The sequence below is a fragment of the Mytilus galloprovincialis genome, chromosome 1, assembly GCF_965363235.1.
Source record: "Mytilus galloprovincialis chromosome 1, xbMytGall1.hap1.1, whole genome shotgun sequence".
Lineage (NCBI taxonomy): Eukaryota > Metazoa > Mollusca > Bivalvia > Mytilida > Mytilidae > Mytilus > Mytilus galloprovincialis.
Genome location: NC_134838.1, coordinates 129,211,937 through 129,333,832, shown reverse-complemented (window position 1 = coordinate 129,333,832; position 121,896 = coordinate 129,211,937). Strand labels below are relative to the sequence as shown.

At 32.1% G+C, this 121,896-nt stretch overlaps 3 protein-coding genes and 1 long non-coding RNA gene across 6 annotated transcripts; 2 read left to right on the top strand and 2 right to left on the bottom strand.

Annotated features, from left to right (window-relative positions):
* Positions 1-12,294: 12,294 nt before the first annotated feature.
* On the bottom strand, positions 12,295-112,283 carry LOC143059126 (dystrobrevin beta-like). 3 transcript variants are annotated; one of them, XM_076232630.1, is made up of 19 exons: positions 112,178-112,283; positions 81,821-81,922; positions 71,301-71,381; positions 61,845-62,058; positions 53,827-53,912; positions 50,598-50,749; positions 49,975-50,083; positions 49,307-49,473; positions 48,016-48,140; positions 47,516-47,551; positions 46,048-46,152; positions 45,425-45,527; positions 23,885-23,970; positions 21,461-21,668; positions 20,183-20,483; positions 19,772-19,816; positions 15,933-16,107; positions 15,344-15,476; positions 12,295-13,894 (listed from the first exon to the last, which is right to left on the bottom strand). In XM_076232630.1, exons 1-19 carry the CDS (start codon positions 112,200-112,202, stop codon positions 13,748-13,750), a joined length of 2,400 nt encoding a protein of 799 aa, XP_076088745.1. In that variant the 5' UTR covers positions 112,203-112,283; the 3' UTR covers positions 12,295-13,747. The 3 variants fall into 3 exon arrangements, with proteins under 3 accessions (XP_076088745.1, XP_076088738.1, XP_076088732.1); XM_076232623.1 differs by lacking the exon at positions 112,178-112,283 and adding an exon at positions 84,500-84,914; XM_076232617.1 differs by lacking the exons at positions 47,516-47,551; positions 112,178-112,283 and adding an exon at positions 93,379-93,756.
* On the top strand, positions 54,977-62,588 carry LOC143059155 (uncharacterized). Its single transcript, XM_076232652.1, has 2 exons — positions 54,977-55,076; positions 59,871-62,588. The coding sequence occupies exon 2, from the start codon at positions 59,874-59,876 to the stop codon at positions 61,560-61,562; it is 1,689 nt and encodes a 562-aa protein (XP_076088767.1). The 5' UTR covers positions 54,977-55,076; positions 59,871-59,873; the 3' UTR covers positions 61,563-62,588.
* On the bottom strand, positions 73,886-79,270 carry LOC143059149 (uncharacterized). Its single transcript, XM_076232639.1, has 2 exons — positions 74,771-79,270; positions 73,886-74,316 (listed from the first exon to the last, which is right to left on the bottom strand). Exons 1-2 carry the CDS (start codon positions 76,535-76,537, stop codon positions 74,071-74,073), a joined length of 2,013 nt encoding a protein of 670 aa, XP_076088754.1. The 5' UTR covers positions 76,538-79,270; the 3' UTR covers positions 73,886-74,070.
* Positions 105,066-107,506, top strand: LOC143059055 (uncharacterized). Its single transcript, XR_012973366.1, has 2 exons — positions 105,066-105,594; positions 106,072-107,506. It is a non-coding gene; the product is annotated as an uncharacterized LOC143059055 (long non-coding RNA).
* Positions 112,284-121,896: the final 9,613 nt, after the last annotated feature.

Here is a 121,896-nt window from a genome sequence, read left to right as displayed (position 1 = left end):
ATTAATGAATTTCATTTAATCTATTATTTTACAGGAACTTAATTAAATTAATTTCTTCTTTGTCAAGAAATACACAGGTTCATGTGCAATGCCTTACGTACTTTAAATTGGACCTCCCTCTACACAAATTCACATTGACATCATCATTGATTGTGATGCATTGTCCTTGATTCAAACGGATTTAGAAAAATTAAGATATTTATTCCAAGTATTGATTTTACAGAGAATGAAACACGAAGGCTTGACTTGCATTGTTCTGAATAAAGACAGTCCTACTTAATAAAATTCAGTTATCAAAACTTTTCTATTGTTGAATGGAATTTAAACTGTGCGTTTGCATTTAAGTTTAACATGGTTTTTAATATATATTAGTTTAAGGAGATATAGAATGATTGTTATTGTGATAACTATCTACCAGATTTCAAATATGTGCAAACAGGAATTTATATGACATTTATATAAGCATATTAACCGGTTATAAAAGGTCCCCAATCTGAAATAGTGTGAAACAATTCTAACGAAAAAAATACGGAATAGTTAGTAATAAAACAATTGACGAAAAACAAATACGACAGACATGAACCAACGACAACGTATTTATTCTTGCTTCATCGTTTGTGCAACTACACATGCGCCTTTCTGTCAAACCGTTGACTGAAATTGTTATACAGTCAGCCCGTATCACATATAAATATAGATATTATAGTTTAAACATATTTATTCTGTGAAAAAGTAAGAATTACGCAAACAAACAGCAAATGATAAATACAATAATGAGTTTAAAATAATAAAATGGAAACAGTCCCTAATATATAGATAGGTAAGAATCTTAGTATTGGAATAAAGAATTCAAAAGGAGTATAAAAAAAATAACAAATAGGTAAACCTGTAATTATTGTTTAATTGAAATTAAATCTTGTAAATCCAATCTCAATCAAATAAGAGCTTTCGCGTGACTTCATTTGCATTGTCCGTCACCGCCATGTCTTAGATTATGGTTTACCATCTACATCATCCGCTTAACTGTTTCGTATTTACACATCCAGCATGCGTGTAATTAGTTATAATGTTTCTTTTGTAAGTCTGTTTGATATTGTTTTATGTCGTATTGTCTGTGTTCTAAATCATTTTTTTTTAATTTTCTATAATATATGTTTGTAAAAGTTAAGATAATTAATCAGCTACTTCATGTATATATATAATTGTTAGCCTAAAGTAACTATATTCACAGGATTTTCGTGTTTATACACAGTTTGATAAAAAAAAAAATTACGCCATTACAAACGTAATTCCATTTTGATATTCTTCTCATGGTTAGAAAATACATTTAAAAAAAACAATAAAATATTATAAATTCAATCCCAATTTTATATTCCATTTAGAAATTTGAAAAAAAATGTGGCGTTGATACTTTCGTGTTACGCACAGTTTATAATTCGATTGTGGTGTCCTGGTGTAATGTTGTAAATTTATGGGAGGTGTCCATTCTTATTTTGTGGTTTACATGTTGTAAATTACTATCATATTATTTATTTATGTATTTCTCTGTGCTAAGTGTCCTTGAGTTTGATTGTACTGTATTTCTGTCACTTAATGTTGTCATTTAAACAGTACGTTAAGCATTTTCATAAAGCAGGAGGTTTGGCTAGCCATTAAACCAGGTTCAATCCCCCATTTGCTTTAAAAATAAATGGTATCAAATCAAGAATATGGCAGTTGTTATAACAAAAGGTAAAAATCACAGAAAATACTGAAAATTCAAAACGAAAAGTCCCTGCTTAAATGGCAAAATCAAAAACACAAACACAACAAACAAATAGACAACCACTGTCATATTCCTGACTTGATAAAAGCATTTTCCTATGTAGGAAATGGTGGATTAAACCTGGGTTTATAGCTAGTTAAATAGTCAGTTTCTACGTATGTTTGCGTTTGATTCTGTTTTAGTTCAGTGGTTTTGTTGTTCCATTGTTTCTTCGTATAGTTTATGTGTTTCCCTCGGTTTTGTTTGTGATCCGGATTTGTTTTCGTTTAATCGAATGATAAATATGGAACAGCGGTATACTACTATTGACTTTATTAGATTATCTTGAGTAATAAAAGAATAAGACTGTTTATGATCTTTTCTGACATTTATCATGTTTTTGTTTATCCTTTCTGACATTTACCATGTTTTTGTCTATCCTTTCTGACATTTACCATGTTTTTGTCTATCTTTTCTGACATTTACCATGTTTTTGTCTATTCTTTCTGACATTTACCTTGTTTTTGTCTATCCTTTCTGACATTTACAATGTTTTTGTTTATTCTTTCTGACATTTACCTTGTTTTTGTCTATCCTTTCTGACATTTACCATGTTTTTGTCTATCCTTTCTGACATTTATCATGTTTTTGTTTATTCTTTCTGACATTTACCATGTTTTTGTCTATTCTTTCTGACATTTACCTTGTTTTTGTCTATCCTTTCTGACATTTACCATGTTTTTGTCTATCTTTTCTGACATTTACCATGTTTTTGTCTATCTTTTCTGACATTTATCATGTTTTTGTCTATCTTTTCTGACATTTATCATGTTTTTGTTTATTCTTTCTGACATTTATCATGTTTTTGTCTATCTTTTCTGACATTTACCATGTTTTTGTCTATCTTTTCTGACATTTATCATGTTTTTGTCTATCTTTTCTGACATTTATCATGTTTTTGTTTATTCTTTCTGACATTTACCCTTTTGTCTATCCTTTCTGACATTTACCATGTTTTTGTCTATTCTTTCTGACATTTACCATGTTTTTGTCTATCCTTTCTGACATTTACCATGTTTTTGTCTAGTCTTTCTGACATTTATCATGTTTTTGTCTATTCTTTCTGACATTTATCATGTTTTTGTTTATTCTTTCTGACATTTATCATGTTTTTGTCTATCTTTTCTGACATTTACCATGTTTTTGTCTATCTTTTCTGACATTTATCATGTTTTTGTCTATCTTTTCTGACATTTATCATGTTTTTGTTTATTCTTTCTGACATTTACGTTTTTGTCTATCCTTTCTGACATTTACCATTTTTTTGGTCTATTCCTTTTCTGACATTTACCATGTTTTTGTCTATTCTTTCTGGCATTTACTATGTTTTTGTCTATCCTTTCTGACATTTACCATGTTTTTGTCTATCTTTTCTGACATTTATCATGTTTTTGTCTATCTTTTCTGACATTTATCATGTTTTTGTTTATTCTTTCTGACATTTACGTTTTTGTCTATCCTTTCTGACATTTACCATTTTTTTTGGTCTATTCCTTTTCTGACATTTACCATGTTTTGTCTATTCTTTCTGGCATTTACTATGTTTTTGTCTATCCTTTCTGACATTTACCATGTTTTTGTCTATCTTTTCTGACATTTATCATGTTTTTGTCTATCTTTTCTGACATTTATCATGTTTTTGTTTATTCTTTCTGACATTTACCCTTTTGTCTATCCTTTCTGACATTTACCATGTTTTTGTCTATTCTTTCTGACATTTACCATGTTTTTGTCTATCCTTTCTGACATTTACCATGTTTTTGTCTATTCTTTCTGACATTTATCATGTTTTTGTCTATTCTTTCTGACATTTATCATGTTTTTGTTTATTCTTTCTGACATTTATCATGTTTTTGTCTATCTTTTCTGACATTTACCATGTTTTTGTCTATCTTTTCTGACATTTATCATGTTTTTGTCTATCTTTTCTGACATTTATCATGTTTTTGTTTATTCTTTCTGACATTTACGTTTTTGTCTATCCTTTCTGACATTTACCATTTTTTTTGGTCTATTCCTTTTCTGACATTTATCATGTTTTTGTCTATCTTTTCTGACATTTATCATGTTTTTGTTTATTCTTTCTGACATTTACGTTTTTGTCTATCCTTTCTGACATTTACCATTTTTTTTGGTCTATTCCTTTTCTGACATTTACCATGTTTTTGTCTATTCTTTCTGGCATTTACTATGTTTTTGTCTATCCTTTCTGACATTTACCATGTTTTTGTCTATCTTTTCTGACATTTATCATGTTTTTGTCTATCTTTTCTGACATTTATCATGTTTTTGTCTATCTTTTCTGACATTTACCATGTTTTTGTCTATCTTTTCTGACATTTATCATGTTTTTGTTTATTCTTTCTGACATTTATCATGTTTTTGTCTATCTTTTCTGACATTTACCATGTTTTTGTCTATCTTTTCTGACATTTACCATGTTTTTGTCTATCTTTTCTGACATTTATCATGTTTTTGTTTATTCTTTCTGACATTTATCATGTTTTTGTCTATCTTTTCTGACATTTACCATGTTTTTGTCTATCTTTTCTGACATTTATCATGTTTTTGTCTATCTTTTCTGACATTTACCATGTTTTTGTCTATCTTTTCTGACATTTATCATGTTTTTGTTTATTCTTTCTGACATTTATCATGTTTTTGTCTATCTTTTCTGACATTTACCATGTTTTTGTCTATCTTTTCTGACATTTACCATGTTTTTGTCTATCTTTTCTGACATTTATCATGTTTTTGTTTATTCTTTCTGACATTTATCATGTTTTTGTCTATCTTTTCTGACATTTACCATGTTTTTGTCTATCTTTTCTGACATTTATCATGTTTTTGTCTATTCTTTCTGACATTTATCATGTTTTTGTCTATCCTTTCTGACATTTACCATGTTTTTGTCTATCTTTTCTGACATTTACCATGTTTTTGTCTATCTTTTCTGACATTTATCATGTTTTTGTTTATTCTTTCTGACATTTATCATGTTTTTGTCTATCTTTTCTGACATTTACCATGTTTTTGTCTATCTTTTCTGACATTTATCATGTTTTTGTCTATCTTTTCTGACATTTATCATGTTTTTGTTTATTCTTTCTGACATTTACGTTTTTGTCTATCCTTTCTGACATTTACCATTTTTTTTGGTCTATTCCTTTTCTGACATTTACCATGTTTTTGTCTATTCTTTCTGGCATTTACTATGTTTTTGTCTATCCTTTCTGACATTTACCATGTTTTTGTCTATCTTTTCTGACATTTATCATGTTTTTGTCTATCTTTTCTGACATTTATCATGTTTTTGTTTATTCTTTCTGACATTTATCATGTTTTTGTCTATCTTTTCTGACATTTACCATGTTTTTGTCTATCTTTTCTGACATTTATCATGTTTTTGTCTATCTTTTCTGACATTTATCATGTTTTTGTTTATTCTTTCTGACATTTACCCTTTTGTCTATCCTTTCTGACATTTACCATGTTTTTGTCTATTCTTTCTGACATTTACCATGTTTTTGTCTATCCTTTCTGACATTTATCATGTTTTTGTCTATTCTTTCTGACATTTATCATGTTTTTGTCTATTCTTTCTGACATTTATCATGTTTTTGTTTATTCTTTCTGACATTTATCATGTTTTTGTCTATCTTTTCTGACATTTACCATGTTTTTGTCTATCTTTTCTGACATTTATCATGTTTTTGTCTATCTTTTCTGACATTTATCATGTTTTTGTTTATTCTTTCTGACATTTACGTTTTTGTCTATCCTTTCTGACATTTACCATTTTTTTTGGTCTATTCCTTTTCTGACATTTACCATGTTTTTGTCTATTCTTTCTAGCATTTACTATGTTTTTGTCTATCCTTTCTGACATTTACCATGTTTTTGTCTATCTTTTCTGACATTTATCATGTTTTTGTCTATCTTTTCTGACATTTACCATGTTTTTGTCTATCTTTTCTGACATTTATCATGTTTTTGTTTATTCTTTCTGACATTTATCATGTTTTTGTCTATCTTTTCTGACATTTACCATGTTTTTGTCTATCTTTTCTGACATTTACCATGTTTTTGTCTATCTTTTCTGACATTTATCATGTTTTTGTTTATTCTTTCTGACATTTATCATGTTTTTGTCTATCTTTTCTGACATTTACCATGTTTTTGTCTATCTTTTCTGACATTTATCATGTTTTTGTCTATTCTTTCTGACATTTATCATGTTTTTGTCTATCCTTTCTGACATTTACCATGTTTTTGTCTATCTTTTCTGACATTTACCATGTTTTTGTCTATCTTTTCTGACATTTATCATGTTTTTGTTTATTCTTTCTGACATTTATCATGTTTTTGTCTATCTTTTCTGACATTTACCATGTTTTTGTCTTTCTTTTCTGACATTTATCATGTTTTTGTCTATCTTTTCTGACATTTATCATGTTTTTGTCTATCCTTTCTGACATTTACCATGTTTTTGTCTATCTTTTCTGACATTTACCATGTTTTTGTCTATCTTTTCTGACATTTACCATGTTTTTGTCTATCTTTTCTGACATTTATCATGTTTTTGTTTATTCTTTCTGACATTTACCCTTTTGTCTATCCTTTCTGACATTTACCATGTTTTTGTCTATTCTTTCTGACATTTATCATGTTTTTGTCTATCCTTTCTGACATTTACCATGTTTTTGTCTATCTTTTCTGACATTTACCATGTTTTTGTCTATCTTTTCTGACATTTATCATGTTTTTGTTTATTCTTTCTGACATTTATCATGTTTTTGTCTATCTTTTCTGACATTTACCATGTTTTTGTCTATCTTTTCTGACATTTATCATGTTTTTGTCTATCTTTTCTGACATTTATCATGTTTTTGTTTATCCTTTCTGACATTTACCATGTTTTTGTCTATTCTTTCTGACATTTATCATGTTTTTTTTATCCTTTCTGACATTTACCATGTTTTTGTCTATCTTTTCTGACATTTATCATGTTTTTGTCTATCTTTTCTGACATTTACCATGTTTTTGTCTATCCTTTCTGACATTTACCATGTTTTTGTCTATCTTTTCTGACATTTATCATGTTTTTGTTTATTCTTTTCTGACATTTATCATGTTTTTGTTTATTCTTTCTGACATTCGCCATGTTTTTGTCTACTCTAATTGAAAAATTTGTTTTTCATAAAATAGTGTGAACACATTGATTGTGTAAATCCTTCTGTGTTTGAGTATTAGATATTGCGGCTAGATGCAACTGTCCTCTGTAAATCTGTTTCTGATGAATGAATCGGTTTACATTTCCGGTGATTTGAAATCCAACCAGAAGACCTATACGATTTTAAATGTCAAATGGACCTTCACCACAGCAAACAATTCCCACACAAGGAGACTGGCAGCAACTGGCCCCTAAAGAAAACGAGGACGAGTTCAATGCAAATGGACAACACACTAAACTCCAAAAAATATAAATGAAATGAATTATTTAGTGTTTGCTTATAATCGTGGAGGCCTAAAATATGTTTTAACCTCCAAGATTATAAGCAAACACTAAATTAATAAACAAGAATGTGTCCATAGTACACGGATGCCCCACTCGCACTACCATTTTCTATGTTTAGTGGACTATGAATTTGGGGTAAAAACTCTAATTTGGCATTTCAATTAGAAAGATCATATCATTGGGCACATGTGTACTAAGTTTCAAATTGATTGGACTTCAACTTCATCAAAAACTACCTTGACCACAAACTTTAATCTGAAATTTGCACTATCATTTTCTATGTTCAGTGAACAGCATCTGTGAAACAAACAAAAACACAAAAACTAGCAGAACCATTGAACTATATATATATATGATGTCAAGATCAGATGAACCTTGACAAACTGAATTGGACAAGTTTACCTTTCAATCATTCCATTTATTAAATAGTTTATACACGAGACATCCACCTATTACAACTTCATTTTCCAGTAAAAAACAGTACTAATTATACAACTATATCCATAAATTGCCCCAAATACATTCAGTATACAATATTCAAAGGACATAAAAATACGAATATTTGTTAGAGTGACCTATTTCTATGAGAATTTGTGATATTTTCCTCATGAAATATTGAACCATGTCATTGGATATGTTCTGATTAGTGTTTTATTCTTAGATGCATGATTTAGTTTTTAGCTTTTATTGGCTTTGAACTAGCTGTCAGTAATTGGGAGTACTGACAGATCTGTACTAAGTGCCTTGCTTGTTGTGGGGATGTATAAGTACCCTGCCACTTCCAGTCTGTGTTTTTGTTAGATGTATTTATGTTATGTATCGAACTGATGAGTTAAGCCCATTTCAACAGATTTTTATATATTTATGTTTATATTCTCTCTTTCAAACATCATTCTATCAAGTTTTATGAATGTAAATCATCTGGTAGCTGAGAACTGTATTAGGTTGATTATCAAAAGTCACTAAAGTTTGAAGTACAGGTCAAAGTGACCTTCAATTAGTATATAACTGCTATATTCCCCAAATATAATATTAGTTTAAGTTATATAATTGTATTTCTAGTTCCTATTGCATTAATGGCACCTATCAAATTGACAGATCTGAAAAGTGCTCACACCTTACCAATGTCAAGCTGCTGACAATATATCAAATTATTCTGTTTGATAGTTTATAAGAAAAGTGTGATGGAAAAGATTTGTCAGACAAAAAAACCAGAAGATGAGAGAAAGAATGGACAAAGTATATATAATATAACCCAGACTCCTAGATTGAGTGTAGTAAGCCACATTCTGCATGAATAATAAACAACAAATATTCTGTTTAAAATCTGTATTTCTTAAGAATATCACAACTTTCATAAATACAACCTATTATCATGTTTGTAATGTTCTATAAATTATTGTTCACAAATTTGTAGCAGGCAAGCCGTCGAAAGTTATTCTTTACAAACTTATAGAAAATAAGTCTTTCGAAATCTAACAAAGATCAACAAATCTCATACAAAACAAAGTATTAAAATCTGAGTAAAAGTTACAAAACAAAATATATAATAACTTGATCTTAGCAATAAAAACATAAACATTACATCTTAGGCACAGAAAAACATAACATCGTAATGTCAACGGTGGGAAACTGTATTGTATAAGTGGGTTGTCTGAAGCATAAAATCAAGTCTAAATCTCATATAATTTATATCTCTCTTAACAGTTTGGGGGCTCAGATCATATATGAAAAGGGTTGTCTTACATTTGTATTTATAATTTGTATACTGTGTATTATAATAGTTTTAAAGAAACATATTCCTACATTCTCTGGCTGCCATCTTGGATGGTATATAGAACTAGTATTTTTAATATCTATCAAGAAAACTAACAAATCTCCAATTGGAGATGAAGGCAAATAATTTATATCCAAAAAAATCTCATGTAGCAATTTAGGATACTAGGTTTCGTTTTCTCGTAATGTTCTTAAAGAATCTATCCAGATTTCATTGTACCAAAGTTTGGTTTCAATAAGCAAAAGTAGTTAAAAGGAAAATTGTATTGCTGCTTTTAACAAGAAACAAAGGAAAGATTCATAAGGAGAAATAGCTCACGCTGGTCATTTGTGCATAGAAAGCTGTAATCATTAAATATCCAGGAAAAATATACCTTATTTCTGTTAAGTAGCAGGATACTTGATGAAAACTTAAAATACAAAATGAAACTTTTGTGTACTTTAATAGTGCGTTTGTTGGATTAGGCCTGTGTAAAAATTCCAATCAATTAAAATTTTCAATTGTAAATATATAATTATAAGTAAACATAATTATTAAGTAAATGACCAGAAAATCATTTTGATTTTTTAATATTTGTAAAAATAAATATAAAACTATAGCAAAATATAATAACAGTGAAAGAATCTAACAACAAAACTGTACAGAAACTAATTTCCACTGTATAGACTTAAAAAAGAGGGGTGGAAAGATACCAGAGGGACAGTCAAAGTCATAGATCGTAAATAAACTGACAATATGATATTATATATAAAAAAAATACATAAAAAGAAGAAACAAAAAAATATTACCTTAAGTTTAAAAATCAGAAACCCGTTTATGTGAATACTAATTTGAAAAGAAAATGATTAATTTCCAAAAAGATATGAAAACAAAACATTCTGCATTACAAAATATAAATAGCTATAGCATCATTGTGTAAAATTCAAAATATATATCACCAAAATGCCTTTGGTGAAGTCTTAACGGACTAGATCTAAATAAGTACAAAAATTATAAGTAAAAATATTAAACATCTTTATAAAACAAAAAAGATAAATGGCAATACATATAAATAATTATGAAGGATACATGAATATAACATGTACATGTATATATATATATATGTGTGATGTCGGTTGTACAATCTGTTCATTTCTGATAACTGATATTTCTTGCAAATAATAACTTGCATAATAAAAAAAACATGAAATAAAATTATGTATGATACCTGTCCTAATATAAATACTGACAAGCAATCTTTAAATGGAAATGTTGGCCATATTAGGTTTTTTTCAAAATTGCCATTATGTAAACTTTAACTTTCCCCAATTTCCAATACAAAAATAAACCGATAAAGGAACACATGACAAATCTGCTTAATTGTTTAAAGTAATTCGTCAAAAACAAAATTCCTCTTCAAGAATTTGAAACTTTTTCAAAACTGAAAGGAGTGAATCTGTAAAGGAGTAGGTTCAGTAAGACCCCTTTTTGGCCCCAAAATGTAGCAGTTTTACAAAATTGTTAAATTGTAAACCTTTAGTTATTTATTGGACAGTAGAATGCTTCTGCTACATAAATATGGGCTGTTTTTGACAATACAATGTACATATATCCGGTACTAGGACCATTAAGTCATGTTAAATTACTGAAATCCTCATAATTCTAGCATTTTAGTTAAATTTTAGACGGTTTTCGTGTAAAATGAAAGTGGCCGCATTCGTGTTCATCCTTAATATTGAAATGTAAGTTGTATTTCATGATAATACATAACATATATAAAGGTTGAGGATGAACACGGATGCGGCCACTTTCATTTTTACCAAAAACCATCTGAAAAGTGACATTTTTCGGCATATTAGGTAGATTTTTTATATTTGAGCTTGAATCGGATCGTTTTTAATGACTAAATCTGTTAAAATCTTTCACATAAACTAATTAATTCAAATAAAATAGACACTTTAGTGTTTAAAAAGTGGTCAAAATCTTTCGTCAGATGAATCTGAAATTTGAGGCCAAAATCGGTCCTTACCGGACCTACTCCTTTCAAAATACTTTACCCTGTTGCCATAACTACTTTTGTAACATTTGTAAACCATATGTCAACTTAACTGTGGTATACAGATACTATACACATGCTTTATGCACATGCACATGCAAGGAATTCTAGGATTCCATGAAAATGGAAAAATGCTAATTAAACTAAAGGGAGATAATATGCAATAATTACACATTATTAGGGTGGAATAGGCTAAGTATAAAGGGAGACAATATGCAATAATTACACATTGTTAGGGAGGAATAAGCTATGTATAAAGGGAGATAATATGCAATAATTACACATAATTAGGGAGGAATAGGCTATGTATAAAGGGAGACAATATGCAACAAGTGAAACTGCGAGCTACTGCTCACTGATGATACCCCCGCCGCAAGTGGATAATATTAATAGTGTAAATATATGCAAGTGTTCGGTAATCAGGAAGTTGTCGAGTGATGAATCTGAAAACGCATCACACGGTATAGCTGACTTATAAAAATCCTGAAACCAAATTTCAGAAATCCTTGTATTGTAGTTCCTGAGAAAAATGTGACGAAAATTTTGAACTTGGTTATCATGTGTAAAATCATACAAGTGTTCGGTAAACAGGAAGTTGTCGAGTGATGAATCTGAAAACGCATCACACGGTATAGCTGACTTATATAAATCCTGAAACCAAATTTCAGAAATCCTTGTATTGTAGTTCCTGAGAAAAATGTGACGAAAATTTTGAACTTGGTTATCATGTGTAAAATCATACAAGTGTTCGGTAAACAGGAAGTTGTCGAGTGATGAATCTGAAAACGCATCACACGGTATAGCTGACTTATATAAATCCTGAAACCAAATTTCAGAAATCCTTGTATTGTAGTTCCTGAGAAAAATGTGACGAAATTTTCAACTTGGCTATCATGTGTAAAATCAGACAAGTGTTCGGTAAACAGGAAGTTGTCAAGTGATGAATCTGAAAACGCATCACACGGTATGGCTGACATATATAAATGTTGATACCAAATTACAGAAAGGGTGGATGTGTAGTTCCTGAGAAAAATGTGACGAAAGTTTCATGGGACGGACAGACTGACGGACGGACTGATGGACGGACTGATGGACGGACGGACTGACAGACAGAGGTAAAACAGTATACCCCCCTTTTTTTAAAGCGGGGGTATAATAATTACACATTCTTAGGGAGGAACAGGCTAAGTATTGCCAATTATTTAGTAATTACAGACTTAATACATAAAATATTCAAACTAAAAGGAATAATATATATTTAATAAAAAAAATCCTGCATATAATCTCCCTTTTAGTGTTTAACTTTCATAAATTTGTTAATTTTAAGATGTGAGTTTATATTTATAAAAATTAAAGTAAACATGCTATCAACATTGAAAAATAAAACTCATATTAACTCAAGTTCAACAGCTCTGAAAAAAGTAAAAATTCAAAAGGGATTTGTGCTTATTGAACATTTTCTAAGAAAATATCTACTTGAGCAAATTTTTAAGGGACTGTCATAGATTTTTAATTTTCAACTTAAACATTTCCATGTCTATAGCACAACATACCATGAAAATCAACAAAGTGATCTTGTGCACTTTAAAGATATTGCAAGAAGCTCTTTTAGCATTGAGGGACAAAAAGAAAGACATTCATATACAGTGATAGGTTACTCTGTCTTTGAAGAAAAACAAGAAATCATAAATACATTTCAAAAATGACCTTGTTTTTTGTAGATTCATATACATATATTTATTTAGTAGCCTCAGTTTGCACAGTATAAATATAACTTACACATAATGAAAGGCAGACTTGGTAGAATCACAACCAAGAATAACAAATTTATATACAAACCCTCTACATACTGACAAATGTTGTAAAATATAGAATGATAATGTGATGCAAGGTTCTATAAATTTCTTTTAAATATATATGACGATAAGAGTGGGCTACAAAGATTAATTATATAACTTATAATTTTGGAACTATTATTTGTTCTTTTCAAATAATATGATAGCATTCTCTAACTAAAGTTTACATTGATTACAATAAAATAGTTATATAGTACTAATGCATTGCAATCACAAGGAGTATCTGTAACCAAGCCAACATCAAATGACTTTCATACTTACAAACTTAAGAAGTTTCTGAATAATTAACATGAATTTCTTGTTGCCGTAACATTGATCACATAATCATATGACTGTATTGCATTCTAATCAGACCTATTTACTTTTATAAATTGTTATTTGGATGGAGAGTTGTCTCATTGGCACTCACACCACATCTTCCTTTATCTATTACCAGAATTTTATTTTAGCATAAAAAACATAAAAATTTCATACTGACTCTACCAGAATTCTATATGAGCATAGCTATGATAATTTGACACAGATATCGAGGTACTTTATTATAGTGTCATGGGCAGATTGTCCACCATACCCATACATCAACAGTAATCAGTGATCTTTTTGGTATGGGGAACCTATTCAATGACTGATTGGGGTCATATAATAATAATTCTCTATTGGAAGATCTTATTCAATCCTAGTACAAAAATAAGACCCCATTTCTTTAACAGCATACTGTGCAATGCAGACTTTTAAGATTTGACAATAATCCGTGGTTTCATCTGTTGGCCCATCTTTTCATCGACTCCTCCCAGTCATTATCATTGTCCTCCTCGTCTGTTCGTATGTAAGATTCAGCGTCTGACTGTAGAAAACTTTCCTCGTCTGTAGAGAATGTACTTGACGTCATTCTGTTGGGTAGCTCCTGAAAAACAGAAGTAGTTATTAAAACGGATTTACGATAGAAAATGATCAAATTCTCAATAAACACATCTAAATATTTATACTATTGTGGGTAAATAGATTCATGCTTATTTTTTTCAACATGTGTCAAATGTTAGTTATGAAGAGATAATAGACAAATTTTGAGTTCAATGCATTTCCGTCAAAAACTCTGGTTTTAGTGAACATCATTTGTGCGTTTAGGGGCATCATCACTTCCTTTCCCATGTTGAGCGAGTGGTTGGAAAACTATAATGCTATATTGCACGAATTATTCAGCAAATTAAATTCTCATAATTGACAATCAGCACTGCTGTCATTAGGGTATTGTGATTAAGTACTTACAAAACAAACATTATTTCTAGTTTATCCTGCAAAATGACGATCACTAAGACGCTTGATGAACATTAAGAGTGCAGGGATACAGTCGATCCCCTCTTTCTGGTAAATGATGTCATAAAGGCGCGAATAATTGACGGAGTTTTTTCCGGTGAAGAATTTACTTGAAAGTGGTCTATTTGGATTCATTCAGCAAAATCTCCTTTTATCATTAAAGAGCACTAGCTAGTGTCCATCATTGGTTGATTAAATGATTGTTGCTTGTTTAACATTCAGTATCAACTCTTCTGACATCAGACTCGGACTTCTCTTAAACTGAATTTTAATGTGCGTATTGTTATGCGTTTACTTTTCTACATTGGTTAGAGGTATAGGGGGAGGGTTGAGATCTCACAAACATGTTTAACCCCAACCGCATTTTTGCGCCTGTCCCAACTTAGGAGCCTCTGGCCTTTGTTAGTCTTGTATTATTTTAATTTTAGTTTCTTGTGTACAATTTGGAATTTAGTATGGCGTTCATTATCACTGGACTAGTATATATTTGTTTAGGGGCCAGCTGAAGGACGCCTCCGGGTGCGGGAATTTCTCGCTACATTGAAGACCTGTTGGTGACCCTCTGCTGTTGTTTTTTATTTGGTCGGGTTGTTGTCTCTTTGACACATTCCCCATTTCCATTCTCAATTTTATTGAATTATAATGAGATTGGTAATGTAAAGGCTTTTAAAGCCTGCTATGCCCACTGGGGTTTTCTCATTGTTGAAGGTTGTAATGTGACCAATATCTGCCAACATCCACATCATATGGACTTATACCACATAACTTATTTTTACATGTACTTGTAGAAGGATATTATTCATGGTTTTACCCTTGTCTACATAAAAATAGATTAAGAATCATGTTAAATCATCTGACAAAACTACTTATAAGATTCATTTGAAGTTACTACATTCTTATCAACAACTAATACAGCTATTTATTATCCTCATGTGATACCAATGGTTATACTTAATAACCTATGGTATAACAATACCACTATATTTGATTTTGACATCTTACTTTAGGATGATTATCATAGAGTTCTGAATCATCTTACTTTAGGATGATTATCATAGAGTTCTGAATCATCTTCCTCATCCCCGTCACTTTTAGTACAGCTATCATTGTCTGTCACAACACTACTGTCATCTGTCTTAACGTAAGATGATGTCATGTCCATTGGTATAGAGCTGGAATACAAATATTCAGGATATTAATGTGTGCATGGCTAAGGATAATTCTACCTTTCTGATATTTGAGTATGAACTTACATACTCCCCATATAATAAGCCATTTGAGCATGGCTAACTTTATCTAGCTGCATTAGTTTTCATTATACATTTCTTCTCAATTTTGAAGATTATTCTACATTCAAATAATTTCTGTTTAAAGTCATTTTTGTTTTTGTTAAAACATTTGCTTTGGATTAAAATGATATTCATTGCATTGGAGAGATGTTTAACTAAGTAAATTGTGAGGCAAGTTAAAAGTCAAAGCTCATTCCCAAAAAAGGCAGATATATTATGACGTGACCTTACAAATGTGAAAAAGGCTCTATAACAAATCTCCCTCTATGAATTTTCTTATTCTAGAGATATAAAATGATATCGTCATCAAAAATAGATATCAAATAGTTCAGTTCTTACTTGTCATTTTCATTATCACTTTGAATAATACTGCTACTATTACTATTTTGACGTCGTTTTCTCAGCTGTGCTATAAAATCTTGTTCCTGATCTAGACGTTTTAATACCTCCTGTTGCCAGCTATCCATATCTTCCTGGGTCTTTGTCACATAAGCATCAGCCATCTCTACGTTAGCTAGAAAATAAAATAAGTTTTTCAGGTAAGCATCGAACATCTCTACGTTAGCTAGAAAATAAAATGTGTTTTACATTAGCATCAGCCATCTCTACATTAGCTAGAAAATAAAATGTGTTTGTAAGAATCGGCCATCTCTACATTAGCTACAAAATAAAATGTGTTCGTCACATAAGCATACGACATCTCTACATTAGCTAGAAAATAAATAAAATAAGTTTGTCAGGTAAAAATTGACTTCCTCAACACTGACTATTAAGTAAAATACATTTGAGTTATTTAAGCATTTGTTCTAATATCATGACAGCCAGAAATGAGATGTGTATATGTTAGTACAACTGCTTACCAAATATCACTGACTTACCATTAACAGTTCTCTGGAATTAGTTTAATAAAACACAAACTAATAAGATGTAACACTAAGAAAAACTTGAAATCAATATTCTATAGCCAAGTAATCTCCATACAAATAAGATTATTTTATATAATTTATGAGATATAGTGCTGCTTATTAAAAACAACACTCAAATTGTTTTTTGGAATAACAAAGAACAATAATTTTGCCTAAAAACATAAAAACATAAAAATATAACTAGAGTTATCTCCCTTTTAATACAACTTTAGCTGCTTTTTTTGTTGCTTATTTATTCATTAACTACAGTTGTAATGACGAAAATATTGCCACTTGTTAAATGACCAGTGGCAACTATTTCAGGTGTTTCCACAATGAATTATGAAAGTATCAAGTCTTGAAAAAGAATAGAACATCGTATAAAATTAAAAGTTCCATTAAAACTAGGACTCTAAATAAAATAAAGCAAAAGAAATATATTATTTTACAGGATGTTTAAGGATGAATAAATTCAATCTTTTAAAACCATAGTTTTGTCAGTTTCTTAAGGTCAAGTTACAGTAAAACGGCTATGTCACAGATTTTGCTAAAATTTTGACTGCAATTTTGGCTTGTCAAGCTTCAATTGAAAATTGAAGAAATAATACATTCATCTCTTTGAACATCTAAAATATTACTGATTAAATTCTTTCATAATAGGTGAAATAATGTGTAGAAAGGAAATAAAATCTTCCTGTGTCTTTAAATCCTCAAATTTCTCATTTCTATTACATATTTTTTCTTGAAAACTATATGTTGTTGATACAGAAATTTTCTATGTTCCTATTGTCTTGTTTTTTGTTGTCTAACTTAATGAAGTGATGGATGGAAAAACATGAAATTAAAGAAAAACATCCCAAAAATAACCAAAAACCCAAAAATCCAAAACAAGTTTTTCATTTGAAATCAGCTATATACAGAAAATGAATCATCAGTCTCATCTCCATGGAGACATGACATTTTAACCAGTCAAATTTTATGTAGATTGGTATACTCCCAACATGTAAAATAAACAATTCAATTTGAATATAAATGCTATTATTTTGTTTTTCTATGAATTATTAAAGTTGTATCATTAATTTTATAGCCCAAATCAATTGAAGAAAAAATAAATGCTAAAATGATAGTTTCTTTGGATTATCAAATTATTGTATTGAATGTCAAATTAAATGTTAACATTTTCCAGTTATAAAGTGCTTAGTCATTATATAATTTTGTTGCTTTTTTAAACCAATATCAAATGTCAGCTTACTGTTTTGTGTGATGACTGATGCGAATTGAAACAAGTCTTTTTCGTTTTGCAAATTCAAAGGCCAAAATTAGCTACAAAAGGTCAGACAAGTGAATAAAACCCAACGGTAATATGCTTTGAACTTGAACTTTGAAAAAGTTTAAGTTTTGCTAAAAGTGAGGTACACTGTCCCAAGTCAGGAGCCTCTGGCCTTTGTTAGTCTTGTATTATTTTAATTTTAGTTTGGAAATTTGGAAATTAGTATGGCGTTCATTATCACTGGACTAGTATATATTTGTTTAGGGGCCAGCTGAAGGACGCCTCCTGGTGCGGGAATTTCTCGCTACATTGAAGACCTGTTGGTGACCCTCTGCTGTTGTTTTTTATTTGGGCGGGTTGTTGTCTCTTTGACACATTCCCCATTTCCATTCTCAATTTTACATTTACAAGGAAAACCATTACATTACTGGTAACAAATATGTATGTTCTACACATATTCATGACAATGATGGTTAAATAGTTGGTTTGAAGACCAACACAGCTTAAAGATGACTCCAGTAACGTTTGAACACATAAGCAAAATTCAAAATATTTTGTTTGTTTAGGTTAACAAATGAATAATGGACAAATTAGGAAATAGATTGATTTGCTCTCATTTCACTTCTGAACAAGAGGTTTTATATTCCCATGTTCTTGTTATAAGATACCAGAGTAAGTGTATATTAACGGTACCAGTATAATGAGTAATCTTATACCATTAGGTACCAGTATATTGATAAACACCATGTGGTAAGAGTTTAATGATCTATCCTTTTCTATCAATAACTTTGTGCTGACTTTATTATACCTAAATGTCAAATATTCTATAAACAGTAGAAACATTACTGATATTCAATCAAAAATTCCATTTCATCAAAAAATAAACATGCATCTAATTGCAAACATAGAAAGCCATATTGTACTAGTTGTCAGGCTCAAATTTCTCTCAAGGAAAAACCCATTAAATCAAAACTCTGTATTATTTAATAAAATCAAATCAAAACAGCTTATTGAATAAAAAAAAACTCTGTACTTTTGAATAAAATTTGAAGGGATTTCAATTATTCCAAATAGAAGTTGAAAAAATATTTGGACAATGCTAACATGCCAATTGAGCTGAAATCATAAAAATAATGAGTTTGTGGTAGATAACTGTACTTGGGGAAATATCTTATTCATAAAATACCGTATGTGCAAGGTTTTTGTGAGGTTTTTGTCTTGTCACTTATCATTTGTTTAAATGAGGGGTGTAAGATTGGTGTGTAATCCCAGTGAAAGCAACACATTCTTTCTTTTTCAATTTTTTAAAAGGCATAATAAAATGGTTTCATGAAATTCTGTTGTGTGGTTTTGAGATGACAAGAACAGGGATGACTGACTGATGGATTGGCAGGTGGACGGGTCAAAAACATTATACCCACTGCAACTTTGTTGCTTGGGGTATAATAACCTATGTTCTGAATAAATTAGTAATTATATTCAGTAATTTAGGACTGAAAAAAACATAATTTGTAAGTTCAAGGATTGTTTAAACAAATAAAAAAAAAAAAAAAAACAGTCAGAAGGTGAGGACAAATGACAAATGGAGTTTATGATTCAGATATTATGACCACTTCTCCATCACTGGTGACCATGCATTGTCCATACAAAATCTTTTTGCATTTGTTGTTTGTATATGTAACCATTTTATTAAAGTTTACTACATCAGACCTGCCAACTATCCAGATTTTCGCAGTATCATCCAGATTTTTATCCCTCAACCTGATATCAGTGCTCATAAGCTCATTATTAGTATACCAAAACAAAAACGAAGACATATCAGACTATTTCTAGAGTAAAAAACAGTGCACAAAAAAAAACGCATCAAAAACTGTAACCCTTAAAAATCTGATTGCACTAAATCCCCCATGGAGATTTTCAAAAGTTTGCAGGTCTGCTACGTTTTAAACATGACCTTCAGCCATCAAGACATCTAAGAATTGATGAATTAAAGCAGTACCAACCTTCAGCCTCTCCATTGTCATCATCATCATCACTACAACTCTGTTCTACAAAATAATCTCTCAATTATTCCTCTAGATTTAAAGATCTACATTGTATATGGGTAATTTGGGTTTTTTTATGTAAAAATCAGAATTTTGTAGAGAATATTAAGTACCTTATTGTAGAATTAAAATAAAATATGATGCTGACTCACAAATAATGGTGTCTATAGGTAACAGTAAACCTTTGTCTTAACTATGAAACATTTAAAATTTTTATGTTTTTTTCAAATGTTTATGTGTGTTTTTACTTTAAATTTGCATGTTAACATATATATTCTGTTGGGCAAAGTATCCTCTTCCTTTTTTTTCAATGTTTGAATTGTTTTACTTTATTTCTAATATAATGAGATCATGACTAAGCAACAATACCAGAGTTAAGTTCCTTGACAAGAGATGACATGGCACTTGTTACAGAGTCTGCAGCACAAAGAAGATCATTCCTAAGCAGACGGACATTATCAGCAGACGACGGCTGACTGAAGGCTTCCTGTACATCCCCACCAACTCCTGACAAAGTGGAAGATTCCATTCCAGGAGATGTTGGCACGTTCCCTGGGGTATCTGACATTGATTGTGATCTGATTGTGATTGGTCCAGCAAATGACTGTGATTGGCTGACATGAGATCGTGTGCTTCCATTCAGCGTTGATCGTGGAGAGGTAGGATTGGTCTGGAAAAAAGTTAATATATTCAAGATGAAAAAGATAGATAGATTATCAAGGTTTTTTGTTGAAAACAAACAGGCAATCAACATCTCAATAAATTACTGAACACAACCACTAACAGCAATACAATATAAAGAGTTTAATTTGACATATGATATATACTATGGCCTTTGTTTTCAAAAGAATATGGGGATTGGTCTTAATATTTTGTCAAGTAATAGGTAAATGATTGCCCACTTGAATATGTTTTACAAAGGATCTTAACAGTCAGATTTTAGACACTCTTTCTTCTGTTGACAAATAGATGTTATATGCATATGAACATCTTCTGAATAAGCATTCTCAAAGGTTGATAATATGTGAAAATTAAGCAATGATCATACACCTCAAATCCATACGTGGAATATTTCAATTACTGCAGATTCTGTAAATTTTTTGGTCCAGAAGGTCTGTTTATTTAGTTAAAAGGACAGACTTATATGACCCCAAAATAGAACTGGACAGAATGGTTGAGCTTGAATACGTAATTATATATGTAAATAGATATATATAGGAAGATGTGGAATGAGTGCCAATGTTACAACTCTCCATCCAAATAACAATTTATAAAAGTAAACCATTATAGGTCAAGTTCAAATCTATTAAATTTATATCTCAAGTATAGCCTGAGTCCTGACTCTGCCAAAAAAAATCCAAAAAAAATGGTCAACCTTGAGATGGGGGCTATGGTTGAAATATCCTTAAATCAAATTCCTCTTATTCAAAGTGAACTTCTGTGACTTTTATTTTGCACTGTCATCATTAAATCTTACAATGATATGACAATCAGTTAAGTTAACATGAACTGTTGCTTATTAACAATGGAGATATCCTGTAATTGTTAAACGTAAACTGTTTTATTCAACAATGGAGATATCCTATAATTGTTAAATGTAAACTGTTGCTATTTAACAATACAGCAATCATATTATTACAGTGTTACCTTCAGCAGGTTCATTAGGCCCTCTAATTGGACCATCAATTCTTTTCGACTTTCCTGCAGTGTCTGCATACGGGATTCCAATTCATCTTTACGCTGCCGTAGAAGACGTAATTCGGCTAATAATGTTGGATTGTACTGTGCGTCAGCTGTACTCTTAGCGTGGGCTTCCTGCTCAGCACGTAATCGTTGTATTTCTCTCATTATTTCTCTATAAAAATAATAATTTAGAAATGGCTAAAAGTTTAGCTGTGACTTTACCATGCAGATAATTACACTGAGATAGAAAATGATCAATAATTCTTTGACTTCCTATTATGTATAATATTTTGACAACATAAACACAGTTACAATTATAAAAATGTATACATTCAACAATAGATCACATTTACTATGATGTTATTGTCATATTAATAACAAACTGGTTAAACAAATGTAAACCATGTTCTATCCATTTAACTATATTGATTTGTTTAACTCTCAACCATCAATATTTAAAACTCTTTTGTTACAATTCTAATATGTACCGAAAGTTTATAAAAAAGACTTGAAACATAATTAACAGGGCTTTCTAAAATTAAATTCTTTATTTGTATCTGATAACATTAAACATATTTTATTGTTTAACAGGGATATGGCTTGCCTCTGTACTATTGTGATATCAAAATACAAATGTTCATATTAAAACATGTAAAAGATTAAATGACATTCATGGAACCATACATGAAGGTCCAGGGCACTGTGGAAATTAGATATATATATATATACAACTCGTCTAAACATCAATCCAACAATGTTAGATCTGTAAATTTGCTTTCGCAAATTTTTTGTTCTTCCCTTGCCGGGATTCGAACCCATGCTACTGAGATATCGTGACACCTATTCGCCTGCACTGTAGCCGTCCCGCTAGACCACATGACCACCTGGCCGTCACAATAATAAAGCTTTCAGTGGCCGTGTGTTACCTTTCCTCGTCAGTTTTAATCTAGCGTCGTACTACAGTACATGATATATAAGGCATGGAGATGTTATTGTTACAGATCAGCTCAATTATCTATAGAAAAGGATCCTACAAATTAATGCAAGATACAGTCACAGAAAATAATTATATTTATAAGTACGTCTGAGTCAGTGACAACTCTACAACAGATTTATCCATCGGATCACCAGCAATGATAGTGATACATGGCTGTGTACATTATGTATATACAACTCGTCTTAACATCAACCCAACAATGTTAGATCTGTAAATTTGCTATATATGTAAGTGTTAATGGCAATAATAAGTAAAGTTAGGCATTAAGCTTAATTCCCAGTCAATAAGCTAACCCCTAGGCTGCATAAGCCTGAATGTTCTATCAGCTTACTGATGTTTGGCATTACTTTTAAATCCTAAAAATATGTACAGGCATTTTTGCTTCTGCATAAAATTGAAAGTAAGGAAAATAAAAAGACATTTTTCCAATGTTTAAAATACATTAGGTACATAATAAATTAACATAATAAAACTTCTTCATTTGAACTTTGGTGGATAGTTGTCTCATTGGCAATCAATTATATTGATGTTTACAATGTCAATTACCTGAAAAAACTAAATTTAAATAAACAATGTTGATTAGAGAAAATGAAAAGTTATTTATTACAATAGGGTGTGGAGCTGTGACATTTAAAGACTTTTGCACAGTTTTCCATTTTTGTTCAATTTCCAAAATATAATAGAGTTCCTCTAGAAAATACAAATGTTGAAATTTTCATTTCCATTCCATTTCCATCCTCCTTAGTTATCAAGGGTTAAATGTATATTAATATTTGGACTATAATTTAAAAAGATAATATCCATTAAGAATATTACGCCTATTGTACATATAGTGATGATGTATATGAAGGATAAAACAAAATAAAAACATTATTGCCTTAGTGGTCACGCCACTCTGTGTTTTTGTTATATGTATTCCCTATAAATTGTATCCATCTGATATGCCTTTTTCATCTTATTTTCATAGTTTGTTCTTACGTTGTACAGTTACACCACTGTCATGACTGTCCAATGTTAGGGGAGGGTTCGGATCATGCTTACATGTTTAACCCGACACATTCTTTATGCATGTGCCTGTCCGAAGTCAGAAGCCTGTAATTCAGTGGTTGTCGTCTGTTTCTGAGTTTTCTATGTTTGTTTTTCATTCATTTTATAAACATGAATTAGGCAGCTAATTCTCTCTTTTTTGAATTGTTTTACATTTTTTAGTTTCAGAGGAGACTATGACTCACATTTTGTTAACGGCTGTTTTTCCAAAGAAACAAATGATTGGTTAGAAGAAAAGGGAGATCATTCAGCTGTAGGAAACTAAAGGATTAAATTGTGATGTTGCAATGTGTTCCATTGTGCCATGTACTAGGAAATTGAAGATTATATTAAGTAAATAATACCTATTTTTAGATTCTAACTGTATTATCAATTCTCTCTGTGCTTTATTGGTGTCTAAACTAAAGTTGATTTCTGTTGGACTTCTTGCCTGTAATATAATATTTGTCATATTATTATTATAATATTATTTAAATAAGTTTTTGCTACAAAACAAATCATCATATCAAAAAGATATTTTGACTTCCATCTGAAACATCAAGCCAAAATCTTTCAATGTCATACCACAACTGATCACATGATCACCAAAATCCCAATCATGCAAAACTATACAGTACCAATCTACTAAGAGAAACCTTGCTTTAAAAAGAAATAAAACAATTTGTCTGAGGATCAAGCTTGGCAATTTACCAAGTTAAAAAGAGGCATATCTCTAGAACATTAAATGACTTACTAGCCAAATTCAAACTATGTCTGCATGTTGTTGTTCTTAGAAAATATGTATGAGTTTCAAAATATTTGGCATGCTTAAATGAAACTAGGATGGACAGAAGGATAGAGGACGGTCAGGAGTAACAATAAATGTCCCAATTCCCTAACGCAGGCGCATAAAAATGTATCGTCAACAGCAAAATGAACACCAGAAGATGAACGATCAGTGATTTAACAACATCAATTTATACTCTCTCTCTTGTGATCAATTTAGTGCATTGAGAAATTCTCTCATAGTTGAACATGATGGAAGTGTTATATTGACATTATAATACTGAAGAAACAGATTATTATCAATATCAGTTTTTCCATATTAAATCATAAGTGATGTGACAATATGAATTTGACCCCTTAAGTCTGTCCTACATTGTTATGCTGTAGTTGCTGCAGTATCAAAATTAAAATGTTACGGAATATATAAAGTCTGATATCAAATAAACCAATCAGTGACTCTAATAACCATACAATCCTAAATAATTAAAACTGTAAACTTTATACTATCTATATGTTAATTTTCACAAGCACTTGCTAATGAAAAGAGTTTTAACTATAATTACATTTACAGGGCAAAGACTGAAGTGTGTCAGAAAATGGCACTGACAACATTTTTTAGAACTATGCCGACAGAGCAGCCATTGTATTCCAATATATCAATGATTAAATACAAGTTAATCAAGGACCACTTTATGCGATTGATTCATTATAAATGTTCTAAATAGGCCAATTAATGCCAATTTATAACAAATGAAATTCAATTTCAAACAATGCACTTCACCAATCAGTTAAGATAACATGTAACGAACGAGACAAGTTTTAAAATTATTTTATAAATCAATCTGCTCTGTTGTTGTCCTTCAAACCTGATTTCTATAATATTGGATTTTGATATGTTATGTTTACCAATGATATTAAATCAACAGCCCAATAAACATGTATCATTATCTCTTATATCATATTTAACTCATACTGCAGACTCAGTATATATAACTGCCCATAGGGGTTTTAATTTTTTTTCCAAATTGCATTAATAGTTTTCTCACAGTATGAATGATTTTTGGTGGTGTTTGAATTGCTCCGTCTCTAGTGTTCAATGATGTGTTTTATTTACTGAGGAAGTATTTTGTTTTTTGCCATGGCTTTGTATCCTATATCACACCTTATCGTATAGCACAAACGGACGCCTAACGGATGAAAATAAAAGTTGTCTGTTGACAAAATTGTTACCCGTTGGGAGTCTGTTGTTGTACTGACCAAATAAAAGGGACGCGTAACGAATGCATAACTGACACACAATGGATATGCAACTTACGGGGTATGAGAAACAGAAACGTAACGGACAGAACGGATGTCAAACGTACATCCAACAGACAAGTACTGCATAAACAGACACCTAACGGAAGCGTACTAGATAAAACGGATGATCAAGAAATACAGAAAAATTAAAGGCGAAATTAAAAGTTGAACATGCTCAAAATTTTCAACTGGACAGAACGAATGTCGATGGATAAAACATACGCTTAACAGACATGCAACGGATATGGACGGACGTCTAACGGATAAGAATGGACGTCTAACAGATAAGAATGGATTGAAAAAAATTTATCTGTTAGGCGTCTGTTTGAGCTATCCAGTAAGGTGTGACGAGGCTTAATGAACAGATGGATGCAGATACTGAAAAACATAATGCCCCTAGGTGAAGCATAAAAAAACTTGCAACACAGCTAGATAAAGTTCTTGTCTGCTTTACAAAAACCATGATTTAATTTAAAAGAGCAATATTACTGCATGTATAAAAGGGAGGGGCCATCACTATCTAGTTACTTAGTACAGAAAATACTAAGCTGATCAGATAAATTACTTAGAAGATCTTCTTGGAAATTGGATATTCAGATGTCCAAATTAATGAAATGAACTTAAGAGTATTTTTTCTGATCTTTTCTTTTTGCTGATCTGTTTATCATGTTTAGTTTCTTCAGTTTTTGCTCAAAGCACTAACTATATCGGCTAAATTCAACTTTTTGGTAGATCTTTCTTTGCTGATCATTTTTTATATTTAAAGTTTCTATTCGTCTATAATGTTTTTTATCATACATTTATTTTTAGATATTGTCTTGATCATTTTTGCAATTTAAAGTTTCTATGAATAAGATCATGCAAATCATTGAATTCCACATTGTTTGTAAAGTGAATCAATGAGGCTGTTACTGAGGAAGCTTCGTTATAGTCAATCAATTATATAATAATTACCTGGAATAAATATTGGTATTTAGAGCAAATAATAATAATGGGTGACATTGTTTATGTGGTCTGTATACAGAGTAAATCTAAATACCGTCCACAGACTGCAATATTTCTCAACTTAGTCAAAATAATAAAGATTCTTTCAATAGAGAATATTCAGGTTTTAAACATGTTCAAATCTACAGCTTTGATAGCAATCAATCAATAGAAGAAATAAACCCACCCCCACATCACACAGACATTTCCATTTTTTAATCAAAGAGACTTATTTATTTTTCAATTCAAAATAAGCTTTTTCAAATGCAAATGTAAGTTTGTATGACATTGTTATCATATGCATACTTATTTTGATGTATGAAATTTGAACAAAAAGAAGAAAACTTCTTAACTTAAAAGCTTAACATTATCCTACTAATTATTCAGTTGTTATAATATGTTCATTGTCAATGAAGTTTCCGACTTAAAGCAAGACAATAACATTCAATGGGAACTTAACTTATTTTAAATATTCAGTCATGTCAAACTATAAGACGATGTTTCACATGTATCCTGCTACATCCTCTCTGTATTTTTTGTTAGATGTATTTTTGGTGTCTTTTTGTTGTTTGGATGTACAAGTACCCGGCCACGTCCACTCTGTGTTTTTGTTAGATGTATATTGCTATTTGTATCCATCTGATCAGTTAAGCCCTTTCCAATGATTTTATTAGTTTGTTGTTATGTGGTACTGTTACACCACTGTCCCTGATTAGGGGAAGATTGGCACCTTCAAACAAGTTTAACCTTGTCACATTATGTATGTGCCTGTCCCAAGTCATGAACCTGTAATCCAGTAGTACCCGTCAGGTAGATGTTTGTTGCTATATATCATATTTGTTTTTTATTCATTATTTTGTACATAAATCAGGCAGTTAGTTTTCTCATTTGAAATATGTTGATGCTTTTTATAGCTGACTATGTGGTATGGGTATTAAATCATAATAAAGACTGTAAGGGGTGAAGCGATTATAATTCTTTTGGTAAACATAAAATAGTAGGTTTTAACAATATTAAAACTTGATTTATCACTTGTACTTTGACATTTCTTTAATTTATGAAGTATTTTTCTCTGTTCACCAAGAAATAATTGAATAATTAGATTTGGTATATGTATATGAGTCAATTAATAAGACAATTCTCTATCCATTGGACCAAGTCATTATCGGCTTGGGAACAACCCCTTAATTTTATAAATATCACTTTTATGAGGGGTCAATACAAGTTATAATATACTTTTTTGTAAATACATGCAACACGTTTTAGTACAAAAGGGCTCATATTTTCCCAAAGAACTATATATCTATCTGGTATTAAATGGCCAAAACATATGTACAATAATTTGTTAATATTCCTGGGCTTTGGCCATGGTAATCAACACATTTACTTTAATATTATTCAAAATAAGTTTTAGAATAGTTGTTTAAAATATGATGTATTTCTCCTCTTTTTAAGTTAAAAATTCTAAGTTTTTCAAAGGATTTGTATAGTAGCACTATACAAATCCTTGATATTTCTTTTTTCTTTTCTACAACAGTAAAATGACACAATATGTGCCTTGTCTGAGGGAGGACTGTTCCCAACCTAATAATAACAAATACAGGTCATAGTACGGCCTTTAACACAGGGCTATGACCCAGACCAAACAGCAAGCTATAAGGGAACCCAAAAAAGTGTACACAATTAGAAAAGGAAAACCAACGATCTAATTTATATATATATACAAACGGGAAAATACCAAATAATTTTTATGAACATCAACAAACAATATCTAACTGCTGAATCAATCAGGACAGGTGCATAAACATGCAGCGGGTATGGATAGTTTTGTATCGCCAGCATACAATATAATTGCAGTTATAGGCATTTCTTTCTGAAATTCTTTGAAGTGTATTTCTAACAACGAACATTTTTTGATAGGGAATATAAGTAAGGGGGAAGGAAACCAACATTTTGTTCTGTACAGGTATTTTCCTCTGTTATATATTTTTTCGGAGCACTCCAACTTGGGATAAATGGGTTTCATGCTGAATCAAATATTATCACAGATATTTATACAGTCTACTCAGGTGCTTATATGTTTAAAATTGTATATACAGGTAAGACTGTGATTATAAAAACGAGTGTAAATACACATGTATCTTTTTTATAATATTTACAAAAAAACGGTGCAGGAAATGGACACAATTACATTTCCGGATGCAGGAAGCGGGATTAAAAAATAAAAAACAGTTTTGAAAAAAATAGGGGCATGCGGTCCGTCGAATAAGGAATTAAATTGGTGTGGCCTAATATGATAGCTTCAATCTCCAACATGTGAGAAATTGCCTGAAACCTAAGAGTTAAGATCTTCAACAACTCTGAAATGATAAATATTAAAAAAAAATCTCACTCAAAAGTAGTTTAGTTTCCCAAAATCCAACAATGTTGTAAATTTTCCAGTTAATCCATGAAAACATTTGCCAGCTTGAGAAGGACATTTGACAGTTTTAGTCCTACAACTCTGGAACCAACCAGAAACCTTATGATAGAAAGGGTGTTTACCTGTTTCACTCGCTATACCAGCCTAAAGTTTGCAGTAAATCAATCTTACTAAATGCAAGTTAGTACTCAATTTGTGAACAGTTGCCTTAAATCAAATGGTTACTATTGCCGAACCTCTAGAAGGGCCGCCAAAGTGTTTTAAGAATTGAAAGGGTGCATTTAAAAGTCAAAGTCCTTGCTCTACAAAAGATTTAAAGATCTTAGTCAAAAGTCTCTTTATGGTAACATTCTACTAGTATTATGGTGTATGCATAATGGTAACAACCAGCCTTCTTTGTTAGGCTGCTGTCACATTGACAATTATTCCATAGTGTCTCTTATTCATAAATACAGGGTAATGCAGAAAAAAGAAACAATAAAAACTACTTGTTCTAATCATGCTTACCAAGCTATGGAGAGAAAAACTTCGTTTTATCCTTTTGATTAAGTTATACATATCCTTGGCCCTGTTCACAATCAAACTAATACATTTCACAGATAACATGAACTTTGATTCATTTTTATTCCCTTAATAATTTCCTTTTCAGATGTTAAATCAGGCATTTTAAACTCCTTTCAAGCAACAGTTCATTTTGTTTACTGCTATTTACACATTTCATATGGTAATAAGCCATCTCTTATTCAACACGAAGTGCCAGTTTACGCCATGACATTGTTAAAGAACAATTCCATATTAGAAAAGTAATTTCAACTGTCAGCTACCAGAAGAAAAGGAGGCTTGCATGATATTGTGTCATCAAACAGTTGTATAATAATAAAGCCATCATCAAAAAAATATTGCAATAGCCCGGAGAAGCTATTGGATTTATACTTCAGATTAATAATCTATATAATATATTCAACCAATAATTTGTCAACAATCAAATCATAGTTCAATTCTAGAAAAAAAACACACATGTGATTCACTTTTGCAAAAAACAATTTGAATCTTAATCGTAAAAACTATCAGAACTTAAAGACCTTCCACAAAATCATTTTACACTGAGAAACATGTATTACTAATACAGCCTCTAAATACTCCTGTCAAGTTTTGACGATAAATGTCCAAATAATGAGGTGACTGATGTTACTACGATTCAAAGTTCACAACAAATTGATATGTCATCATTAATCCCGGGATAACGGAACAAAATATTGAAATCAAATGTAGACCTAGAGAGAACACTTCAATATATTCCAAATACTGATCCAAGCAGAAAATTCAATGTATATCAATACTATCCTTACGACATAAAATACATCTCCGAGATCTTATTAAGTGGGTCAGTAAATGACAATTTTTTTGTGAAATTCATATATTATTCATAGTAAAAGTGGTCTATGATGATGTACTGATTATACAATCAATATAACATGTAGTTATAGTCAACATAATTTTAATATTGTTAATTATTGATCTGAATGGGATGAAACTGAAATTACACTATGCCTCCCTAATATAAACTTTTTAGTATGTAAAATAAACCAAATCAATTGATGTTCTCTGTATATCAGGGAAGGAATGGTGTGTGTTATCAGGAGCTGTTAACCTCATCAGGAGCTGTTTAAATAAACAAGGCAAGGTTTTGCCAAGCATTTCTATCCTGTTTTGAGCAGAGTACAAATAAAGCTAATATATATTGAGACAATGTATGGTTATTCTTTATATACTGTATCACTAACCCTCCCCTTTTTAAATTCTTGTATAGGTCCCTTAAATTATAAATTGGTAAAATGAGGAATTAATATTTTTTTGCATACAAGAAAGGTCTCAGATTCATTATGTACAATTTTAAAATTCTAAGTTTTTCAATAATTGCTATAGTGTAACTAAATACTCAATACAAAACTAACATAATAAGAATTGAAACATTCTAACACTCCTTATACAGACAGTTTCTTACTGAGTTACCAAAGTTCAGACTTTAAGTAATAATTTATTGACTTCAAAAGTATGAGTTTACAGTAGGAAGCTGTTCATCTTTCACTGAAACATAAATAATTATGTCTTAATGCCAAATTAGTCTATCTTCAAGACATGCAAATCTTACATTTCAAAGTAATTTGTACCTTACATTTCCAACAGACTAATGACAATAGTTAAAGCATTCATTTCCTGTCAACAATTTGTCTATAGATACATTACAATGTCAACCTCATGAAAATACAGTGAATATAACATGAAATGTATCCGTTTTAAATTGCACCTAATTAATGATGTGCTGTATACCGTTCAACATAACAGTTTACTAAGTAATCTAAAAGGAAGTTATTGCTAAAAAATACAAAACGACATGTCATCAAAGGTCAAGGTCAAATAACCAATCCTGCTGATAAGAAGATAGTTATCACTATATCAAACATGTCATCTGATGTCAAGGTCAAATAATCCACTCCGGTAAACAAGGACATCAATTCTACTACATGATGCAGGTCAGAGTGTCATCTGAAGTCAAGGTCAAACACACCACTGCAGTAAACAAGGACATTAATTCTCCTACATGATGCAGGTCAGAGTGTCATCTGAAATCAAGGTCAAACACACCACTGCGGTAAACAAGGACATTAATTCTCCTACATGATACACAAGTTAGTGTAACCTGAAGTCAAGGACAAAAATTCCACTCCAGCAAACAAGGATAACAATCCTACTACATGATGCAAGTCAGACTGTCACTTCAGGTCAAGGTCTAAAACACCAATCCAGTGAACTATTAAAGACATTACTTCTGCTACATGATGCAAGTCAGAGTATAACCTGAAGTCAAGGTCAAACAATCCACTCCGACAAACAAGGACAAAAATCCTACTACATGATGCAGTCAGACCGTCACTTAAGGTCAAGGTCAAACACACCACTCCAGAAAACAATTATAGACATAACTTCTCCTACATGCATGACATGATACAAGTCAGAATATCACCTGGAGTCAAGGTCAAACAATCAAACTCCGACAAACAAGGACAAAAAATCCTACTATATGATGCAAGTTGACTGTCACTTAAGGTCAAGGTCAAACACACCACTCAAGTAAACAATTAAAGACATTACTTCTCCTACATGATGCAAGTCAGAGTATAACCTGCAGTCAAGGTCAAACAATCATCTCCAACAAACAAGAACAAAAAAATCCTACTACATGATGCAAGTCAGAATGTCACCTAAATTCAAGGTCAAACAATTCACTCTCACAAACAAGGACAAAAAATCCTTCTACATTATGCAAGTCAGATTGTCACTTAAGGTCAAGGTCAAACACACCACTCCAGTAAACAATTAAAGACATTACTTCCCTTACATGATGCAAGTCAGAGTGTAACCTGAAGTCAAGGTCAAACAATCATCTCGAACAAACAAGGACAAAAAATCCTACTACATGATGCAAGTCAGACTGTCACTTAAGGTCAAGGTCAACCACACCACTCCAGTAAACCATTTAAGACATTACTTATCTCCTACATGATGCAAGTCAGAGTGTCACCTGAAGTCAAGGTCAAACAATCCACTCTGACAAACAAGGACAAAAAATCTACTACATGATGCAAGTCAGACTGTCACTTAAGGTCAAGGTCAAACACACCACTCCAGTAAACAATTAAAGACATCACTATTCCTACATGATGCAAGTCAGAGTGTCACCTGAAGTCAAGGTCAAACAATCATCTCCGACAAACAAGGACAAAAAATCCTACTACATGATGCAAGTCAGATTGTCACTTAAGGTCAAGGTCAAACACACCACTCCAGTAAACCATTTAAGACATTACTTCTCCTCAATGATGCAAGTCAGAGGGTCAACTGAAATCAAGGTCAAACAATCAACTCCAGTAAACAATTGCAAGGACATTAAATTTTTACCATACTTGGACAGAAGCTTCTTACAATCAAAAGATACTATCTAGAGGATATAATAATTTTTCTGAATTTTTGTTGCATCAATTATTTTGAACAAAATTTTATTATTGCATCTTCTATTTACATGCATTTTTGTTGATGAATTAAGTTATAAATCATGAAGCAATGTTAAAATTATCTTCTTTTACCATTTGTGCATTCAATAAAGGAGTAGGTCCGGTAAGGGCCGATTTTGGCCCCAAATTTCAGTTTCATCTAACGAGATATTTAGGACACTTTTTAAACACTTAAGTGTCTATTTCAATTGATTCGATTAGTTTATGTTAAAGATTTTAACTGATTCAGTCATTAAAAACGCTCCGATTGAAGCTTAAATATGAAAAATCTATCAAATATGCCAAAAAACGTCACTTTTCAGATGGTTTTCGTCAAAAATGAAAGTGGCCGCATCCGTGTTCATCCTCAACCTTTATATATGTTATGTATTATCATCAAATACAACTTACATTTCAATATTATGAATGAACACGAATGCGGCCACTTTCATTTAAGACGGAAACCGTCTAAAATTTAACTAAAATGCTATAATTGTGAAGATTTCAGTAATTTAGCATGACTTTATGATGCTAGTACACGATATATGTGCATTGTATTGTCAAAAACAGCACATATTTATGTAGCAGAAGCATTCTACTTTCCAAAAAATAGCTAAAAGATTACATTTTCACAATTTTGCAAAACTGCTTAATTTTTGGGCCAAAAAGGGGTCTTACTGAACCTACTCCTTTATGTTTTATAAAAATGGGATTGCATATATACTGTATTAATTTTTTACAAGCTTCTTTTTTCCTACATTTCAAACGTTTTATTTCATAACTATAAATCTATTATGTGTATTCCCCTATTACACTGAAAACATAGATAACAGCAAAAGTAGGCAAGACACTGGGTTTCGCAAAACCCTTACAATTTTTTTATCTCCAGATCATGTCTCTTTTTGTTTTTAGAGATTTGCACGGTCTTATTGGTTTATTCCCCCATATTTATACATATAAAATTGAGAGTGGCAAGGGGAAATGTGTCAAAGAGACAACCTGAACAAAGAGTTAAATACAGCTGAAAGCCATAAATGGGTCTTCAATACAGCGAAAATCCAGCAACTGGAATTGTGTTTCTTTTTTGTACAAAGACTATGATGTTAGTTTTCTTGTTTGAATTGTTATACATTGTCATTTCAGGGCCTTTTGTAGCTGACTATGCAGTATCTCCAGGGCTTTGCTCATTAATGAAGGCTGTATGGTGACTTATAGTTATTAATTTCTGTGTCATTTTGTCTCTTGTAGAGAGTTGTCTCATTGGCAATCCTACCACATCTTCTTTTTTATATTTAGCTGGCTCTTAAATAAAAATGTGTACTAGTTCAGTAATAATCACCATGGATGTCATACTAAACTCTTAAGTATATAAATGAACTAAAATAAAAAAAAAATACATACAAGACTAACAAAGGCCAGAGGCTTCTAACTTGGGACAATGCAAAAATGTGGCAGAGCTAAACATGTTTTGTGAGATCTCAACCCTCCCCCTATAGGTCTAGCCAATGTAGAAAAACAAACACACAGCAATGCACACAGTAAAACTCAGTTTAAGGGCATACGATACAGTTACAGGGGAGGTAATGACGTTGCTAACGTAAAATGTTATTTTCGCGACGTCAAACTGTGACATATCGGGAAAAGATGTATTTTTCGACTGATTTTTAGCATTCAAACTGATTTAATTTGAAAACGAGTTCATGGACCCCTATTTTTCAAAACAGCAATTTGTTTTATTTTGCAGGGAGATTATGTGATCCAAATTTTATAAAACTGTAAATAGAGGATTTTTTAAAATGTTGATAAACATGCAGTAAAAAATGACGTTTTTTCCTCAATTCATAAACATTTGATAAATATGAGTTATTTCTGAAAAAAAAATTGCATATTTTTTTAGGATACTTATAAAATACAGAAATTACCGATTATTTAACAAAAAATAATTTGTGTTTATCTTTTATAACAAAAAAGTTATGTCTTTCTTTCGAAAAAGAAATTACGGCCACAAATCTGAATTTTGAGCAAATATACAAAATTTCGACCTAATTTTACTCAAAAAGTAGCACATGAAGGTATATTTTTTATTACATATTTGATTTAATCAGGTAAAAAATAGCCTATATGCAACTTTTCATGAACTTGTAAATACAGGATCAAAACTGTATCGTATGCCCTTAATAGAAGTCTGAGTCCGATTTCAGAATAGGTAACATAAGAATTTAAACAAAATAACAATGATACATGAATTAACAAAGGACTACTAGCAGTTACTGACATGCCAGCTCTAGACCTCAATTGCACTGATTGAAAGATTATGTCTTCATCATAATAAAATCAAGCACAACCCCTCCTGTTTGGAGTTTAGAACCATAAGGTCATAAAGTATATGAGAAGAACATAACCAACAAACAATTTTATAATAAATGTGTTTATTTCCAATACAAAGACCCTAGTATGAGTGAATCAATATCAAAACCAAAATATGCAATTTTTAATGACCTGACAACAGTATCGTATCTATATCCCTTCTTTAATAAGTCGGTTTAAACATTTGGGTAGCTTTTGTGGTGAATGCTGACATTTTGAGCTTTGTAAAGAATATTACCATAAAAGATAGGATGTGAAATACCTGAACATAGAAGAAGTCTGCATGTTGAGTTAAGAATAATGTCCTTGTACCGATGATAAAATTTAGTAAATATTTTGACTAGTGTGTGATATCGATAACCCTGGTGTAATAATTTTTCAGTAATACATAGATTTCTTTTGTTAAAATCAAATACGTTGTCACATGCAGGAGCAAATTGAACAAGTTGAGATATATAAACACCGTAAGTTTGTGACAAGGCAGCATCACCATCTAAAAATGGATATTTAATAGGAAATGTAAAATCATCTCTTTTATCATAAATTTTGGTATTAAGCTTCCCATTAATGATATATATAGATATGTATGGGTATATTATATTATATTTATAATACAAAACAGAATGGAAACATAAATGTGAGTCAATATAAATGCTCTCTTAGAGAAGCAATAATACGGTTAAAACAATGTACAGGCAGAATACAACTGAAGGCAGTTATAATAAGTATACAATCAATAGACTGATCAGTCAACAGCAGAAAGTTCAATCTTATAAATCCAAATCTTTTTCTAAAACAAACCAGAAGATTTACCGTATACAGTTGTAAGCCTTCTGGCATTTAAGAAACAAAATTATCAACTATTCTCATACTTGTTGAGTACAAGTATTTTCAATCAGATTTTCTAAATGAATGCATTCCCCTAAGCAAATATTCTCCATATATAAAATATCACTTTTTAATTAGTTTCAATATTTAAAAGTGCAGAGTTGTATAAAAGAGCAGGTTTTATGTTTGATGGTTTGTGATGTATGGCTTTCTATACAACACATAGAACTCAGTCAATTATTTCATCAATATGCCAGAGGTTTCCTTCATCAGCTGTCACACACAGATTTGTATGAATGAGAAAAAGCTATATGATATTCCATTATTTCTCATAATTAATCGAATTTTTATAATTTTTATAATAAATTCAGTTCAAAGATACATGTACTGCTAATCTAAAATAAAAACTTGTTAAATAATCAAATTGACTCTTATTGTAATATAATTTAAAAAAAAAAGTGTTTTAAGTATACTTGATGTTTTAAGTATCTATTGTGTTTCATATAGATGATACTCATGTTTTTTCCAGGTATTTCCAAAGTTTTAAACTCGTGAACTGTAAATGAGGTCAATATCGAAAACAACATCTGTCACCTCTGACTCTACTCTAGTTATATTCAAAACTTTAACTCAAGAACTGCATAATGAAGGTCAAAGCATTAACTCACAAGAGTTGAACCATGCCAGACAGACATGTTAGTTATTAAATATACCAAATATAGTTGACATATTAGAAAGGCACATAACCACATAAACTTAACTATGAGCTATGAACTATAGGGATTTCCTGTTGAAAAGTAAACAAAACTGGATCAAATCCACACAAATAAGCTATCCAATTAGCCTGAGCATGATAAGCCTCTACAAGGCCAGTAATAATTTCTATTTGACAGAAACCTATTCAAAAATGAACAATCTTCCCTGAATTTTATTGTTGGCTGGTTCTTGCAGTGAAGATGTTTATTGGTGAATGACTTTAGCAGTGAGAATGTTAGTGAAGGTTTATATTGGTCATAAAGCCTCTTCAGTAACAGACAAGACATTCCTGGTGACGTATGACTTCATCTCTCCACTTAATTACCCATAAATCATCAGGAAATCCATGTCTGATATGGTTTATTGTGGTCTATATAAAGATAGTAATTATATAAGCATTTTGTCAGCAATGACAAGAGTCAGCTTTTAAAGGCAAGTAAACTACCATGTAGAATATAAAATTCATCTTATATAACTATTATACTAACTAGTCTAGAAACCAAATGTTAAATCCATGTAAATCGACTGATGTCAACATTATTGTAATGGAAAAATATTAAAATCACCATGGAAAAAATTGTAATGACCATACTATTTTTACATTTATAACAAGTGTGATCCACTACATTCATTGAAGAATGGTTTTTAATTATAACAGACAGCAACTTTTACCTTAGGGATTACACTTACAAAAATAACAAACAAGAATGTGTCCCCAGTACACGGATGCCCCATCCGCACTATCATTTTCTATGTTAAATGGACTGTGAAAATGGAGGGAAATCTCTTATTTGGCATTAAAATTAGAAAGATCACATTATAGGGAACATGTTTACTAAGTTTCAAGTTGATTGGACTTCAACTTCATCAAAAACTACCTTGACCAAAAACTATAACCTGAAGCATGACAAACAGACGAACTGGCAAATGAACATATGAACGGACAGACAGACAAACAGACGTACAGACCAGAAAAAATAATGCCCATAAATGGGGCATAAAAACAAAAGATATTAAACACCTTATAAAAAATTATACACCAATACCTTTTGTTTCTGGTTATGTAATGTACATGTAGTGTTTTTGTGTCAATAATTAATACACCAATACCTTTTGTGTTTTCCATCTTGTTTATACACAAAATAAGAGACAGGTGAATGATAAATTGTTTCAATAACATAGAATTAAGAAGACATGGATTGCTAAAGTGACAGCTATCCACCAGTGGTCAAATGTTGTGGATATATCATATAAACAATTCTGGGTCACCATATGGCCTTCAACAATGAGGAAAAACCCATACCATATAGTTGGCAGTTCACAAGGACTTTAACAGTAAGCTAATTTAAAAATACAACATTTCATCTGATAACTTGGAGGTATTATTGATATGAAGTTTATTTATAGTAAATATCATGTTATGTAACCTGCAGTTGTATTATATACCAATGTTTTATGCACCTGAAGTTTCTTTTGAAGTCGCTCAATTAACTCTATATCTGTAAATTAAAATACTTTAAACTTTAATTAAAAACTGGATTTGAATCTCGTTTATAGCCTTGTCAATCTTAATCAATTTTTTTCTGCTTGAAATCCCATAAAAAGTTAATTACCAAGACTGTAGCCATGAATTAAAACCTATAAATTCCAATCAACTGTACTTTTTACTGTGGAGTTTTATCATATGTATGATGGCCAAAGAAAATCCATTATTTCCATAGAACAGGATGGAATCATGCATATAAATTGTCTGTAATTGTGATGGCAGTGGTTGTATAGTTTATGTAACTCATCAATACCAATTCTTAAATAACTCTGAATAATTCATTATCAAAAGATATATTTCTTCAGTTAAATAGGATTCTCAACAGTAACCATTTATTTTAAATTTAAATTCCAATCTGTCATTGTGATGACAATATAGACCAATTCTCCAGGGATTACAGACAGATTTTATCATGACTTTATGTCTATAAAACAATTATGTTTGTATATCTTTTGTCTAGACAATTAAAATCCAATCAGAGAGACTTACATTAAGTAGCAATAATAAAAGAAATCAATAATTCCATCTATGCTTTAACTTCTTGACAACTGACATATTCCAAATGTCTGTCATAAAAAGGATACCCATTTAATGTGTACTTACTACAGAAAATCCTTGTTAAAAAAAAGTAATGTCTTTTTTAACAGATTATCTATAATATTGTTATCCCCCATATGATATATATATTCTAGTTTCGGTAACCTTTCTTTAACATTATGAATAATTAAAATAGTAACACAAAGACACTTACAACCCAAACAACTAGAATACTGTAAAATAGTTCATTTCCATGGAGATTCTAATTTGCAACCGTCCAAACCTGTTCATGAGGTTTCATTTTCACGTTTTTTTTCTTGTTTCCTGACTCTTATCTTCCTTTTAATATTAAAGTTTCTACAAGGGAATTCTTTATCTATTCTAGATAAAGACCTCACTGAGATTTCTACTTTATACTATAGTAGTCTTGTTTTAAACACTTCATAGAAGAGCTGTTTAAATTAGACATAACTGGTTTGGAAGAATAAACAACAGTGCATTGTACCATAACTAAATTAGGACAACTTTGAACCAAATTATATACATCTTCTTATATCTATCTACATTGATTTAGAGTTGAATCAAGGATTAACAAATTTCAAGTTATATCAAGAGGTTTTATGGACACAACATTAGCTTTAGTACATGATCTTTTCGGTCTGATTGAAATCAATCCTTTCATCCTGTTTCTGATATGTCGCATCAAACCTCTCAGCGCTCCTGTTTCTGATATGTCACATCAAACCTCTCAGCGCTCCTGTTTCTGATATGTCACATCAAACCTTTCAGGGCTCCTGTTTCTGATATGTCACATCAAACCTTTCAGCGCTCCTGTTTCTGATATGTCACATCAAACCTCTCAGCGCTCCTGTTTCTGATATGTCACATCAAACCTCTCAGCGCTCCTGTTTCTGATATGTCACATCAAACCTCTCAGCGCTCCTGTTTCTGATATGTCACATCAAACCTTTAAGGGCTCCTGTTTCTGATATGTCACATCAAACCTTTCAGCGCTCCTGTTTCTGATATGTCACATCAAACCTCTCAGCGCTCCTGTTTCTGATATGTCGCATCAAACCTTTCAGCGCTCCTGTTTCTGATATGTCGCATCAAATCTCTCAGTGCTCCTGTTTCTGATATGTCACATCAAACCTCTCAGCGCTCCTGTTTCTGATATGTCGCATCAAACCTCTCAGCGCTCCTGTTTCTGATATGTCACATCAAACCTCTCAGCGCTCCTGTTTCTGATATGTCACATCAAACCTTTCAGGGCTCCTGTTTCTGATATGTCACATCAAACCTTTCAGCGCTCCTGTTTCTGATATGTCACATCAAACCTCTCAGCGCTCCTGTTTCTGATATGTCACATCAAACCTCTCAGCGCTCCTGTTTCTGATATGTCACATCAAACCTCTCAGCGCTCCTGTTTCTGATATGTCACATCAAACCTTTCAGGGCTCCTGTTTCTGATATGTCACATCAAACCTTTCAGCGCTCCTGTTTCTGATATGTCACATCAAACCTCTCAGCGCTCCTGTTTCTGATATGTCGCATCAAACCTTTCAGCGCTCCTGTTTCTGATATGTCGCATCAAATCTCTCAGTGCTCCTGATTCTTATGTAGCGTCACACGACATATCAGAAACGGGAGTGCTGAGAGGTTTGATTTAATTCAGACTGCTTTTTTTTAAATTGAAGTTGATAAAAGATTTTACATTATATTAAAAAATGAATAAATGATAAATTTTAAAATAAACATTTCACCGAAGGATTTTTATTAAACAGTATAAATGTACGACTATTATACTAAGACATGGAGATAATTAACCATACTAGTTATTTTCTTTCCTTCTTGTTCTGTCGATCTTATACTAGGTTTATCATAGAAGATTATTTCATCAATAAAACTGATTGCTCAACAAAAACCAGTCATACATTTTCTATTGCAGAATTTATAAACATGAACTTAATTGCATATTCTGCTCTCAGAATAACTTTTAACACAAGCTTACATCAATAAGATAGAATTACTGTAATATTTAAATGTACTGTCAAATCTGATTTAATAACATCCCCATAATTCAAATAACTTTTGATATTTTAATGTTTTTTTGTCTATTGAAGAAAGTTCTAAAAATTTGATATTTAAAATGTTTGTATTGTCTGCATTTTCCTTATTGCCTGTATAAGAACTGACACAGACAGCAAAAAAGAACTTTAAACTGTCAATGTAATATAATTGATAGCTTATCATAGAAGCTGATTAACAGGAGATTATATCTGTAAAAATATCTCACAGGTTTAATTTTAACTAATTCTTAATTTTCAAAAATGTTGGGTTGCAGAATATATTTGATAAACATACACACAGTTGCATATTCTGCTTTCAATACAACTATAAACAAGTTCTAACGCCAATCAGATAGAATAACTGTAATATTTAATAGTATATGTACTGTCAAATAGGATTTTATAACATCCCCATTTTTGCAATACAGTATGGGCTTTGCTCATTGTTGAAGGCGGTACAATTACCTTTAGTTGTTAATTTCTGTGTCAATTAGTCACTTGTGTATTGTCTCATTTGTAATCATACCACATCTTCTTTTTCATAATCAATCAGAATAACAAGCATGGAAGCCAAGAGAACTACATTCCCCCTCCAATTTGTTGCCATTTAATCATTATTACAACTAAAGCAAATTACAATGTTAATCTTTTTAACAGTGCAATATGAGTGAGATTGTAAAACTGATAACACGTTTTCTGTGTTACTAGATCTAGCTGACATATAATGATGGGACATATGGCCATTTCACATAATATCAATATTTACACTACCCTAATTATTTGTTAAAGTCAGCAGTTAATACTCATTATATTATACAATTCAACAGTTTACTTCATTTCAATTATTCAGAGTATAATTTACTTCTCAAAAAATGAGGTCAGAAAATAACTAGGAAACCTTAAAATATTTCAAGGGAGATAAAATTAGAAATATCTTTCAGACAGGATGCTTTTCCTATTTTTTAATAAAACTAGAGGCGATCAGAGTGACAGTAACTGGATTTTATAACATTTGTTTGTGTCCTGACATTTTACAAGATCACAAGGACCATAACTCCTGACCAGCAAAGTAAACAATACCAAACAAGACCTCCATTTTTTCACCAGTAACAACAAATTCAAAACGAATTCAAGGTTATCTGATGAAATGAAATATTTTTGGATTCTTTCATCTTAAGATTTATTTGTTTCTTCAAACTTAACTTATTTATTGCACTCCCTTTTTGAAGAACAAAAGAATATCATAGAAAATATCATTATCGTTTGAAAAAAATTGAAGAAGAAAAAATATCTAAATCTATGTAATAAAATCTATCAGAGTTGTCTCCCTTAGACCTAGGACTATAAAAATTCTGTAATTTCTCCAGGTCACAGTGGCACCCAAAATAACTTTAGGTTTTGTTAATAACATTGTTTATAATCAGGTTACTTATTGTGAATGTGTAGTCATGTGTAGTCTAAATGTACTTTAATAATTCTAATCATTCTAATCATTTTCTGTGTTTTATTTTGTAATTCAAGACAAGACTAGAAACATCATTTTCCAATCTTTCATTAACCACAACTCCTGAACGGTTAAATTGCGAAAATTGTCAATTTCAAACGTGGCCTCCATTATGTCATCAGTAACAACATGTTAAAAATTTGAAAAGCTTTGGTTGAACTGTTAGTAAGTTAAAGCATAGATACAACTGAAACCACCATAACTCCTGAACAGTGAAACTGGAAATCATCAAAATTACACTTGACCTCAATTTTATCATCCGTAACACCATATCAAAATTTGAAAAGTTTTGGTTGAACAGTTCATAAGTAAATACATAGACACTGTTTGGCAGCCATCCACCCAGATGCCAAAAGTGTATCCCCTAATCAATAACTGATTCTTCCTTTGGAAATCCCATTGTAAAAAAAGTGAACTGGACAAATGGTTTGGTGTAGATAAATGTGTATGCACTGTAATACATTGAATTTGGTCTATCACTATATAATTATATGAATTAATAGTATTCTTCAGTTCATGACTAATTTGGTCTATCACTATATAATTATATGAATTAATAGTATTCTTCAGTTCATGACTAATTTGGTCTATCACTATATAATTATATGAATTAATAGTATTCTTCAGTTCATGACTAATTTGGTCTATCACTATATAATTATATGAATTAATAGTATTCTACAGTTCATGACTAATTTGGTCTATCACTATATAATTATATGAATTAATAGTATTCTTCAGTTCATGACTAATTTGGTCTATCACTATATAATTATATGAATTAATAGTATTCTTCAGTTCATGACTAATTTGGTCTATCACTATATAATTATATGAATTAATAGTATTCTTCAGTTCATGACTAATTTGGTCTATCACTATATAATTATATGAATTAATAGTATTCTACAGTTCATGACTAATTTGGTCTATCACTATATAATTATATGAATTAATAGTATTCTTCAGTTCATGACTAATTTGGTCTATCACTATATAATTATATGAATTAATAGTATTCTTCAGTTCATGACTAATTTGGTCTATCACTATATAATTATAATCAATTCAATTCAATTCAATATTTTATTTACGTCTCACCTTATGTATAAAATTACACAATACATTTATAAAAGATACATTTTGTATACATAAGCCAATCTGTACAGATTTATGAGAGACGATAATCACTTAAAAGAATATGTATATGTACATATTAAATATTAAACATAAATGGTAAAATTATACAACAAAAGTATTTAATTATTATTTACAATATAAAACTTCTCGGCGTCGTTTAAGAATATAATAGTATTCTTCAGTTCATGACTAATTTGGTCTATCACTATATAATTATATGAATTAATAGTATTCTTCAGTTCATGACTAATTTGGTCTATCACTATATAATTATATGAATTAATAGTATTCTTCAGTTCATGACTAATTTGGTCTATCACTATATAATTATATGAATTAATAGTATTCTTCAGTTCATGACTATCTTTTCGTTCTTGTTATGGATGGATACATGTAAATATGATCAATTAATCAAAGATGGCTGAGACACAAACTGACATTTTACATTATCAATAAACAGCTGCGACATGAGTGCATGATACACCCAACGTCTTGTGTGGAGGTCTTATGCAATAATCATAAATAGTTTCTGAGAAAGTTTAAAGCAATAACCATATATTGTTTTTGAGACACGGCGGGACATGTTTTTATTTACAAAATACTCAATAACTAAAAAAAAAAATTTTGAATCATCACCAAAAAGTATACAGATCTTTAGATTAATATAACAAAGAAGTGTGTAAAGTTTTAAGCAATAATCATATATCGTTTTTGAGATACGGCACAACATGTAAAAAAACCCTCCTCCTTTTTTACAAAATACTAATAACTCAAAAATGAAATTTTGAGTCATCACCAAAAAGTATACAGATCTTTAGATTAATATAACAAAGACATGTGTAAAGTTTTATGCAATAATCATAAATCGTTTTTGAGATATGGCGCGACATGTAAAAATCCCCTCCCCCTTTTTTACAAAATACTCAATAACTCAAAAATGAAATTTTGAATCATCACCAAAAAGTATACAGATATTAAGATTAATATAACTAAGAAGTGTTTAAAGTTTTAAGCCATAATCAAGAATCGTTTTTGAGATACAGTGCGACAGGTGAAAAAAACACACACCTGTTTTAGTTAAAAAGTGCCGTAACTCAAAAAGTTTAAATCTTATTTTCACCAAAACGTATACAGATCATTTGACCATCATAAGAAACAACCATATTAAGTTTCATGAAATTTGGATAAGTCGTTCTCAAGTTACGGTGCGACATGTTTACGCCGGACAGACAGACGGACGGACGGACCGACAGACGGATGGACAGACGGACGGACACCGGACATTTGTATAACATAATATGGCCCGTCAAATTCAAATTTTGACGGCCGTATAAAAATAGTCCTAAATGTAAGTTACACTACCAAATTTTATTAAGTTTTGATGACTTTATAAAATATAATTTTATGAAGCAGTGAAATACAGAAAATTTTTACAAACTTTTGCTTTAATGCTATCCCTTGATTATGTAGTAGCTTCTATCAAAGCTTTTCAAGGTTCTATGAAGGTCTGATAAGTTTATAAATGTCTTATAAAATCCTGATTGAATGTAGAATTGCTGTCTCTTGATCCAAACTTTGTCAGACAGATAAAAGTTAACATTATAATAGTACTTACAGCATCTTTTGTATCTGCCGCTAGCCTCGCTGCATACCGTGCGATTAGTCTATGTTCATCATCAATACACATAGAATTCAAACTCTCTGTTAGCTTACTTGGACTGAAAAAATAAAATATAATAATACAAACATACAAACATACCCAAATGTTCGGTGAACTCTTTTTCATGTACATTCGTAAAGAAGGATCTACATAATGAAAACTGTGAGTATTCATCATTAATTCACTTAATAAAATCCTATTGTTTTTGATAATTCTCTCCTTGAGAAATGAACAATATAATTCACTAGACCATTTCTTTTAATGAGTTTTTGTAGAGTTAAAAAAGATAGATCTCTAATTTCTGTGTGACTAGTAATTTAAACAATATCTAAATAACTTTTGGTGAATTTGAGAGCAATAACAGAGTTATCTCCCCTAGGGCATTTCAACCAAATTATATCTTGAAATTCCAGAACAGGAATAGGGAACACATATAAATTGTGCACCACTTTTCATTCTGAACTTAAATGAATGTAAATGTTTTTGTTTGTCCTATTTTCACCACTTCCTGATTCTTAGGATGATATATATGCACTTTAATACTTCAATAGCAATAACGAGATTTATTTTCTCCGTACCTTTGAGGACTGTTGCCACTGTCTATTGATAACACATCAGGGGACTGACTAGTAACGATGGACGATTCGTGGTACCCATTCCTCACAGGGACTGGTGTAGGTGGTCTACAAAGAACATACAAACTGTTACATAATTTGCAAAAATAAACAGGATAATTAAAAATGTCAAATCAACAGAATGACGATAACTTTTATTTTTTAAGCAAAGTTGCTGATTTTGTAATCGTGGTTTCGGTAGAAAAAAACCTACAGTGAAATTCCTCTACTTCTTGATTTTGTGTGGCTTAACTTTTGAAAGTATATATTTTGGATTGAAAAGTGAAGACACATTAAACCACCAACTATATATTTGGAAGGATAATGTAAAAAGATATAAGTAAGCTTCTCTATTTTGTGATTGACAATGTTACCACAAAGAAATATGTATTAAGACCTGCATAAAATTCTATAAAATCATGATTTTTCTTCAGTGTTATGTTATGCACATTTTGTGATGTGATAATTACATCAATGCATTGTATATAGTGTTAAATTCAGTTATATTTCTTGATTTCATCAATTGCCTATATGTTATGAGCAAAATTGAATTAATTCTCATACAAAGGTAATATGTTTGTGTGTGCTAACATGTCTTATTACCTCTTCTCCTTCATATAGTTTTATTTTGCATTGGTGGAAATTCTTTTTTTCCAAAGCTGATTGAAGCAAAATTAGTTAATTTGAAAATTGTTTTTACAAAGTTTCAGATGGCAAATGATAGCCACACAAAGTGTATACAGCTTAATTATATGAAAACTGCCTGATATCTCAAACATTACTGCTAAACTTGTTATTCTATTCTGATTAATTCCTAATGTTATAATATTCATGCAGACATATTCATTCCTAACAAAGAGGCATAACACATGTATTCCAACAACAGACCAAGGGGAGATAACAAATGTATTCTAAAAACAGATCAAAGGGAGACAAGATCAATCTAAAATTGTTAGTTAAACAATCAACATCTGACTGACTCATCTTCAAAAACATTTCTACACTAATAACAATCTTTTATATAGTACCATGAATCAGGAGGAGATAACTTCATGCATATTTTGTTAGTATCATACACTTGATGACTAAACATTTTCCAAGATCAGGAATACAATGAAACTATCTGTTTGACATGAATAGATGACTAGTTATCAGTCTTTATTTTCATATGTGTAATCATGCAGTATGTAAGGAAATCCTACAGAAAAGTAAACAAAATTACCTACAGTTTGATTAATTAATACACTGACAAAAAAAACTGCCAGAGCTGTTATAGGACAAATATCAAGCATTTTATTGGAAAAAGAAAGGTGACAAGTTTCAATCGGTGTTGAAAGATTATTCATTTTTTTGAGAAACAAAGACACAAAAAATGTCCAATCAAACTGTAGGTAATATAGCTGATCAGACATTCCAGACATTCCAGACATACTTTAACAGCTCCAATATGTCTTCAAATGGTAGATTACTGAAATACATTAATCAACATTAAACTTATTTAATGCTCAATTTTACTCCATTCGAAAAATTCTTTCATACTTGACTCAGCTAAAGACCAATTTACAGTTAGTCTTTGATAACAGAGTTTTCATTGTGAATTTCCCCAGTGATCAGTATTTTTGTGATTTTACTTTTTACAGTTAGTCTCTGACAAGAACGAATGTTATGCTGAAGAAAATACTTGGCAACTTCATCATATATCTATTATAGTAGGGATGGCTACAGTAAATCAGCAGCAGAGACACTTGTGTTGGGTCATTACCTCATACTCATAGTCTTAACATTGAAAAGACCTTTTTATTTTTAACAAAACCTACCGGTAAATGGTTTTTGTTCACCACAGCCTTTAACATTTAATTTCCTTCCACTTAATCTGATTCATATATTTGAATAGAAACAATTCTCAGCTGTATAAGATGCGACTCCACTTACATAATATAAGACAGATCTAATTTCTTTTCTGGTGTATTTGGGAACTGTGGAACATGTGCATTAGATTTTGGTACACACTTCAAAGATTTCTTCAATGCATGACCAATCTGTTTGGCAGGAGATTTCTGTAAGTATAGGAGGAAAAAAATATACATGAATCGAAGAAAATACAATTGTTTGTAAAATAAATGAGAAATGTGTACATCCCACACAGATGATGCCCATGTTTGCATATAATGTTATCAAGGGACATAACTCAAGATTGGTAAATGTGACATTACCCAAATTCATATCCTTGATTTTAGTTTTATGGTAATTAGCATTTTGCACAACTTTCATAACATTTAGATGAAACAATCTCTAGTTAGAGAACAGAAAGCAATTTTGGGGCAAAGGGATGTACAGATGGATAATGATGAAACTTTATGCCCCCTCAATTACTTTAGATTACAGTTTGCTTAATTTCCAATTTTGTTGACCTGAACTAAAACCTAGTTTAGACCAACCACATGTTAATGAAATGTGTCAGTTCCAAGATCAGGAAAGTGGTCAGTGATTGTCATTGTCCATACCATAATGCTTTTGTCCCTTACAGAACTAAAAGGCAGATTTTTGCTCTAGATCTAAAATATGACATATTGTACAGAAAGTTTTGCCTTGCTGTAAACCATATGATGCTGTTGTAAATGTCTTTATGTTGTTTAATGTTTAAGCTTTTTGGTGTAATACCACCATTGATTTTCCCCTATTAGTCTTTGTTAAATTTGTACTTTTCAAAAAAATGTGCAGAATTTATCTTTGTTTCAAATAAAGAAATACTTGGCATGAGTAAAGTTTTATCCTGTCCAGTACTATAGAAAAAATTTAACATAACATTTCATTGCATATATAAGAAAATAACCATCATTGGAAGTTAACCAATCAAATTTCTCCCCTTATTTTATCTGTGTACAAGGTTTAGTCACCATGTAACCTCAAGATTACAAATTTTCTATAGAAATCCCAAATAAAAAATAATGATGTTTTGAAATACCCAAGACATATGTTTATGACACAGAAATGTTTTTACTGCAATAAAATGTAGGATTAATAACCTACAACTGTCAAATACAAGGGAATTTTTTTTTTTCGACCTACTTTCGTATACAACCGGATGTGACGTACCATGATTTGGTGGTATTACACCTTTCATAAACATATAACCCACATCTCCTTAAATTCATTCAGTAGAAGGCAGGTGCTTTATTATCTATATACACCTTCTAGAAATGGTTTTATTAAGATCACTTACATAGGTAGTATATTCTTTCATTTCATGATCATTGCCATGGTTACCCGATGTGCGACCTCTCCAGAAACAATCTTGGCATAGTTGATAATTATAGCACCTTTGACATTTATATCTGAACCCCATGAATGATTCCCTATGACAACCTTCACACTGTACAGGATGAAAGACTGAAAAAGATAAAGAGGTATAAAATAATATTATGACATATATATAAAGCATACCTGCCAACTTTTCAAAATGCTCATGGGGGTTTTACAGGCAAGATGGCTCTTATAGTCTTACACATCCTACAAGGGGGCCTCCAAATACATTTTAATGTTGTTGGTTTTTTTTGGTTTCTTCTTACTTTTACAAGCCCATAGTCATTATAAATTTAATGTGGACACAATTGCTCTTTCAAAATTTCTATATGGAAGCCTCCATGGGGGAAATCCCCAACAAATAGTGACAGTTGGCAGGTATGATAAAGTATTAATTAAAGTTTAATCCACAAACATTTGAGTTTGTCACTATTGTAAGTTGAAAACTTCCTGTAACTCTTTTTCATTAGAATTTAAAGTGATTCATTTGCAACCATTTTTAGGTCACCTAACACAAATTTAAGATTGGTGAATTTTAGAAATTTGTATAAGAAATTCTCTAAAATATATATATATATATAAACTCACCATTTTCAACATGAGCCATTTTATTGAGAATCGGTAACCACATCAGACACTGTGGGCCTGGGTCAGCCATTAATGCATTTAGGAAGTCATTTACATTTATCTGTGTTCTCTGAAAACAAACATGAAAACTTAAGTCTTATCATTCCTATTTTAAAAAAAAGATCGAGACAGGCAGGGGATAGAATATATGGGTTTTGATCATTGTGGAATGGAGCACAGTCATCAAGGTTTCTACAGGATATATGGGTTTTGATCATTGTTGAAGGATATAGTGATCTAGCATACACCAGGGTATTTGGTTTTTGATTTTCATGATCATTGTTAAAAGTGTGTACAGTGCTCAAGCTTTAAGGGTTTTGTTTATTGTTGAATGGTGAACTGAGATCTAGCTTACTTCAGGAGTTTGGATTTGATCATTGTTGAAGGTTGACTGTGATCTAGCTTACTACAGGCTATATGAGTTTTGATCATTGATGAAGGGTGTAAAGTGATCTGTATTTGTTTACATTCTTGTTCTTTAGTTTCTAGTGGATAGTTGTCTCATTGGTTGTCATAAACCATCTTCTTATTATTATATCAACTTTAAAAAGAACCTTCCCAATTCTACAGTGTTAAATATTTACATTGTCAAAACAGCTTCTACAGGCAGTGTCGTTGTATCCGAATGAAGGCCCTTCAAATACTGCTGTGGGTAAGGCAAGCAAATCTTTTAGGTAATCAATAAATCTGCTACGAATCAGGCAACCGCTTGAATCTGATATCTGTGTGAAAACATCTGGAAAAATCGAGTTATATTGTTACTCAGTTTGCAAGGACAGTTAAAGTTCAAATGAGGTGGATGTAAGCATATATAGGTGACTATCTAAGACCTAATTCCCTAAAATACTTGTTTAGGCTGTGTCTTGCCTGGGACTGCTGTTAAAAAATGTAATGTTGATTGTAAAAAGTAAGTCCATTTATTAACATTTCAAAAATCAATCTTTGTTCATCCAATGTTTTTTTTTCAAGATCTTGAAGATAAGCCTATATCCATGAAGGTTTATAATTTATCTTGTCAAAAATATATCCTCCCAGACTGTCTGCCAATGTTAACTGCCAAAGGAGAAGGTTCACGAAGGGTTTAAATTGGCCCTAAATTTTGGATGTTTTTTAAATCAGACCATGAAATTACAAATTTCACATTGAAATACTCTTGACAGTGCTATTACAACAAAAACATAGTTTTTTGTCACTTTCAATTTACATTTATGAAGCTATGATCCCTTAAATAAACATTTTTTGTAATAAAAGGTAAATTTCGGTAAAATTTTCCATAATTTGAATTGTTTTTGGCATAATTAACATTGGCCGCCATCCATGATCCGAAAAGTTTTGATATTGATGAATTCTATATCAAAATTAAAATTTTTTGGTTACCCCACATGTTGGATCATAGGTTGGGGCAAAGGTGTTTCAAAAGCTTTAAGGTCTGAAAATTGCACAAAATAGTCTTATTTCGACAAAATGTCCAAAATTGACCTACTTTGGAGAATATTATGTACTTTTATGAAATGAACTGATTTTTTTAGCATTAATACTTTTGATAGAGACTCATTTACAAACCAAATTGTAACCATTTTGATGTTTATGACAAAGTTGATATTTTAGGCCATTTTGTGCCATAAGAGAATCCTTTCCACTAATAAGTAAAAAAATTGCTTCAGAAATTATCTCTTTATTACAAAAAACTTTCTTACAAAATCTCATAAAATTCTTTATAGTTTGAAAAAAATTTGATGTCTAACAAACATAAATCACAAAAAAGAAGATGTGGTATGAGTGCCAATGAGACGACTCTCCATTCAAGTCACAATGTGTAACCAGGTGCTCTGCAGGGTGCACCTTTATACAACTGCAGATGTCGAAACCCTGAACAATTGGGGCAAGTATGCACACAACATTCAAGCTTGATACAGCTCTGAATTTGGATTGTGATCAAACTTTTGACATAATATGAGTTTCTGACACAAAACAAATGTCAAGATCTTACCAATCGATAGCGCAATATTGTGCAATTAGAGATTTTTTCTTCAAACTTTTCAAAAATTTTGAATATGAGAAATTTGAAAAAAAATGAAAACTACTACCACCCCCCTTTTTTGATATTTGTCCAAAACCTGACATTCCTTAATATAGAATTTACAAGAAGTGTAAGGGAGGTTTATCTGAACAAAACCAACATTGTATGTTAAATGTTTTTGAATTACCTCCCTTACACTGCTTTTAAATTGTCTTAATTGTCCATTGACCAGAAAAACCTAGTTTTCCCCCTGTTTTGCCCCTAATTCTATAACATTTTGAGCCAAAACCCCAAAAGTCAATACTAACAATCCCTTCATGGCATGGAAACCTGTGGAATAATTTCAGAGAGATTCATACACTAAAACACAAGTTATTGTTTGAAAACTGCAAAAATGCTAATTTTGAGCCCCCTTTTTGGCCGCTAATTACTTAACTATTGGGGCCATAACCCCCAAAATCAATCCCAACCTAACTTTAGTGGTATTAAACCTTTTATGTAAAAATTTATAGAGATCCATTCACTAAAACTAAAGCTATTGTCTCAAAATTAAATGGGACTTCAGACGACTACGATGACGACGACATGATAGTATTATACGACGCAAATTTTTTTTTGTGGTCGTATAAAAAGTAAACAGTTATAGGTCAAAGTACAGCCTTCAATACAAAGCCTTTCAACACTAACCAGCCTGCTATAATAGGACCCAACATGACTAGTGTAACACTGATTGTATATACTTGTTAACTGTTAAAACCATAAAGTCCATTTATAAATAAAATACAGATATAAGAGAAAAAAAATATCATTTGGCTTTGAATATTGTCTTTTGATCATTGAAAAGCTTCTGTTAAATTTATATAATATTTTTAAAAGGTTTGACATGGACATTGATGGCAGAAATACTTGGAAAATATAGAAAAATGAACATAAATTATTTTTAAATTTTGTACTGGATACGGTCTTTTGGCCATAAAAAAGCTGTTGCCCAAGTTTTATAAAATTCCATTATGGTTTAACAAAGTTATTGATGTCTTAAAAGACTTTTACCACAACCAACTCTAATTGTTGATGCCACTTATGTCACAGATGCCAGTCATGGAGATGAAATGAAAAACAATACAAAACAAAACTTTTTATTTAGATAAGACCCTTGGTTTTCCCATTTGAATGGTTTTACACTAGTACTTTTTGTGGCCTTTATAGCTTGCTGTTCGGTGTGAGCCAAGGCTCCGTGTTGAAGGCTGTTCCTTGTGTGTATATGTACAGATTGTTTTTTATTTACATTTATTCAAGATTGTATTATTCCAATATTAATAAGCAAAGGAACAGGTAAAGGAAATATTGAGTTATTTCTCTTTGTTCATAAAAATGTAAAATTGAGAATGGAAATGTAACAGATAGACTGATACACCATAATCTTCTATCTGCACATAGTGGTAATTTTTTAACATACAATTGGTTTTTTTTTTTAAATTTCCCTACTTTTTCAGAGTTCAAGGTTTACCCATGATCCAGAAAACCTCCTTCTGAATTTATTACCCATACCCTTTCAAAGTTAGATAACTTTTGTGTGTTGTCAAATGTATCTGTTGAGAAACTAATATTTCATATTGGTTTATTTCATGCATGTTTGAAGCAACCATTTGAGTACTCTAATTCAAAAAAAGTACAAAAATTCAAAAAATTTAGACACCCTGCACAGGAAAACTGTGAGGGGCATTCAGAGGTGATATTTAGGGAAATATTTTCTTAATGAGTTTGATGAACAAGTCTTAACTTCATTTTCTTACATCTGAGTTTGTCCACCAGTTTTCCAGCACACATATGAGACAAGGCAACCTTTAGAGAGAACACCTTTATCTTTCCTCTTCCAACACTGAAATACAAAACAAAACATGTTTATATATAAAGACTTTGTTCTCAACCTCTAATGAATTATCCTTGTCCCTCTGCTTTTTCTTTTCATCATTAATCTCTTACCATTACTGTTGTCAGAATTCAATACATTACTCTTTGGTAAGAATTATCTACGGTTATTTATTTAAAATTGGGATGTTAATGTGTTGAGGGAAGTACATTTTATATGAAGCACAGTTCAAGAGCTTCATTCTAAAATGTATGCACGGTCAATGCTTTCAAACTCTATAAAACTATGGAAAGAAGCATTCATAACTTATTTTACATTTTTTGGCTAGGATCATGAAAACACGATTACTATCAAGTTTTTCCTTTTATTTCCCTGTGCACTTAATTGTTAAAGCTTGTGTCATCATGACTTTTGCAATTCATTTTGAAATGAATGTTGATTTCAGAATGATGCTAGATTCTTGTTAGACAATTATAATAATGTATTACAAGGAAATATACATGCAATGTAATTATTATAATGAATACAGCTTTTTTAATTTATTGGTTTACAGATGAGCAGCCCATATTTTTCTGGTTTGTAGAATACAAATAAAATTGGCATTTCATGCTTTTAATTCCCACCAAACCTAACAAATACATTATCCCTGAAACATAAATAAAAATATATTCTTTTTTATGAAATGATATGCATTAAACATTAACAGAATTTATAACACTTTGTGTTGTGAAAAATTCAAAATTCAAAACTATTCCATATGTTTATGTATCTAAAAATAGACAAATCAATCATGACCTGAAAATGGTGTTTGCAAATATAATTTTGCAGAGCGAAACCTGTGTTTGAAACCCCATTACAATACATTCTTTACCCTTGTTTGTCATAATTCAGTCATATGTATCATCTCATAAATTTTAGAGTTCATTCATTTCTTACAAAATCAATTTATTATACATGTATATCCTTTTTTAATTATCATGTCATTTAAATGTTCATTGGCGTAATTTAAATGTCTACTATATGATGTATAAATATTTAGATCTTGGTCAGGTATAAACAGGTTTAAACAGGTCCTTATTAACTTCCTGGTAGACAAACAAACATATCAGAAAAGGGAAGACAAATATTCTCTGATGTAGTAACTGTAAGCTAAATCAAAAGATAAATGTTAAGGTATGTGGTTGAAAAATACTAAAATCTTTTTACTTTTGACTACATACAATACTACCATATAGTGTTATTGTACAAGTATTGTCATTAATTTTTCTTAGTTCAAACCATTGAAATTAAAAGGGAGATATCATTTAAATTACTGACACCACTAACATTCTAACTTGATCTGAGTTTTGTAGTAATAAGCATTATGTATTAGTTTCATAACATTTGGTTGAGGCTAACAATGTTCCAGAACAGACCCGAAAAAAATCAGCCATTTTTCCATTTTTAAAGGGGCATAACTCTAGACAGGTGCAAGTGACACTACCAAAATTCAAACTTGATCTGTTTTTGGGACAGACTGACTTAAGTACATACGTACAGACAGACAAGGGTAAATCTTGAATCCTACAGCGGGGGCATAAAAATTAATGTGCTAATTCACATCAGTTTCATTCTGCACATAAATTTAGATATTCGTAGGTTACAGTACAGATCAATTAAACATTTAACATACTAATCCTGAAGACTAAACCACATAAATTTTAATTACAAGGCCAAGAGCCTGGGGTCTGTTGTTCAACTTGTGATTAAACTAATCATATGATTAATCTTAATCAGTTGTTAAAAGTTAATTGCATGATTAGTAAATACAATGATTAAATTGCGTTGTTCAACTAATTTTAATCATTGTATTTACTAATCATGCGATTAATTTTTAATCATATGATTAAAGTTTGGGTAGTTAGCAAGTGTTTCCCACAATGCATTATAAATCAGGGCCTATATAACTTCCCTTTTTGCATTAAATTATAACATTCTCCTTTTAAACAATTTTTGGGTACCAATAATTATTGAATAAATATCTTATAACATGTTCATATTTTTTATGGAATCATATTCATATTTTAGTTTTGTTTCCAGTTCATAATGAAATGTTCACCTGAACTATTTTTATCATGCAACATGTGGAACCAGAAACAATGTCAGTGATCTGAATTGTCTTTGGTCCTCAATATGAATGCATCCGATTCATGGCCATGATTTGCATGTTTTATCCCGGTTTTTCACATATCCAGAACAAAATGATTCCTTTAAAAACCTGTCAGTTATCTTGTTGATTTAGTACAACCTTCTTTACATACTAAATGACAAAATCATTGGGAATAAAATCTCCATTGACACGTAGATAAAGAGTGCCTTCTTTCACTTCCGCATTTCATCAAGTATGGCATGCCAAGTTAACATTTAAGATCATTTTTACGGATGGTGTAGATCGCACTATATATAACAGAACTGAGATCAATTGTAGTTCCTACAGCATAATGAGATACAGAGGGACAATAACAAATATTCAATTGTGTAAGTGAAATGCCTACTACTAATGGCATAATGCACAGTCCGTCAAAGTTGTAATTCAGTCAAGGTATCAGAGTTTTGAATATATTTTTTAAATTGAAATAACGACTTGTTCGTTACATTATTTGACAATACCCTGTCAGAAAAAATAAATTCCCAATAAAAATAATAATAAAGATCAAAGAAAGCAATCCACCACTAGGATATATCTTGGGTATCCGATATTTGTGTCTACAGGATAGGGGGCATAATAATAAAATATGGCGACAAGAAGATGTAGTATGATTGCCAACGAGACAACTCCCTTTCGGAGACCAAATGGTGTAGTAGTTAACGAATATAGGTCATTGTATGGCCTCCAAAAACGAACAAAACTCATATTGATGAATGAGCTATAAATCTTAAAGGCCTAGATATTACAAATCACGGTAAAACAATTCACATCAGGAATATATAGGCTTTATTTATGTACAAAACTATGGATGTAAAACAATGATATATATATAGCAACAAACGAAAACCACTGAATTACAGGCACATGCAAATAGTTGATTGTAAACCAGTAACAGATCCTTATTTGGTGCCTTTTTAGTGGTCTCTTTTACCATTGGATCAGATTGTACAACAACTAAATAACAAAGATGGCTGCTTACTATGAATAAAATAACTATGGATTATAGATATAGGAAGATGTGGTGCCAATAAGACAAATCTCCATCCAAATAACAATTTATAAAAGTAAACCATTATGGGTCAAGGTACGGCCTTTATGTTTATGTTTCTATTTTTGACTGCAAAAAGTACAGCTTGTTGTTTGAAATAAATTCTTTTAATTGCTGTCCGTTATCTGTATGCATGAAATGTTTGCAAGTAGACGTTCAGCAAATTCATATCTCCTCTAAAATAACAATATATTCTTTTAAACCTTTCAGAAGTTAAAAACACCTCTCTTATATATATTTATTCAACATGTTCAAATTTCAGCAGAAAAATACGAAAAAACAACAAAAATTAATATCAAACACATGATATCACATAATGTTACTACATTGTTTGTCTCACGCTGATGGATAAAATTGAGAATGGAAATGGGGAAAATGTCAAAGAGACAACAACCTGACCAAAAAACATAAAACAGCCAAAGGCCACTAATGCCTGGTCTTTAACGCAGCGAGAAAATCCAGCACCCGGTGCGATTCAGATGACCCCTAAATAAAATTGTGTACTTGTCCAGTGAAAATGGACTTCACACTAAACTCCAAAACATATAAATGATCTAAAATTAATCCAGACAAAGTCATGCTCCCCACCACTCCACTCTGAAGTAACTGTTTTATAACAAAGTAAATATGAGACTTTATTTGAGATATTATTGTGTCCCCACAGATGTAAAATTTTATTTTGAATTAAAGAACCTTAAAAATTGTATAAAGAAAAAAACATAAATCATAATGTCCTGTCTTTGAGTTTTGATGACAAACTGTTGCAGTAGTATATTGAGACAAATAAGTTCAAAGGGGCGTAACTCCTAGAAGATAACTTGAATCATAATTTCATGTCGATATGCACATCTACATAGTATGTCCTTATTATCTACTATTCCACATGCACACCTTCAGTGTATTCATGTACAAATAGTCAGAAAAGTGAATACTTCCTAGGATTCAAACTGTGGGACGAGTTACCTGGAAATGATACACATCTCTGATTCAAGCATATAATCCAATAATATTCAAGCATATACTCCAATAATGACAAAGTCCAAATATCTCCCAAAAGAGCAAATATTAATCAAAATCAAAACCCTGACCACATGCACACCTTCGACATATGCACAAACAGACAGCCAAGTAAAAACTTCCTAGGATCAATGTAGGATTCAAACTGTATGAGGAGTTTTGTGGAATAACTTTATACTCATAATGGGACCGAAAGAAGGACAGGCGGAAGGATGAATGGACAGGGGTAAAACAAATCCCAACCCACTCCAACAAATACAAAACATACAATACTAACAAAGGCCAAAGGCTCCTGACTTGAGACAGGCGCAAAAATGTGGCGGGGTTAAATAAGTTTTGAGAGATCTCAACCATTCCCCTATACCTCTAGCCAATTTAAAATAAAGAAACACATAACAATTGGCAGATGAAGTAAAACTTAAAAGAAGTCTGAGTCTGATGTCAGATAAGGTAACAAATAAAACTTAGCAAATGACAATGATACACCAGGGGCACCCTCTCCGTGTTCAAAATATACATGAAATATTAGTCACTGTACCTTGTCTGTTCTGGGAATTCTGACCCTGAGTTTTTATCCACTATAAGCAAAGAAATCCTCGCTCAATACTCTGATGAACCTCCTATTGCACCCATTAGTAGATAAAGATTTGATTCCATTAAATGCATGTACGTGTCACTAAGAACAGGACCATATAACAAATGGTCAATATAAATTATCAGTGTCATTTGCTCTATGGGATGTTTGCTTGCTCTTTATTGTTAATATTGAACCCCTTTTTATTTGACAATCAAAACCTTGGAAAGGCGATATATGGTTGGAACAACCCTTTTAACTTGGGCACTGTTGGAATCCCCCAAAATGGCTGAATCCGCTTAGATTTAGATCTTAGTTAAACTCATAAAGTTTAATACTAAATGGGAAAAAATATATAATGTTTAAAACTCCATGTAAAGATAAAAAATCGTAAATTCCAAGCGTTCTGTGGGACGAATTGATCCATTAGATTTTACCTGCGTTAACAGTTAGGTCAAGGGCGCTACTGAATATATGCTAATATTTGAACTTCGAAAAATGGGGAAACTAGCAAAGACTTCACAAATCACCTATGGCCTGTACATTAATGCTAGGGTAACATGTATTATTTATAAAGCTGTTCATCATAGTTTATTGAATAATTTCACACAATAATGTGGCCCGTCTTTACGTTTAGTCGTTGCACTCAACACTGTCAGTGAGCGGTAAAATACAAACGAGAAACTGCCGAAATGTGCAGTTTCTTTCTGTTATCAAATGACCATTGTATGAGTGCGTCCGATCCTTCGTCCAATCTTGTCAACTCAACTCCTAGCAAATATATTGTGTTTCTTTCAAATATTAAGCTCTTTCATGGCTATATTCTTAATAGCTTAATATCTCTTAAACGTCTCATATTTCGAGGATAAGCTCATTTTTGCATTGGTACAGCAGCCATCTTGGATGCTTTAATCATATGATTAAAATTAAATACAACTCAAAGAGGTTGAGTAAGTTTAACGACAGTTTTAGCCTTTTTAACGCAGCTTTAAAATTAACGCAAGTTGAACAACACACTAATCATATGATTAATTTTAATTGAATGAATAAGAAATTTTAACAATGTGTTAGCACTAACTACAAGTTGAACAACAGATCCTGACCATAAGGCTAAATAACTTACATTTTATATATGAGTAGGTTATGGCATCCAGTAAAGCTATCCAATGTGGACCTTGTCATGAAGGAAAAGTCAAGAATAAAGCTGACATCTGGTGTTACAACTGTGAAGAAGGATTATGTTCAACATGTTCTGGTCATCACAAAAGATCTAAATCATCACGTGATCATAAAACTATTGATATCAAAAGTTATAAACCTTCCATCCAAGCTATCAAAACAGAATGTGACAAACATGGTCAACAGCTTAACTTGTACTGTCCTAGTCATTTAATACCTTGCTGTGATGAATGTATTTCCACTAATCATTCAAAATGTACAGGAATAAAAAGTTTGGCAGGTGTTGTGGAGAAAACTAAGATACAAAAATCCAAAGAATCTGTGGAGAAAGATATCAACTCCATCTTACATCTCTTGGATAAAATTGTAAACAATAAATCAACAAACATCAAAACTGGAGAACAACAATGTGAAGGCATTAAAGGATCAATTGTTAAAATAAGGAATCAAATAAATAAATATTTAGACTGTCTGGAGGAAAAGTTATGCAAAGAAACTGACAACATCAGGGATCAAGAGATATCAACAGCTAGAGACTTCATTTCTGAAGTTAAAGGGAAGAAAACAAAATTGAAGGAAATGAAAGAACATTTACAAACAGTCACAACAAAAACTTCTAAACTACAATCATTTCTAGGTGTACATCAAATTGAACAACAAGTACATCAATGTAAGCAATATGTAGAAGGTCTGGAAAACAATGACAGGACTAAAGAATTTGACATCAAAATGAAGCAAAATGATGAAATAGAAAACATACTAAAGAAGTTAGGATCATTAGAATCCCTAGGAGATGTGTTGGTTGTTAAAACAGAAACAGACTTAAATAGAGAAACCAGTGTGAGGAGGAAAGCACAAGTAGAATCAAGAGAACAATCCAACATAAACAACATGACCATGAATATAGAGACAAAGATAGAGATCAACATAAAGGAGATCATCGGTGACATGATTTGTCTGATGGATGGAAGAGTTATAGTAGTGGAATATAGGAGTAAAGTTAACCTATTAACTTCTGATGGCAAACTACAGAAACAGTTACCTATACCTGGTAAATCCTTCAGCGTTACACAGATCAATCAGGCCACTATAGCCATAACTTATCCTAATGAGAAAGTCATTAAGATCTTCAATATGGAGAATGAAACAGTTACCAAAGTCATCACATTAGACAAACAATGCAGAGGTTTATCATTCTCCAATGGTTCTCTGGCTGTTGGTTTGAGTGATGATGATGATGAAATCCGTGTCATAGACTTGGAAGGAAATACACTGAAGTCAATACAAGTTGAGAGTAAAGATTACCTGTTTAACCTTGTTTACTGTAATGACAGAGTAATCTATAGTGACTCGGTAGGTAAAGCAGTATACTGTTATGATGGATCAGGTAAACAGATCTGGAGATATACACAGGATTTATCAAGACCAAGAGGACTTTGTATAGATAGTTATGGTAACATTATTGTAGTAGACTACAACTCTGATAGAATAATAGTAATATCAAAAGATGGACAGGATAGTAAAGTACTGATTAGTAAAGAGGATGGACTGAAGGATCCAAAGTGTATTTGTTTCAAACATAATGAGTCTTCAGGTTTTATTTGTGGTAAAGATGGCACATACTTGGCAAAATTCAATTTATCTTATAAATAGAATATGAACAACATATACATGATACTTTTCATGTAGTGCACAGTTAGTCTACAGTTCATTAAACCGTGGTTTAGGCAGAATAATATTTATCTAATAATGAATTCTACTAGAGACAACTCCAATAAATCACAATTCTAAACAGTATATCTAAGAAAATTAGGTCATTCCATACACCAAATATAATTAACCAATTACTTACAGTATAAGCTCTGTGATCCCTCCCACTGTATATCTTACTGTCAACATACATAGAAATTAGAAGACATCTTTCTATAATCATACCTGTCAAAAGCTCCCACCAGCCAGTTTAATAACATCTGTACACATTGATGAGAGTCGACCTGTTGTGATAACGGCAATCGCTTGTTTAGGTGGACATATATACTGTTTAACACGGACTCTACCCGGGAGGAATTTAGTTCTGATTCTGGTTCTAAAGTGTTGAGTCCATTCTCTCTGAAAGCTTCTATAATGTTCCATATATCTACTACTGATACTGAAATGACACAATTATTAACTTAATTTTTTTAGTTTACTGATTCAATTTTCTAATCATTATGAATATATTACATTCACTTCATCACAATCACATTATACCAACAATTTTGCTAACAATACAAACCAGATGCTCCGCAGGGCGTAGCTTTATACGACCGCAGAGGTTGAACCCTGAACGGTTGGGGCAAGTATGGACACAACATTCAAGCTGGATTCAGCTCTAAATTTGGATTGTGATTAAATAGTTGACACAGCATAGGTTTCTGACACAGAATGAATGTGTTCTAATGAACTTAAAATTTTTGTTTTCTCTTAGAGCAATTCACTATGCTGTTGAATATTAATCCTCTCAAAACAAGAATGTGTCCTCAGTACACGAATGCCCCACTCGCACTATCATTTTCCATGTTCAGTGGACCGTGAAATTGGGGTAAAAACTCTAATTTGGCATTAAAATTAGAAAGATCATATCATAGGGGACATGTGTACTAAGTTTGAAGTCGATTGGACTTAAACTTCATCAAAAACTACCTTGACCAAAAACTTTAACCTGAAGCGGGACAGACGGACGGACGGACGAACGAACGGACAGACGGACGGAAGGACGGACGCACAGACCAGAAAACATAATGCCCCTCTACTATCGTAGGTGGGGCATAAAAATGTTTGAAGAAATTTTCTTTTTTATTTATGAAATTTCAAATGAGAAAAATTGAACCCAATTTTTTTAATCACATCCCCCTTTCCCTTATTCCAAAACTAATCTCAATTAAAATTTCTAATGGAGTTTGCAACAATAACTACTCATTTAAATACATCATAAAATATTAAGATGTAAAAAAAACTGCTTGTTATCACTGAATGTTATTTATTATAATTTATCAGTTGGTAGTAAAAAGTGAATATACATTGTATATTGTATATAACAAAGATTTAAGTTGATTCTGGACAAAGAAAGATAACTCCAATTAAAAAAAAATCTTGCTATTGCACAATATTTTGCAATTAGATATTTCTTGCTTACTATTCTGGACAAAGAAAGATAACTCTAATTAAAAAAAAATTTGCTATTTCACAATATTGTGCAATTAGATATTTCTTGCCATTGCGCAATACTGTGCAATTGAAAAGACTTGCTATTGCACAACACTTAATATAATAATTTTAGATCCTGATTTGGACCAACTTGAAAACTGGGCCCATAATAAAAATCTAAGTACATGTTTAGATTCAGCATATCAAAAAAGCCCAAGAATTCAATTTTTGTTGAAATCAGACTAAGTTTAATTTTGGACAATTTGGACTTTAGTGTAGACCAATTTGAAAACAGGACCAAAAATGAAGAATCTACATACACAGTTAGATTTGGTATATCAAAGAACCCCATTTATTCAATTTTTGATGACATCAAACAAAGTTTAATTTTGGACCCCGATTTGGACCAACTTGAAAACTGGGCCAATAATCAAGAATCTAAGTACATTTTTAGATTCAGCATATCAAAGAACCTAACTGATTCATTTTTTGTCAAAATCAAACTAAGTTTAATTTTGGACCCTTTGGACCTTAATGTAGACCAATTTGAAAACGGGACCAAAAGTTAAGAATCTACATACACAGTCATGACAGTTAGATTCGGCATATCAAAGAACCCCAATTATTCAATTTTGATGAAATCAAACAAAGTTTAATTTTGGACCCTTTGGGCCCCTTATTCTGTTGGGACCAAAACTCCCAAAATCAATACCAACCTTCCTTTTATGGTCATAAACCTTGTGTTTAAATTTCATAGATTTCTATTTACTAATACTAACGTTATGGTGCGAAAACCAAGAAAAATGCTTATTTGGGTCCCTTTTTGGCCCCTAATTCCTAAACTGTTGGGACCTTAACTCCCAAAATCAATACCAACCTTCCTTTTGTAGTCATTAACATTGTGTTTAAATTTCATTGATTTCTATTTACTTAAACTAAAGTTATTGTGCGAAAACCAAGAATAATGCTTATTTGGGCCCTTTTTTGGCCCCTAATTCCTAAACTGTTGAAACCTAAACTCCCAAAATCAATCCCAACCGTTCTTTTGTGGTCATAAACCTTGTGTCAAAATTTCATAGATTTCTATTAACTTAAACTAAAGTTATAGTGCGAAAACCAAGAAAATGCTTATTTGGGCCCTTTTTGGCCCCTAATTCCTAAAATGTTGGGACCAAAACTCCCAAAATCAATACCAACCTTCCTTTTGTGGTCATAAACCTTGTGTTAAAATTTCATAGATTTCCATTCACTTTTACTAAAGTTAGAGTGCGAAAACTAAAAGTATTCGGACGCCGGGCGACGACGACGACGACGCAGACGCCAACGTGATAGCAATATACGACGAAAAAATTTTCAAATTTTGCGGTCGTATAAAAAGGTCCTGATTTCTGTATATATACATTGTATAATAACACAAAAACCTCTTTCAACAATGGTTTCCTCACCTAAACAGAGTTTATTTATATATGGCTGTAAAATATATCTTTTTATTTGGTCAGACAGATTTTGTTTAAAAATTTAAAGATCTCTTTATTAGATTGTGAGTTTGAGTATTTATATGTACATGTATGTCATTGATTCAAGAAATATTACGTAATGGTTTTGGATTACAATACATTTCAACAATTTTTACTTTTATTTCATTGGATTTCAACAAAGTTTTTTCAGAAACTATTTTCTTTTTTATACTTTACTATGTTTCTAATTTTCCAAATGATTCATGTAAAAGTATGCAACACAACATTTAATTATTAATTATTTTTTAGTTTTCTTTTGTCACATAACGTAACGGTACCCAAATTGCAACGAGTACCCAAATTGCACCTATTTATCCGATAGTATGCACGTCTTTCAACATAGGTAAATATATTTAGATATACACAAAACGTTTACAGTATTTATCAACAGATGAAGTGTTTCCTGAAAAAGCAAAATGTACCGAAACGTCGCCATGCGACGTCATCAAAACGTCATCTTTTTAAAATTAGCAAATACAATATGTTTCAAGTATCCATTTCTTAAAAAAAAAAAGTAATCATGGACAAATATCCAATTGTTCAAAATATTTGAAAAAAAATAAACAAACGCTCTGTTATTCAACTTTTGACAATGCGAATTTAAGCATGGATGCAATTTGGGTACTCCTCATTACAGAATCATTGATGGTTTGGAGGTTTGAAAAAGCTGTCAAAATAGGTGCAATTTGGGTACCTTCACGTTATATCTATATAACAAATTTTCTATTTAGATCTAACCAATTAATATTTCCCCACTGCAACTATGATATTAAACATGCTTCATAATTTCATCCAACTTTTCCTTATTGTTTTCCCTAATAAAATGAATGCTACTGATTTTCAATTCTATTTTTGTAAATAGGTCATGTTCTATTTGATTTTTCCTTTTTTTCTGATGAATATGACTTAAAAAAATGCACAATTTCCATTTTCATATTATTTTTTAGTGTAAATTCATATAATCATGATAATGAAATGAGGTGAAGGTCTTATGACAATGGCTGACCAATCTTATTTAAATAAGTTCTCATCACTTGCTCCTAAAAGATTTTATATGTCGCCGTGTAAGCAGCGACATATAAAAAATCCTCACACAGCGACATATAAAAAATCCAGGAGCAAGTGATGAGAAACTTATTTTAATAAGATTGATGGCTGACTGACAAGTCTTATCATGAACATCATACAAACGATGTGGAGAAATATTGTAGTTTACAAGCAATACAAAGAGAACCAATATTTTTAACCTTCCATCTAGGTTAACCAAAGTTTGCAAAGATGATGTTCAGATAGATATTATCAAGTGAGATCTGTATTTTTTAAATGATTTTTTAGATTCTCTTATGGTTGGGGCCTGTTATCTAACTCCCACGTGAAAAGATATTTTTCGTATCACACCGTACGGAGTGTGATATGAAAAAGTGATATCAAAATTACGTTAATTTAATTGGCTTATCTCGTAAATTTCCAATATTTTCATTGGCCGTTGATCAGGTCATTATTCACTGGAAAAGGTCATGACGGGACTAATTTTTTTCTTGACAACTGATTGTTTACTTCCGGTTTTCGCGATTTTCGTCTGCTTCATCGTCTGCATTATCTAATATAAATCTTATCATGGACAAAGAAATAAAGAAAGGAACCAGTGTACTGTTATGTAACGGAGCAAAGGGCATTATAACTGGCACAACTTCCAATTTCAATTTCCCTCTGTATGCGACAGTAAAACTACCGATGGACGTCCACAAAGCTTCAAATACAATACAGTTATCTCTATTCTAATGCAAAACAAGTTCATAATTAAATTTCAATCACAATTTCAGTGTAAAATCTTCATTAAAGAAAATTCCGCGAAAAGATGTTATCTTCTTTGGTCCCTACACTACGTGACGTCATAGGTATGCTTCCTGTGTCATACATAAACACTGGGCATTTTCTGGCTTCTGTGCCGCTTCAGAATGTAATGAAATTTGATAAAAAGAAGCTTTTAAGGCGCAACAAGTGAGTTATTTGTTAATTATTGTAGAAATAACGTGTCAATACACTTGTTACAAATTAGATAACAGGCCCCAACCATAAGAGAAAGATCAGTACGCGTTGCAAAGAAAAACGGCCATAGCAACACAACTCGCAACAAATAGGCCATGCACATACAACTTTTTGCAATAAGAGAAATAGGTTTAACAACTTGTGAGAATTAGATATGGCTTGATATCATCTCTCGTTATTTAATTCGCCATAGGCTCGTTTATTATTATTGAAATTAAATAACTCAAGTTGATATCAATCGATATCTAATTCTCACTCGTTATGAAACCTATTATTATCTGTATTTTTTTAATTATGCATGTAAATTTTGTATTTTATATTTTATAGAATTGAACTTGGTCTGTTTTTCAGGTGTTTTTTTGTGTATTGTATTGATTTGTGCATGTAATCTGTATACTTTATTGATCAGAAAAAAGCTTAAGAAAAATATGTAAACACAAAAGGAGTAGGTCTGGTAAGGACCGATTTTGGCCTCAAATTTCAGGTTCATCGGACAAAAGATTTTGACCACTTTTAAACACTGAAGTGTCTATTTCATTTGAATCAATTAGTTTTTTGTGAAAGATTTTAACTAATTTAGTCATTAACTAGAGGCTCTAAAGAGCCTGTGTCGCTCACCTTGGTCTATGTGCATATTAAACAAAGGACACAAATGGATTCATGACAAAATTGTATTTTGGTGATGGTGATGTGTTTGAAGTTCTTACTTTACTGAACGATTTTGCTTCTTACAATTATATCTATCATGAACTTTGCCCATTAGTAACAGAGAACTATATTTGGTAAAAATTTACATAAATTTACCAAATTAATGAAAATTGTTAAAAATTGACTATAAAGGGCAATAACTCCTTAAGGGGTCAATTGACCATTTAGGTCATGTTGACTTATTTGTAGATCTTACTTTGCTGAACATTATTGCTGTTTACAGTTTATCGCTATCTATAATAGTATTCAAGATAACCAAAAACGGCAAAATTTCTTTAAAAATTACCAATTGGAGGGCAGCAACCCAACAACCAGTTGTCCAATTCATCTGAAAAATTCAGGGCAGATAGATATTGACTTGATTAACAATTTAACTTCTTGTCAGATTTGCTCTAGATGCTTTGGTTTCATAGTTATAAGCAAAAAACTGCATTTTACCCCTATGTTCTATTTTTAGCCGTGGCAGCCATCTTGGTTGAATGGCCAGGTCATCGGACACATTTTTCAAACTAGATACCCCAAAGATGATTGTGGCCTAGTAGTTTCAGTGGAGATTTTGTAAAAGATTACTTAGATTTATGAAAAATGGTTAAAGATTGACTATAAAGGGCAATAACTCCTAAAGGGGTCAACTGACCATTTTGGTCATGTTGACTTATTTGTAGATCTTACTTTGCTGAACATTATTGCTGTTTACAATTTATCTCTATCTATAATAATATTCAAGATAATAACCAAAAACAGCAAAATTTCCTCAAAATTACCAATTCAGGGGCAGCAACCCAACAACCGATTGACCGATTCATCTGAAAATTTCAGGGCAGATAGTTCTTGACCTGATAAACATTTTTATCCCATGTCAGATTTCCTCAAAATGCTTTGGTTTTTGAGTTATAAGCCAAAAACTGCATTTTACCCCTATGTTCTATTTTTAGCGGTGGCGGCCATCTTGGTTGGTTGACCAGGTCACGCCACACATTTTTTAAACTAGATACCCCAAAGATGATTGTGGCCAAGTTTGGATTAATTTGGCCAAGTAGTTTTAGAGGAGAAGATTTTTGTAAAAGATTACTTTAATTTACGAAAAATGGTTAAAAATTGACTATAAAGGGCAATAACTCCTAAACGGGTCAACTGACCATTTTGGTCATGTTGACTTATTTGTAGATCTTACTTTGCTGAACATTATTGCTGTTTACAGTTTATCTCTAACTATAATAATATTCAAGATAATAACCAAAAACAGCAAAATTTCTTCAAAATTACCAATTCAGGGGCAGCAACCCAACAACCGATTGACCGATTCATCTGAAAATTTCAGGGCAGATAGATCTTGACCTGATAAACATTTTTACCCCATGTCAGATTTGCTCTAAATGCTTTGGTTTTTGAGTTATAAGCCAAAAACTGCATTTTACCCCTATGTTCTATTTTTAGCCGTGGCGGCCATCTTGGTTGGTTGACCGGGTCACGCCACACATTTTTTAAACTAGATACCCCAATGATGATTGTGGCCAAGTTTGGTTTGATTTGGCCCAGTAGTTTCAGAGGAGAAGATTTTTGTAAAAGTTAACGACGACGGACGACGACGACGGACGACGACGGACGACGACGGACGACGGACGCCAAGTGATGAGAAAAGCTCACTTGGCCCTTCGGGCCAGGTGAGCTAAAAACGACTGATTCAAGCTCAAATATGAAAAATCTACCAAATATGATAAAAAATGTCCCTTTTCAGATTGTTTTTGTCAAAAATGAAAGTGGCCACATCCTTGTTCATCCTCAACCTTTATATATGTTATGTGTTATCATCAAATACAACTTACATTTCAATATTAAGAATGAACACGAATGCGACCACTTTCGTTTTACACGAAACCGTCTAAAATTTAACTAAAATGCTAGCATTGTGAAGATTTCAGTAATTTAGCATGACTTAATGGTGCTAGTACCCGATATATGTGCATTGTATTGACAAAAACAGCCCATATTTATGTAGCAGAAACATTCTTCTGTCCAATAAATAACTAAAAGTTTACATTTTCACAATTTTGTAAAACTGCTATATTTTGGGGCCAAAAAGGGGTCTTACTGGACCTACTCCTTTATATAAATTCTCCAATATGGACAATTCTAAAATGATCCTTTTTGGAATAGGCTCATAACAGCTTAACTATATGAAATTTTAAACAAATTTTTCCAATGGCAGTCTTAATTTCCTGTCCTTCAATCCAGTTATCTATCTTCTAGAACTTACCTACTGTATCATATGTTAATGTGTTCTCATATTTAACCATGAAATATTTACATAAGTTAAGCAAGCAACAATTAAGGAATCAATCAATCAATCCAGTACAAAAACAACTAATTTTGCTTGCATTTTGTAGTTAGTGTGTTTAGTATTGTGTATTCTGCATTCATTTTGTGTTTTGTTTTGAACTACACATTAATTTTGTGTTTTGTTTTGAACTACACATTAATTTTGTGTTTTGTATTGAACTATGTATTCATTTTGTGTTTTTTATTGAATTCTGCATTTATTCTATGTTTTGTATTCAATTGTGAATATATCTCAATCCAGTCAATGCCAGTATAGAATTGATATGCAGGAATAATATGTTATTCCAATTCATTTGTCAAATATGTCAAACATGTCAAATATGGAGTAAAAAGTCTGGGAGAAAATATTTTTTATAAAGAAATAATTCCTTCGTATCATGCTGTTTGCTCATTTTAACTTGAGTAGACATTATATTTGTTTATATTTTAAACCAAGTGTTTTGTCAAATATAATGACTATCCATGTTAAAATGAGCATGGAGCATAACATCAAGGAATTATTTTGATTCTTATAGTAATTTTTACATTTCTTTTTATTTAATGCTGTTACACCTCTGTTGTAAATTAATAGCCTGTGATTCAGTTGCTGTTCAGTTGTTCATGTCTACCATAATTGTTATAAACTCAACTCCTCATTTGCACTCTGGTGGACAGTTAGTTATCCCATTTGCAATTACCACATCTCCTTATTTTCATATTTCATTTATTTGTGCTAAATTATGTATATTGTACATGTGTTACTGTGGATTGATTTATTTTCGTGGTTTGGGGAAATCTTGAATTTTTGTGGATATTTGTTTTCATGGTTTGGCCAAAGTCTGTTTACCATGGAAAACCACGAAGATTGGTATCCCACGAATAATAATGAATCCACAGTAGTTTTTATTGAATAGTTTTGGATTTTTGTATTGAATTTTGACTGTTACACTTAAATAGTGTTTATAGAGAGAATAATACATGGCAAAATCCGTATCATCCCTAGACACCAATATCAGCCAAAGGGCCTTTAGGGCTGAGGGATGATATTGGTTGAGGGTGATACGCCATGTGATACGGATTTTGCCATGTATTATACGCTTTATCATATATTCCAACAGGAGAGTTATATTATATGAACTGTTCATTGGGTTACCTTCAGTTCTACTTTTGTCTTGTTTTAAAAGCCTTAAAAGAACTACTCAATTACTTATCCAAGGCACCTGGGTTACCTCACAATTTGCGTGCTGTTGTTTTAAAAATATTTTGTTTATTGTTGTATTTTTTTTGTGTGTTTTGTATTTTTTACAGTTGCATTTAGTGTGCCAAAAAATTTGAAAACTTGACGTTCATGACGTCACATGTACATACCAAACAATGACGTCATTCAATAAATTGCATCACACCCGAATGACCGTACCTGTTTTGAAGAAAAATATTTCTTAAGCTTACATAAATAAAAACTGACTATGTAAAAAAACAAGTAGGGGTGTGATAAAGGGTATGCGATAAAGGGTGCACATCAAAGTTGCGCGAAATGGATTAAACAGCAGGCTATTTATCAAATATTCAAAACTACTGTATTTACTACTAAACATATGATATAAAAACTTACGACTAGTCTTCTTCTGTATAAATCTGAGTTTACAGGCTGTTCTGTAAGTGGCAAACCGTATAACATCGAAATTCTGTGTCCCTGAAAATAAATATTGTAATAAATAATCTGAGTTCACAAGATGTTCTTAAAGAGGCAAACACTTTTCGAATGTGAAAGTTTGTAAATGTGTAGTAATTAGATGTTTAATGTTAAATTTTTGTTTTCAAACACATTTTAACTCCGAACTGTATAGTCATTAATTTTTTTATTTTTTATTTGTCATAGTTAATTAAGTAATCATATAATGTATCTGATTTCATAGAGGTTATATAGACTTAAAGTGCATGTTAGTATTTACCATGTTTAGATATATAGTTTTACATAAAGAGGTTGGTGCATGTTTGGTGGCAATTTAGGACAAAAGAACAATAGTTGGTGGCAATTGATATATAAAGGCCCTATGATTCAGCGTTGAGGAGCTGATAAGAGATGATAAGCTCGAAGATTAGAGAGATATTTAAGGATTGTGCGCGATGAAAGGTAGAAAAATTTACTCATGTATTTTTGTTATTCCATTGCTGTAATTGGAAGTTCACAATAATTATGGGACGGTCATTCAAGTGAGAGGTTTAGCGCTATAAAACCAGATTATTATTCGCGGTATACTTTTATAAATTGTTATTAATTAACTACACTGTTATTGGCCTTAATATGATGAAAACTGCCTATGCAATATAATGTGTAAAGTCGGCCAATACAGAATAACTTGGCCAATATAGATTTTTTTCTGTATTGGCCAAGTTATTCCATATTGGCCGAGTTGACACAAATACATGATTTAGGAAGGTCTCTAGTTTTACATCGAAAGTCATGATAAACACAAACCGAAAGTAAACAGTTGTTTGGAAGATGCATTTAGTCATCTTAAACATGCTGAAAATGTCAGTATGGCATATATTTCAGGCTAAAGACGGTCACAATCATTTAAAAAGCATTTTGAAAGCAGATGATGGAATTATTTCAGGTTTGGGCAAAGAGTAGATTATCACAAAGTTCATTTCTTGACGACCTCATAATTTCACGATAGAACAAATCGTTTACTGCTTATTTTCGGTTTTTTTTGTAAACTGTCATTTATTTTTAAACCCGAACCAGGCATATGCATTCTGTAATTGAGCAAATCTTCGTTCTTTGGTCATTTGGCTTATGGATAGTTGTATCATTTTCAACTCATAGAGTGGGGGGCCCATTTTCGCCGCAAAAAACGGCCATTTTAACCCATAGACAACGAATTTTATAACGCCAGAATCTTTTTATGTTACTTGCGTGTAGTTAACTGTTCGATAAACAGAACTGATACATTAAAATCACTCGTTCATTATTTTTATCGGTCTGCAGAAGAGCCCAAAGTCGGTCGAAATCAAGTATTTCACACACCACAGTGGGCACATTTTCGCCGTTGTCTTTGATCACTAACAAATTGTCAACCAAATACAGAAAACGGAACAAAAAGTTGTGCGATTCATTTTTTAGATTAAATCAATGTTGCGAATGATTAATTATATAAAAAAAGAATCGAAAAAAAGAGTTTGCGCATGCGTGATTTTCAAGCAAAAAATAAATAAATTATAAGATGATCCGTGGATGAAAGAATGAAGAGATCAGAAGCACTAAAGATATTCCTACAGATATAAGCTACCAATAGACTCTTCATGTATACAGTATATGCAACACTGTCTGAATATGCATCATCTTATTGTCTCCGTATGAGTCTCCTAAAAATAGGAGTACCACTAAAGGAGGACATTTGGAGCCTATATCGATAGAGATAAAGTGAGCATTTGCCTTGCCATTTGCATCATTAGTTGAATGGCTGCAATCCATTACTGATTGGCATTTTTTTTTTTTGATAACATCTAACATTTAGTTCATTAAAGAAAAAGTAATGATATTTTACCCTATGATTGATTGTCCTTGTGCTAATTTCGAGGTGTCCGTTTTCATTGAATTTTGCATGAATAACGAGCTCAAATAAATATCACCAGTGACCGTTTTTTTTTTAATACTAATTCTACATACTATATATACCCTGATTGACATGAAATAGGCGTCTGTAATCCATATGACAACATACCTTGAAAATGAACTGCAGCTGGTGCCTGGCGGTAGTCCGTGTTTATCACATTAATTTGTAGTATTCGGTGTTTATTGTTGTTGAATGCATATGAATTTTTGGGTCTAGTTCATCCCTGTTTTTTTTTACATTGATCACTTGTAGACTTGTTAGTATTAAAGCTCCTCTAAATGATCGCCAGGGAGATTTTCGTAGCAATATCATGTATGATATCTTGTTATGCCCCATTTTATGGGCATTATGTTTTCTGGTCTGTGCTTCCGTTTGTCCGTCCGTTCGTCTGTCTGTTTTTTGGGGGGTTTCGTGTTTCCCGTTTGTGTTGCGGATGTATTTTGTTTATCGGTTTTAGGGTTTGCATTGATTCCCCTTCGTTTCCTACGCTTATTCGATTATCAGCTCCAACTTTCTTGTTATTATTTTTTTTGTAACAATGCAGCAACATATCTACAGTCATAAAAATTAAAAGTAATAAAATATTATGCCCATATATTTTTCATTGTAACCACTGTTTTACAGTTGTCTATGCATGTTAGAGATATTTATAATCTAAAGAAAGTTTGAACTTTTGTTTTGGAATACAGAGAATGAAATAAATTGTCATGTATTGTCCAAATGCAACGTTCTTTTACTAGAAATGGGGGTATTATCACATGTTCACTCTTCAAAATGATTGGTGTCAATACAAACAGGGCACATCCATTGTTCTCCAGGAAATAGCAAACTCAAATCTACGGTAATCTGATCCTGTCGTTGCAGACAGTTATAATGATACCATATTAATGGACAGGTGTCTCTGTCACACCCTACCCAGAAAATTCCATTTTTTTCATCAAGTTTTTTCCCTCTAGTGGCACATACTCCACATGTAAATACCTCATCGTCATCATCCTCTTCAGGAAACTGAAAAGGCAATAGAAATAAAATAGAAATAAGAACATGAGATCATTCTGGACATGAGATCATTCTGGAAATAAATATTAAAAATGCATATGCCCACTTTGGTGAATTTCATTTTGTGAAGAAGAAAAAAAAATGGATTAGATTGAATTGAATTGTATTGAAATGGATTGAATTGAATTGAATTGAATTGAACTGAATTAAACTGAATTGAATTGAATTTGAGTTGAATTGAATTGAATTTGAATTGTGATTGCGATTTGAAATGAATTGAATTGAATTGAATTTGAATTGTGATTTAAATTGAATTGAATTGAATTTGAATTGTGATTTAAATTGAATTGAATTGAATTGTGAAGTGAAGGGAGGGAAGTGAAGTGAAATGATGTGATATGTGATTTGAAGTGAAGTGAAGTAATGTGAAATGTGATGTGATGTGTTGGGATGTAATGCTTACCACATGTGTACTTTTTTGTCCTCGATTATTCCGTCTTGATCTTGGTCGTGGTCTACAAAGTTCAATGTTTAGTTCCTCACTCTCAATTTCTGTTTGATTTTCTGCCATAACTTCAACGTCATTCTGATCAGATTCAAGAATTAGTACTGCATGTACATCTGCCATAATAGTTGTTGTGTTTGGATTTACAGTTTCTGTGACATCTATTACTTTACTTTGATTCGTTTTAGACAGCTTTTTCTTCCTATTGGCGGATTTCAATCGTTTCGTCTTGTCATTTTCTACCTTCTTGAGTCGTTTTGCTTCCCTTTCCTCTTTTCTGCGCTTGATGCCATCTTCCTTTTCTATTTGTTCCTCTGCCTTTCTTTTAAGTTCATTCCTCATCTCTTCCCCTGTGTATATTCGAGCACCAGTCAATCTTTTATTCTTTGGTTTATCTGTTTTTGTAATGTCTGTTGGGACCAATATATCCTGCAGATTTTTATCCACTAGTCCAGCCTTTACCAAAGGATTTGTTACCAAACGTCCGCATTCTTTACATACATCGTCAGCAGGGTTCGTCATAGAAGTGTTTTCCTCATCATTTTCATTAGTGTTATTATGATTAGGTCTGATGAAGGACTTGTCTATCGCTTTGCTGTTGATAGGGTGCAATCCAGTTTTTCTAAAACCGAGTTTAACTAGATGCGGTGACCACGCTTTATCCTGTGCCTGCTCCAACACTATTGCAAACTTATTTTTCTTAATAACCATGTCTGCCTTAACCAAGCCAATGTTCAGGGCAAGATCACTGTAGGTACTTCTGAGGGGGTGAAATATTTGATCTAAAGGTTGTAAAAAGTGTGATGTGTGAGGCGGAATACCTAATATCTCTATGTCATTCTCTATGGCCATGTCTATAACTTTCAATGATAAATGAGAACTATGATTATCTAGAACTAATAGGTTTGGGCGTCTCATACCAATGTTAGGTACATATATTCTGGAAAACCAATCTTCAAACAAACTTCTTGTAATGTAACCATTTTCCGATGAAGAGAAGATCCAATTTGAAGGCATTTCAGAGGCGTATCTTCCGGAAGGTAGGGATTTTGTATATATCAGCATGTTTGGCATAAAAGTACCAGCCGCTGATGCACATGCTAAAACTGTAATGTGGTCATAATCCGTCATTTGTTGTCGGTATGGATTTTTTGTTCCTGTTGTGGCTATAATCTTTTGTTTTATCTGGTCAGTTTCCTTCCCAAAGCCGGCTTCGTCTGCATTCCAGATTTGGGCAGGTTTGTCTGTAAGGCCAAGTTTATCAATAGTTGTGTTGAGTAATGAAAAGTAATCGTCAATAACATTTTGTGAGGAAACCGCTACTCTTGATCTTGCGAGAGATGTTGCTGTTCTAAAAGAAAGACTATGTCTTTCCATAAACCTTCGGCACCATTTTCTTGACGGGGCAGATTTCGTGGAAGAGCTTGTTTTTTGGACGATGGAAAACGCGAAAATTTGTAGAACTTTTCTCGTAAGTCCGAATCCTCTTTCACACATGTACCTGACGTAGTTTGCAAGTGATGAATCCTGAGATGGAGTTAGGTAGGGTTTTTGCCCACCCTTTTTGCCTAATGTGCTTTTCCCCTTTAGATAGTCCCCTAATGTTTTTCTTGGGATGTCAAAACGTTTTGATGCTTGTGTGTTTGTTAGGATACCTCTTTTTATTAGGTCCACTGCTTCGCTTAACTTTTCATTTGTATATTTCTTGTATTTTTGTTTAGCCATGGATCTAAAATGAGAAAGATAGGATGTACAATATATATAATGGTATGGAAGGTGGTTTCTTAACTTCTGTATTATTTTTTTTCGTCCATTATTTTTATGCCACCAATCACGTATGTGAAAGGGGCATATATTTTTACCTTAATCCGTCAATTTGTCTGGCAGATATTGACGAAACATTGCAAGCAATATGAGCTTATCATACAGATCACTTCAGCAGTTTACATTGAGTACCTTGTATCTCCCATTGTTATCAATATATCAATAGCCAGATAAACCACATCCATATGCTTCGCAGGGCGCAGCTTTGTATGACCGCAGAGTTCAAACACTGAACATTCGGGCAAGTATGGACACAACATTCAAGCTTGATACAGCTCTGAATTTGGATTGTGATTAAATAGTTGACACAACACAGGTTTCTGACAATTAATGAATGTGGTACATAAGAACTTTAACTTAAAAACTTTTAATTTTAAATTCGACATTACCTTTATTATGGTCCAATATCCAAAATCTAAATACATGGTTAGATTCAGCATATCAAAGAACCCCAAGAATTCAATTTTTTATGAAATCAAATAAAGTTCAATTTTGGACCCTTTAGACCTCAATTTGGACCAATTTGATAACCGGGCCCAAACATCAAAAAACTAAATACATGGTTAGATAAAGCATATATCATAGAACCCCATATATACATTTTTTGTTGAAATCAAACAAAGTTTAATTTTGACCCCATTTGGACCAACTTGAAAACTGGGCCCATAATAAAAAATCTAAGTACATGTTTAGATTCAGCATACCAAAGAACCCCAAGAATACAATTTTTGTTGAAATCAAACAAAGTTTAATTTTGGACCCCGATTTGGACCAACTTGAAAACTGGGACAATAATCAAAAATCTAAGTACATGTTTAGATTCGGCATATCAAAGAACCCCAATTATTCAATTTTTAATGAAATCAAACAAAGTTTAATTTTGGACCCTTTGGGCCCCTTATTCCTAAACTGTTTGGACCAAAACTCCCAAAATCAATCCCAACCTTCCTTTTATGGTCATAAACCTTGTGTTTAAATTTCATATATTTCTATTTACTTATACTAAAGTTATGGTGCGACAACCAAGAAAAATGCTTATTAGGGCCCCTTTTTGGCCCCTTATTCCTAAACTGTTGGGACATCAACTCCCAAAATCAATCCTAACCTTCCTTTTGTGTTCATAAACCTTGTGTTTAAATTTCATTGATTTATATTAACTTAGTATACTAAAGTTATTTTGCGAAAACCAAGAATAATGCTTATTTAGGCCCTTTGTTGGCCCCTTATTCCTAAATTGTTGATACCAAAACTCCCAAAATCAATACCAACCTTCCTTTTGTAGTCATAAACCTTGTGTCAAAATTTCATAGATTTCTATTAACTTATGCTAAAGTTATAGTGCGAAAACCAAGAAAATGCTTATTTGGGCCCTTTTTGGCCCTTTATTCCTAAACTGTTGGGACCAAAACTTCTAAAATCAATACCAACATTCCTTTTATGGTCATAAACCTTTTGTTTAAATTTCATAAAATACTAAAGTTATAGTGCGAAAACCAAAAGTCTTCGGATGACGACGACGATGATGATATATACTTTTACCAAATTGGTAAGTTTGAAGCAGTTCTTCGAAATTGGGCAAATTGTTCTGCGGAGTGAGCCAGATTTTTTGTGTGCAAAGAATGTAGGATATTTGTTAACAGATATTTCTCCGAGCGTAGCGGTGATGTTTTTTTTTGGTGTATAAAATTGACAAAAAAAAATCAATTTCATGCTAAAAAAATCTTCTTATTTTTTAATTTCCCTTCCAGGCGCTTGGGTCATTCTTTTGTCGCCGGTTATTTTTTTTTGTTGATGTAACGTTATAAATGTAAGAAATGAAGATAAATAACAATGGAAATATCAGGAAAATACAATGACAACATTCGTATATACGATGTATATATTTTTTGGTATACGAGTTTTGAATGGTACGTATGACTTCGCAGTGGTACGAGTTTATGTGTTGACTTTTGGTGGTACAAGTTGACGTGGTAAGAGTTCATTTGCTTCCTTTTAGAATGGCGCACACCCGCCCCGCATCCGCCAAATTCCGCTTCTGCTGTTTACACACAACCTCATAAAGGACATACATTTATAATATTTCAACCAAGGAAAGACAGGCATTCAAATACACGTGAAAGTTCAAACGTTGTTTTTTGGGAACAATTTTGTATGTTTCGGAATATCACACTGGTGCCTACCGTATTCATGCGAGGAATTACAATGAGTGTGACGTCAAATGTAAATATTGGCGTCAAAATGAAAGTAGTGAATGATTAAACGTTTTGGCTAGTTTTTTGTAGTGTAGAACTTTTTTATTCTGAAAAGGTGTATGACATATCAGGTTTGTGTTCAATGCCTAAACGCTTGGTTCATATGCTTTCCTCTGTGTATTTATATATATAAAACTTACTACCTTTATACACCCAGAGGATGGGTAACAAACAAAGTTAATTTAAACGTGATCGAGTCTCGTGTATCCTTGAAAACTTACCACGACAAGTATTTACTGCACATAAGACTATATGAAACTGCTTATCTACGTTGCCGGACGACTGCAGACATCTTGGTTGGCAATGGGAAAAAAATCGCGACATTTCCCGTACAAAATCGTAAAACGGCGAAAATGTGTCCATGGCGAATATGGGCCCCCCACTCTACGTCATTATTTTTTTTTTAATTTATATTCAATTAGTTTCCGCATAAGTTCACATGCAATGGCAGTACCTTTCTGATTACTATTTATGTGTTGTGTCTAAATTTAAGTTGTAACACTTTATAGTGACTGGAAAGGGTAGAAAAATTCATCAGATGAGAAAATGCTGAAGACACCTTGAAACAGCAGTGAGCACAGATCATTATATATATTGCATCTAATAAAAAGAAACTGAGATATGGATAGTTCCACTTCAAGGCAGTTAATTAATAATGATACTATTTCGTGTATTTCTGTATTGGCCTTGTTATTGGTCCTCGGCCAGCTGTATTGGCCTTCGGCTTTGCCTCAGGCCAATACAGTAAGCCTCGGACCAATAACAAGACTAACAAGAAGTAATTGTAACAGGATGCTCATATTATTTGGATGGAGAGTTGCCTTGTTGGCACTCACACCACATCTTCCTATATCTATAAATCCACCATTTTCTGCATAAGGAAATGCTTGTACCAAGTCAGGAATATGACAGTTTTTTCCCCATTTGTTTGATGTGTATGTGCTTTTGATTTCTTCATATGATAAACAATCATAAACTACTTTCCGTTTTGAAATTTCCTCAGAGTTATGTATCTTTGGTTTTTTTTTACTTTATACATATACTGTATAAAATATAACTTGATGTAACTGGAAGTCTATAATTTTAGATCATGTTGAATACACAGCTTGTTTTAACTAATCATGCTAATGGTTACTGGGTATTATTGTGATTTTTAACATTTTAACTTGGCGTGAACTATTGTATTACATGCTTGTATATAAATGCTTGGATTAAAACTCAAAATAAACATTATTTTAGAACTCTTGACTTTTTTATAATTCTGTAAGTAAATTGGTAACATCTATAAAAGCATCACTACATCCATCATACAAACAATCCATCCTGGCCTGGCATCCTTGAACCCCCACCGAAATGGATAACTCTGTGATGGGTTTGTAGGTGGCCTGTTACTTGGCCGTATTTCTACCCATATCCAACAAAATGTTATTTTCCAGTGACCAAATGTCTTGCCCTTTGTCCCAGCTTACAGAGCATACCTGTTGTATTGATTGTTAAAAGTTGCTAGATCATCCTTCAAATGCATAAAATATTTGCCACTGGACATTACACAGGTTTTAATCAATCAATCACAAAATTAATATCCAAATAAATCTTACGAGTACAGACTTTCTCCCTCTTTCAATCTAAGAGTCAAACCTTAGCAAATTTAGATTTAGTTTCACTTTTAACAGGAATTCAAATAAATATGGCACAGATAATGAATCTGATTAACATGATTAATTAAAAATAAATAATTAAATTGAAAAAAAAGAATTCAATTTTTAGTGTTGCACTCCCCCACTTTCTTCCTTGATGCTTTAAAATTGAAGCATTAAGATTTCAGCTAAATTAAACATATATCTCCCAAGAATTGATTTTATTTCAATTTTCAATTCTACCACCAAGATTAAGAGTCATGATTATTTGTTAATTACCATTTCTTTGTGTGACTGGCTAATAAATAATGTACAAGTTAACCCTTATAAATGTTATTTTCTGTATTTAATGGAAGTTCAATAGTATTCTTAGCTGGAGGTACTGTATAAAGGTTGATTCCAGTATGGAGGAGATATCTATCAATAACTAAGATGACTTTGATAACCTTATACACTAATTAACTTCAATATATCCAGGTAATCATCAACATGCAATAGTCTCTTTGGAGAGTCTAAACAGAAACATTCTTGTTTATATCAGGTAATCATAGAGTACCTTAAACCTTTTGAAATGTTACTTGTCCCCTGTCTTTGATGAGCCAATGAATCAAGGGTACAATATTTTTGGTAATCATGGTAATAACAAGATTGCTACCTGGGTCCCCATAGCAAAATTATCAACAAAATTTATGAATGAGGCATTCAAATGTGTGTCACAATGTGTCATTGTGGCACAAGTTTCATATTTACCATAGAAATGACCAAATCATAATGATGCGTCAATATGGTCAACTTGACAATGACACATGACCGCAAACATAACCACTAAGCATGGGAGAATTCTGTTAAACAAAGTTGAGCTGTCAAATCACTTTGACAAGGTGTCATTCCCCCATTGGTGCAATTTGGGTATGTTTGTGTTACAAGGTTTGGTTACAATGTCACCTCAAATTTCAAATTATTTTATAGAAATAACAAATTAAAAAGAATGGTGCTATGAAACACCCCAGATACATGTATATGACTCCAAAAAATTGCCAGGTAATTTCCATACAACTGCCAAATTCAAATGAATACTATTTTTCTTCACTTTCATACATGAAACAAAATGTGAGGTTCATGTTCTATATATTAGCTGTTGTTTTTCTAGGCATTTAATATCTAGCTATGCAGTATGTGTTTTGCTGATTATTGAATGTGGTGACCTATTGTTTCTAGGTTCTACTTCCTGAAGTATCTGGTGGGTAGTTGTCTCATTAGCAGTCATACCACACCTCCTTATTTTCCTTACTTACTCATTTCTGTTAGTATCTGTTTGTTGTGGTGCTGAACTTTTGAAGTAGGACTCATATCCTCTAATATCTTAATTTCATCTTCAGGACTTCCCACTACATAACCTAGAATAGAAAATTATTACATTTTACATGTATATAGAAAAGGTATAAACCTTCTGCATTTGTATTGAACTGTCCTCAGTCAGAAACCTGTTGCTCAGTGGTTGTCATTTGTTGACAATATAATGGAACTTTATGCCACTGTCATACAAGTGAGAGGTTTAGTTAGCTATAAATTAAGTTTAATCCACCATTTTCTACATAAGAAAAAGCCTGTAACAATTAAGCAATATGAGCTGTTGTCAATTCGTTTGATGTGTTTGAGCTTTTGATTTTGCCATTTGTTAAGGGACTTTCTATTTTGAATTTTAGAGTTCGGTATTTTTGTGCTTTTACTTTTTTTGCAAGTGTTTCTCATTTTTTGTTTTTTATAAAGATCAGACTGTTGGTTTCATGTTTAAATTGATTTTTTCAATAGTCATTTCAGGCCTTTTATAGCTTGCTGTTCGTGTGAGCCAAGGCTCAGTGTTGAGGGCCTTACTTTGACCCATAGTTTTTTTCTACTTTTTACACATTCAAATTGTGACTTCGATGGATAATTATCTCAATGGCTTTCATATCACTTAGACAAATATTAGTAATATTAGACAAGAAACAAAGAACTCATGTCTCTATTAACTCGTGTAAATATTTCTCATACAGTTGACTGACTTTATTTCTTTGGATTGAGGATGATATAATTTTATGGAGTAACTTAACTTCATGGTTTTATTTTAACAAACTCTAAATCTATATACAATCAACAAACACTGTCATGTCAGGTCAGGCGCCTATAGTTGTTTGATTTGTTTGATACCAAAAATATATATACCAAAAATATATACCAAAAATAAATACCAAAAAAATTGTATCAAACAACTATATATTTTTTGTATAAAACAGGTATACTTTACAGTGCACAAGACCTGAAAATCTTATGAACTGCTATGATATAATGTTACAATGAAAATAAGTTTTGAAGATATGCTATGCATTTAAAAATTGGTATTTTAAGAGTACAATGACTTCTATAAAACTATCCAAATATAGCCATCATCAAATAATTTTTTATGGCATCTTGCAAAATTCACTTCAAGGAAAATTCGGTTTCACATCAATACCAAACAATTTCAAGGCTAAGGCAAAATATTTGTGACAGTTTATAGCTGACAATAAGATAGCATAAACAAGATAAATCAATAAACACTTTCTATTAAAATCAATTATAATCAAATTAATCATTAACTACTTTGAAAGTATATATATAGAATAGTGTTACAAATGTTTGTGTTGATAAAAAAAAGTCTCGACTTCTATAGAACTATCAAAATATACCAGCTATCATCAAATATATTTTTATGACTTCTTGCAAAATTGACTGAAGAAAATTTAGTTCAACTACAATGCTAAACAATCTCAAGGCTAAGTCAGCTTAATTGTACAAAAGCAGAAAGGACTCTGCATGTTGATCCAATTTACCAGCTTGTTACAGTGAATGTATTATTTTTGACATCCTTCATTTAATCTCAAAATTCCCTTTTTTTTCTATTATCATGATTATCATGATTATTATTTTTTTGGTAGAGGATGCTGTTTTTGGAAAAGGGAGCTTTGTGCTAATTAGGTTGTGAAATTATTTTAAACACTGATTATCAATCATCAGTTTAAGAAGTGGATTAAATGGCCAAAATAAAACTGTTCATGACTAAAGTTGCGGAAAACAAAATGTGCATCCAAATGAAAACTTCAAAATTCCATAAACAACCCAAAAATAGATGTAACAACTTCCATTAGAAAAACAAGGTTTAAAACTGGTTAATTAACTGGTCATCAATGTCTTATTTCTTTGTTATTACAACAATAAGATGTGGTATGAACATGATGATTGCCAATTGAAGACAACTGACTCAACCAGAGACAAACAGAAGTAGAAGTTGCAACTGTTTCAACCACAGGTCACATATATTTGCTAGTATTAAAGCTATAAATGGCCAAAAAATAAAGATGGTAAAACATTTAAATGAGAAAACCAACAGTCTAATTTCTGTTTTTGAGGAATTTAAGCATTTTAAAGACATTTGCCATATGATGGTGACCAATTTATATTTGTTGGAGGAAGCTATAGTACTCCATAAATTTATATGTATAAAAAAGAAGATGTGGTATGATTGCCAATGAGACAACTATCGACAAAAGACCAAAATGACACAAACATTAACAACTATAGGTCACCGTAAGGCCTTCAACAATGAGCAAAGCCCATACCGCATAGTCAGCTATAATAGGCCCTGATAAGACAATGTAAAACAATTCCAACGAGAAAACTAATCCCAATCAAAATGATCAAAAAATAGGAGGGATTCCAACCACCAGAACCCACCTCTGGATCCGCCACTGCCATGTGCAATTGGCCACGGGTGTAAATGATATTATCATAGTTACAGATTAACATGATCTGAAAAACAGCAATAATTGCAATAAATGTCTTTGACAGTGTTTCTAGAATGTATGTACATGTATGCTAAATTCTGTCGACATTATGAAACATATTTATCCTTGTCTTATGAGAATCACATCATATCTGCAGTCTGAGTGACTCACCTTTATGTAGCAGTTCTTTATTGATATTCTGAATGACACATGCAAATCTCTGTTGATTATAGGCTAAGCATTCCATGTTTCAACAAGTTATTCCATAAACAATTTAAATGCTTAATCTATTTTTCCTCTTTTATGTTATTCTTGTTCTACTGAATATTACACAGAGCAATCATTTTAACACAATAAAATTGTCATTAAATTCCTAAATAGTTCTATCAATTGCACATGGCATGATGTCTTCAAGAATCTAAAATCACTGATGAATAAAAGTGGCCATAGATCTGGGCAATGTATGACATCTCTAACATCTTTGACATAAGGACACACCAGTTTTACAGGAATCTTAATTCACTTATGACTAAAAATGGCCATCCAACTGTACACTGTGTGACACCTTAGGTATCCTTGATATAGAGATTGTACCAGTTCTAATGGAATCTTAAAATGTTAAATCACTTATGACTAAAAGTTGCCATATAACATGTATAACAGTACACACTTTGTGACACCTTAGATACATGTATATCCTTGATATGGAGAGACACTAGTTCATTATCATCCATGTCTACGATTGACCATTATATATATTTACTGATATCAAGGGATTAACTTATACCATTACACAAAACACATCAATTCCATGGTCATTTCAATATCACTACTATATTGACAGTTTTTTAATCATTTTTGTCTTTCTTCATTTGCCAGTGCTTATTATTGGATTAGAAGTAATACATCAGACCAAGGATAATGAAGCCTGGTTTTGGTGTAAGCCAGGTAAATTCCAATCTAAATAGGTCTGATTTTTTTCATTGAATACTTTATGATGTTGATTGCATTCAATGTTATCCAGTCAATACATTGATTTTAGAAGTGGTGTGAATTATTACCTGATTATATTCCATTCTAACAAAATCAATGACAATTTACCAAAAAACAAACAAAATAATCATTTTCTCTTGTCTCAAACACTGAAGTCAATACCTACACCAACTACTGAGAGATGTGGTATAAATCGTCAACATTGAAGTACTAATTATCACATTATATAGCCTTGAATGCAGTTCACTCTATCAGAATCTATATCCCATCCTATACCTTCCAATTCTGTCTTTCAAATAAAATTAATGTCGTAATCAAGGGAATTGTTTCGGAAGCTTGCTTCTATAAAAGTCTGTAAACATAGAAAATTTAACGGAAAACTAATTTTCTAAAATTGTTCAAACTAATTGCAATGATCAATTTGTATTTATGACAGGCAGCTTGGTAATGTATGTTGAGGTACAGGGGAAACTATTGATTTTGTTGACCAGACAGAGTGGTAATGGATGTTTTATGTGACACTTTAAATACAGGTCACTTAATCTTACATCAATTGATCTTTTAATAGAAAACAACAATGTCATTTATTCTGAAAAGTTATAAAAGGTATGAAGGAATTGCATTAATAAAAAAAAATAAGAAAAGGGAAAGGTATCTTTTTGTATGAAAATTGGTCACATTAATTTAATGTATAATATAGTTTCATACTCACAAAGATATGAACAGAATACCTCACAGGTTTCTTGCAATCTTCCTTATGCCAAGAATATGTTCAGTGACAAATATCACAAGCAAAATCAAGGCAATCACATGTAGAATATATTCAGTGACAAATATCACAAGCAAATTCAAGGCAATCATATGATAATAATGTTAAGGGACAAATAACACAAGCAAATTCAAGAAAATCACACGAAGATGTTAAGTGACAAATATCACAAGCAAATTCAAGACAATCACATGTAGAAGATGTTCAGTGACAAATATCACAAGCAAATTCATGACAATCACATGTAGAAAATGTTTAGTGACAAATATCACAAGCATATTCAAGAAAATCACATGTAGATGTTCAGTGACAAATATCACAAGCAAATTCAAGACTATCACATGTAAAAGTTCAGTGACAAATATCACAAGCAAATTGCCAGCAATCACATATAGAAGATGTTCAGTGACAAATATCACAAGTAGATTCAATTTAATTACATGTAGAAGATATTCAGTGACAAATAACACAAGCAAGTTCAAGGCAATCAAATATAGAAGTTGTTCAGTGACATATGTCACAAGCAAATTCAAGACAATCACATGTAGAAGTTCAGTGACAAATATCACAGGCAAATTCAAAGCAATCACATGTAGAAGATGTTCACAGTGACAGATATCACAAGCAAATTTAAGACAATCACATGTGAGGCTCAATGACAAATATCACAAGCAAATTCAAGATAATTACATGCAGAATATGTTCAGTGACAAATATCACAAGCAAATTCAAAGCAATCACATGTAGAAGGAGTTCAGTGACAGATATTATAAGCAAATAAACTCAAGACAATCGCATGAGGCTAAATGACATATATTAAAAGCAAATTCAAGGCAATCACATGTAGGTGATGTTCAGTATCAAATATCACAAGCAAATTCAAGACAATCACATGTAGAAGTCCAGTGACAAATATCACAAGCAAGTTCAAGGCAATCACATATAGAAGATGTTCAGTTACAAATATCACAAGCAAATTCAAGACTATCACATGTAGAAGATGTTCAGTGACAAATATCACAAACAAATTCAAGATTATCACATGTAAAAGTTCAGTGACAAATATCACAAGCAAATTGCAGGCAATCACATATAGAAGATGTTCAGTGACAAATATCACAAGTAGATTCAAGATAATTACATGTAGAATATATTCAGTGAAAAATATCACAAGCAAGTTCAAGATAATCACATGTAGAATATATTCAGTGACAAATATCACAAGCAAATTCAAGACGATCACATGTAGAAGTTCAGTGACAAATATCACAAGCAAATTCAAAGCAATTACATGTAGAAGATGTTTAGTGACAGATATCACAAGCAAATTTAAGACAATCACATGTGAGGCTCAATGACAAATATCACAAGCAAATTCAAGATAATTACATGTAGAATATGTTCAGTGACAAATATCACAAGCAAATTCAAAGCAATCACATGTAGAAGATGTTCAGTGACAGATATTATAAGCAAATAAACTCAAGACAATCACATGAGGCTCAATGACAAATATTAAAAGCAAATTCAAGGCAATCACATGTAGGTGATGTTCAGTATCAAATATCACAAGCAAATTCAAGATTTATAATCATATGTTTAATATATTCAGTGACAAATATCACAAGCAAATTTAAGACAATCACATGTAGAAGTTCAGTGACAAATACCACAAGCAAATTCAAGACTATCACATGTAGAAGTTCAGTGAAAAATATCACAGGAAAATTCAAAGATAATCACATGTGGATACTCAATATTAAAGGGGCACTAGCTACGAGATATATAAAAAATCTAAAGTTTGATTTTTTTCTGTTCAATCAATAATGAAAGTGAAATAGTGAAATAACAATTCGCTTTTTGCAGCCAAAAAGGTTCAATTTTATCAAATTACGCTAAGAAACATTGATAATTAGTTATTCACTTGCAAGTGAATGAGTCGACCTCTTTAAATCCGTATTCTTGTGAACTTAAATTTAACCCCTAGCTAGAAATTGACAATGCATGCATTGTACGTGTACTGGTTATTTAAAGAAAAAGAATGTCAATAATGAAAGTGAAACTACGGTAAATCATTTGATTCACATGTAGAAAATTCGATGCACATAAAATCATTCTTATACGGTTAGAAACAATGAGAAACATCTATTTTTAATCTATAAAATAAAATTGCGCCCTATGCGACACATGGCGCTAACGGGAGTTGTAAGTTGTAAGTTGTAAAATCAAATCAAACAGACCTATAAAAATCCAATTGCACGTGCTGCTTTAATCTATTCATATCTTTATTTATGTTTACATCGCTTATATGGTCATCTGAGGTCAAATAGATAGTTAATTAGATGGCGTCTGGACTAAAATACACACGAAACGAATCTATGTATTATCTACCCCATGCTCTGTAAACTGTTTATTTTAGACTTTTGATAGTTTGGATAAATGTTTTACATTGTTATAAATCAAATTTAAGAATTTGAGTCAAATCGGTGACCATGAATTTGACAGCTAGTGCCCCTTATATCACAAGCAAATTCAAGACTATCACATGTAAAAGTTCAGTGACAAATATCACAAGCAAATTGCCAGCAATCACATATAGAAGATGTTCAGTGACAAATATCACAAGTAGATTCAAGATAATTACATGTAGAATATATTCAGTGACAAATATCACAAGCAAGTTCAAGATAATCACATGTAGAATATATTCAGTGACAAATATCACAAGCAAATCCAAGGCAATCAAATATAGAAGTTGTTCAGTGACAAATGTCACAAGCAAATTCAAGACAATCACATGTAGAAGTTCAGTGACAAATATCACAAGAAAATTCAAGGTGATCACATTTAGAATATATTCAGTGACAAATATCACAAGTAAATTCAAGACAATCACATGTAGAATATGTTCAGTGACAAATATCACAAGCAAATGCAAGACAATCTCATGTAGAATATATTCAGTGACAAATATCACAAGCAAGTTCAAGATAATCACATGTAGAATATATTCAGTGACAAATATCACAAGCAAATCCAAGGCAATCAAATATAGAAGTTGTTCAGTGACAAATGTCACAAGCAAATTCAAGACAATCACATTAGAAGTTCAGTGACAAATATCACAAGAAAATTCAAGGGGATCACATTTAGAATATATTCAGTGACAAGTATCACAAGTAAATTCAAGACAATCACATGTAGAATATGTTCAGTGACAAATATCACAAGCAAATGCAAGACAATCACATGTAGAAGTTCAGTGACAAATATCACAAGCAAATTCAAGGCAATCACATGTAGAAGATGTTAAGTGACAAATATCACAAGTAAATTCAAGATAATTACATGTAGAATATGTTCAGTGACAAATATCACAAGCAAATTCAAAGCAATCATATGTAGAAGATGTTCAGTGACAGATATCACAAGCAAATTCAAGGCAATCACATGTAGAAGATGTTAAGTGATAAATATCACAGGTAAATTCAAGATAATTACATGTAGAATATGTTCAGTGACAAATATCACAAGTAAATTCAAGACAATCACATGTAGAATATGTTCAGTGACAAATATCACAGGCAAATGCAAGACAATCACATGTAGAAGTTCAGTGACAAATATCACAAGCAAATTCAAGGCAATCACATGTAGAAGATGTTAAGTGACAAATATCACAAGTAAATTCAAGATAATTACATGTAGAATATGTTCAGTGACAAATATCACAAGCAAATTCAAAGCAATCATATGTAGAAGATGTTCAGTGACAGATATCACAAGCAAATTCAAGACTATCACATGTGAGGCTCAATGACAAATATCACAAGCAAATTCAAGGCAATCACATGTAGAAGATGTTCAGTATCAAATATCACAAGCAAATTCAAGATAATCACATGTAGAATATATTCAGTAACAAATATCACAAGCAAATTCAAGACAATCACATGTAGAAGTTCAGTGACAAATATCACAAGCAAATTCAAGACAATCACATGTAGAAGTTCAGTGAAAAATATCACAGGAAAATTCAAAAGATACTCAATATTAATAAAATCTAAATTAATTAATTAAAAGCAATGCAACTAAACAATCATATCAATATAATATATATCCTTTTATCTTAATGATACAAGTAAACTAACAATCAAAAGTTCCCAGTGAGTAAATACATTGTGGAAAATCTACACAATGAAGTCAAACAGATAAATATAATCAGTGCAATTCATTTCGTTAATGATACTAACAAAATGATCTACAGCAAACAACACCTCAGAAAACAATCAACCACAAAGTACAGATAATAACGGAAATATAAATAAAACCATAATTCAAAATCAACCAGGTATACAAAAATCAATCTTTTATTCATTCCTAATGTACAAAACTTTTTCCTGTAAGATATTTTCAGATGAGCATTACCTACACAGAAGAAAATTAAATGATTTCATCAAAGTGTATTATAGAACATATGCAGATCTGATTAACTGATTATCATCTAATATTTCACTGAAAAGATGCACATTCAATCGATAGTCAAACTTTCCTGTAGTTTTACTATGACATAATTCACTGTAGAATTATCATATTTCAATATTGTACACAAAATATGTTTGCAGATGAAAAACAAATTTAGAATTTAATTAGCCTCCATGAGATGATAATATTTTTGCAGATGCAGATGAGTGTATGCAATTTAAAATATCTGTACAGTAATTTTTATATTTATCCTACTAAACTTTGCATGACAACTACAATAACTCTTAAAATTATTAAAGACAACCAATCAACATGATTCATTTTTTACATTCTATTTGAGGTATGTGTGGTAGTGTCAGTAACTAGGTCAAAATTTGTCATTTACAATGTTTATATTTTATTTAATCGTATTTTTCTAAGTGTCTTAGTGATAAAACTCTTCCCAATTTTTCTTTATATATACACACTGTTTTTCAATCTTTTTAACCATATTCATTTGACAAAGAGATGGACAGAAGACATTTCTATGTCAGCCTTGTGGAACCCAAATTAACAGAAAGTTTAATATCCGTGGTGAATGGTTTTACACTACAGACAATATTTCCGCAAGATCAATTCTAAAAGTAATGGCCCAAAGATAAATTCAAATGCCTTGTAGACATATGAGGCCTTATAATGGGAAAGACTTTAATACAGTCCACAGAAGAATATAAAGGTCAACCAGGCTGTATTAGCCTTCATGCTCAAGGCTCAAGTTGAGACTAACAGCCAGTAGGTCAATATTTAGGTTTAGAAATTCTTGAGGTTTAATGTGCCAGAAAATATGTAAATACATTAACTCACAGGGAACCTAGGACTGGACTGGATCATTTCAACTTTAAAAGCCAATGTGATCCTTTCCAATGTTTTTTCCTTCAGGTTATAGTTGCTTTACTATTTACAGACAAGTTTCCATACTCTCAATAATTTATTTCACTAAAGGTTCAATCCATCAATCTGCCTATTTTCTACATTAACAATATAGCAATATAGATCAATACTGGTCCTGTACAGATAATTATAAAGTAATATACACTTCACTATAGGTCTGAGGACATAAAACACTAACATATTGTATTATATATAGTACTTCCTTCATCTCAAATGAAATTCAATTACTTTTTCCATTTTTTTTCATCTTTTCTGAATCAATACAGTTTTATTCAGAGAAAAGTCTTGAAGGTGCTTATATGAAATTAGGATTCGCAATAAAAGCCAGTCAGTGCTTTACAAAAACAAGAACCTGTCCATAGTACACTGATGCGCCACGTGCATTTTCCTTTTCTATGGTCAGTAGACCGTGATTTTGGGGTCAAAACTTTAATTTGGCATTAAAATTAGTAAGATCATACCATAGGGAACATGTGTTCTAAGTTTCAGGATGATTGGACTTCAATTTAATCAAAAACTACCTTGACCAAAAACTTTAACCTGAAGCGGAACAGAGGAGGTCACATTAGAAAGACAAAGTTATCTATTATGCTTGGTTCTCTTTCTAGTTCAAAGGTTAAACTTCCACACTATATCATTTTCTCATTAAATAGAAAGGGATACATAAGTAGTATCATTTGAGTGTTGATATGATTTACCTGTCTATTAGCATGTGAGTTTTGATATGATTTACCTGTCTATTAGCATGTGAGTTTTGATATGATTTACCTGTCTATTAGCCTTTGAGTGTTGATATGATTTTTCTGCCTATTAGCATGTGAATGTTGATATGATTTACCTGTCCATAAGCTTGTGAGTGTTGATATGATTTACCTGTCTATTAGCATGTGAGTTTTGATATGATTTACCTGTCTATTAGCCTTTGAGTGTTGATATGATTTTTCTGCCTATTAACATGTGAGTGTTGATATGATTTACCTGTCCATAAGCTTGTGAGTGTTGATAAGATTTACCTGTCCATAAGCTTGTGAGTCTTGATATGATTTACCTGTCCATAAGCTTGTGAGTGTTGATATGATTTACCTGTCAATCAGCATGTGAATGTTGATATTATTTACTTGTCCATAAGCTTGTGAGTTTTGATAAGATTTACCTGTCCATAAGCTTGTGAGTGTTGATATGATTTACCTGTCTATAAGCTTGTGAATGTTGATATGATTTACCTGTCCATAAGCTTGGAGTGTTGATATGATTTACCTGTCTATTAACATGCAAGGGTTTATATGATTTACCTGTCCATTAGCATGTGAGTGTTGATACGAATTACCTGTCCATTAGCATGTGAGTTTTGAATGATTTACCTGTCCATTAGCATGTGAGTTTTGAATGATTTACCTGTCCATTAACATATGAGTGTTGATATGATTGACCTATCTTTTAGCATGTGAATGTTGATTTTATTTACCTGTCTATTAACATGTGAGTGTTGATAAAATTGACCTGTCTAATAACATGTGAGTGTTGATATGATTTACCTGTTCATAAACATGTAAATATTGATATGAATTACTTGTCTATTAGCATGTGAGTGTTGATGGTTCATGGTTGACCTGTCTATAACTTATAAGTCTGTGAGTGTTGATATGATTTACCTGTCTTCCCCTTGAAGCAACATAGACAGCCCACACAGCATCTATTCCAAGATTTACCTGTCTATTGATATATGTGAGTTTTGATGTGATTTACCTGTATTTCCCTTGAAGCAACATAGACAGCCCACACAACATCTATTCCAAGATTTACCTGTCTATTAACATGTGAGTTTTGATATGATTTACCTGTCTATTAACATGTGAGTTTTGATATAATATACCTGTATTTCCCTTGAAGCAACAAAGACAGCCCACACAACATCTATTCCTGGTTTTTTTCTTTCTACTGGTTTTCCTAAACTGCTTCAGTTTCTTATATTCCTTACTTTTATTAATTTCACATACATAGTCATTTGATCCCGTTCTCTTTAAAAGTTTATAATTTTGTTTTTCATCTTCATCTTGCGAGCTGATTTCTGATTGGTCAGATGAAGTGACCAGTGGCCAAGTTGCAGATTCTTCTTTATTCATGAATCACATAAATTTAACATCATGTACAAAGTAAACAAACCATATCCAGTGTAAAATTATACTTCACTTAATATCCCATTAAATAAAACCAAGAATATTGGAAAACCTAATAAGCTATTAACTATTGGAAGTAACATATGATATGTGTGTTTCTAATGTTAAACAGAATTAGTGACAAAGCAGGTTTTGTTGTTGTAAGTCAACATTAAGTAATAAATCCACATAAAACAGGTTTTATATTGAACATTTTCTATTCCATGTCATTTGAATTAATCCAGCAAATCCAATATTTATAGAGTAATACAGAGACTGGGAATTGTACACATTTTAAGCATATTGTTTAATTAACTTTTCCTGCATGTATGGGTTGATAAGGGTAAAAAGCATTCCACATTTGAGAATTTATTTCACTTCCCCTAAACTATATTTATAGTAATCTTTTTTGTTTCACATGCATTTTTGAGATATTATGTATCATCTTATAAAACATTATCATATTTTGCTAAACAATTAGCCAAACATTTCATTTACTATAGTGTAGTTTGTTTACCTTATCATATCCTAAAAATGTATAGGTACATGTAAATATATATATATATGACATGTATGCCATTATAAATCACATTTTTCTGATAATCATTCAACTCCACAATAATGTTAATAATAATAAATATCTGCTTTCCAAATATCAAATCATGTTAGTATAAATGTATATAAAGACCACATATTCCATGTGGTGTTATAACACACCATTCCTTATACATGTAGCATGTATGGTTTATGTAACCATAATATAACTTCTTTAGCAGAGTAAAACTTGTTTAACAAACAATTCTACTTGAGACAACTCAAGTTAAATCACAATTCAAATCCTTCTGTTATTCTATTATCTAGAAGAAACAAATTATGTTTCATTCCAATTTGATCATGTTGATCAGCCATCTTTATAAACATGCTGTACCATCACCTTTCAGCATCATTTTATAATTTCTTCCATTTGATGAATTTTAATATCCATTAAAACAACCGCTTTAAAGCATGTAATAGATAGATGTTTGATTATCCTATAAATTCACCTGTTACCTTCTCAGTTTTTATTTCATTTTGTTCATATCATATATTAACTTTTTAATTTTCACTAATATTCTCTGTAGCGTATGCTTATCTTTTGTCTCCAACCTGTTTACACATAATGCTGTGAATTCTTAGTAAATAATAATATCACTACCGGTATTCTTTTCTCAATCATAGTTTCTCCAATATTCACTTTTTTGTTTGCTTTTCTCATGTTTTATACTTCATTATCATGAAAAAATTTCCCCTTCAAATATCACTTAGCAAATTTGATTTATGAATTACCAATAGTACCTACTTGTCTTGTAAATATAGTTATTTTTTAACAGGTTCTGACTTGTATGTTTTATCTATATTCCATTTAACATTATAATCATGTAATTTGAAAATAAGCAATAATTATATTACAATTTGTTCAAAACCACTTTTTTTCACATTCACATATATCTTTTTCTATATAAAAGCAAATTATTTTCACATTTATCCCTTATCTGCATTTTTTCAAGCGTAGAACCCCCTCAGGGCCAATAATCAATATCAAAAAACATTTTTTTCCTCATCAAACTTTTATACGGTAATCAGTATATGCTCCATAAAGAATAATATCCTTTAGCCATCAGAAAATAAAATTAGGTCTGAACAGAGCCTCAGCACAATGAAATCTTTCTTTTAATAACAAACATGTAAGTAACAATGATTATAATTAGTGTGACTGATGTGTGAGAATGGCACAGTAAATTTGACACCATCTATAAGACCAATACAAAGATATAGGATGGTATTAGTGCCAATGAGACAACTCTCCATCCAAGTAACAGTTGACACACTGTGAAAGAACAGCAGTCTATTTTACATTATGAATAATACCAATACAGTCTATTTGACACACTCTGTGTAAGACAATTACAGTCTATTCAACCAACTGTGTAAGACCAATACAGACTATTTACCACCATGTGTAAGACCAATACAGTCTATATGACACCATATGTAAGACCAATACAGTCTATATGACACCATGTGTAAGACCGATACAGTATATTTGATATCATATGTAAGACCAATACAGTCTATTTAAGGAGGCTCGAGGGTATAAAAATTTCAGAAAAAATTAAACATTTGTTTTTCACTACAAATTTTATTTATTACCTTTTGTAGTTGTTACTTTATCATATGGTACAAAAATCATTCAAAACAATCAATTCGTGTTGGCCCCAGATGACATTTAAAATGTGTACATCATTGAAAAAGTTCCAAATTATCTCCCTTTGGTGGAAAAATGCCCTTTTTAGGCTTTAAAATTGAAATATCTTTTTTAACTCATCGGTGACATATATTTTTTAATATAATTTCCATATAAGCTGTACTTAAACTAAATTATTGTAAAATTTGAGGGATTTCTGTAATAAATTTCTTTTTTTATTTCGATATTACCTATATTTCTCCTATTACTTCAACCACCTTTACAAAAATGTATGCTTCTTTCGAAGGCAGATTGTGAGCGCAAATGAACGGTGACCCCACTTTTTTATTTTAATTTTCTATTTACTATAAGATAAAGTTCATTTATAGAAAAATATAGAGAAATTCTATATAAATGATTTAGACCCGCGAACCCCCTTATCATAAAATTGAGAATGGAAATGGGGAATGTGTCAAAGAGACAACAACCCGACCAAATAAAAAACAACAGCAGAAGGTCACCAACAGGTCTTCAATGTAGCGAGAAATTCCCGCACCCGGAGGCGTCCTTCAACTGGCCCCTAAACAAATATATACTAGTTCAGTGATAATGAACGCCATACTAATTTCCAAATTGTACACAAGAAACTAAAATTAAAATAATACAAGACTAACAAAGGCCAGAGGCTCCTGACTTGGGACAGGCGCAAAAATGCGGCGGGGCTAAACATGTTTGTGAGATCTCAACCCTCCCCCTATACCTCTAACCAATGTAGAAAAGTAAACGCATAACAATACGCACATTAAAATTCAGTTCAAGAGAAGTCCGAGTCTGATGTCAGAAGATGTAACCAAAGAAAATAAACAAAATGACAATAATACATAAATAACAACAGACTACTAGCAGTTAACTGACATGCCAGCTCCAGACTTCAATTAAACTGACTGAAAGATTAAGATTTCATCATATGTACATCAGGCACAATCCTTCCCGTTAGGGGTTTAGTATCATACCATCATAACATATATGAGAAGAACATAACCCGTGTCATGCCAACAACTGTTTTTAGAATAAATGTGTTTAGTTCCGACGCAAAGACCTTATCAGTGACTCAATATTAACGCCAAAATATGCAATCTTTAATGACTTGACAACAGTATCGTAATTATATCCCTTCTTAATAAGTCTATTCAAAGGTTTTTTAAGTTTCTGAGGTGAATACTGACACCTTTGTGCTTTATAAAGAATATTTCCATAAAAAATTGGATGTGAAATACCTGAACGTATAAGAAGTCTGCATGTTGAGCTATATTTACGAATGATGTCTTTATACACCATATGTAAGACCAATACAGTCTATATGACACCATGTGTAACACCAATACAGTCTATATGACACCATGTGCAAGACCAATTCAGTCTAATTGACACCATGTGTAAGACCAATACAGTCTATTTAACACCATGTGTAAGACAAATTCAGTCTATATGAAACTATGTATAAGACCAATACAGTCTATATGACACCATGTGTAAGACCAATACATTCTATTTGACACCATGTGTAAGACCAATTCAGTCTATATGAAATCATGTGTAAGACCAATACATTCTATTTGACACCATGTGTAAGACCAATACAGTCTATTTGACACCATATGTAAGACCAATACAGTCTATATGACACCATGTGTAAGACCGATACAGTATATTTGACATCATATGTAAGACCAATACAGTCTATTTAACACCATATGTAAGACCAATACAGTCTATATGACACCATGTGTAACACCAATACAGTCTATATGACACCATGTGCAAGACCAATTCAGTCTAATTGACACCATGTGTAAGACCAATACAGTCTATTTAACACCATGTGTAAGACCAATTCAGTCTATATGAAACCATGTATAAGACCAATACAGTCTATATGACACCATGTGTAAGACCAATACATTCTATTTGACACCATGTGTAAGACCAATTCAGTCTATATGAAATCATGTGTAAGACCAATACATTCTATTTGACACCATGTGTAAGACCAATACAGTCTATTCAACACCATATGTAAGACCAATAGTCTATATGAAACCATGTGTAAGACCAATACAGTCTATATGACACCAATACAGTATATTTGACACCATATGTAAGACCAATACAGTCTATATGACACCATGTGTAAGACCAATACAGTCTATTTGACACCATATGTAAGACCAATACAGTCTAATTGACACCATATGTAAGACCAATACAGTCTACTTGACACCATGTGTAAGACCAATACATTCTATATGACACCATATGTAAGACCAGTACAGTCTACTTGACACCATATGTAAGACCAATACAGTATATTTGAAACCATATGTAAGACCAATACAGTCTATTTAACACCATATGTAAGACCAATACAGTCTATATGACACCATGTGTAACACCAATACAGTCTATATGACACCATGTGCAAGACCAATTCAGTCTAATTGACACCATGTGTAAGACCAATACAGTCTATTTGACACAATGTGTAAGACCAATTCAGTCTATATGAAACCATGTATAAGACCAATACAGTCTATATGACACCATGTGTAAGACCAATACAGTCTATTTAACACCATGTGTAAGACCAATACATTCTATTTGACACCATGTGTAAGACCAATTCAGTCTATATGAAACCATGTGTAAGACCAATACATTCTATTTGACACCATGTGTAAGACCAATTCAGTCTAATTGACACCATGTGTAAGACCAATACAGTCTATTTAACACCATGTGTAAGACCAATTCAGTCTATATGAAACCATGTGTAAGACCAATACATTCTATTTGACACCATGTGTAAGACCAATTCAGTCTATATGAAACCATGTGTAAGATCAATACATTATATTTGACACCATGTGTAAGACCAATACATTCTATTTGACACCATGTGTAAGACCAATACAGTCTATTTGACACCATATGTAAGACCAATACAGTCTATTCAACACCATATGTAAGACCAATAGTCTATATGAAACCATGTGTAAGACCAATACAGTCTATATGACACCAATACATTCTATTTGACACCATATGTAAGACCAATACAGTCTATTTGACACAATGTGTAAGATCAATGCAGTCTATATGACACCATATGTAAGACCAATACAGTCTATGTGACACCATATGTAAGACCAATACAGTCTATATGACACCAATACAGTATATTTGACACCATATGTAAGACCAATACAGTCTATTTGACACACTGTGTCAGACCAAAACAGTCTATATGACACCATGTGTAAGACCAATACAGTCTATGTGACACCATATGTAAGACCAATACAGTCTAATTGACACCATATGTAAGACCAATACAGTCTACTTGACACCATGTGTCAGACCAATACATTCTATTTGACACCATGTGTAAGACCAATACAGTCTATTTGACACCATATGTAAGACCAATACAGTCTATTCAACACCATATGTAAGACCAATAGTCTATATGAAACCATGTGTAAGACCAATACAGTCTATATGACACCAATACAGTCTACTTAACACCAGGTGTAAGACCAATACAGTCTATTTGACAACATTTGTAAGACCAATACAGTCTATTTAACGCCATATGTAAAACCAGTAGTCTATTTGACACCATGTGTAAGACCAATACAGTCTATTTGACACCATGTGTAAGACCAATACAGTCTATTTGACACCATGTGTAAGACCAATAGTCTATTTGACACCAAGTGAAAGACCAATACAGTCTATATGACACCATGTGTAAGACCAATACAGTCTATATGACACCATGTGTAAGACCAATAGTCTACTTGACACCATGTATAAGACCTATACAGTCTATTCAACATATATGTAAGACCAATAAAGTCTATTTGACACCATCTGTAAGACCAATACAGTCTAATTGACACCATATGTAAGACCAATACAGTCTACTTGACACTATGTGTAAGACCAATACAGTCTATTTGACACCATGTGTAAGACCAATACAGTCTATTTGGCACCATTTGTAAGACCAATACAGTCTATTTGAAGCCATATGTAAGACCAAAAGTCTATTTGACACCATGTGAAAGACCAATACAGTCTATATGACACCATGTGTAAGACCAAGTCTATATGACACCATGTGTAAGACCAATACAGTCTACTTGACACCATGTGTAAGACCAATACTGTCTATATGAAACCATGTATAAGACTAGTACAGTCTATTCAACACCATATGTAAGACCAATACAGTCTAATTGACACCATATGTAAGACCAATACAGTCTAATTGACACCATATGCAAGACCAATTCAGTCTATTTGACACCATATGTAAGACCAATACAGTCTAAATGACACCATGTGTAAGACCAATACTGTCTATATGAAACCATGTATAAGACTAGTACAGTCTATTCAACACCATATGTAAGACCAATACAGTCTAATTGACACCATATGTAAGACCAATACAGTCTAATTGACACCATATGCAAGACCAATTCAGTCTATTTGACACCATATGTAAGACCAATACAGTCTAATTGACACCATATGTAAGACCAATACAGTCTAATTGACACCATATGCAAGACCAAGTCAGTCTATTTGACACCATGTGTAAGACCAATACAGTCTATTTGACACCATGTGTAATACCAATAGTCTACTTGACACCATGTGTAAGACCAATACAGTCTATTTGACACCATATGTAAGATCAATACATTCTATTTCACACCATGCTTAAGACCAATACAGTCTATTTGACACCATATGTAAGACAAAATTTGACACCATGTGTAAGACCAATACAGTCTATTTGACACCATATGTAAGACCAATAGTCTACTTGACACCATGTGTTAGACCAATACAGTCTATTTGACACCATATGTAAGATCAATACATTCTATTTGACACCATGCTTAAGACCAATACAGTCTATGTGACAACATATATAAGACCAATACAGTCTTATTGACACCATATGTAAGACCAATACAGTCTACTTGACACCATGTGTAAGACCAATACAGTCTATTTGACACCATATGTAAGACCAATACAGTATATTTAACACCATATGTAAGACCAGTTGTATATTTGACACCATGTGTAAGACCAAAACAGTCTATGTGACACCATGTGTAAGACCAATACAGTCTATTTGACACAATGTGTAAGACCAATGCAGTCTATATGACACCATGTGTAAGACCAATACAGTCTATTTGACACACTGTGTCAGACCAATACAGTCTATATGACACCATGTGTAAGACCAATACAGTCTATTTGACACCATGTGTAAGACCAATACAGTCTATATGACACCATTTGTAAGACCAATACAGTCTACTTGACACCATGTGTAAGACCAATAGTCTATATGACACCATGTGTAAGACCAATACAGTCTATATGACACCATGTGCAAGACCAATGCAGTCTATTTGACACCATGTGTAAGACCAATACAGTCTAATTGACACCATATGTAAGACCAATACAGTCTACTTGACACCATGTGTAAGACCAATACAGTCTATTTGACACCATATGTAAGACCAATACAGTATATGTAACACCATATGTAAGACCAGTAGTATATTTGACACCATGTGTAAGACCAAAACAGTCTATGTGACACCATGTGTAAGACCAATACAGTCTATTTGACACAATGTGTAAGACCAATGCAGTCTATATGACACCATGTGTAAGACCAATACAGTCTATTTGACACACTGTGTCAGACCAATACAGTCTATATGACACCATGTGTAAGACCAATACAGTCTATATGACACTGTGTGTAAGACCAATACAGTCTACTTGACACCATGTGTAAGACCAATACAGTCTATATGACACCATGTTTAAGACCAATAGTCTATATGACACCATGTATAAGACCAATACAGTCTACTTGACGCCATGTATAAGACCAATAGTCTACTTGACACCATGTGCAAGACCAATACAGTCTACTTGACACCTTATGTACATGATGTAAGACCAGTAGTCTATTTGGCACCATGTGTAAGAACTGTACAATTTACCACTAGTAGTTTTCTTTCTTTCACACAAAATTGTGTTTTCCATGAATAACCTTTACAAAATATGATAATTTTGAACAACTTGTAGTTTGAAAAAAGCCCTGTCATCACAGACCCATACTTTTTCGAGAATTCCAAAATATTGACTTCATTTTGACAAATAACAAACAAATTCTAAGAATTTTAATTTAGACCCTCTATTTTATTTATAAAATGTACCTTCAACATTGTATAAAATTATTATAATGAATATCTCATTTGTGTCAACATTTCAACAAAACATTATAAAATATCTTCCTTCCCATCACTATGAACAATCACTCTGTAAATTTCCTATTACACCTTTGAGATGTGAGCAACCATTATCAGCTTTGTCAAATGTCCGAGGAGAATTTATCACATGTATCAGTGATGTCACAATGTGTGAGGACAAGCCATCCATCTTGCTTTCATCAAGGGTAAAACTGTATGTACCTAGTAGATATTATAAAATTATAAAATATCAGTCTTGCGGCACAATGTGAAGCTTTTTAGGTTGTTCATTGAACTCACTCACTTAAAAAGGTTCACTTTGTGGTTCATGGGTGATATTTTACGATATATATATATATACAGTATATTAAAGTGTTGAAAATCTGATAATCTATACCAGTAATTTCTGAATTTAAAATTTTATCAACACCAGTGTTCACTGCAAAATATGGTTGACAAATTTGCTGATCTTAAATGTACAAAACGTGTACAAAAATGTATACTACACATTTACAAATGTACTATACATTGTAGATTTTAATTTTGATATCACCCTCTTGAACATGTTGAAAATTAAACTTTCTCTTTTTTTAATTTTTTAAATCTGATATAACTTAACCCTAAATCAATGCCATATTTATAAAATAAGGGATATGTACATGTGTGCCAATGGGACAACGTTCCATATTTGTACTTTCAGCTAAAGAGCAGTAACTCTTGTCAGACGTTACAAATATAAACAAAAGTACCTCATGTATGTTACATGTATATACTGTAACCAGTTGCTCCGCAGGGCACAGCTATATATACGACCCCAGTGGTCTAATCCTGAACAGCTGGGGCAAATATGGTCACAATATTCAAGCTTGATACTGTCTGAATTTGGATTGTGATCAAATTATGTACATAATATGAGTTTTTGTCACAAAATAATGTGGTCAAAGATCTTACAAATCTATTGCACAATACTGTGCAATTGAATATTTCTTCTTGAAACTTTTCAAAATTTGAAATTTGAAAAATTTTGAAAAAAAAGGAATCCCTTAAAAAATGGTAAACAAAAAATCCCCCCCACTTTTTGAAACCCCCATTGGAGCAATAACCCTTAAACTCAATCCCATGCGTTCTTTTGTAGTATTGAACCTTGTAGTACAATTTCAGAGTGATCCATACACTTAAACACAAGTTATCATCATGATTGTTTAGAAACTAGAAACATGCTTCTTTTTGGCCCTTTTTAGGCCCCTACATGTAAATCCTACATATTTCGGGCAATTAACCCAAAACTTAATCCCAGCCTCCCCTTTGTTATATGGTACGTTGTGGTACAATTTCAGAGAGATCCATACAATTACACACAAGTTGTTGTCTGGAAACTAGAAAAATGCTTGTTTTGACCCCTTTTTGGCCCTTAATTCCTAAACTTTGTCCCCATATCCCTGAAAATGAATCCAAACCTTCTACTTGTGGTTTTAAACATAGCGATATAATTTCAGAGCAATTGAAATACTTGTACACAAGTTATTACCCTGAAACTAGAAACATGCTTGTTTTGGGCCCCTTTAGGTCCCCTAATTCCTAAACGGTTGGGACCATCATCCCCAAAAATAAAATTAATCCCAACCTTCCTTTTGTGGTATTGAACCTTCTGAAAAAATTTCATAAAGATCTATTCACTTAAACTAAAGTTATTATCCGGAAACCAATGTGTCTTCGGACAACGACAACGCAGACGACGACATCATACCATTATACGATCCCAAAATTTTTTTGGGGTCGTATAAAAAGGGAAATTTTCTTGGCAGTTATAATTACTAATTTTGCAGTAAAATTTGAAACAATGAAAGAAAACTTTCATGATTATTTGATAGACAGTTCATAAGATGAAGTGCATACAGTCATGACATTAATGAATCTGAAAGGATGGATGTATAATTCAGGTTTTAAAGACAACAGATCTATATTGTAAATCATGTTTGGGTCTCAAATCAAAAGAAAAAAAATCTTGAATCTGCAAAAATTTCAATCAATTACCTTTTATGAGCTATTGAAATGGGTGTTATGGGGCACAATATTTTACCCTATAATGAATAAAAATACCAAGGAGTCTGAACATCTAAAACAAATTCCTAAACCATACATGCCAACTTTTGAAGATCCCCATGGGGGTTTTATTGTGTGCACCAACTTCCAAGGTTACAATTCTTTGCATTGATTTTTGCAATGTTATTTGTGCATGTTGTTTTGTGGTCTAGAAAAACTATCATATTTGTATGATGAGCTTACAACCTTTTTTCTTTTGTTTATTTGCATGATTTTAGTTATTATATCAGTAGAAAAGATGAACATGTAGCTAATATAACACGATTTATTTTCTTGTGTAAAAATATTGAAAAATTGTTGACTTTTCCTATCTAAAATTATGCATAAAGAAGGACATTTATTTGGACTCACAAACTCGACTTTAACAGTCACAATTCGAACAGAACATTGACTTTAACAATGCTTATTTGTTTTCAAGGGGGGGTTCGTCCGAACCCCCCCCCCCTGGCTACGGGTATGACTAAGTACATTGCTGAAGCAGTAATACTACATGTACAATTGAAGCTTAAATCCTGGTAGTATGAAAACACTGGAAAAGACAAAACCATGTTCATGCATGTTGAATTCCTTTTTAAAATAATTTCTGTTTTTCTAAGTATACTGAAATTTCCATCAAATTAATTCAGCTGATCAATCAGAAAATTACTAAATTCAACTAACAGGAAAAGATCCATGAAAAAATTGTCAAGGTTAGTACGTTCTTACTGGCAAATGAAGGGCATAGGACATTTGAGCGAAAAAGAAAAAAGCACATAGGGTCATTTGAGCGCCGACTTCATAGGACATTTGAGCGCCGGGATATTAACCTTACCTGAGTTTTCAGACAGGACATTTGAGCGAAATTTTCCCTGATAATTTTACACGAATTAAGATTTTTTTTTAAAAGTAAGAAAAAAAAGTAAGATTTAGTTATAAATATTTTTTATTTTATTTCACACCCGAGTAATTCGACCGGTTCTGGCTGGTTTATGTAAGTGAAATCCTTAGTTGATCTCTATTTACCAATCAATTCTACTATAATTCATTGGCTATGCAAATTTTCTTTGTTCTAAAATTCTTATATATATATCTATTAAGTGAAATGTCCCTTGGCACTTGAAATCTTAATACTAATAATACATGTACGTGTTAAAATGGATATTATTTTGACCGAGACTAATAAGGGAAAAAGAAGCCTTGTTTGTGACAGTTTCCGATATAGAGTGGACAAAACACTAAAAGGAGAAGAAATATCCTGGAGATGTACAGTAAGTACCTTTTTTTACAAATTTAATGTTAATGTAAACTACTTGTTCGTCTGTTACGCTTCAACTTCCATAACTTCTTTTAATTTTGATTTATATCTATATCATTATATGTCTATCTTATACCTCCTTTAGATTAATTTTTTAACACATTTGAATATAAGCTACCACATATAGGGTTAGGTATCAAGGCTCCATGTTGAAGGTCGTACTGTAACCTATATAACATTGTTAGGTTGATTTTCTAGGCACTTTACAATATTCATACAATACACTGTAAAAATTGTGCTTAGAGCCTAAACATGTTTAGGAAAATGTTTAGAAGCTAAACACATAAATGTCTGTGGTGTTCCCATTCTAAACATGTTATGAATTTCATTTCATTTCATTTCATACTACATCTTATTTTTATGTCTTGCAATAGCAAATGAAAAAGCATTTAAACACTTCAATTGTATTTGTCCTTTCAATATTTTTCAGGCAAAAGGTTGCAAAGCAAGACTGAGGACGGATTGTACCGGAACCGTTATAATTCAACAGAAAAATACTCATAACCATGATACCAGTGATCGTGACAATGAACGTCACTTGCTGCGGGTACGATAAAAAAAAAAAGCGGATGATGATATTGCTCAACGTCCTTCAAAAATTATCCGTACAGAGTTACAGAACATGGATGAAGCAAATCTAAAGTCTGAAGACATTGGCAGCGTTTCAAAGGCTATATATAGAAAGAGGCGTAAATCTCACCCTGCACTTCCTAAATCTAGAGAGGAAACACACCAATCATTAAAGAAGATTAATATTCAGTCAAATAAATTTGAAAATTTTGTGCAGTTTAATGATGAACAAACTGGTATAATTATTCTTACGTGTCCAACCAATCTTGAATGTTTATGCAGTGTGCCGGAAATTTTTATGGATGGTACTTACAAATATTGCCCAAAGTTCTTTAAACAGTTATATACTATTCATGGCTATAACAAAGGAAATTATGTCCCTCTTGTATTCTGCTTACTTCCTGGAAAGTCTGAAGAAATTTACGTGAATTGCTTTTCCTCAATTGTCAAGCTATGTTCCGATCAAGGTCACACACTTCAACCGAAAGCAGTACACGTCGATTTTGAAGAACGGGTAATGAAAGTTATGAAGGATTTTTTCCCGTCTATAGAGATCAAATGCTGTAGGTTTCACTTAGGCCAAGCCTGGTGGCGAAAAATCCAGAAAGTTGGACTTAGTCAACAATACAAAGAGCTTGATTCAGACATTAGTAAATGGCTTAAAGGGATTTTTGGGATAGCCTTTTTAGCTCCAGACGAAGTAGCCGACTGTTTCGTAGAAGATTTTATGGCCGTTGTACCTAACGACAAGCCTTGTATAGAATTTGCAGATTACCTGACTGATACTTATATAACAGATGAATCGTTATTTCCCCCTCATCTCTGGGCCGAAGTTCCATCCTCGTTAAAACGTACTAACAATGGGCCCGAATCATTTCATGCCCATTATAACGAGCAGTTCTATCACAGTCATCCATCAATTTATATTTTCCTTGACACTATTATCAAATTGCAATCTGTGACTTACATAAAAATTCGGAGTTTGAACATTGATGCACCGCAGAGCCGAACAGAAAAGGAGAAGGAACAGAATCTCCGGGATTTGCATTCGAAATACTGCCAGCAGGAAATTACGAGGGATTTTTATGTCAGAAGCCTGGGATATAAGTTCCAAGCCCGAACAGACTTGTAAATAATGCCGTTGCCGAGTTTTATGTTTTATGACAGTGCTTTGTTTTTAGTGCTTTGTTTACAATTAAAAGATGTTTTAATCTTTTTGTTGGTAAACTCCTGTTTTATGACTGTGCTTTGTTTTTAGTGCTTTGTTTTTTACAATTAAAATATGTTTTAATCTTTTTGTTGGTAAACTCCTCATTTAATGAACTATATTCGTGGTGTGATTGCCAATAAGACAATTCTCTATCCAAGACTTGTTTTCGCTCAAATGTCCTACGCTTATTCTTATTTTGTTGGTAAACTCCTGTTTTATGACTGTGCTTTGTTTTTAGTGCTTTGTTTTTTACAATTAAAATATGTTTTAATCTTTTTGTTGGTAAACTCCTCATTTAATGAACTATATTCGTGGTGTGATTGCCAATAAGACAATTCTCTATCCAAGACTTGTTTTCGCTCAAATGTCCTACGCTTATTCTTATTTTCGCTCAAATGTCCTAAAATTTAGGCGCTCAAATGTCCTATACTTTGGCGCTCAAACGTCCTTTTTTTTTCGCTCAAATGTCCTGTCAATGCGCTCAAATGTCCATTGCCGCAAATGAATGACACTACGACTTGGCTTCAAATGATCCAGTCAATGTATAATAGGTTACCAAACTCTCTTTATTGACCATGCTAAATATAGTTGATGCTTGCAAGTTCGTAAAATGCTTGCAAGTTCTTGACATCTCAGGATTTCCAATTTAATCATGACGTCATGCAAAAATATTTACATCGGCAACGTGCTACTTCAAAAAACTTAGCCGCATATTTTTCATGGCATTTTCACTAGTATCAGCTTCAAAAAGAGACGTTGAGAATGTTCTTGCATATATTATTTGTTTAAACATGTTAAACGTCCATTTCTACTATGACTGTTTTGTTCCTCTCCTAGAATTTGGTTGAATTCTTGGGAAAAGTCTTTCAGAAACGTTATTGACATCGAAACAATGACTTGTCCAGGGTTTTCGCTGGCGGTCGCCATTTTCGCAATTTGCGAAAAAATATTAATTATGGCGTTAAAAATTCGTCATTTGCGAAAGAATTTGACGAAAGAAATATATATAACGATTTATTTTCCTCCATCTTTTTTATTTACTTTTTTTTTCGAGTTTCTCGGACTTTACCCGATCAGACAATACTCGGAATTCACCTTGACCTCATTAAGATATGGACAGAAAATCAATAATCAGCTGATTGCATTTTATAGCTATCGACAACAAAGGACTAATTAATAAAGGTGTTGATTGAATTGTTTGACAAAATGATGTGGTTAAATGGCTTCCGCTATTAAAATGTCACATATAGAATTTATTTTATTTTAGAATTTAGGGATCAATTTCATGTGATAAAAGCTTTTGTTTTGTTGTTAAAACCACTTCTTAGTACAAAAGGGCACATCAGTATTTTTCTTTTAAAGAAACTTTCCCTACGAACTTTACTGGTATTATATGACCAAAACATGTCCATTAATTTTGTTATATTCTAGGACTTATATCTTCTTTATTATTAAAAGTATAGTGGCCCCCTCATTTAGAAAAGTTGTTTAAGATACAATAAATATTTTTCCCTTTTAAGTTAAAAACAATCTTTTGTTTTTAAGTAAATGTTTAGTGTTTATTCATTAACATGTAGACTCTAAAATAAGTTTGAAGGAATAACCATAGACACATGAGACACAATGGGGCAAAATCATCTTATTTAAGGGAGGGGGAGGGGTAGAAAAAAAGTAAATTTTAAACGATAAATATATTTATGTTACTTGGCGAAAAAAATGATAAAGTGGTGAAAAATATATTGTTTTGGCGAAAGAGGTGGCGAAAAAAATAATTGACCCAGGGGAAACCCTGGACTCGTCATATATTTTTAGGTTATGGCGTGCTCTTTTTCCTTTTTAAGGCCATGAGTATTATTTTCTGAAGTCTGGTTGTAAGCAGATTTTTTATGATCAGAAAATGATTTCATATATTTTGATAAAACACAATCTGCCAAGTATTTGCTCGTATTGGATAGTGACATTTGCGCATGTATTGGATAGTGACATTTGTGCATGTGCAACAATATATAGGTCAGGCCTATTGTATTATTTTTTTTTACATTACAGAATAAATTTGAGATCAAATAACAAATGAATATCTGGTTAAAGAGAAATTGGGTGTTATTTGATCTCAAATTTATTCTGTAATGTTAAAATACATAATACAATAGGCCTGACCTATATATATTGTTGCACATGTGCAAATGTCACTATCCAATACAAAGGTCATGAACTTACAAGCATGTCTTCTTATTTTAACGAATCAGGTCACAATACGAAATATAGCCAGATTGGCCATAATTCTGAAACTATTCATCAATTGACTGTATCAGATTGTTTGCAAATAAGTAAAGAATATTTCAATTCATAGTGGATAACATTTGCTCCAAGGTTTTGCTTTTTTCTTCCGTTTTCCGTGAGGGTAACGAACTTCCTATCATCAAGGATACTGGGGATTCATTATTATTCGTACTATACCAATTTTACCAATTTTTGTAGGTTTCTTTTAACAATGAATTAGAATGTTCAACAGATTGCCTATTGTCATGATTGTATATGAAACTTTGGCAAAACCATGAAATTAAATATCTGCTAAAATATTTATAACCTCAATCCACAAAATTAAATAAATCCACAGTCATGACAGTACAGAATGGTGTACAGTCAGGGGACTTACTTAAACAAGTGATTTTCTAAATCACTGATTCAAGTAACATTATTTCCATAAAGGTTGGAAGTTAGAGTTGTCTTTCTTTAATAATCACCTATTTAAGTAGTACAAATTAATCACTAGAAGAAGTGATTTAATATTAGTGTAGCTTTAAATATAGAATACTAATGATCCAGGGACTAATTATGTTTCTAAAATTATCAGAACCAACATCTGTGTTGTCTAGGATGACCAGTTCATTTCAGGTGATGACCTTGTACTGAATCTAGGATAATGACATAAAAATCACTTGTTTAAGTATCAGACCTCAATTTCCTTCCAAAAAATCACTTCTTTAAGTATCATTCTTTTAATAACCCCCACTAATTTCAACACCCCCGAACAGTGAAATTTTTATCGCGAACAGTAGAATTTTATTACATAATCTGAAAGATGAAACCTTGAACTTCACAGGAAAAATACTCCCACTGCTGTGAAAAATCTTTTAAGAAAGTATCAGTTCATTATGTAAAGCCATTATTATAGCATTTTTTCAACTAAAATAGAATTTTCAGGTAAATGATAGCATCAAAGGCATAAACCGTGCTACTTAAAAGAAGCAAAAAGTTCATATTTTTTAATTTTACTCAGGCGCGTAGCTCCCTATACGCTAACACGCAGTTGCGTGCACATCGATTCGGCATGCAAAAAAAATTGGCAAAATCAAAATTTATAGATTGAATGTTAAAGGAAACACCTATGTTGTCACTTTTTTAATTGATGAAATATCATTAAATAACGGCGGCATTTGGTTTCAAAATAAAAGTGTTATTGGAGATTATGACAAAATCGGACAGCAAGTTGTATCTTTTACAAGATTTGAATTTGTAATACTCAGTCTAAGACATGTAGTTTTTGGAGCACATTTTACAGTGTACGGTTCATCAGTTTGGAATGAGATGAACCAATCGGCATTATAAATATCAGAACCCTTCGATATCGTTGAAAATATGCCGAGGCGATGTGGTCGACAGACTACCAGAGCCAATCACCCTGCAAACACGTCAAAACAGTATTGGAAAGTCTCATTATTTTTTGCGTATGTTGAAAACAAATGTACGATCAACAATGAACGACGACAGTTGCTAGCATCACTGCATATTCATCGGCATTTCAGTGTGAATATTGACCACTAAAGTAATAGAGAAGTTTGTTTCTGCCCAGACCCGAAGAGCAGATTTTGGACAATTTTGAGTAAATTCTGTATCACAAATGTGTTGCTTATGTATTACTCTATTTAGAAGATTTATTAATAGTTTTACATTCATAATTTTTTTATAAGTCCTATCTACATGATAGCTGCTCTTTAACCGTTTATGACCGAAAACTGGAAAAGAAAACATTTTTCTGCATAAAAGGGTCCCAAAAATTTTTCGCCTCGCTCCGCTCGGCGGTAGTTGCTTGTACATTGATTCTTTCTACCTACGCCCCTGTTACTAATTAAAAGATGTTATTTAAACTTACGTGTTTAAAATTTTGAAAAAAATACAAAATCCCAATTTGTGACAAAACCTTGAATTTGCTACTCAAATAAGTGATTTAAAAATCACTTATTTCAGTAAGTCCCCTGACTGGTGTAATTTACATGTATGATCAATACCAATCAGTCCAATGTATTTTAGTTATATATAAAGTTGAATTGTTTGATTTATTGTTTTAACATCATGCCAGGTAACAAATTGGACCTCATTATTTAGGCATAGATAAAGTAAATCATATACTTCAAGCAAATGTAACTTGTAAGGCTCAGAAAAAAACATACATTTTTCACATTTATATCAAATAAACACAAGGTTTCTATATCATTGAACATGCTTAGAAATGTAAAAAAAAACGGAATTAACTTATCAAATCTTAATACAATTAATATTTTTTTTGCTGTCTATTGAAAAGTAGGGCGAAGGGACCCATGACGTCAGCTACTGAGACTGAGTTAGTGAGAACATCATCAAGACATCATTTCATGTTTCACATTATATTATTTTCACACAACCTCCAGTGTATTATGTACTGCAGTTTTGGGCTTTTTCGTGCATATCTTAAAGTGGATCATGATGTCATTTTTACCTCTGTTAGCTCTCTGGCTTGCCATTTTACGCTGAAAAGGCCTAGGTCTACCAAAACTTTCACATTTCTTGATTTCTTCGAACTCGGTCACCTGGGCCCTTATCGGTTGTCTAGGTAAAGAGCCTAGTATAAAGAGAAACACCGTGAATTCTGGAAACCAGAAACAAAAAGTTTAGCCGATAACCAACAGGTGTTTTAGTACTATTTAACTTTAAAGTACTCAAAAGGACCTAACTAAAGGATTCGTTTTACTGTACTACGATTTTGTTCGTACCATAATTAACCAGTGTCGGATTTTTAACTTAAATCAGAAGCCTAGACAACATAAGTACAATATACCTTACCTTACCTCTGTAACTTTAACCCCCTTTGTAGAGGAACCAGTACCGTCTAGTATGTATATAGAACTTGACTTGTGATCTCAATTTACAGTGATGCCTCCACCAAATATGTTGCAGTGCTCTATTTACACAGTGAAGTCCTACCCACACACAAATGTTTAAAAAAAATCCTTTGTTATATAATTACATTAATGTTTCTGTGTTGATTAAAAGTCAAGTCACTATAAAATTCCTCTCTTTCTTTATATATATTGTAGCGATTTTAGTTTGACAGTATGATTTGTAATTATGTAGGCTATCTTTCTTTTAAATACATTTGGGATAAATTACATTTCAATAGTGATTTGAATTGAAACTTTGTGTTGTGGTTTGTTTTCTTTGTACCATTCGAACATGGATTTTACGTAATTTACGCTACCTCAAAATAACACATCGACAAACACGAATCCATACAAAAACGACAATGCTACAATATATACACTGGATTTCACATTTGTTCCCCTAACCGATAGATGTATTCTTTAAAAGTTAGTATGACTCATATCTTTAAAATTCAACAGCATTATTCCATAATTGCTTAGTATGTTTCACGGTAAAAAGATAAAAGAATGAGTGCCTCTTCCTCAAGGCTTTAAGCTGTAGTATAAAGTATTATCTAAAAGTCATATTCATTTCTTCTAAAAGGTCCTTTGTGTTATATAATTCATGTATTGCTTAACATTCTGTTAGCCATATATAATCTAAAATATTTTCACTATAAGATCGCATACTTTAATAAAATGTCACTACTAGCATGACTAGTATGTATATATGCTAAAATAGGTTCATTATTTCCGCTCTGTAAAATTGAGTAGTGAATGTATACGAATTTCGTGGCAAAGATATTGTTTCTTCTTTTTAAAATGGAAGCGGTTAGTATTTCCTTTTTAAAGTCATAATTATTAATTATCATCCGCATACTATCTAATATCGGACTATATGTAACTGATATATATATATCAAGCGTCTAGTTAGGCGTTCTACTTTTGCTACACTGGCTGGAGAGAGTTTCCTTGATGTTGCTACCGGTGTGATGTCCAGAATTATTTGTAACTTTTCACTGTCCAATAGTTCATTAAATTGAATTCCAAAACTGTTTAGTACATCAACTGTTTCTAAAAGTATCTTGTTCCTGATATTTCGGAGTTGTACGCAGTGTAATATGAAATGGGTCACAGTTTCATCATCCTTTGAGCATAGTAGCTATATAGGCACTTCGAATCGGTTTCATCCTTATACATTTTTATTCGCTTGCTTTGTAGAATATATGATCCAGTAAGCAGTTTTAGTTTACCTGGTAGTCTTGTCGTATCTATGGCTGAGTGGCAGTTAATTCTGAATAGAGTATGAATTTTACCTTTTTTCAGGTTTCCCGTTGTGAGATGGTCTAGTCCTTTATATAATAGCAACAGTTGCACTAATGATTAACTCCAATAATTATGCACTGTTCTTTTGATGTTTGAGGTCCACAAGGATTTTTTGACGGGGTTGTCCAGGTAACATGTGGCTTCTTGCAGATTGCACTTCCTGAGCATATGCTTTACGTCGACAAACAATATACAGCAGAGGGTCCGGATGGGGTTTTAACAAGGATTTGTATAGTTACTATACTATGATACAAATCTTGGTTTAAAGAATAGATAAAAATGACAAAAATATTGACTATTATAGCAAAAGTCTATTACTAGAAAATTACAGTGGCGGATCCAGGGGGTTCTAGGGGATGGAACCCCTTTTTTTGTACCCATTCAATGCATTTGAATAGGTACATGTAGTTGGAACCCCCCCCCCTTTTTTTCACGGACGATCAATGCATTTGAATGGGTACATGTAGTTGAAACCCCTTTTTTTGGACGATCAATGCACTTGAATGGGTACATGTAGTTGTACCCCCCTTTTTTTGTCCTGGGTAAGGAACCCCCTTTTTAAAATGGCTGGATCCTCCTCTGAATTAGTAATAGACTTCTGCTATTAGGAAAGAAAAATGAGAAAAAAATTAAAGAGAAGAGAAAAATGGGAAAAATTGTCAAAAATTTAAGAATGGGTTATTATAATAATGAGAATGATTACAGAAATCAGAGACATATATGTCTCTGCAGAAATGAACCGTTCATACAAAACAAGAAATCATATATTTGCAGATAAATCAGTTAGATATTTGAAAATATAATTCTTAAGAGATGATTTTGCAAATATTTACCCCACGACCGAATAAAAAAATTACGACCATTTAGCAAAACAATAGCACCGAAAAACTCAGTCACAAGTGTCATTTTTGGGTCCTTTATAGATTGCAGTTCGGTGTGAGCCAAGGCTCCGTACGTGTCGGAAGATCTTACTTTGACCTATAATGGTTTGGTTTACTTTTACAAATTGTTACTTAGATGATAGAGTTGTCTCAATGGCACTCATACCACATCTTCTTACATCTTATTCTATTAAATATAAACAAGAGGCTCTCAAGAGCCTGAATCGCTCACTTGTTGTTATTTGCCTCGAAATCTCTCATCAATGATTATTTTTGCTTATCAATATGTGGCTTTAACATGCCATTTAAATTGTCATTGTATCTGTCATATTTTCTTCAAAAGCAAATAAATTCATTTTACCCATATGTTCCATGTTAGCCAAAATTTATACTAGATTCGTTTGAGAAGATTTTTAAAGTTAAAAAACAGAAACATTTTGTGTTAAATTGTCCTTAAAGGGCAATAACTCCTTAAGAGGTCAATTAACAATTTTGGTCATTGAAATAGTTTACGACGACAGACGACGAAGGACAACGGACGACGGACGACGACGGACGCCAAGGGATAGCATAAGCTCACATGGGACCCTTCGGGCCCCGGTGAGCTAAAAAGAAGATGAGATATGATTGCTGAGACAACTCAGTCTTCACAAGAGACCAAATGACACAGAAATTACCAACTATAGGTCACTGTACGGCCGCCTTCAACAATGAGCAGAGCACATAACGCATAGTCAGCTACAACACGCCCCGAAATCACAAATGTAAAGCAATTAAAACAAGAAAACTAACGGCCTTATTAATGTACAAAACTATCAATGAAAAACAATTATGTAACGCAGCAAAAACCAACAACCACTGAACTACGGGCTCCTGGCTGGGGAGAGGCCTATACACGCATGATGTGGCGGTGTTGAACAATTACATGTTAGCGGGATCACAACGCCCCCTAACCTTACACAGTGGTGTAACAGTAAAACACAAGAACGAACTATAAAAATCAGTTTAAAAAGGCTTAACTCATCAGATGGATACAAATATAAATACATCTAAACACAGATTGGACGTGGCGGCTGGGTTCTTTTACATCCAACAACAAAAATACATCAAATTTTGCGGCCTTGGTTTAAAATCTAGACCTATTGTGTTCTGCTATTTTGCAATCCAACATGGCGAAAGATACCCATACTGCCCTCAGTAACTTTAATGAAAAATCACTGTTTCTTTATTATTCTATATGACATATGTTATAGTAAATTCAATCCTGTTTCTCAATCCTGTTTGTGATACTAAATCATCTTTTATTTTGTTTGTTTCTCCCTGGAATTATTTAGTGATGATTCCAAACATGCAAAAGCACAAAGCATCTTCAAATGTGAACACGACACGTTTCTTGAATAACAGTGTAAAAACAGAAAAATACCTAATCAAATGGCAATACCAAAAGCTCAAACACATCAAACGAATGGATAACAAATGTCATATTCCTGACTTGTTACAGAAAATGCAGGATTTAACCTGGTTTTAAAGCTAGCTAAACCTCTCACTTGTACGACAGTCGCATCAAATTCCATATATTGACAACGATGTGTAAACAAAACAAACACAATGAGTACAAATGTCACAAAAAGGGGCACAACAGCAACACGAACCCCACTAAAAACTGGAGGTGATCTCAGGTGTTCCGGAAGTGTAATCAGATCCTGCTCCACATGTGGCACCCGTCGTGTTGCTCATGTTATTACAAAGTCGGTAAATAGTCTAATTCGGTAGGTCACATTCGTGAAAAGGTAACGGGATTGTGGTTACGACTTGAGGATCATATCCGATATCATCTGCGAAACGGATATGCCATAACGGTCAACCAATTGAGAGTACTAACAAACTAATTAATAACAAAACAATTTACGGAGAAGAAATATGACGGACATGAACCAACGACAACCACTGAACTACAGACTCTGGACTATCTACAGGCACATACAGAATGTGGCGGGATTAAACATATTTGTGAACGCTCAATCCTCCCCTAACCTTGGACAGTGGTGTAACAGCACAACACTATAAAAATCAGTTGAAAAGGGATAAATTACTCATCATATCGCTACAAAGCACAACACATAAAACAAAACCACAGACCGGGTATTCATACATCCCTCAACCCTAACAAAAACTAATAACAGATTTGGAAAAAACTCAAGCCAATAACAACTAATAAAAATATCTATTCTGACTTCTCTTAAACTGAGTTTACTGTGCGTATTGCTATGTGTTTCTGTATTCAACATTGGATAGATGTTTAGGGGGAGGGTTCAGACTCACAAAACATGTTAAACCCCGCCTCATTTTTGCGCCTGTCCCAAGTCAGGAGCTTCTGGTCTTTGTTAGTCATTTATTTGTTTTGGAGTTTAGTGAGACGTCCATTTGCACTGAACTAGTAAACAATTTTATTTAGGGGCCAGCTGAGGATTTTCTTGCTGCGTTGAAGACCATTTGGTGGCCTTCGGCTGTTGTCTGCTCTTTGGTCGGATTGTTGTCTCTTTGACATATTCCTCATTTCTATTCTCAATTCTATCGGTAACTGGATAAACAAAAAGGTCTACCGGATAGAACTTAATAGGGTGATATATTGTTAAAGTATATGCATGTTACCAAACAAAAAGGACTGAATTAAAACAATATACAAGGGCATTTATTTGTTGGGTTTACAAAATGTATTAGAAAGAAGAAATATATATGCATAAGCCAAGCTTTTGAAAAAAGCAAATACCGATTAATTTCACACCAACCAGGAAGTTATGTGTTTAAAAAGACTGTACATGTGTAGTTTCGTGAGCATTGTAAGTTTTGATTGTTCAGAACAGCAATAATGGCAGCTATCGATAAGAAAAAAATAGATAATTTTTTATCAGTGGCTCTTGGTTTAAAATTTTGTATATCTGGATTACAAGACTTTATACTGGACACTATGTAAACACTACATCAAAACATTTTACAACAAATACCTATAGGCTTTTGTAATATAAACTGTAGTAGAAAATACGGAAATGGTTTTAGTCTGTGGTGCAACATTTGTAGATCATGGAAAGACGAACTTCATAAGCTTTGTCGGTATAAGAAACAATGGGACAAAATTAACTGGAAGGAGATCGATACCATTGACTTTCCACACTCTACACCAGATTCATATGAAGCTATATCGAAAGTTTTTGTTCGTGATTATGTCTTTGTTTATGAATATGAAAACCTTTTCAATCGATAATCAAATATTGGTAGATATTCAACGACATAGAAACGATAGCTTTGCTCATAATTATAAGGTTAGTGTAGACGTAGAAACGGAGAAAAGATTGTGCGAAACGGAGAAAAGATTGTGCTTACAAAGCTTTATTCGGATTTTAAAAGGGGGGCAAGGGGGGTCCTCATAACAGCAAAACAGTGAATTGATTTGGTGAAAAACAGATAACAAGGAATTGAAAAGGGATAATAACAGATAACAGTAAATGAAATATGAAAATAAATCTGTCCAGGGCCAATCCAGTAGATGACTCGTAGATCTTAGTATATAACTTGTGGTATGAACCTAGAAAATTGTAATTTGTGTAAACAAGACGTTTCGGCCGTTGAGGCAGTTCTGCCTTGGTTGATTTTTTTCCGTAACTTGTACAATAAGTTATAGTATGGATGTTGAATTTTTCTGAACAAAATTACTAGTTTCTGTTTTTGATATAGGGATATTTTTAATCTAGGGCATTTGAGGGATCAATTTTTAATGATTTAGGTTTTTTTATTTAATTTTTAAAAATAGTGCAGCCATTGACACTTTATTATCAATTTGATTTTTCGATTTTTTTTTCTGAAAAGCAATATATATAATACTTTACAAGTAATAAAAAAACATTGATGCACAATATATTTTTTTTATTTAATGACCACATGATAAAACTTACTTATAAAATACAAAAATACCCAGATCAGTGGAGATAGGACATGTAACTGAAACATGCATGCCAGTTATGGATATTCTGATAATAGAAATTGAATCAAGTGACAATTCTGATAGTATAATAGAAATTGGACCTAGTGAAAATTTGGATGACACCAAGTGAAACACCAATCATGTATCTTATGTGAAATTATAGAATATGGAAAATTTGGGTACAGCATTGGAGAAGCTGTAGGATTTTAAAAAGGGTATTTACCGAAAAAAATAAACTGAAGACACATCTGTGTTTGCATCAATGGTTTCTGAGCTTCAATTTTCGCCATGTGAAGCAGTTCAAAAGCATTTAAAAATATGGTGGTCAGGGTTCTCTTTCATGTAAATGAAAAGAGAGGGAGTAGCACTTATAATATAAATACTAAAAGAAAAAGATGTTGTATAGTTCCCAAAGCCATAATTCAAACCCACATCACTTAGTAATGTAAAACAATTTAAAGGAGAAAACTAACTGCCTAATTTATCCACAAAATAGTGAACGAGAAACTTAGTAACACAGTAACAAACTTCAACCACTGAATCCAGGCTCCTGACTTGGAAATAGGCACATACAGAATGTGACTGCGTCAACTTTAGCATGCTAGTTGGTGTCTAATCCTCCCCTAAGCAGGGACAGTGGTGTAATAGTACAACATAAAGATTATTATGTGGTCATTGAATAAAACAATCTATAGGGTGTACCAATGCTTTTTTTTATAACAAAATCCATACTATGAGTTATTGTACAAGTAATAAGTGAATTATAATTTGTACAAAATGCTACATGTTCACAGACAATGGAATTTATTACAAAGGATAATAATAATATATACTGGAATGGTCCTGGGTCCAATTGATTTTATATGTTTATGTGATGTATGTTACTGAAATTCTCCTGCAAATACAGGGCCACCCGATAATACCAGTAGAAAGACCCCAATAGATATACATTGTAAGAAGATGTGGTAAGCGTGTCAATGAGACTATTATCCATTCAAATCACAATTTTCAATTATCTTCAATTTCGACGGAAGATTGGCTGTCAAAATGCTAACATTCCAATTTTCAATAACAGTTAACAGTAAATAGATTCTCACAATAACAGATAACAAAATAGATAATAGTCATATAACAGCTAACAAAGAATAAGACAATAACAGCTAACAGTAAATATATTTTCAGAATAACAGATAACAAAGAATTAAAATGCCCCATAACAGCATAACAGTTAAACCCCTTGCCCCCCCTCTTTAAAAGTCCCGAATATATTTTGTAAAGAAAGTTCAAAAGTTGCTTTAAGGATTATGTACCCTTGTGTTAATTCAATGCTAAACATATGGAAATTTTATAGAAAATCCACAGCCTTTATCCTTGTACTGTGATATTTGGCAATTTGATGACTGATAGATATAGGATAATTGCATGCAGTGCTAGCATCGATTTCCTTAAAACAAGTTTATTAATGAATATAATAATAATAATAATAATAATAATAATTCTTTATTTAAAGAGGGTTACACAGTTAGCTGTAAAGCTAATCTTACCTGAGGCCCTCATAAAATACAATGAAATATAACAAACAATTACAAAATATCAAACAGACACACATACATGAATAATGAAAAAAAAAAAATTGTTATGAAATATACAATTTTCAAAACAGGTAAAAGTTACAAATTCATATATGACATGTATAGTATTGGCATCAACAATATCATAAGTTTGAGTAAGTGTGTGAAAATTATTATGCATATAAAAAACGCACAGCTTCTTAATGTTCCATCAAGTAATTTTTTAAATCTTTTTTTGAATGAGCTTGTACTTGAGGTTGATTTTTCCAGGGATATTGGTAAGTTATTCCATCAAATAGATCCTGAATATATAAAAGATTTCTTATAAAGCTCTGTTTTGGCTTTTGGAACTTGTAAATTTTTGCAAGAGGCATTTCTCAAACAATATTGGTTTCTTTCTGGCATTTGTAACTGATATATATATATCAAGCGTCTAGTTAGGCGTTCTACTTTTGCTACACTGGCTGGAGAGAGTTTCCTTGATGTTGCTACCGGTGTGATGTCCAGAATTATTTGTAACTTTTCACTGTCCAATAGTTCATTAAATTGAATTCCAAAACTGTTTAGTACATCAACTGTTTCTAAAAGTATCTTGTTCCTGATATTTCGGAGTTGTACGCAGTGTAATATGAAATGGGTCACAGTTTCATCATCCTTTGAGCATAGTAGCTATATAGGCACTTCGAATCGGTTTCATCCTTATACATTTTTATTCGCTTGCTTTGTAGAATATATGATCCAGTAAGCAGTTTTAGTTTACCTGGTAGTCTTGTCGTATCTATGGCTGAGTGGCAGTTAATTCTGAATAGAGTATGAATTTTACCTTTTTTCAGGTTTCCCGTTGTGAGATGGTCTAGTCCTTTATATAATAGCAACAGTTGCACTAATGATTAACTCCAATAATTATGCACTGTTCTTTTGATGTTTGAGGTCCACAAGGATTTTTTGACGGGGTTGTCCAGGTAACATGTGGCTTCTTGCAGATTGCACTTCCTGAGCATATGCTTTACGTCGACAAACAATATACAGCAGAGGGTCCGGATGGGGTTTTAACAAGGATTTGTATAGTTACTATACTATGATACAAATCTTGGTTTAAAGAATAGATAAAAATGACAAAAATATTGACTATTATAGCAAAAGTCTATTACTAGAAAATTACAGTGGCGGATCCAGGGGGTTCTAGGGGATGGAACCCCTTTTTTTGTACCCATTCAATGCATTTGAATAGGTACATGTAGTTGGAACCCCCCCCCCCCTTTTTTTCACGGACGATCAATGCATTTGAATGGGTACATGTAGTTGAAACCCCTTTTTTTGGACGATCAATGCACTTGAATGGGTACATGTAGTTGTACCCCCCTTTTTTTGTCCTGGGTAAGGAACCCCCTTTTTAAAATGGCTGGATCCTCCTCTGAATTAGTAATAGACTTCTGCTATTAGGAAAGAAAAATGAGAAAAAAATTAAAGAGAAGAGAAAAATGGGAAAAATTGTCAAAAATTTAAGAATGGGTTATTATAATAATGAGAATGATTACAGA

Coding starts and splice junctions, on each gene's coding strand:
- LOC143059149 (XM_076232639.1), bottom strand. CDS start 76,537: ATGGCTAAACAAAAATACAAGAAATATACAAATGAAAAGTTAAGCGAA. Junction 74,317..74,770: donor GACAAAAAAGTACACATGTG/GTAAGCATTACA, acceptor TTGCCTTTTCAG/TTTCCTGAAGAGGATGATGA.
- LOC143059126 (XM_076232617.1), bottom strand. CDS start 93,628: ATGAATAAAGAAGAATCTGCAACTTGGCCACTGGTCACTTCATCTGAC. Junction 50,084..50,597: donor GTAGAAGCTGTTTTGACAAT/GTAAATATTTAA, acceptor GTTTGTTTTCAG/AGAACACAGATAAATGTAAA. Junction 48,141..49,306: donor TGAAAGAATATACTACCTAT/GTAAGTGATCTT, acceptor CTATACTTACAG/AAATCTCCTGCCAAACAGAT.
- LOC143059155 (XM_076232652.1), top strand. CDS start 59,874: ATGGCATCCAGTAAAGCTATCCAATGTGGACCTTGTCATGAAGGAAAA.